This window comes from Phyllostomus hastatus, unplaced genomic scaffold (assembly GCF_019186645.2).
Source record: "Phyllostomus hastatus isolate PE091 unplaced genomic scaffold, TTU_PhHast_1.1 phas_contig_38, whole genome shotgun sequence".
Classification (NCBI taxonomy): domain Eukaryota; kingdom Metazoa; phylum Chordata; class Mammalia; order Chiroptera; family Phyllostomidae; genus Phyllostomus; species Phyllostomus hastatus.
Window position 1 is genome coordinate 27,077,046 of NW_025333869.1, and position 143,694 is coordinate 27,220,739.

Genomic DNA, 143,694 nt, shown 5'->3' on the forward strand with positions numbered 1-143,694 from the left:
CTGGGCTGCCTTTGTTGTTGTTCCTCGAGTTCTTGTAGGCGTAGGGTTAGGTTGTTTGTTTGGAATGTTTCTAACCTTTTTAGGTGGGCCTGTATCGCTATGAACTTCCCTCTCAGGACTGCCTTGGCTGTGTCCCATAAGTTTTGGGTTGTTGTGAGTTCGTTTTCATTTGTTTCCAGAAACCTTTTGATTTCTTCCCTAATATCATTCTTGACCCATTCATTGTTTAATAGCATGCTTTTTAATCTCCATGATTTTGAGTGTTTTTGTTTTTTTTTCCTTGGAGTTGGTTTCTAGCTTCAGTTCCTTGTGGTCTGAGAAAATGCTTGGTATGATTTCAATTTTCTTGCAATTCTTGAGGCTTGTTTTGTGTCCTATCATGTGGTCTATCTTTGAGAATGTTCCGTGTACATTTGAAAAGAACGTATATTTAGCTTCTTTTGGATGGAGGGCTCTGTATATATCAGTAAAGTCCATTTCATCAAGGGTATTGTTCAATGCCACAGTATCTTTGTTGATATTTTTGTTTAGAAGGTCTGTCCATTTTTGATAGTGGGGTGTTAAAATCTCCCACTATAATTGTGTTGCTTTCCATATCTTTCTTGAAGTCCTCTAAGATTTTCTTTATGTATTTCGGTGCTCCTATGTTAGATGCATATATATTTACAATATTTATGTCTTCTTGGTGGATTCTTCCCTTGAGTATTATGAAGTGACCTTCTGGTTCTCTCTTTATGGACCTTGTTTGGAAGTCTATTTTGTCTGATATGAGTATTGCTACCCCGGCTTTTTTTTCCTGTCCATTTGCTTGGAAGATTTGTTTCCAGCCCTTCACTTTCAGCCTGTGTAGGTCTTTTATCCTGAGGTGTGTCTCTTGTAGACAGCAGATATGTGGGTCATTTTTTCTTATCCAATCAGCTATTCTATGTCTTTTGATTGGAACATTTAATCCATTTACATTTAAGGTTATTATTGATAGGTACTTATTCATTGTCTTTTATGTACGTGTGTTCCTCTCTCTCTCTCTCTTTTCCTCCCTTCCTTAAAGCAGTCCTTTTAGAATCTCTTGCAGAGCTGGTTTGGTCGAGGTGTATTCTTTTAGACTTCTTTTGTCTGGGAAGCTCCTTATTTGGCCTTCTATCTTGATCGAGAGCCTTGCTGGATATAGTAGCCTTGGTTGCAGACCTCTGGTTCTCATTACCTGGAGTATTTCTTGCCATTCTCTTCTGGCTTGAAGTGTTTCCATTGAGAAGTCAGCTGTTAGCCTTATTGGGGCTCCCTTGTATGTTACTTCCTTTTTCTCCCTTGCTGCCTTTAAGATTCTCTCTTTGTCTTGAAATTTTGTCATTTTAATTATGATGTGCCTTGGGGTGGGTCTCTTTGGGTTCCTCTTGATTGGGACTCTCTGTGTTTCCTGGATTTGTGTGGCTTTTTCTCTCATCAAATTAGGGAAGTTCTCCTTCATTACTTGTTCAACTAGGTTTTCGATCCTTTGCTTTTCTTCTTCTCCTTCTGGTATCCCTATTATATGGATATTATTATGTTTCATATTGTCTTGCATTTCTCTTAATCCCTCTTCATTCTTTCTGAGCCTCTTTTCCTTTTCTTGCTCTTTCTGGATGCTCTTTTCTACTTTGTCCTCCAGCTCACTAATCCGATCTTCTGCTTCATCAATCCTGCTTTTCATTCCTTCTACTGTGTTCTTCAGTTCAGAAATTGTATTCTTCATTTCCTCTTGACCTTTGTTGAGAGTTTCTATTTCCGTTTTCATGTTTATGTAGTTTGCAGTGAGATTGATGTAGTTTCCCTCTAATTTCTGAAAGCTCATTGTGAGTTCATTGAACTTCCTGGTAATCATTGTTTTGAACTCATTTTCTGATAGTTGAGCTGCCTCTATTTCATTTAGCATTTTTCCTGAGGCTTCCTCGTTTCCCTTCAGTTGGGGGTTGTTTCTATGTTTTCTCATTGTTCGTGGGTTTCTTCTTTTTTCTTCTTGTTTGTTAATTTGATCTGTTCTAATTCCCTTTAATTATGCTGTGAACTTCTGTGGTAGAATATTTGTGAGATTCAGTGGTGAAATCTCCTTCGTGTATCTTGGTGTTCACAGCTTCCCCCTAGTCTTTTTTGTGATCAGTTGGAGGAGTAAGGCAAAATGGTTTAAAACAGCAAGACAGTATACTATGATATTTATTTTAGCAGCCAGTAGAGAAGAGATGCGTTATCCTTTGGCTCCTTATAGTGTTAACTGTGATCCTCCACCCCACTATCCACATTTTAGAAAGGATGGAAAGAAGGTAAGACTCTTATTGAGGACGAGAAGATTGTTAGTTGGATCTAGAAAGCTGTGAGACTGTGGGAGGTCAAATTCTAAGGTAGGGTTAGACTAAAGATTAGTATATAGGAGTAGTGAGTAAAAGAATAGAGACAACCCCCACAATAGTATAGTTCAGAAAATTGCAAAGTGGGCTGAGATCAGGTAGGGGGTATTGAGAAGCATTTACAATTGTATAGACTAGGTCTTACTAGCAGTAATAGTAAAGTGACAGTCTTGTGGCAGAATCGATGAGGTCTAGATAACAAGAATAAAGAGTATAGAACCTTGAGAGGTGTATTAATGGAACACAGATGAAGGATAGTAACTTATCAACACCTTGTGACTGAGATACCAGGGGGAACCATCTGGTTTTCCAGTGAGTGCAATAATTTTTGATGTCCTGCTTTCAAAAGTGATTCGGTAACCTAGCCCACTTGCTCTGTTTCTCCACCGATCCGCGAGTTTCCCCCCTCTTCACAGAAGCCGAGAAAAATGCTGCCTAGAGTAAAGCCGCCATCTTCCGTCCGAGTGTACCTTTCATGCGAGGTGGTCAAGCACCTGAAAGGACAGAGGGCAGGGCCTTCAGTGACTTTACAGAACAGATCATATGAACCAGTTTTGTGGCTACTTCCTAAGTAAATGTTTGTTGTATAAATATTTGTATGAGTGACAGAATTTGTTCAGAGATCTGTTTCCATGATAGCTAGGCAGGGAGCTTGTAGGTGGAAATGAGTGACCCTCACTTTTAATGGCCACTACTGTTTATGGAAAAGAAACTCAGGATTGTGCGTGACCAACTTGGTTTGCGTAAGTCTGCATTTGTGCCGCTGGACAAGTGGCAGTGTCTGTGCCTCTGTTTCCCCGTGTGTGGAACCATGAGGTTGGATTGTTTCTCTTCTAGCTCTGACAGTCTTAGCTATAGTCCTCACAGTCAAGGCGGTCAACAAGTGATACTGAGCTCCACTGTGTCAGGCCCTGCCCCAGGCTCTGGGCACCTAGCTGTAAACAGCAGAGACAAGAGCATCTATTCTCTTCTGTTCAGGAGTGCGGGGTTGTGGGGACATGTAACACATATAAAACAAATACATGAAAAGAGGAATCTCAGGTACTGACATGTGCTAAAGAACTTGGAAAAGAGCTTCCAGGTGAAAGAAGCAGAGGTAGTGGAAAGGCCATGAGAGAGGAAAAACTTGGAGAGGTCCCTGGGGCTCATATAGGGAGAGTAGAAGGGGCCAACGTCAGAGGCACAGGCAGAAGCCTCGTAGCTTCAAAAAACGGTGTAGGTTTACTTTGCAGTTTCAGTGAAAGAGTTCCTGGTAGGTTTTAAGCAGGGACCTGATACAGAATCTGATCTATGCTTCAGAAGACTGCTGAATGGAGAGTGGACAAGAGGGGGCTGGGGCTGGGACATGAGGAAAGCTGGTTAGGAATACATTGCAGCAGTCCCAGAGCAAGAAGGCTGTGGCTTGGACAGCATGGAAATGGTGACAAGAGGTTGCATTGGGGATATATCTTGGAGATGGAGCCAACAGGGCTTACTGATAGATTGGGTATAAAATGTGAGAGAAAGAGAAATCAAGGATGAACCCACATGTTTTTACCTTGAGCAACTAAGTAGATGCTGCTGTCATTTACAAACATGAGGAAGATCAGGAAGAGAAGGGGTTAGAGGAGGTTGGGTAAAAAATTACTTTGGCTATTTACTTTTTTGAGATATCTTTTCAAAATCCAAGTGGATTTGACCAGGAAACTCAGAGGTGAGGTATAGGTTGGATTATATAAATTTGAGAGTCATCAGATCAGTTTAAACCATGGTTCTACATGAAATCATCTAGGGAACAATGTAGCAAGAGAACAGAAGGCAAGGACAAGCCCTGGGGTCCTCCAGCATTGAGAGAATGAGAGACTGACAAAGACAACAGACAAGGTACAGCTGGTGAGGTAGAAGGATGATGAGGCCAGTGAAGTGACAGGAATGTCTGGAGAAGAAAGAGCTCCACAAAGTTTTTCACTTTTAGAGACCATGACTGGTGTGGCTCAGTGGGTTGGGTGTCTTCCCCAAAACTGAAAAGTCACCATTCAATTCCCAGTCAGAGCACATGCCTGGGTCGCAGGCCAGGTCCCAGGTTGGGGGCATTTGAGAGGCAACTAATTGATGCTTCTCCCCTCTTTTTCTCCCTCCCTTCTCCTCTCTCTAAACATAAATAAATAAAATATATTTTAAAAAGTTAAAAGAGGCCTGGCTGGTGTAGCTCATGATTGAGCATGGGCTGCGAACCAAAGTGTCACAGGTTCAATTCCCAGTTAGGGCACATGCCTGGGTTGCAGGCCACGGCCCCCAGCAACTGCACATTCATGTTTCTCTCTCTCTCTCTCTTTCTCCCTCCCTTCCCTCTCTAAAAATAAATAAATAAATCTTTTTAAAAAAAGTTAAAAGAGATGTGCAGTAGGACTTAGTGTCCTCAGAACTCCTCTTAACACACCGAGGTTTGAATTATGTCCTGTGAGGTCAAGTGGGAGTAGAACAGAAAACTGACCATCAGCTGTAAAGATGTGGGTCATTGATGACTTTGATAAGAGTCTTTTAATGATGCAATGGAGACAAACACCAATTGAAGTGGATGGAGGAGAGAAAGGAAGGAGAAGAAATGAAAGAGGAAAGTACAGATAACACAGGAAATGCACACTCCCAGGCAGGTATAGGAAACCATTCACATGGGAAGGAGTACATAGATGAAATTCTTCCCAACCCACTAAATATCCTGTAAGGCCAAATATGCAAGAGTTAACTTCAAGGTTGGAGAATTTAAATAGCCAAGAATTTTATGTAGCTTCTCCATTGTTAAAGAACAAAATTCAAACTTCTGGCCAAGATGGAGGCATAGGTAGATAATGCTTTGCTCCCTCACACAACCAAAAGAAGGACAACAACAAATTTAGAAACAAAAAACAACCACAACTGATGGAAGATCAAACTGTGTGGAAGTCCAGCAACCAAGGAATTAAAGAAGAAACATTCATGAGACTGGTAGGAGATGTGGAGACACACCGTCCGGACAGAGAGGACGTGTACCCCAAGGTGGTGGCTGGTGGCCCAGGCAGCTGAGGCAGCAGCTTGCAGACTGGGTGGCCCCACATTTGCATGCAGATAAACTGGGAGGAACAAATGGGGAGCAAGACAGACCTTGCAACCCAGGTTTCCAGCACGGGGAAATAAAGCCTCAGAACATCTAGCTATAAAAATCTGTGGGGGTTGTGATGGCAGGAGAAACTCCCAGTCTCACAAGAGAGTCCATTGGAGGGACCCATGGAGTCCTAGAATGTACACAAACCTACCCACCCAGGAATCAGCCAGAAGGACCCAATTCACTTGTGGGCAGTAGGGGAAGTAACTGAAAGTGGGGCAAGAGCCATCCCCCACATACAGTATCACAACACAGAAAAGGGTATGCCCAGCCCTGGTGAATATCTAAGGCTCCACTCCTTGCTATGTAGCAGGTGCTACAAAGAAATGTGGCCCAAATGAAATGAAAAAGAATAGATCAAAACTTCAGAAAAAGAACTAAGCAATGAAGAGATAGCTAACCTATCTGATGCAGAGTTCAAAACACTGGTAATCAGGATGCTCACAGAAATGATTGAGTATAGCCACAACATAAAGGAAGAGTGAAGTCTATACAAAGTGAAATAAAGGAAAATACACAGGGAGCCAATAGTGAAGGGCAGGAAACTGGAACTCAAACCAATGATTTGTAATATAAGGAAGAAATAAACATTCAATTGGAATGGAATGAAGAAACAAGAATTTAAAACAATGAGAAGAGGCTTAGGAACCTCTGGGACAACTTTAAACATTCCAACATCTAAATCATAGAAATGTCAGAAGGAGAAGAAGAAGAGCAAGAAGAAAACTTATTTGAAAGAATAATAAAAGAAAACTTCCACAATCTGGTGAATAGACATACAAACCCAGGAACTCAGGGAATCCCAAAAAAGTTGGACTCAAAGAGGAACACACCAAGACATATCATAATTAAATTGCCCAAGATTAAAGATAAGGAGAGACTCTTAATAGCAGCAAGAAAAAGGGAAACAGTTACCTACAAAGGAGTTCCCATAATAAGACTATCAGTTGATTTCTCAAAAGAAACCTTTCAGGCAAGAAGGGGCTGGAAAGAAGTATTCCAAATCATGAAAGGCAAGGACCTACATCCAAGATTGCTCTATCCAGCAAAGCTTTCATTTAGAATGGAAGGACAGATAAAGTGCTTCCCAGATAAGGTCAAGTTAAAGGAGTTCATCATCACCCAGCTTATTATAAGACATGTTAAAGGGACTTACCTCAGAAAAAGAAGATCAAAACTATGAACAATAAAATGACAATAAACTCACAACTATCAACAACTGAACCTAAGAAAACAAAAACAAACTAAGCAAATAACTAGAACAGGAACAGAACCACAGAAATGGAGATCACATGGAGGGTTATCAGTGGGGAAGGGGAGGAGGGAATGGGGAAAAAGGCACAGGGAATAAGAAGCATGATTGGCAGGTACAACATAGACAGGGAGAGGTTAAGACTAGTATAGGAAATGGGGAAGCCAAAGAACTTATAAGTACGACCCATGAACATGAACTAAGGTGCGGGGTGGGGATCCTGGGGTGGGGTGCAGGGCAGAGGGGGATAAAGGGGAGAAAAAGTGGTGCAACTGTAGTAGCATAATCAATAAAACATACATTAAAAAAAAACACAAAATTCAACCAAGTAAATTGGAAGATATACTTGGCTTTAATAAGTGATTCATGAACTAGAAGAGCGCTCGGAGGGGTTGCACAAACTCCAAAGAGTTGCAAATGGAATTTGTGCAAAAGAGGCTGGGACTAAGAAGTTAAAACAGTGTAGCATTTCAGGCAAGGACAACTCATAGGGAAGGCAGAGGTCTTATCAATCAGATCACCTCACTAGCCTGGATCAGGAGATTCTACAGTGACTGAATTAAAATCCCACTCCTGGAAGAGGCTAAAACTCCAATCAGGTTAGTTACTAAATTTTAGCTTGGTGGCATGGCTTAGCAAATGTGACTCCATTTTGGCCTGTTGTTTCTTTTTTTAATAGCAAGAGGTAGAATCTATTTCTCCACCTCTTGAATCTAGGCTGGCCCTTTAACTTGCTTTCACCAATAGAATGTGACCAAAGTGAGTGTGTTTGATTTCTAAGCCCAGGAATCAAGAGGGCTTAAAGCTCCTGCTTTGTGCCTTCTTGAAATGCTACTGCCTTACAACAAATCTGAGCTAGTCTGCTGGAGAGACCACAGTGGTGGTGTTACAGGGTGCACCCAAGAGGGGGGACCCCAAATGGGCATTTGAAATGGGGTCCAGAACTTAAGGTGTCCAGGAGATTTTAAGATGTCTCCAAACCCCCCCCACCCAGGGTGTGGGTTGGGGGAAGGGACAAATGGAGCAGGACCATTGAGAGCTGTTTTGCATAGCAACAGCCTTGCAGCTAAGCTCTGGCGTGGTCATTTAACATATCTATAGCCTTTGGCTGGTCGCTTAGATATGTTAAATAGCTGTGATCATCTCTGAGCCAGGGGAATGGAAGTAGCTTTCCCACCAACACGTGACTGGGGGCAGATCCCCCAAGCTACAGCGCCTGCGTGGGAGCTCGGAGAAGATTGGCTCCAGGACATGGGGCCACACCTGCCCAGACTCATGATGGCAGCCCAGTAAAGCTGGAAAATACAAATTCTGGCAAGTGAAGCCGAGTGTGGGAGGAGTCGGAAATGAGGCTGCAGAGGAAGATTGGCCGTGGGGATTTAAAACCCAGACTTGGCGGCCATGAGAGAGAGAACCACGCGGCTTTGACAGAGCGGAGACTCCTGCATCCCAGAGAGAACCATGCTGCTTTGAGAAGGAGAGCCATGCGCAGCCCTGAGTGGGAGAACCGTGCTGCTTTAGGAGAGAGAACCACGCGGCTTTGGCAGAGTGGGGACTCTCCCCTTCCCGCAGCCCTGAGAGGGAGAACCACGAGGCCTGGACAGAGTGGGGACCCCCACAGCTTTAGAAGGGGAACCACGACCTGGTTTTAGCAGAGATCCCGGCGACTCAGCCAAGGGTGCCGGGAACCCAGGGAGGTCTCCCAGTCGAGATGGAGGACTAACTAAGAACCAGAGGACTGCCTGAGCCATGGACTTCTATTTCCTTTCCTGAGATACGGTACTCTGGACTGGGCAAAAGGGGAAGGAAGGAAAGACTGTGACTGTGTTTGTGGGTGTTTTAAGGGACTTTGAGATTTTTGATAAAGGCATTAGGTCACTACTTTAAGTTAGTATAACATTAAATAAACATTTCCTTTCCTTTTCACGAATCTCTGGCATTGAGAGACGTCTTTCCTCGGGCGGCGGACATAACGGACCCGGGGCCTTCTTTCAATAATAGTATATTGTCCCAGGCCCCCCTTGTTGTGTTCTGTAACAGTTTTTGGCGACCCAGATGGGACGATAATTGTCCGTGGCAGACCGACCCCCTCAGGTGTGAGAGAGTGAGACTTCAGAGTTTCCCCGTCTCGAGAATTACTCTGCACTCCTCCTGAGGGCATCGGCCGCCTATCATGCCTGGAAAGGTGAAAAGGAAACGAAACGGGGAGGGAGCAGAGATGTGAAAATGGTTTGGTTGAAAACTGGTTTTTGTACACCGTTTTGGAATAATGGAGCTGTGGATAATGGTTTGGTTAGTATGCTGCTCCCAGGTTGTCCCTGTCTGCTCACTTACAGTTTCGGTGAGCCCAGGTGGCAGTAAGGGAACCTGTACTCAGGTTTGGGGAGGAAGCAAACCCCTATGCTCTGTAGGCCGAGCCTTCATGTATGATGGGGATCGGACAGCAAACCATGTGGGTGTGTCGCCATTTTGGGTAAAATGGAGGATGAGCCACGTGAGTGCCCCACCGTGGAGGGTGGGTTGTGCATGGGCACCGCCATCTTGGACAACCCTGCATGCATGGGCGCCGCCCTCTTGGAACTGGACCAGGTGGTGGGCCAAGGGCTCTCTTCAGATTATGGGCTGTATGCTCCTACTGTGTTGGCACTGCTTCAGTCAGGTTCTCTGTGTAACTGGTTCTGATAGGAATGGCTCTGGTTCTGAAGGTCATGAACTGAGGTCCAAAGGTGACCATCTGATATATAGGGTGTTTGCAAGGTCTAAGCTTCAGAAAGCTGCAGGATGTCCCTGCGAATCTAGGGACTTTTAGTGGAAGGTACCTGTAGTGTCAGGGACTTTTGGCTGCCACATGCTGAGTTTAAGTACTGAGTTTAAGTATAGTCCTTCCCAGTGTGGGAAAGGAACCAGGGTTAAAAGAGATTGATGGTTAAATCTGGATGTGAAAATTATGTGTAAAAGATGTGAAAGTTTTAAACCTGGAGTAAGGGAAACCTGAAATACCTGTTGCCGGTTTCATGGGAAAAGAGCAAAATTCTCACATTGGTTTTGTTTCTGGATCAGAAACTTTCTGTACTTTGAGACCTAGGAAAAGGTCGTCTGTAACCGGTTGGGGAGCATGCCTTTGCCACGCGGGACCCAGGAAGGGTCATTTGGGGCTGACAAGTGCTTCAGCCAGAGGCAAAGGGGGCATGTCTCTGCCAAGAGACCGGACCTGAAGGAGCATGTCTCTGCGAGGCACCAATGGACGCATTGGTGCAAGAGAATGCTTCTACCTGTGTATTATTCTGGAACTCTGTGTTTGGATTTTGCTCTGTATCTGCTCTGCAAAGGAAATTGAGGATTCCAGGGAAGGTTGAAACTTCACACTCTGTAGGAAAGTTTTGAGAAGCCTGGTGGATATCAGAAGGAAAAGGATTTTCCTTCATGCTTTGTATTTTTCTCCCTACCTGATCCCTCCAGAATTTGGCATTCTGAAGGAGTGATAATATAAGGTTTCTTTGCATAAAACCAATAAGACCAGTCGTTAATAGTGGTTTTGTTAACTGAGACTTTGACTGGAATGTCACGCCTGAAGGAGGCATGTATGGGTTCTGGTCATCACCGGAAAGCCCTGAGGAACTGGGATTGACTTGTGAAGCTAGCGTAAGCCCACAAAAAAGCCTGGTACTTTGGTTGGTTGTGTGGTTCATGGCAGTCTTTCCAGGGAAGGAACGAAGGTTGCTTTTCTGAAAGATGGCCAAAAAGGAACCTGTAAGCACAATGGAAGCCTCAAGGATTTGAGTGAAACAACTGGTACAGGCGAAGCCAGATGGCGGATGTGTGGCTCTGCTTCGATGCCCCAGGGGCAGACTGAGAAGTCAATCTAAAGGCTGCCTGTGCGAGTTCCAGCAAAGTAGACTCAAGGATCATAAGTGATCCAGGCTGCTCTTGGTGTGTTTATGCAAACGAACAGTCAAAATTAAAAGTGGGACTCAAAGTAGTCCCTGTAATAACAGTGAGGGTGATCCTAAGGAGAAAAATTGTGGTTCAAGGAAAATCACAATGCTTAGTATTGGATATCAGAATGGTGCAGCTGTCTTGAAAGTTTGTTTTCATTTGAAAGTTGAAACTGAGTTTGTAATGTCACCAAAGGTGTACAATTTACAGGTACGGAGGACCTGTGAAATTGCCATTGCTAAATGTTATTGCAGGAAGAACCTTGCAATTGAATGTCTTCCCAAAAGACAGTCTCACAGGCACAGAGACTGGTTTGGGGATTGTTGTGTGAATTAACCTGTGTGTTCTTCTGTTTTCATAGGGCATATGCCTAAGACTTCATTACCTGAGTAATTGGTTGAATGAGTGAGTGAATATAAACCTCGCCTTAAGGAGCCCATTTTCATCATCACCCCCTGAGACTCAACGGTTTGGCTGAACTGAGTGGTTGGGTTTGTGAATGGTTTGGGCGGTCTGTGGGCTTCACTTTAGAACTAATTTTGCCTTTTCTGTCTTGATGGCTTGGACAGAAAGGGCCCAGGTATCTGAAAGGAGGGAAATCCTAACACATTCCCCTCAGCCCGAGTGAAGTATAGCGGGCCACAAGTTTCAGATAGGTATAGCATGCCTTGTACACCTTCCTCCAGATAAGCCATTCCTTACCTAAGCCCTTGCCTTTGTCATTTAGTGGTTATGATTTAATTGTGCCTTCCAATTCTTTCCAAATCTGTCACCTCCAGAATATGACCAGGATGTCAATGGTCCAGTAATGCCAGCCTTTGGACACTGAACCTGTGACTTCCTGGTGACAGCCAACTGACCAGGATTCTGTAAGGTCCTTCCCCTTACAGGAAGGACTCCCTCCGTGCTGCACCCCCCGCTTTCAGGGCACCCCTGACCCATGGGTGGGTAAAACAACGTCCATTTCCAGCCCGAAGCAGTTACAAGAAGATGAGATCTTCATCCATTGTCCTTTAAAAGAATTTAAAGTGGGTGTATATCTGAAAGGAGGGATTGTTACAGGGTGCAGCCAAGAGGGGGGGACCCCAAATGGGCATTTGAAATGGGGTCCAGAACTTAAGGTGTCCAGGAGATTTTAAGATGTCTCCAAACCCCCCCACCCAGGGTGTGGGTTGGGGGAAGGGACAAATGGAGCAGGGCCACTGAGAGCTGTTTTGCATAGCAACAGCCTTGCAGCTAAGCTCTGGCGTGGTCATTTAACATATCTATAGCCTTTGGCTGGTCGCTTAGATATGTTAAATAGCTGTGATCATCTCTGAGCCAGGGGAATGGAAGTAGCTTTCCCACCAACACGTGACTGGGGGCAGATCCCCCAAGCTACAGCGCCTGCGTGGGAGCTCGGAGAAGATTGGCTCCAGGACATGGGGCCACACCTGCCCAGACTCATGATGGCAGCCCAGTAAAGCTGGAAGGATACGAGTTCCGGCATGTGAAGCCGAGTGTGGGAGGAGTCGGAAATGAGGCTGCAGAGGAAGATTGGCCGTGGGGATTTAATACCCAGACTTGGCGGCCATTAGGAGAGAGAACCACGCGGCTTTGACGGAGTGGAGACTCCTGCATCCGAGAGAGAACCGTGCAGCTTTAGGAGAGAGAAACACGCGGCTTTGGCAGAGTGGGGACTCTCCCCTTCCCGCACCGCAGCCCAGGGAGAGAGAACCACGAAGCCTGGACAGAGCGGGGACCCCTGCAGCTTTAGAAGGGGAACCACCACCTGGTTTTAGCAGAGATCCTGGCAACTCAGCCGAGGGTGCCGGGAACCCAGGGAGGTCTCCCAGTCGAGGAGGACTAACTAAGAACCAGAGGACTGTCTGAGCCATGGACTTCATTTTCCTTCCCTGAAATACGGTACTCTGGACTGGGCAAAGGGGGAAGGAAGGAAGGACTGTGTCTGTTTGTGGGTGTTTTGGGGGACTTTGGGATTTTTGATAAAGACATTAGGTCACTACTTTAAGTCTGTATAGCATTAAATAAACATTTCCTTTCCTTTTCACGAATCTCTGGCATTAAGAGACGTCTTTCCTCAGGCGGCGGACATGACGGACCTGGGGGCCTTTTAAATAATAGTATATTGTCCCAGGCCCCCCTTGTTCTGTTCTGTAACAGTTGCTGGGGGCCGTGGCCGGCAACCCAGGCATGTGCCCTGACTGGGAATCGAACCTGCGACATTTTGGTTCGCAGCCCATGCTCAATCCACTGAGCTACGCCAGCCAGGCACATAATTAATTCTTAATACCTCATAACCCGTGGAATTTGATGCATGAATCCCACTGCACACATGAGGGAACAGAAGTTCAGACAAGTAACTGACTTTTCTCCATCAGGAAGTCGAAATGCTTTGTGACCTGGCAAACAGTGTGCCTTCCATTCTCCTGCAGTCGGAGCTGCAGCTACACTCAAAAGAAACAACTGAATTACGGACTTTGGAAAGAAACACGGAATACACGCAGCTCAAGTACTGAGTTTAATACTGGTTAGAGTTGAAACTTTACATGGAGGAAATCACTACAAGATTGTAGTTCCATGAGATTTTAAGTGTTTTGTAGAAGAAGGAGGAGGAGGATCTATCAAGTCTGGAAATGCGGTGGGACTTCTTTATGGCCTTTAACATGAGAATGGAAATTGTGTATCTCTAGGAGGAAAGGAGGCTCAGCCTTGCTCAGCTATATTTAACCATACAGCTCTATTTTCCCCCATACCAGCTACCAACATCTCAAAGAACTAGTATCCTTTGGAATGTCCTTTGGGAAATGCTGCCTCCTGGGACCTGTTCCTAATTCCTTTGGATTTGAAAGTGACCTCCTCAGAGTTATATGCTGCGTACTTAAGAGGAAAATAAAAAGCAGCAGAGATTATTTCTCTGTTAGACTTTGCAAAATTACAGAACTTTCTCTGCTATGATTGTCAGATAACCAGACCTGTCTGTGCTCATACCTTGTAGGGCTCTGCAGGGGGTGAGGAACAACACTGGTACTCTGGGGCCCAAGGGGATTCTGGACAAGAGCCCAGGGAAAGCCAAATGCTCGTTTCTCAGAGTAGCCTGGGTTACTCCAGTGGGTTTTCATCCCTGAAGAGCTGTCTCTAAAAGGCTTGCTCCTTCTGGCCCCTCTCCCTACTCCCCTTCACCGCCCCAGGGAAGGCTAAATGCCCCAGGCCCCTCTTTTTGTACCCCATAGTCTTTCTCTCACCCCTGGCTGCTGGACACCACTCTCTATAGCCTCCAACCCCAGGACTGTTTCTGGGGCTTTCAAATCCTTGGGGGACTTCCTGCCTCCTTCCAGGCAAACAGGACTGAATCACCTTCCTGGAGGCCCACTCTGGTCCTAGGAGGCCCACTGTGCTCTGCCCTTCCCCACCTTCTTCTTCTTGAGACGTGATCCCACATCAGCTGTGTAAATGTGTCCTCCCACAGAGGTCAACCCAGGCCTCCCTTCCCACTGTCACGTGCTGCAAGGCTGTGCCTGACCAGCTGTCTAGAGCAGATGCCCTTAGCAGCTACAGGCATGCATGGTAGGGTCTGGGGAAGAGATATGTTAATAACCTAACAGAATGAATAATGGCACAGCCAGGCCATAGAGCCCTGCACAGCCACTGAAAGTGACATGGAAAGGCACTGAGTATCATGGGAACTGATCCTCACACACTGAGGCTGTGTCTATTTGGGGAGGGGCGGGGGCCTAAGTCAGGTTCCTCTAGTTCTGAGACTCCAGCAAGGCTTTCTGGGCCTCCCTTCCCAGTGATGGGTAGGGGGTCAGAGGAGCGGTGTCACATGAGAGTAAACCCCATGGAGAAACTGTTCTTGTCCTTCAGAAGGAGACATCTGCTGAGTCCTGGGGAAAGTCCTAAGGACAGGTCAAAGTCAGTCCAGGCTGGGGTCACAGGGCTGGGAGTGAGGTCAGGAGCTAACAGAGCCCAGTATGGTGCTATTTACTGTGCCCTGTGAGCCCTTTTGGGACGGGACAGTCTCTGAATGCACACTGCCTTCGGGCGATAGATGAATGCATGTGTTAGGGCAGCCCAGGGGGTCTCCGGTATTGGGGTTCTGGGAACCAGGTGAGGAGGAAACAGAAGGTCTATTTCATGATATGACTGGCCAGGGGAGGAAGAATGGAGCAGGATCCCAGTGGTAAGTTCAATATAAAAATCACAGATTTTTTCCAAAATGCACTGCCCCTCCACAGGTAGGGTGTGAGGTCTCACCTCTACAAAAGGAGAGCTGTTTCAAGAAGAAGGTGGGATGAAATGAGGAACCAGCAGATGTCCAGCCCTTTCCTGCACAACTTGGTTTCCCAGCCTTGGTGTCACCACAGTCTTTGGGACCTTTTCATTCCTCATCAAGTGACCAGGCCCAGCAGCTACATGTTCCTGAAGGTTGCATGAGGCGTGGCCCATTCAGCACAGCACCTGCGGCCTTCCCAGAAGCCCTGACTGGCTGCAAATGTGAGTCTCAGCTCCAGACACATGGACACCCGCCGTCCCCTCACCTCATGCTTGGCTCCTGGGTAACTGCAGTGGATCCTCCTCACTGAGGTCCTGCCCTGGGACACCGATGACAGCGCACGGGCCCCTTCCTTCCCGATCTCGCCCCTCGGCATCCCTCAGGAGGAGAAAGAGGTGCCCTGGCAAGATGCTTCCTTCCTCTTATCCCTTCTTTCTAGAGTGCTCAACCACCCTGGTTTGCCCACAGCTGAGGGTGGTTTGTAGCACACGGTATGTACGAGTTTTTTTAATCCTCACCTAAGGATATGTTTACTGATGTTTAGAAAGAGGAAGGGGAAGAGAGAGGGAGAAAGAAGCATTGATTGGTTGCCTTGCTTCCTGTATGCACCCGGCCAGGGATTGAGCCTGCAACCTAGGCATGTGCCCTGACCCCACAGCACATAGGAATCAACCACATGAACTTTTGGTTTACAGGATGATGCTCCAACCAACTGAACCACACCAGCCAGGGAGGTACATCCTGTTTTAAAACTGGAACAGTTCCTAGAAACCATAACAGTTTGCCTGGAACTGAGGGCTTTCCTGGGATGCAGAACATTTGGTGCTGAAACCAGAAAGCCCTGTATAAAGCCAGGACAGGCGGGTCACCCTGCTTCTTCCCAGCCACCCGACCCTCTCACAGATGTCCAGAGGGGAGCAGCCAGTGGTGAGAGAGCCTCAGGCCGGTGCCCTCCGAGGAAAAGTGAGAGGGGTGGGAGGGGAAACTCAAGGAGTAGGACCAGTGTCCTCAGCTCCCTGAAGGCTGCTATGGGGGAGAAGGGGAAACTCACTCCAAGGGGACCCCTTGGGACAGAAGTGGGGCCAACGGGACATGCTGAAGGGGAGCTCAGCTCCCTGATTTAATTCAGTCAGGATGGAGGGCAGGGGTCCCATGCCAGCTCCACCACATGGAAGCCAACTCTGAATGAGGACACTGGGGACACTAGTTACCCTCTCAGGACACCTGTGCCAAGGTAAGCAAATGAAGTTATCAAGCTCTGTACCAAGAACAAAGCAGGCACTAAATAACCGTGAGGCAGATCTACCAATGGCTGACACGCTCCTGTCCAGTCCAACAGGGGATGAACCAGAACCACCAGCCATGGAGTGGGTGACACCTTGGAGGCCCCAGAGCCGCCCCTCCCTCACAGCCCAGGCTCTGCCTCTGTGCCTGCCATCCACACCCCCAAGACACATGTCCTCCGGCTGGCTTTCTCCATGAAACTTTTTACAGCCACCTACCTGTCCATGCTGGTTTAGGAGATGTTTGCATGCCCCGTTAGGAATGAGAAAAGAGAGAGGTAGGAGGTTTTCCCCAGGCCGCTGCGGGCACTACCAGTAAACCGAGACCGGCAGAGGCGGTTCAAGGGGTGCTGGGCTGGAAGCATCGTTAGCCATCGTGGGTCCGAGCCGCGTGCATGGACGCATTGCTTATGGGGTATGTTTGCATTTCATGCCCTTTTCTGCATGTGTAGTACATAGCACAATAAAAAGTTTGATAAAAGAAAAGTGTTCTCTTATTTTAATTTGCATTTCTCTGATGATTAGTGAGGTCAAGTGTATTTTTTACATATGGACTAGCCACTTATAGTTCTACAGATTTCCTGTTTGCATCCTTTGCACATTTTCCAGTAAGTCAGAGATTAAGTGGGCAATGCCAAGGCTTACAGGCTGAGAAAATGCCATTCCCGCCTCTTCTCGCCACAGGGGCAGGGCCCTCCCAGCTGAGGAGATTGCAGGCTGGTGTCACAGAGTAGTGACAGAGGAAGGGTCATGGAGCCAGCCGCTAGCAGGGATTGGCTTTGTTGGGGCTCAGCCAGGCATTCTGGGAAAGCAGCTGGGAACACTAGCTGATGGGGCGTTGGGCCAGGCCTGTGGGGCTGATTCGCAGTGGCAGGGTACCCAGGCATCACCTGCAGCTGTAGCTTCACCTGTCACTCAGGAGGAAGGGCAGCTGCTTCCAGAAGGTGGGGTGCTGCTGGCAGAGGAGGCAAGCCTCAGGCTCCCGGCAATCTGAGATGACAAGAACGGGGCCGGGGAACACGGAAGTTGGGCCTGGACTCGATCCCATAGCTATTGAGGAAAGGATGGGAGGCTTTCAACACTCAGAAACTCCCACAGGCCTGCTGGTCTGTGCCAGGAAAAGCTTGCCAGCCACAGAGCCCTGCCACGTGCTGGTTGCTGTGGGACCCCAGCAGCCCTTAAGGGTGGACTTCACAGTTTATGGTTTACAAAGCACTTTCACCCACGTATTAAAGCACTCAGCACTCCTGGATGTACTCGGATGGACCCCCTTCTCCACTAGATCTTCAGCACCATGAGGCAAAGACCATGGTATCCAGCTGCCTGGTGGGGTGCTGGGCACGTGCAGCTGCTCCTTAAACATGGAAGCCCTTTGGCCATGAGGGCTGACTGTGCCCGCAGCCCATTTCAGACTGCAGACCCTGGTCCTTGTCTAGGCTTCTGCCAGAAGTCCAGTGACCCCGACAATTGAACAAAAACTTGTTGTCACCAGGAGGATCAGTTCTGTTCCCTCTAACTTTCTGACACCTTTCTATTTCCTGTATTTCCCCTCAGGCATTTCAACTTCCTCTCTCCTGTTGGCTGAACAAGCCCGCTCAGCTTCAGCACCTACTTTCTGGCTTGCAGACCCACACCCCTCTCTGCCCTGTTCAGAAAAAACAAAAGGCTTTCCATTTGCAAAATATCGGTTTCTATTATTAACGTGTTGGCCGAACTATTTTTTCTCTCCCATGGGTCATGCAAACAGCTCTGTGTGGGAATCAAGACAGAGAGACGTCTCGCTCACACGTGAGGTGACTTAGTCTCATAGTGTGCACCGACTCACACCGCCCTTCAGGGCCTGTGCAGGGACCAGGGTCTAGTTTCCACCTCCTACTCGGCCTCCTAGAGCTTCCCTCTTCACACACTAGAGCAATGTTTTCCCATCACCCCAGGAGGCAGCCCTGAGTATTGCATAATGGCTGCAGAGTAACCAGCCTAGCCTGGACTTCTGGGGGCCAAGGAGCAGGGCTGGGGAAAGGCCACTGTGAGTTGAGGCTACTTTTTGGTATCTGGTAATTAAAGTCAGCTGGAGGTGAAGAGAGTCATGGTGACTATACTTTTAGTAAAAATAAATAAATAAATAAATCGAATCCTCCTCTAATTTTACTCTCTTCTGAAGTGACATAAGCTGCCCCCAGAACATCCTCTAATTCAGCATTGCTCATACATTTTAGAATATTACCCAGAAATGTATTTCACATTATAACCCAATATATACACAAAGCACACCACTGAGCAAAGATTGCAGGAAATAAAGGCATTCTTACCATGGGATGCATGCTTATATTTTCCATACTAGCCCTTCGTTTTAACACGAGTCACAGCCCACGGTTTGACATCACTCACGTTGTTCAAATTACTGACAGAACACCTCCAGAGAAGCCTCGCTTCACCTGTCTTAGCGAACAAGGAAGTCACACCCCCATTTGCGACATTTGCTTGTACAACGCCCAAGATACTAAATAAAGCCCAACCTTTGTAAACTTGATTCATGTGAATCTGTAACAAGGAATAAAAGCTTTATACTACTCTGACTTACCATGCAATGGAATTAGAATAAAAGGTACTAACACTGTCATAGAAGATTTGTGTATTAAAAGCATCCTTAGAAGTATTGTGTAGACATCAGCAGTTGCAGCTCCTGCTTAACCAAGGAACAGCCCTGACCACAACAAATTGGGCATCAGTGACTCCTGTCAGAACCAGCAGAAACGCTGTCTGCATGTCCTGTCCCAGGTGTCGGCAGTGAAACTGCAGATGGAGTTGATGAAACCACTTGGTGACGCGTACAGGAGGTAACGCTGGAACACCCAACAGCAGAGCTGAGAAAGTGCTCATCACCAGAAATTCCTTAGTCCCCCTCTTCCCTCTGTTCCCCTATGTAAACTAGCCAGGACGCCCGAGATGCTAAGATGGGCTTTGAGATGAGAGTCCCCCATCTTCCAGGTTACCAGCACCTGAAAAAACCACTCTCCTTTACATCAAGTACTGGCTTTTGAAGTGGTGGACAGCCATACCCGCATTCAGCTGCAAATCCTAAAATTTCCTTTACTGAGCACTGCACATCTCCTACTTGCCACCTCCCCTCCCCCTCCCTCCCCTCCCCCGCCTGCTCACTCACTCGCTGTGTAACATAATTAGGAAGCCTAGAGAGAGCAACACAGGCCACAGAAAGCCCCTTTGTCTCCAGAGCAAGGGCAGGTTTGAGGTCCACTCAGGGGCTAGAGTGGAAGGACCAGTGATAGGAGAGAAGGCACATCTTTCTTTTGGGATCAGGTGGAAGGAAATTGCTTGTTCCCAGAAGTGACCCTACCAATGGAACCCTAACTCTTCTTAAGAATGGGTTGCCTGCAGACTCTGTGGTCCTTGAAGAGCCTACCTCACCTAGCAGACCACCACGGGCCTGCACTGGTGGACTGACGGATCCCAGCTGGCCAGCGAGCATCTGGGGACACCAAGGACAGAGAGAGGCTAAGGAGTGTCTGTTTACCAGACCTTTCCTTTGCCAAAGGATCAGGAGAGAAGAAACTGCTATGTCTTCCACCACTTACTGGTTTGGCCTTGCAGAAGCATCAACAGCTTGAGGACAAAGGGGAAAAGACACATGAGCAAGTAAAGAATAATCACACCTGTGTAAAAGCACTCTGCATCATAAGAGAGCCCCGGCTGAACACTCAAAGTAGAATTAGCAGGAAAGACAGACGGAGATTTAGAATAAAGAGAAAAATGTTATGGAAACTGTAAAGAAGACGTAATTGGAGAAATGCAAAGATTCTTGCAAACTAAAAAGTATGTCTTTTAAATTTAACAATTCAATACAAGACAGTGCTGAGAACTGAATCTGTGGTCTAGAAGATAAAGTGAGAGAAATCTCTTACAATACAGAGCAAAAACACAAAGAGGTGGAAAGCAGAAGAGAAAGATAAGAGATGTGGAGGCCAGATCCAAGATGAAGAAACATGGCGAATGCCATTGGCTGACTACGTCAGCCCCACTCCCAACCTCCTCCTTCCTTCCCAGACTCTGGGGGGGCGGGGCTCCGCCCACAGGGCACCCCTGGCCACCACGGATAAGAACAAGTCTACCAAGACATGATCTGCCAGGGGAAGAAAGATGGCCAATCTCTCGAAAAAGAAGGGCTAAGAGCCTTTTCCTCAATGGCTTTTATTGGGTTTGTTTACACAGGAATTCAGGTAAAGCTCATTACTCATTGCCAGGAAGTAAGGATCAAATAACAAGGAACTCTGAGGGCCTATTTTGAGTCAGGGTCAGATAGCTAAAGAGCTGTAAAAAACTTTAAGGAACAAACTTACTTCTTCCTTGGACTCTTATCATTCAATTGAGAGCATTCTAAACAAAGCAGGTTTCACAGGATTTTACATATTCTTTCTTAGGCCTGATCACCTGGGGAACCTGCCCTTTCCAGCACAGGGATGCACCACCCTCCATCATTGTTTCAGGCTTAGGTGGAGCAAGGGAAGTAAGGCAGCCAAGAGATTAGATTTTCTTGCAGACAATGAGGACTCAAGTTTTGTCAAACCCAAGGGGCAAGGGTCCATCACCCCCTTTTGCTGTAGCCCCCAAAGTCCTTCCTTGGGGACCTCCCATATGATCATGGCTGTCTTAAATTGTCCCCCCCTTGGGGAATCTTACCCGTCATTGGCTAACCGACCAAGCACTGGGGGCCAGGCAGGGTGAAGTAAAAGGAGCAGAAGCGGTGCTCCTGCCAGGGAGATAAGCTTTTGTCTCCTTGGTGGCTTATGGTCCAAGGTCACTCCCTCAGCCTTAGCCTTGGCAGGGGTTACAGCTTCTGATACCAGGCAGGGTGGTTCCCAACAAGACTCCACAGTGGAGGCTGGACATGTGAAATACACTTATTCCCAGTTTCCTTTGCTATACGATATGGTTCTGGCCCATGACAGCAGTGTCCAGGAAAATTATTTTTTTCTAAGGTGGGACACATGTGCAATAGTCCGATGCTTTTCCTGCACCCTCCCTACCTGGAAAGCAAACGTGGTTCCCGGGATGGCAACAACCGCCCTATGACCACAGACAGAGGCCCAAGAAAACCGAAACTGTCGATGCAGACCCAGCGCTGCTGTGTGGTTGGCCCGAAGCCAGCAGCTGCACCCACCCATGGCCTTCCTGTTAAATAAGAAAAATAAGCAGCTTCTTATTCAAGTCACTTTATCAACATTTTTACTACTTACACCTGAAAACATTCCTAAGTAACATGGGAAGAATCACTGATGAAATTATGAAACAAAAGTTTCCCATGAAGGAAAAACTTGTTTCCAAACTGAAAGGACTCACCAAGTACCATGCACGTACTGTATACATATGGTATAAATTAGTAAATTACTGAATTTCACCAAGAAAAGTGAAAAAGCTGCAATCATTGGTACAAAGAGCGGGTTCCTTAAAAGAGAATCAGACAAACATTAGATTTTTCATTTTTAGCTCCTGAATGTGGAAGACAGGGAAACAATGGATTATTGAGAGGAAATAACCATAATCTAAGAATCTATATCCTGCTAAGATTATCATTCACTTGAAAGACAAAAGAAAAATATTTTTGGACATGCAAATTCTTAGAGAAAATACACGTGCCTAGCCATGGACCCATCCTACATAAGTAGAATCCCCCATTTTGGGGGATTCCCAGTGGGCACTAACCAAATGGAAATTTAAATCAGAACGGAGGTCTCATGATGGAGGGAAGACAGAGCACAGTGATAAGCAACAGGCACAGCTAAATCTAAACGGATCATGACAGCATGGCTGGGTACACTTTTTAAAAATGAAACTTTAAGTGAGAACTTTTGAAATAGAAGATCACTTAAAAATAGCTCAAAACTAAAAAAGCTAAATGATCTCAACAAAACCCAGAGACTTGGGTGGAGAGAAGAATAGAATGGGAAGACAAAGCTTTCTAGCTTTATTTACCCTGTAAAAAAGATAGAGTAGGTAAAATGTCTTATTAGAGACATGTAGTTATTTAATCTTTATGTATTAATAGAGTACTAAAGATTTAATTGTGGCTAATCGAAATGCCATAGCAGGTATTCTAGAATTTGACCAATAAACAAAAAGAAAAAAATAGAGCGAAAAGAACCACACAGCACTAAATAAAGTGTAAGTGTAAAACACAACACAAGGGGTAAAGTAGTTCACTTACAACATCAAATGTGAATGGGTTCATGCTCCTATCAAAAAACAGATCATCTGGCACATTACAAAAACCTAGCTCTATGTTGTTAGCATGAAACATATCAACAGAAGTGAAAAGAAAAAGTTTTAAATAAAGGAATGAGCTGGGAGATAGCAGGCACAGGCAAACAAACAGAAATCCAGAGCCACGGCATCGGCGCCAGCACAACGTACAAGGCCATACGAGACCGGAGCAGACAGAGGGCGAAGCCGTGCAGGACGGGACTCCAGCACCTGCGGGGAAGCTGCAGACCTGCCTGCACCAAACAGCACAACAGCGACAGAACGGATGGTACAAATTCTTAGATCTACAGACAAACTTAATTAAAGAGATACAGTTGGACATTTCAGTATACTGTTTTCAAAACTGGATAGGTCAAGTACACAAATAATCTGATAAAAAAAGATTGAGTAATGTAATCAAATTTAATTTAATAGACATGTTTAGCATTTTAAATATCAGAAATAAAGAATATACATCCTTTTCCTATGTCCCAGGAAAGTTTACTGAAATTAGTCATGTACATGGCCACAGCGGAAACTTTAATAAAAAGCATTGATTTCACAAGCAACATGTGCCAATACAGGCAAATAAAACTAGAAATCAGCAAGAAAAAAACTTGACCCCCCAATTTTTTACACTTCTTGAAAATTATGAAACATGCTTCTAAGATAACTCTTAGATCAATGAGAAAATTGCAATTAAAATAAAATTTTCTAGAAAATAATGAAATAAAACATAAATCTAAACTTAGGAGTTATGGTAAAGCTGTACGCAATGAAAACATTACAGCTTTAAATTTTTCTAATTTAAAATGGGAGAAGGAAAATATTTGACTTCCTTCAGTTTAAGAAATTAGAAACAAAACCAGCCAAATATATCACCTCATTCAAAGAAAGCAAGAGGCAATAACAAATTTACGAATCAAGAAATAGCAATGTTATGATGTTAGTAAGACATATGGACATAAATCCCAGAAAAAACAGCTAAAAGAATTGAAATCAGTTGCATCTGGTGGACTAGAATTGGGTTCAGGAGTATTACAGCGGACCATTTTTTATAGTTATATGTCTCATGGTATTAGTTGGCATCTTATACTATATAAGTGTATTACTTTAATAAAATTAAATTCAAAAAATTGTAAAGAGTGAAAGGAAAGTGAGTCTGGACACTCTGACCCCTTCTGACAGTGAAAAGGGCTGAATTTGAATTCTGCCTCTCCTGCTTATTCATAAGACCTTTGGTGGTGAATTCAGCTTTTAGGTCTGAGTTTCTTTCTTCATAAAACGGGGTGCTGACCTGCACAGAAACCGTACGAGGAACAAGGATGGACTCCGGCTCCCTGCACAGACCAGGGAAGCACAGGCAGGACCCCAGCCGCAGACACTCGAACGTTAACTCAGCTCATCTGCTCCCTGGTTTCACTTCCTGCGTAAAATGGTTTGGGCTTCATTTTTACATAAACCATGAATATTTTGTGTATTTTTCCATGGTCTCAAGGTCCCTGGACAGATATTAGCCACAGTTTGGGAATTTCAAGCAGAAAACAGGTTTAAAAAAATGGTTTTGAAAGTGTTAAGACCAGACATCTCTACATGTACATCCACATTTAAAGAGGATTTCTTTATGCTTCTATCACGATAAACAGAAAAACTGTAAAAATAGAAACCTGCAACAAAATTTGAAATCACAAGAATGAGTAGCTCAGTTGGTTAGAGCATCATCCTCCTACGCCAAGGTTGTGGGTTCGATCCCCTGTCAGGGCACATACAAGACTCAGCCAATGAATGCACATTCATGTCGATGTATCTCTGTCTCACTCTCCCCCCTTTCCTCTTTCTCTCTAAAACCAATAACAATATAATAATAAAAATAATTTTTAAAAATGAACAATCAAATGTACCTCTTGTGTTGTAAAAATTAGTTGCATTCATGTTTCCACAGAACATGGAGTACAGTCTTTTCTCTCAGTGGGAAAGGGGTGTTGTAAGCAGGGAAGGCAGACATTTGAAAAAGCAAAAACAATTACAGTGTGGTGAGTGTGGAGACGGGGAGGAGCACTTGCATAGATCTGGGTATGTTCCAGGAAGGCTTCCAGGAGGCAGGCAGCGAAGTTAAAGAGAGATCTGTCAGATGAACTGGAAGTTGCGGGGGTGAGAGGGTGTGGAAGAGGGTCTCAGAACAAGGGAAGAGTAGCTCCCATACTTGGGAGCAAACTGGAACCACCTGAGGTCTTTAGAAAGCACTGAGGCCTGCCTCCCACCCCCATACATCCCAACGTAATTGGTCTGCAATTGGTCTGCAGTGTGATGTGGCATCGGGCATTCTGAAAGCTCCCCAGGTGATTCTGAAGGGCAGCAAAGTTCGGGAACTGCTGGCCTACACCAGGACTTCAGGCAAGAATAGGAGAGAGTGAAGAGAAATGGAGAGGTTAAGATTCAAGATATAGAATGGACAGGAGTAGGTGATAGTGGGGAGGGAGTGAGGAAGAAAGAAGCTGATGGTGATTTGATGCCCAGGTTCCAGGCTTGGGTAATTGAACGTAAGTGGTCCATTTTCTGAGATGCAGAACACAGCAGGAGAAAGGGGTGTGCGTGGGAAGACCTGCTGATTAGAGATAATGCATGCTTATTACAAGAGGTTTTGTTCAATAAATACTGTAGTTGACCTGGCTGTGGCCAAGGTTATCGTGGTCACCGTGGTTGACATCATTATCAAACTGGCCGCTTAAAGCCCTTTGCTGTCAGAAGGATTAAAGTAGTGAGGTCGCCCTCTGGTGTTGCCATCTGTATAGCGCAGGCACTCAGGCTGCAGAAAGCACACGTACTGTGCAGTCTGCACACATGCAGCAGGTGAACTGAGCCCAGGTAGGAGCAGGGAGCTGAAGTGGGAGATTAGAAATGAGTAAAAAGACATGGTCTCCCTCTTTTTTGAGGGGTGTGGAGATTCAAGAGGAGGAGGTGAAAGGGGGGTGAAAGGCCCTGTGAATAGGGATGGGTAGGTCGAGGGGCATGAGGGGCGTATGGTCTCCTTGTTAATGCTCAGGCCAGGATCTCCCAGGTGGGACCCCAGATGAGCCCAACTGTGAGGGTCTCTTCTGCATGAGCTGCTATCTCTACAAAGTGCTCACACCAGGGAGGAAACCTGAGCAGAGAAAAGGGTGCTGCATGGGGCGCTGCTGAAGGCCTGAGCTCCGGGAACGGCTCTGCTGGTACTGGCTGGGTGGCCTCTGGTGAGTGCCTTGTCTGGGCTTCAGCGTCCTTACCAGAACCGGGCATGTGTCACCCAGGGCTAAGACTGTGTTTGCGTTAATGACCACAACCGGGGGCAAGGCGGACATTCTCTGTCCTCCAGAGAAGAGACAAGGGGCAGCACTTGTGTTCTCTAGAAGGGCCTGCCAAGTGCCAGTGAAGAACAGACAGCGGTGCCCAGGGAGGCTTCCAGGAGGAGGTGGCATTCCACCTGGGCCCTACATGGACAAATAAATTGTGTCTGTGGCAAAACAGCTCACCCTTGGGACATTCTGGAAAAGCTTGTCATCGGAGCAGCCACGCCCTGTGGTAAGGTAGAAAAGGGTGTGCACTGTGGAGTCAGACCAGGCTTAGCCTATTGGCTCCTCCAACTGTATGACCTTGGACAAGTCACCTAACCTTTATGAGCTTATATCCCCATCTGAGAAATTGGGATATAATAAATTAACAACAGCAGCCCTGGCTGGTGTGGCTCAGTGGATTGAGCATGGGCCTGTGAACCAAAGGGTAGCTGGTTCAATTCCCATTCAGGGCACATGCCTGGGTTGTGGGCCAGGTCCCCAACTGGGGGTGTGCAAGAGGCAACCACACATTGATGTTTCTCTCCCTCTCTTTCTCCTTCCCTTCCCATCTCTCTAAAAATAAATAAGTAAAATCTTTAAAAATATATATACATATATTTTTTAAATTAACAGCAAACATGTATTTAGCCCTGTGTGTCAGGTACTATTCTAAGCAGTTTGCCTGTATAACTACTGTAATCCTCACAACAAGCCTGTGAGGTAGCACAACTAGCCCCGTATCAGACAAGGAAAATGATACACAAGGAGGTTGTGTAACTTGTTCGATCAGCAGGCACACGGTTGGCACTCAGTAGCCACTGCTGTGGCCACAGTGCTGGCAGGCACCCGACTGCACTGAAACAGCTGAGCCCTCTGGCAGTGTGCAGTCTCCTGGGTGGGCCACAGTTAAGGGGAAAATTTCAAGAGAGAGAAAGTGATGTTCTCCAGCAAGCATCGAGTACAACGTATGATGGTATGTGATTACATCACAGTACCCTGTGGTCTCTGGGACTTCCCATAAAGGGACTGTGTGTGGGCAAGGAGGGGCAAAGGCTGTTAGAACTGGCTTCTTGCCACCTGTACCACAGTGCCAGAACACAGCTGGGTTTTCAAGAAAAAAGACGTTCCCTCTCCCAGCTTCCCATGCAGCTAGGAATAGTCACGTGACCTCGTCTGGCCAAGCAGATGTAAGGGACATATGCTGTGAGGGTCCCGGGGGAGACTGTCCTTCTGGACAAAAGAGAGAGGCCTGGATGGAGACGTTCTTTTCCCCTGCCTGCTCCCTTCCTGGGATGGGATGCTGCCGGGTAAGAACATGACATTTGGAACTGTGACAGCCATGAGGTGAAAGGCCATGAGAAAATTCAAAATTCTCATAGAAATTTTGATATTGTTGAACTGTTCAGCATGGAATCACCTATCTCCAGACTTCCTGTTATATGAGAAAAATAAGCACCTATTTAAGTCACTCTTTCTTACAGCAAAGAAGCATCCCTAATATCACATCCAAATTGCTTCAGTGTATTCATTCACTTATCCAATCGTTCATTCATTTCATCAGCAAATATCAAGCATATACTGCGAGCCAGTCATGGTGGAGGGAAGGGAAGCTGTGGCCATCATCAAGACGTGCATGGTTCCCAGCCTCAGGATTCCTGAGCTTGGAGGGGAAACACACTGAACAGGTGTGACGGATCAGTGTGTTAACAAGAAGGAAAGTGCAGGAATGCTATTGGAGTACAGAACAAAGGTAGTTAGCCTGGGCGAGCATCAGAAAAGTTCTTGAAGGCTAGTGTATTATTATTTGGCACTAAGTGCTATAATAGAGAGACCTCAAAATACAGCACCTCAAATAAGAGAGGTTTGCTGTCTTGTTTTGTTTTTCCTGTTCCTGTAACAGTCTGAGCTCTGCCCTCTGTAACCTATGGCTTCCCTCTCTGGGAAGTGGGGAATGGGGAATGGGGAGTGAACGTGATGGGCAATCAGCTCCCTTATTAGGGATGAGAACTTGAAAATATACAAATTTCTGCCCACATTTCATTGGCCATAGCTTTTTGTGTGACCACATCTAACTTGGAAAGTGGGAGGAAGGGCTTGGAAATGCGGCCTTGAGCTAGGCAGCCAGGTGGCAGCTGTCACTCAGGGAGGCTCTGCTGCTAAAAGAAAGAAGGGGAAAGTGGTGCTGAGGGACAGGTGGCAGGCAGTCAGGCCTGGTAAAGGACTGGGCTACTTACCTCTCAACCCTGACACCAGTGGGGAGTCATTGAAGGGTTTTAAGCAGGAAGTACATGGTCACATTTGTGTTTTTAAAAGATCCCTGTGTAAGCCCTGGCCCAACTAAGTAGCTCAGTTGGTTAAAGCATTGTCCCAATACACCAAGGTTGCGGGTTCAATCTCCAGTCAGGGCACATACAAGAAGCAGCCAATGAATGCATAAACAAGTGGGACAACAAATTGATGTTCTCTATCTCTATCTCTCTCTCCCCACTCCCTCCCTGTCTTCCTCTCTCTCCCAAATCAATACGTAAAAAAATAAAATAAAAAAGACCACCGGGGCAGAGCTGGAGGACGGGTGGAGGACGCCCATACAATGCAGAAGCGGTGCAGAGACTGTTGCAGGGACTCTGACGACAATGGTGACCTACACTCAGTGGAAATGGACAAAAGGGATTACGGATCCAGGCACATCTTTTGGCTGAGTGAAAATTTTTTTGTATAGCAAGGTATAATAAGGACTAGATGGAATTCCAATGTGAGTTGAAAGCACATAACGCCTTTATTCAACCCCATTTTCCATTGATCAGGAGGTCTTCAGAATCCCCCAGCTCCTATGTCATCTTAGTGGAACTAAACTTAAGTGACCCAAGATGACATTGTGAGGGCCAGTGAGCTCTCCTGTCCAGCAGAGCCAGGCTTGTAATGGGGTCAGGCTGTGCTTCCCTACTACGAAGTGGGTAGGGAAGACATATTTTGCAAACGATTTCAGGTGCCCCCCCCTCCCCCGCCAGGGTCATGACCAATGGTCAAAAGGCCATGTGGCCCAAAGAGCATGTGCTGGTGTCTCCTCAAGGAGGTGACACTGAAGTATCCTTGGAGGACAAGAATGGTGACAAAGTCCCAGAAAGGACACTCAAGGTTCTCCCATCACCCAACACTCTCCCTTTTCAGCCTCATCTCTGGAGCAAAAGATGGATATTCTGATCATTTTAACACGGAAACTTAGCTTCCATTTTTTCTACCTTTCTTTGCCACCCTTGAAGGATAGAATGTCAATATTTTTTTTTTTCCTTCCTAGGAAGGTCTGACGATTAAAGGTGTCTGAGACCATGAGGAAAGCAGAATGGTTTTTTCTAGCTGGTGTTCTGGCCTTATCAAAGACACCGTGGAAAAGCATGAAGGACGGTGGGGTTTGGAGGAACGGGCTGCACTTTTCTAGAAGCAGGACTTCCTCGAGGAGTTGGGGCGGGGGGACTGACTGCAGTGGAGAAGTGAGCATTCAGCCCCTCTCCCTGGCAGGGTCTGGGAGGAATGACCATGATGGGGAGGGGCACCCAATAAAGATGGGCCTCTGGGACCCAGTCCCCAGCTAAGCCCCCAGTTCTCAGGTCCCACACATGTCTCAGAAACAACAGTCGCCAGACCTCAAAGACCCTGCAAAAGCAGGAAGGAGAGGCACCAGCACAGTGGCCTGCGTGGATTAACGACCAGTACAGGCCCCGCCCCAGACACCTTGCCGCTGGACAGCCCTGGTTGGGTTTCCCCGCGCTCAACAAGCTGGAGACCAGAAGTCGAGACTAAGTCGAGTTTTGGAGAATGAGGAAATGAGAACTTTCATGCAACCCTGGGTTTGTGAACTGAGATTTATACTTGCTACCCCTCCTGTCCTGTTCCTGCAGGGACCCTGGGCGCCCGCCAGCCTAGTCCAACCCTTATGTTGGGATCATTCCCATGTCCCCGTCTCTATTACTTCCAGGAGTCATTCAAGGGGCAGTGCCCCTCACTCCTCAAAACCCCAAAGGTCTCTCCCTCCCTCCTCTGAAACCTGAAGCTCCTGGTGAATTCCGGTGAATTCTCTCTGCTATGCTGGGACTGGGCCCCCAACTTGGGCAGGAGCTCCAGGAAGGTAGAGATGCGACCCTTACTCCTAACTCTGCACTGATCATTGGAGCACCTGCCCAGTCAGCAGACCTGCCACAGGGCGCAGAGCTTGACTGACCCTTTGTCAACCTCCCCTTCTCCCTCATCCACACCACAGAGCTTGTTGCCACATCTGCCAACGCCCTGGGCAGACACCAAGTTCCCTCTGTCTGCACCCAGGCCACCTCTGGGATGACCCCCAGTTATCCAATCAGCAAGGAGGTGTGGGGGTGCCTCCTCCTAGGACAAGCCTCACCTACTTCCTCCTCTGCCTGCCATAAATGGGCAGATTTTGCTGGAGCCTGATGTTGAGAAATGAGCTCATTTTGTGTTGAGAGCTCCTAAGCTCTGTGTACACCAGGACCGCAGCAGATGTAAACACTGGCAGCCTCTCCTTTCTAGCTAGATGAACTTCAGGCTTTCAGGGCGGGACACTGCCCCAGAGCACTCAGTGTCTAAAAAATGTGTCAGCTGCAGCCCCTGCTCTGGGTGGGGGCCAGTGCTCCCTCTCCGCTGAAGCCCCAGATTCTGGGCCACAGATGCTCAGGACCAGGGGGAATCAATCCTCTAGCTTATGGACAAAGGGGGTCTATCCATGAGAAATAAATCCTGGAATGCTACGGAGACCCCAATGTCTTCCCTACCCATCCTATGCAGACATGGGCCTTCAGTTTAAGCTTTAGGTCCTGTGAAAATAAGAATGCTACTCCCTTCACCCCTGGCAGGATGATATTTTAAACTTGACTCACCATTTGTTATTCATTTATACACCTGATATTTATTGAGTATCTACTATGTGTCAATATGCCCAGCGTTATACTGCTCTGCCCACTCAGAGTTGCATGAAATCCCATCATTAGGGCTAGTCCCATTAGTTTAAGGCTTTCATATCTATATGTGTTAGATGTAAGTAGATACATAGATATATGATACATTTATAAGATTTCTTATGCCTCATCTCTGAGTCATCATTTAAATTTTATTCATTGTCAATCAACCAACGTTTATAGGGCACTTGTGATGCACTGGCAACTCTCCTAGACACAGGACATAAACAGGACACAGTCCAGGCCCTGGGGAGCAGCCCCCAGCCGTGCTGCAGGGAGGTGGCTTCGATGCATCTCCGGAGAGAGGAGGCGAACAGACCAGTAAAGGCTGTGGAGGACAGAGGGGAGCGATCAGAAATGCCGCCCCACCTCACTGACGATGGGACCTGGGCAAGCCCTCTGCTCTCGGGGGCTCCCTCTGCTCTTCTCCAAATGAGGAACTAAACTGGGGCTCCTGGATCCTTGAATTTCATGGACCAATAAAATACCAAAAACCTAACAGAGGGACCCATATAGATCACCAACTTTTTATTCCATTGAGTTAGCAAATTTAGAGAAAAGAAAACCAATCTAACTACCTTCTGACATCACCATTATTTCATGAAAGAAAGGGCATTTTAATCCAAAAGGCAGAAAGGGCATAGTCTCAGAATGGAGACTGATCCTTCCAAATGGATTCATTTAGCTGAATAAAAAGCTCACTGCGCTGTCCTTGTCCTCACTTTGCCCAGTCCAAGTGAACTATGTCGACCCACAGAACTTTCCAGCACTAAGGCTCGTGATGCTGTGTGGGACTCACTGAGGCCACGACCAAGTGGCCCAAGCCCAGCAGCGTCCACTGTCAGACACTGTTGAAGAAGCACCCAGTTCTCAACGCTTCCTGGAGTCCTCTGTTCTCTCCATTTACCTCCCTCATCCCTGCAGCTACCTGCACCTTCTACTCCCTGAAAAAACAGTTCCTCTCTCCACTCCAGTCTTCAGGCCTCCAGCCTGGGAGCCAGGAAAGCACAAACCAATGAGGAGCACTGGTGAGCTCACACCCCGTGCCCACCGGCTGCTGTTCAGCCGTGGCCGACACGGACCTGGGCTCCCCAGACTCTACAGCATGCTGGGAGTGCTCTAAGCACACTGTGTTCAGCTCTTGCCTCCTTCAGCCACTGTCTCGGCTGCAAAGAGCTGCCTTGTACAAGACCACACACCTTCTTGGGGCCACTTACACCCAGTGATCATTGTGGAAGTGTAAGGACTGGCCACCTTTGCCTGACACAGGGCAACTCTAAAGGGCCATTCTAGTCCAAGCGACCCATGGGGCTGTCCAAGGCTGCTGCCTCCCACAGGGCAGCTCAACTTCCTCCTCCACCCACTGCTGCTTCCTCCTTCCTTTCCCAGCTGTGGACCCCTAATAACCACCCTGCACTCTATGCTCTGAATCAAAGTCACTTCCTAGAGTTTCCCAACCTGTGTGTCATCAGCTCAGCCCATCCCAGAGAGAACCAGTGGCCAGCCTTTCCCTCTCCACCTCCTGGTGGAGGGGACGTCCCATACACAAACCTCAATGTGCGAACCAGAGTCTTCATGTGCCCGTAGGAGCTAAAGGAATTCAAATATGTTTTTTCTCCTTTCCCAAAGACTAGCCTTCAAGGCCATTGTAAAGAGACAGACTCAGCAGGTCAACCCTGAGCAGCGAGGCTGATCAGTAACCCCTTAGTCCGGGGTGACCCCCACCCTCTCCTTCCATGAAGCTACAAGCACATATTTGAAAAGCTGCAAGAGCACATGGCTTAAGGAGGGAATCAAAACTCAGGTTTAATACCTCCAAAATAGAGTCCCCATTACATAGGCAATGGCAGTGGCAGGATGATGGGGGGCTGGGGAATTTGCCCTGCTGTGGATTTCTATGACTGGTGATACTCTCTCTACGGTCCCGGACCTGTGCTGTGCTTGCACCTGAAGTTCAGCAAACTCCAGCTGCCTGGGAGCAGGAAGCAGAACAGCAAAGAGGGAGAGTTGTCTTGTGCTTACATCCTATTCTACACATTCTGCTTCTGAACCGCGGCCAGCAGAGCAGGAGACTGAAACAAGCCCCAAAGTTGAGTGGATGCTGCTGCCGCCACCAAAAGAGATCAAAGGCAGAGGCCCTTCAGCGAAGTGCAGACATCCAAACACAGGCTGGTGGCTCACTCCATGGAGGCAGCAAGCCCCTACCCTGTGGCCTGGCCAGGCCCAGAGCCAGCCGTGTCTGGAGCAGGCTCTGGGCAGGCAGGAGTCCCAAGGGCCTCACAGTACACACACCCACAGGAGGAGTAACAGCCCAGGAAGCAGACCCTCCCCAAGGTGCAGGACTGGATTCCCAGGAGGCCGACCACAAGCTTAGTACAGCAAGGACACCAGTGCTGGTGAATGAGAGCCCTCCTCTGCCTTAATGAGGGACACACCCTGTCCGCCTTCAGGTTCCACACACACACAGGTGTGCTCAGCCACACACATACAGTCACCCAGGAACAGTACTGCAGCTTCACCCAGTGGCTGACACATGCACAGTCGGAGACCAAGAGCAGATTCCTGTGGGTTTGCCCCTGGGAAGCAGCTCCACCCTGGGAGCAGCAGCTCCATCCAGCCTCCCCGGGGCTCACAGTGAGCCCAGTCCTTGTCCGGTGAGAGTGGTTCTCAAAGTGAGGTCCCCAAACCAGCACCATCAGCATCATTTAAGCACTCGTTAAAAGTGCTTGGAGTTCCGTCTTCCCTGCAGAGCCCCCAGCTCTCTGGGGGCCTCCTGTGGGCCAGCCCCTGGGCTGAATGAACTTTACACATATCATCTCATTTAAAACTCACAAATATAGTAAGCCTTCATTTATCATTGTTGATAATTTCTGCAACTTCAAGCAGAACAACGCATAATAAAACCTACTTTACCCTAAGCTAATTGATATAAACAAAAGTTAAGCTCCTACAACATCTCATCAACGTTATAATAAAACAACATTGAATGAAACATTATTCAAGGACTTGCTATATACCAACGGATGTACACATTTTTTTCCTTTTTTTTTCCTTTTTTTTCAGCTAGAAAAGCCGAAGTTCAAAGTCTGGTGTCAGTGAAACTGACTCACACCCAGTCTGGCTCCCAAGTGCATGCTCCTAATCACTTTCTAGACGTAACTCCTGGCCCAGGATGAATATAAACACCCCACCAAGGACTGTGCCCTCCATGCCAGCCGCCACCCCTGCCGCCCTTATTTCCCCCAGGTCTCCCCCTGCCTGGCAGCTGGTCCTAAATCTTTCCTCAAGAAACAAGCTGGGCCATCCAAGCAGGGGTGGGACCAGGGGCGGGAGCCAAAGCCCCAACTCAAGAGCAGGCACCACCTCTGCCAAGGCCCTCACTGGCCGGCACAGGAGAGCAGCGGGAAAGGCAGCGCTCTGAGAGCTGGCGGCCCTGCCCGCACCCCAAAGCCCGGAGAGAAAGCCGGCTGCGCGGTGGGATCCGAAGGCTGCTGCCGTGTGCTCGTCTGGTCCCAAGCGGTTCCTGAGTAGTACTAGGAGGGACCTGGGTTTGAGTCCTTACTTGTCACCAACTTGCTGAGTGACCTGGACTGGTCATATCTCTCCTTAGAATCTGTTTTTTCATTTCTGCAGTAAAGGGGTTAACCCATAATTAACAAGGATAACTCCTGCTTTGAAACCGGGTCTTGGATTTTAGATTTCCATGTGACACTGGAGAAGTCTGGCCGGGACATGGGACTCTGAAATGCCAATGGCTCTGGAACCCACTCTCTGCTCAGCCTGACTCATGTCTGTTTGAGACTTGGGAGTGCCTGCTGGTTTCCCTGACGTGCCTGGCTTTGCACCTACTCCTCTCTCCCCTGTACACTCCCGCCGAGGAGGAGTTCTCTCCTGTAGCATATCCAGGCAGAGCACCGGGAGCCAGAAGGAGCTGAGGAGCCAGACCCTTGTCCCAGACCCAGAGGCAGCCATGGGAACCTGTGCAGATACCAACATCTCATCTGACCTTGAGAACAACACCACAGGCGTCACGACCTTCTCCATGCCCGGCTGGCAGCTGGCACTGTGGGCCACAGCCTACCTGATCCTCGTGCTGGTGGCCGTGATGGGCAACGCAACAGTCATCTGGATCATCCTGGCCCATCAGAGGATGCGCACCGTCACCAACTACTTCATTGTCAACCTGGCCGTGGCCGACCTCTGCATGGCCGCCTTCAATGCCGTCTTCAACTTCGTCTATGCCAGCCACAACATCTGGTACTTCGGCCGTGCCTTCTGCTATTTCCAGAACCTCTTCCCTGTCACGGCCATGTTCGTCAGCATCTACTCCATGACCGCCATTGCTGCAGACAGGTAGGAGGCAGTGGGGGTTGGGAGAAGCTGGTGGGAGCCAGCTCACTTTGCTGGAGCTCAGACAAAGCTGGTGACTTGCCCAAAGTTTCACTGCAAGTTAAGTGTGGGACCCAGGAAATTGCCTCCCAGCCCGATCATGATACAAAGTATGCATCTGGAAGGCAGAGGATGATGGGACTGAAGCAGGTGAGTTTAAGGTTAGACACAGAAAGAACTTTACACCAGATAGCTGTTCAAGGCAGTGGGGCAAGAGTGGCAGTATTTTAGGAACTTTTTGGAGTGTTCTTTCCTGTGGTTGGTCTTTACTAGGAGGTCCGTCGTTTTACACAAAGAAATTGCTTACATGGTCTTTCTATTCCTAGACAAATTACATGAGGGGAAAATTTAATCTTGCATGCAGCTGCCATGTAACTACATGGGCCAGTCATTTTCCTGAGGCTGTTCTCAGGGCTGCAGACGTGACTTCAGAGAGTTGGTCAGGGAGGGGTAGAGGAGTGACTGGTAAGCAAATAGGGAATCCTTTTTTAAAAGTATTTTTTAACCTCACATGAGGACATTTTTCCATTGCTTTTAGGGAGAGGGGAAGGGAGAGGGGAGAGAAGGGAAATCTTGAAATGACAGAGATGGTTGCCCCCTCACACACACCCCAACCAGGGTTTGCGCCCCGGCCGGGGATCAAACCGGAGACCTCTCGCTCTATGGGACAGGACAACGCTCCGACCAGCTGAGCCACAATGGCCAGGGCTTGGATCTTTTAAAAGCTGGTTGGGGCAGGCAGGTCCCAGTGTGAATGTAGAAAGGGACTGTGTGTCCCTGAGGGAGTGTGGTTGAGACAGACAGCAAACAAAAAGAAACAGAGGGAAGACACCAGGCAGGTGTGAGAGGCAGGGTGGGAGCTCAGGGCCCTGAGAGACACAGACTCCTCGTCAGGATGGTTTGATGAGGCTCATAGTCCCCCATCCCAACCCAGCTACCCAGCAACCCCTCACCTATAGCGGCTCACTTCTCTGCTCTTGGTTGTTTTATTAATAGAGTTTCTCTGAAGATTTCACTCAAGAAATTTATTTCTACTAATTAAAAACTAAAAAAAGCTATGCCGGGTGACTCCGTTGGTTGAGCATTGTCCCGTACACCAAAAGGTTGTGAGCTTGACCCCACTCAGGGCATGTACCTGGCTGCAGACTTGGTCCCCAGTTGGGGCGTGTGCAAGGGGCAACAGACTGATGCCTCTCTCTCTTCTTGATGTTTTTCTCTCTCTCCCCCTTACCCTCTCACAAATGAATAAACATATCCACAGGTGAGGATTAAAAAAATAATAATTTAAAAATAATAAGGCCTGGCTGGCATAGCTCAGTGGATTGAGCGCGGGCTGGGAACCAAAGTGTCCCAGGTTCGATTCCCAGCCAGGGTACATTCCTGGGTTGCAGGCCATAACCCCCAGCAACCGCACATTGATGTCTCTCTCTCTCTCTCTGTCTGTCTCTCTCTCTCTCTGTCTCTCTCTCCCCCTCCCTTCCCTCCCTAAAAATAAATAAATAAAATCTTTAAAAATAATAATAATAAAAACATAATAACAAAAAGAAAGTTTAAAAGCCATTCATCTGGGCCAACCTTCTAATTCTGCACCCAGGGAAACTGAGGCTAGACAGATGGTCAGGATCCCCTGAAGTCAGCCAGCACGAGACAAGGGTGGGGCCAGGTGCCCAGAACCCAGACACTCCACCCCCTCCATCACCACGAAGAACACAATAACACCCCCTGGATAATCTGAAAGTCCCTCTAAGATTTTTTCCTTTACTTAACAAGTACTTGAGTGTGTCCTCTGTTTCAAGCACTGCAGAATGCACACCAGTGGAAAAATTGTCCCAGAATCATAACCTCATGAACACTTCCTTTTTAAAGGGGGTGGGGTTGGGAACAGACTGTGGAGGGCACAGAGGGAGCCAGGGGACCAGGCGGGAGGCTCCTGAACAGGTGAGAGAGGACGGTGGCTCAGGTCAGGTGGTAACAGTGCAGACCTGTCCATTGATTTCTGCATTCATTCGTATGTTCACTGCATACTATGTACAGATACTGTTCTGGGAACTGAGTGGGAAAAACAGTTGAAGATGCCTGCCCTGGTGAGAATTTAAATAATAAACACGTGAATAAACATATATTGTATTTTGAGATCACAAGAGCTATGGGAAAGTACTAGGAAGGGGAAAAGGGATCTGAGGTGCTTGGGTGTGTGTGTTGGGGGTGGGGGAGCAGGTTGTAATGTTAGATGAGGTGTCTGAATTGGCCTTATTTTGAGCGTGGGATTTGAGCAGACAGGAAGGAGGCGAGAGAGCCTTCCCCAGGGCTCCGGGGAAGGAATATTCCAGGCAGAAGGCGCAGCAGCAGCAAAGGCCTATGGCAGGCGCATGCCTGGGGTGTGTGGGGAGCGCAGGAGGGAGTCCTCACCCGGGCAGGGTGCACATGCTCCCGGCGCAGAGCACAGACTCGGCTGCCCACTGCATGCCCCAGACCTCAAGACATGAGCTTCCCTGCTCAGGGCAAGGGCTGAATAAAATGTGAGGTCTTCTTGTCCTGGCCTTGTCCCAAGGTTCAGATTAATCCTGGGGAGGAAGACGCAGGAGTCATCCTGGACCAAAGCTATTTCCGGTAAATTTAAAGGAAATAAATACATAGGAATAATCACACTCTCAAGTCCTGAGCCCCAGCTGCCTGCAGACACTTCTCAAGCATCTTTCTTATTTGCTCTGCACAGTAACCCTAATGGCACAAATTACTATCGTCCCACTTCAGAGGAGGAAACAAAAACAGAACCCAAAGAGCTTAGGTCATTTGCTTAAGAGCCTATTTCTGGGAAGCAGCAGAGTCAGGATGCAAATCCAGACCAGCCCGAATCCAAAGTCTCAGGCCTGCTCCCCTGCCAATAGAACAAGAAAGCTCTCCTTTCCCATCCCGCCTCCCAGAACAGGAAGGACTCCTGAGCCCACAGGTTGTCACTCTGGTCTCCTGCATCGTCTAGGGGTGCTGAAGGACCCCGAGGGACAGGGCCTACTTATCCTGTCCTGCTAGGGTGCTCGGCCTGGGTCCAGGCTGTCGAGGGGCAGAGTTGGCCCAGGGCCAGGCCGCAGTCAAGGGAGATGGTCAGTGCCCAGTGTGCGGGTGGAGGGGTCAACAATCATGCAGTCCCGACATGCACCACCTGCAACCACGAGCTGTGGGCAGAAATGTGAGGGGTCATGAACTTGGAGGGGGGCCACAGTCACAAATGTAGGCAGCACAGCACGGTGTGCAGGGACTCCAGCCGTGCCTGGCACTGTCACCAACAGATATCGCAGAAACTTCTGTTGTGCAGAAATTGCAAAGTATCACCTCCATTCCCTGCCACTTCAAAATTTCCACAGTGTCCAGACCTGCTGCTAAATCTTGTTGTTCAGTGGGTTGATAAAAAAGCCGATATATTTCTGTGTTCCAAATTTGTTATATATTTTCATGATGGTATTTCAGTATAATTGGTTGTCTTTGTAATCCTGTGTACTATACCCGCAGCCAGGGAACAGCAGAGCTGTCCCATGGCCAGAGTGAGCCTGGTGTGGGAAGCAGTGACACATGAAGGCTGGCCAGTGCACTGGTCATGTGCAGAGGTCATTGAATCCCGCGTTTAAAGATTGGGCCCTGCGCTGTCTGCTAATGTAGCCATAGCCACATGAGGTCCATCTGGGAAAAGTTCGGCCATTTTTTTTTTTTTAAGATTTCATTTTATTTTTTTAGAGGGGAAGGGAGGGAGAAAGAGAGGGAGAGAAACACTAATGTGTGGTTGCTTCTTGCACACCTGCTACTGGGGACCTGGCCTACAACCCAGGTATGTGCTCTGACTGAGAATCAAACCAGTGATACCTTGCTTTGCAGGCCGGCATGTGGGGGGGCTCTGCCGTCAGGGCACCCCCAGCCACCATGGATGAGAATAAGTCTATCAAGACATGATCTGCTTGGGGAGGAAAGGTGGCCAATCTCTCAAAGGACAAGGGCCAAGAGCCTTTTCCTCGATGGGCTTTTATTAGGTTCATTTTGCACAGGAATACAGGTAAAGCTCATTAATTATTGTTAGGCAGTAAGGATCAAATAATAGATAACATACAAAGAACTCTGAGGGCCTATTTTGAGTCAGGGCCAGTAAGCTAAAGAGCATAAAACTTTGAGGAACAAACTTCTTGCTTGGACCCCTATCATTTAATTGAGAGCATTCTAAACAAAGCAGGTTTCACAGGATTTTACATATTCTTTCTTAGGCCTGATCACCTGGGGAACCCGCCCCTTCCAGCACAGGGTGACACCCACCACCAGCATTGTTTCAGGCTTAAGTAGGGCAGGGAAAGTAAGGCAGCCAAGAGATTAGGACACTTCTTGAAACAGAATGTGGACCCGGGCTATGTCAAAGCCGAGGGGAGAGGGTCCATCACCCCCTTTTGCTATAGCCCCCCAAGTCCTTCTCTGGGGGCTCCCCGTGATTGTGCCTGTCTTAGGTCAATCCCCCCTTGGGGAATCTTACCCCTCATTGGCTAACTGACCAAGCACTGGGGGCCAGGCAGGGTGAAGTAAAAGGAGCAGAAGCTGCACTCCTGCCAGGGAGATAAGCTTTGTCTCCTTAGTGGCTTATGGTTCAAAGGTCACTCCCTCAGCCTTAGCCATGGGGGGTTACAAATTCTGAAACCAGGCAGGGTGGTTCCCAGCACTAGCACTCAGTCCACTGAAGCACACCAGCCAGGGCAAGTCCAGCCATTCTTAATATATGTAGAATGATTTGTGTGACATCAGTGTAGCCTGCCAGCCAAGGAGGGTGGACTGGAATGCACGTGTGTGAACAATGACAACTTCACTGTACTAGTCAGTGGGGGTGGTAGACGCCACTGAGTGAGCCTATGTGTACTGTGTGGCCATCGCATTCAAAATGACTGAGCAACTAGAGCAATAAATCTGCATCAAATGTTGTATTAAGCTTGAACATTCCTCTGTGGAAACTATTCAGATGATTCAGAAGGCTGCAGCCATGGGCAACTGGGGATTAGCAGCTTCATCACAACAATGTGCCTGCTCATGCATCACATCTGATGCAGTTTTTTTGCGAAACATCAAATCACCCAGATAACTCAGCCCCCCTACAGCCCAGATTTGGTGCCCTGTGACTTCTGGCTTTTCCCAAGACTAAAATTACCTTTGAAAGGGAAGAGATTTCAGATCGTCGATGAGATTCAGGACAATACAATGTGGCAGCTGATAGAGACTGAGAGAACTGTGTGAGGTCCCAAGGTGCCTATTTGAAGGGGACTGAGATATCATCGTTTTAAATATAATGTTTCTTGTATCTTGTATCTTCATCAATAAATGTCCCAATTTTTCATAGTGCATGGCTGGGTATTTTCTGAACAGACCTCATATATGCCTAAGTTCTAATTAATTAAAATTAAAATTTCAGTTCCTCAGTCATATTGGTCATGTGTGGTTAGTGGCTGTTGAACAAGACAGTGCATATACAGAGTATTCTGACCACTGCAGAAAGCTGGTGAGCAGCACTGCTTTGGTCTTTGTCCAGGAGACTGCTGGGCTCTGCTGAAGTTTCTGAACAGAAGAGGGACTGGCCTAGGGCTGAAGGGCTTGTCAGGGCTGAGCTTCAGACAGATGTCCAGAGGTGGACTTCCAGTGTGGCCATAGTGCTCTCCTGTGGCCATCTGAAAGCAAGCCCATACTCAGAGGACGGTGCTGTAGTGGGGGCCCCGTGGGGTTCAGGCCACTTCACTAGGGTGCCATGTGGCTGTGGGATGTCACTGGCCCAGCTGGCTCTCTGCAGGTCACCAGCAGCAGTGTGGGGCATGGGGCTAGAGGGTGTGGGCCTATAGTGGGGGAGAGTGTGGGGGAGAGGGAGGTCAGACAGGAAGGTGCCCACTGCTCATACCGCCCTTTGCTCACAGGTACATGGCCATCGTCCACCCCTTCCAGCCACGGCTATCAGCCCCTGGCACCAGAGCAGTCATTGCTGGCATCTGGCTGGTGGCCCTGACCCTTGCCTTTCCACAGTGCTTCTACTCTACCATCATCATGGACCAGGGAGCCACTAAGTGTGTAGTGGCCTGGCCCGAAGACAACGGTGGCAAGATACTCCTTCTGTAAGGCTGGGAAGGAGGTGGGGGAAGCATGGTGTGTGTGTGTGTGTGTGTGTGTGTGCATGTGCATACACCCAACAATGCATGTGTGTGTGTGTGTACAGGGCACACACATGTGTCTGTGAGTGTACTTGGGATTATGTAAGTACACATACATGCTAAAAGTGACATCATTTACTAAGTATCAGGCTTGCTCTAAGCACATTACATGTATGAACTCATTTAATTCCCCTAACATTAAGAGGTATGTATTATTATTATTCCCATTTTTCAGATGAGAAAACTGAGGAACTGAAAAACTAAGTAATGTGCCCAAGACCACACACATATAGTAAGGGCTGAGACAAGGAGTTAAATATAGGCAGTGCTGCTTCACAGCCCAATCTGCTCCCCACTCTGCCACTGAAATCAGGATGTGTGCGTTCTTAAATGAGGACTCGGATGCTTGCACATGATGCCACCTGTATAGGCACACTGCACCCACTCATGTCTGTGCGTGTGTGTATAAGTATACAGGTATGCTTATGGATGTGTGTGCCCATAGGTTCGTGTTTAGAAATGTGTGTAGGTGTGTGTTTTGCACTGTGAAAGCTCGGGCCACAAGGTCAGGGTATTCAGGCAGAAAGACAGGCAGATGGCAGAGCCTGGGATGTTTTTGGGAGGATGCCTGGTGCCTGCCTTGTGCTGAGGTGGGCACCAAGGGATCTGGGGTGGGCATGGGGTAAAAGAACTCAGCATGGCCCAGCCACTGTGTGACCCTGGGTAAGGCCTTTCCCTTTCTGGGTTCCATTTGCCTAGCTCTCATGGCATGGCTTCCTGATCCCCAAGCACAGCATGGTTGGTTAGTAGAGGACAAAGGACGGGTTGAGGTGTTGTAGTCACAGCCGGGGAAGACAGCCCTGCTCAGTTCCTGCTGGCTAGAAGGCCCTTCATAGTCACTTAGCCTCTCTGACCCTTCAGCTCCTTCTCTCTCAAATGGGGCTTATTAATTATACAAGAACCTTGCTCAAGGGTGGTTGTGAGCACACATGAAAAATGTACCGAAAGCCCTTAGCACCATGCCCATCACAGACCCGGCGAGCCAGTGTGTGGCAGTTTAAATATGGGACATGAAAACAAACTTGAAGGAGGCAGATTTAGTCCAACAAGGACCCAGCTGCCCAAGCATGAAGATGTGCATGCTCTGAGATGGGGGGGGCTGCCAGGTCACCATAGCAACACAGTCCCCCGCTTCCACCTCCATTAACACCCTCCCCCAACTCCACCCCTGCCTGGTCTCCATCTGTCCTGAGCACCGGGCGAGGAGCTGCTCTGTGCCTTCAGTATAGGGGAAGGTGCCATTCCTTTGAGAAGCCTCTTCCTGGCAATTGTTGCTTTTGCAGGGCAGGCCCTGCCTGGTCTCGCCCTTACCCTGTACCCCACCTTCTCAGAGGGACTCCCTGCTCCAGAGCGCTGTTGTGTAGGGAAGCGGTCCGGTTTCTGGCTCAGGGAGGGATGGAGAGCCGAATGTTTCGTGACTGACCACTAGGAGGCAGCGTTTCTCCACCCTAATACAGGGCTCTTCTTCCTGAGACGCGGACCAGTAAGAACTTAGGGTACAGAGCACCAGCTCTCTGGGGGTGGGTGGGCAACACATATACACGCACACGATCTGAGAGAAAATACTATTCCGAATTGTTAACAGTGCTGGGGGTGGATAAGGAATTTTACTTCCTTCTTTGTGCTTCATGGCATTTTAAATTTTAAACAAATGTATTACTTGGTTAACTTTCGTTCCTTTTTATTTATTTATTTTATTTTATTTTTTTTTTCGGCACTTATCTATCACTTGGACGGACGCAGGGATAACACTAGTGTCCCTTTCGAAGCAGGGAAAGCCCTATTTGGGCACGTGCGCTAGCTAATGTTGCCTTTGTTTATTTTCTTTAAATCAAACTAAGGTCTCAGGAGGCCGCCCGGGGTGGCTCTCTGGGGACAACTCCAGGGCAGCTCGGAGGCACCCGCGAGGTCCAGGGGACTGAGGAAGTCGCCCCACGGACCGCCGGTGCCAAGGCCCTTGGCTCTCCCTCCAGGTACCATCTCGCAGTGATAGCCCTCATCTACTTCCTGCCTCTCATGGTGATGTTCGTCGCCTACAGCGTCATAGGCCTCACGCTCTGGAGACACACTGTCCCCGGGTACCATGCGCACGGCGCCAACAGGCATTACCTGCAGGCCAAGAAGAAGGTAGGCGCCGGTCGGTGGGGGTGGGGGGCTTACCTGGGAAGGGTGGGGCTGGAGGCCTGGTCCGCCTCCGATGCCGTTTTTTCTGGGCTCAAGGCCTGCCCTCAAGGGGGCGCTGCAGGGCACAGAATCCGCTCGTAACTGGCCCAGGTCCCAAGTCCCTGGCCAGAGCCTGAAGCTGTTCTTGGGCAGGTCTACTTGCCCTTGGTCTTTGGTCAAATAGAAAGTTAATGGAACCTCCCAGAATGTTATGAAAATCATGGAATCCTAAAGCCCCACAGAATTTCAGATACCTCCAAAAACCTCAGAATGACGATTTTAAAGTCTTAGACTTTTTGAGTAATACAGCGTTTGAGTGAATTTAAGAACTCCTGCAGAACCACAGGGGCTCCTTGATAGGATCACAGGAGAACTCTCAAACACTGGGACTGCAGAATTCGGAGATTATGGAGACTGTCATCTGTCCTGAATTTCCAAAAGAAGTGCCAGTGTCTCCCGGCTCCTGCCACTCAGGGTCCCCAAGGATCCTGATGGTGTTCAAAGCTTATCTTTGACTGCCCACTTCCTGTCAGGCGAGCAGGAGAGGTAATGGGTTAATCATATGTATCAGATCCAAGTCTCGGCTTCTCATCTACTATTTGGAACTTTTCAGGGCAATTCAGGGAGGTAGTTGAACATAGGACACCATTTTGTTGTCCTTCATGGAGAGCTGGTCTCCATTCGCCAGCCCTGGTTTGTCTCCCATCCCTCATGGGGTACTGTGCCGTGCTCAAGTGCACCTGTGGAAATCAGTCAGGACGAGGGAAGTGTCAGCTGGGCTCTGGACAGAGGCTGGGGTCCCAGGGTGGAGCCTCGCTACCTATGGATGGAAGGGCTGTGGCAGACACAGATCCTGGGGTGGGGCTGGGGCTGGAAACCCACAGCTGGCATAGGGACTCCCCAAAAGAGGGGTTAGGAGAGAATGCTCATCCACAAGGGATCCAGGATTCGTTTTAGAGGAAGTGGCCACTGAGTTAGGCTTTGAGGACTGAGGACTTCAAAGGAAGGACAGCAGTGTGGGTAGAGGGACCAGGCTGAGCAAGAACTACAGCATGGAGGGCTCAGGAGTGTCCAGGAGACTGAGGCCATAATGGTAGACAGGACCTGCTAGTTGAGGGCTTCCTAGACTGCCCCTGCCCCTGCCCCTGCCCTGGGAGGATTGGGGCTTGGGGCTTCCAGGCTGCAAAGTGACCTGAGCTTCTTCCGGACCAGTTTGTGAAGACCATGGTGCTGGTGGTGGTGACGTTCGCCATCTGCTGGCTGCCCTACCACCTCTACTTCATCCTGGGCAACTTCCAGGAGGACATCTACTGCCACAAGTTCATTCAGCAGGTCTACCTGGCACTCTTCTGGCTGGCCATGAGCTCCACCATGTATAATCCCATCATCTATTGCTGCCTCAACCGCAGGTGAGCCCTCATCCCATTCCCTCAGCCCTCAGGGCCCCAATCTGGACCCTGGCCCCATCTGGACCTCCCTGTGCATCTTGAGTCCATACTCCCATGCCTTCCACCCTCACAGGGGCCATCCTTACAGTAAGCCCACAGCACAATCCTCCCGCTGGTGTGAGCCCCCACCCCCCATTGCTCTCACCATTTGTCTGCTCCTGCCCTGTCTTCTGGGGGCTACATCTGGAACAAAAAGAAGAGAGAAGGTAGGGATGGAGAGATGGAGGAAGGGGGAGAGTCAGAGAGAGCCAAAAGGACAGACAGAGAGGGAGGGAGGAAGGACCCAGGTAAAGGATATGTCCTGGCATTTTTTAAAAGGTTTTATTCATTTATTTTTAGAGAAAGGGGGAGAGAGAAAGAGAAACATTGATGCATGAGAGAAACATCAATCAATTGCCTTTTGCATGCACCCCACTGGGGACTGAACTCATAACCCAGACAGGTACCCTGATCAGGAACAGAACTGGCGACCTTCTGCTTTGTAGGACAATGCCCAACCAACTGTGCCACACTGGTCAGGGCTGTCCTGACATTTTTAAGAGCTTCCTGCAATGAGGAAGAACCAAGGGCTTTCCCTGGGCAAGAACAGTCCCAACCCCAGCAGTACGAAGCAGTCAGAGGAGACCCAGAGCCAACCGATCTGTTCCCTGGGAAGATCAAAGTGCCTCTCCTGCCCTCAAGAGGCTCTCGGGGCAGCTGGGAAGTGAGTTTGTCAGAGACAGCCAGGGAGGGTGCAGCCAGGATCTCACACTCCCTCAGATGCCATATGGTCCTCCCTGCTTCTGTACTTCTGGGGAAGCAGGGTCCCAGGGAGGGGCTGGCCTTTTTCTGGGACACTTGGAGAGGTGGGAGGTGCTGGGCCGGGCAGAAACTCCAGGGCCCAGGAGCCCTGCTTACAGAGCAGGCCATGCAGCCTCAGAAAACCCTGAAGAAGGTGGGGCCAGATCAAAGGAGATGAGAGGGGAACGGTGAGTCCTGGCCTGACTGAGAGTGATATGGGCAAGACTGGCCTTGGGCCGCTTTGTTCGTGCCTCCTATTGCCTCCCTGCCCACACGTCCGGGCCACTCCTGCCACTGGGGTCTTTGCGTTCAAACTTTCTACCCACCTGGGCAAGGCCAGAAGGAAGTGAGAAAACTGTAAAAAAAATTTTGAGTGTTTAATAGGTGCCAGAACCCTCCATTGTCTCCTGCAATGTAAGTAAATAATAGAAGGAGGGGGCATTGTTCCCATTTTACAGATGAGGAAAATGAGCCTTGGAAAGGAACTTTCCTAAACTCACAGCATGCAACGGAGCCAGCGTTCCCTGTCTCTCCAAGGCCTGTAACCTTACTCTCCCATCGCACATCTCTCCTGCATGTAGCTTATAGGAGTGAGAACGTGGAGACATGGACTGTCACATGAGGGAGGGGCCCCCAGCCCTCAGTGTCTGTGTGCGGGTCACTCTCCTGCTACCCACGGACACAGTCCCTGGGATATGAACAGCACCCCAGGGCTCTGTTTCTCCAAGGGACTCTCCAAGTTCCTGAAATAAGTTCTGCATCATTCGGTATTTGATGGCACTAGCTCTGAAGGGGGGCAAGGGGCCATGTGTGCCCCGCACTATCCCAGGCACTTGGGAGACAGTAGTGAACAGAAACAGTCCTCCTTTCCCCGGCGAGCTGGCGTTCCAGTGAGGCAGACAGACAATAAGCAAACACAGTGAGTACATGAACCACGTAGTATCTTAGGTGATAAGTCCTACAGAAAAACAGAAAAAAACGAGAGCTGGGTGAGGGAGCACAGAAAGGGCAGGGGGAAGTAGCAGGCATGGGGCACAGCTTTACAGGATGGTCAGGGCAGGTCGTATTGAGGGGTCTTTTGAGCAAAGACTTGAGGACCGAGTGGGCTCTGTCTGGGGAAGAGCTCCAGGCAGAGGGAACAGCGGAGGCAAAACCTCTGGGGTTAAGGGAAAGACGGGCTGGTGCTCTGACCTGGGGAGCCTTGTGGGTCTCTGAGCCTGAGAGACACAAGCTCCAACTTCCCTGAAAAGAATCAACCCTGGCTGGTGTAGCATAGTGGATTGAATGTGGGCCTATGAACCAAAGGGTTGCTAGTTCGATTCCCAGTCAGGGCACATGCCTGGGTTGCAGGCCAGGTCCCCAGCAGGGGGTGTTCAAGAGGCAACCACACATTGATGTTTCTCTCCCTTTCTCCTTCCCTTCCCTTCTCTCTAAAAATAAATAAGATCTTTTAAAAATGAAAAGAATCAGTGCAGCAGCTATGTCGGAACTGGACTACAGCAAGGCAAGGAAAGAGATGGTTAGGTTACTGCAGTAATCCAGGCGAGAGATGGTAGGTTTAGATTAGGGTGAGAAGTGGTCAGAATTTGCATATTGCTGAGGTAAAACCAACAGAATTTGATGGAGGGGAAGTGGCACATGAGAGGAAATCAAGGGTGACTCCCAAGTTCTTGGCCTGAAAACTGGAAGGACAAGGCCGTCAGTTGTCAGGAACGGAGGTGAGGAAGACGGTGGAGGAGGGCCCCAGGGAGGATGATGGTTAGCTCGGGCTGGGACACACTGACTGTGGGTGCGAGGGCCAGAGGCCACTCAGCTCCCGCAATACAGCCATTGGTTGGGCCACACTGTGGAAGCTCGTAGAGCTATGAGGCAAGGAACCAGAGGTGGGCCTGTCTTCTGGGATGTGGAACCGCAGCCTCTGGGAACAGACAAGACAGTTCTCGCCCTCTCGGCTGTCACACAGGGTCTCACTTGTTTCCCTTCCTCTCTGACGGCCAGTATTTCTCACTTATTTCTGTTCCACTGATTTCTCCTGCTTCCTGTCTGCTTCCTCTCATCTCAGTGATGCCATGGGGAGAGTTATTTTTTAAGCAAATATACCAAAACTTCACAGTTCCAAGTGTATATCTTCTTTCAAAGCAATCCCTTCAGGAGAGCATCCCTATTCCACCCAACTGCCAATGCCCTATTTTTTTTAAGACTTCTATGAATATTCCTGTAGAAGCCAGTTAACAAGCCAAAGAAAATCTATTGTTTCTATATAATTTGTCCCTGGTTTCTTTTTGTGTGTCACTAATAACAAATGGTGTAATTCAGCTCAATCACCCACTTCAATCACTAGGCTTAGCTTCAGATTACTTCTGGCTGTTTCCAAATATTAAATTCACTAAAGACTGTGTCTCGACAGGGACCCTGAACAACGGTAGGTGCTTGGGAGTGAGGCAGTGACCCTCCTGGAGGGGAGAGGGGCTTCTGGAGGCAGGGCAGCCCCACGACAGCCCATCACTGTCTACCCGACCGGCTGCTCCAGCTGACCTCCCGCCCCCAGGTTTCGCTCTGGATTCCGGATTGCTTTCCGTTGCTGCCCCTGGGTCACGCCAACCGAAGAGGACAAGATCGAGCTGACTCACACGCCATCCCTGTCCAGGAGGGTCAACCAGTGTCACACTAAAGAGACTTTATTCATAAATGGGGGGGATGTGGCCTCGTCTGAGGCCACCAGTGGGCAGGCTGGGGGTCCCCAACATGGGGTGCCTGCTGAATCCTGAAGCCTTGTGTCTGGCTGCAGGGTGAGGCTTAGCACCCTCTGAGAAGTCGCAGACCAGATCTGAAGAGACCAGATCTGAAAACCTGGCCCACGCCTCACCCCTCAATACCTCGACGGAAGAACAAGGGGCCGGGCAGTCTGCGGGGGATGCTGACTTGAAGAGGACCCAGCCTGCCCTCAGACAGTGCCTCAGGGGATCCAGCGAGAGACAGGGAGACAGAGTGAGCTAACACCTGTCAGCCAGGAGCTATGGGCCCAGACACCTTCCTGGGGCACAGAACGTAACGAATAAGTTGGATCCAGTATAAAAGAAAAACTGCAACCATGATGGTAAAAGGCAACTGGCTTCCAGTGTTGGGGTGATAGGGAGTGGTGGGGACTGTGGCAAACCAGAGGACATAGGCATCCAAAGGGGACAGTAGCTGATCAGCTCTAGACAAATGCTGCCGTGTGGTGAGGGGAATTCACTGTTGCCTCGTCTTCTAAGTCTTCCAAGAGAAGCCAGACATCCCAATCTGTGAGACTTCCAGGCTTGTTACAGTTGGCTCATTTTTATCAACATTGGGGGAACAGAACAAAACACACCTGCGGGCAGCAGCCAACAAGACAGATTCATTGTCAGGTTCAAGACATGAGGCTTCTCTGCCCTGGCATCTAAATACTCAGATCCAGCCCAGTATTGATGGTGAAAAGTCAAAGGGGTTGGGGGGAAAGGCAAAGGAAGCCTCCGCTGTGCCACCTCACACAAGCCCCCCTGGCCCTCCGCTCTCCCTCTCCCGATGGCAGGGCATGCTGCGGGGATGACGGAGCGACACCTGCGCACCACCAGGCCAGACACAGGTGAAGTGTTCAACGAACAGCAGCTGCCATGGTGTTCGTTACTCCCGTGCCGGCTGCATTACATGAACAGCTCCTGCGAGGCAGCAACACAACTCTCACCCTCACTTTCACAGCAAGGAGGTGGCAGGCAGACACCAACTGTCCTGACCCAGAGGAAGTTCCGGGTCTGGCCCAAGGACGCCCCTCTCCCAGCTTGCCGCCTCCCCCCCGTCTAGGCCCCAGAAGAACTGTGTAACACTAAGTGTACATCAAGAGGGTCCAATGTTATCAGGTGTTCTCCACAAAAATCACTGTGCCACAGGCACCAGCTGTGCCAAATAAAAAGGCTCTGCTCTCGCCAAACCTTGCAGCCAGTCCTGAGGGAGGCCGCCTAGAGCTGGGGCAGTGGCTCAGGAGATTCATGTGGCACCTGGGTCACCACAGGGCACCAGAGTGCAGACTGCGGTGGGATCCGCTGATGGTCTGTGGGGAGAATCCAAAACAGTGGGACAGGGATGCAAGGGTCAGGTGAGGGCCACTCTCCTTCAGAGCGGGAAGGGGAGAGTGCAGCACTCCTGGCACCCCAGGCTGCTGCAAGACTTCATCTGTGTTAGGGCGGCGGTTGGGGGGTCTACGTCATTCGTTGCCTTGGAGTTGGCAGAGAAGGCGGTGAAGGGCAGGCTCTGCTTGCAGGTGGCAGGGGAGGCCAAAGCTGCACTCCTCATCAAACTCGAACAGCCCCTGGAAGCCAGGTTTGTCTTTGCTCCAACTGCAAGTGAGGAAGCCAGGATATTGGAGAACAGAGGATATCTCTTCACCTTAAAGGTGCTGGGGTGGGAGCTACAGGAGCCTCTCCCCAGGACAGAACCCTGGGGCTGGAGAAGGGCAAGTGCTGGGAGACAAGGAGAGAGGCTGGTTCTGTGACACTCGGGGACAGTGCATAAGTCCTCAGGATGTCCAAAGGGAGGCTGGGGCTGGAGAACACAATCTTCACCTCAGTTCTCCCCTTGACCCAGGCGGCCACAAAAATGCCCAGGGTTTGGTTTTGCCATATCCCCAGATGCCCTCCCCCTTCCCTAGCCATTAAGCATCACTCAGGTCTTTGAATTGGTACAAAGTTTACTAGGTCATACGACATGGCTCACAGAAGCGATGGGACATTCCAATGAGGGCACTATTTTTTTTGATTGGTTCCTTTTAGGCAAATAGAGACAAGACACTTTGCCACAGGACTGCCCACTTCCCCCCACCCCACAAGATAGAATGCAAGACAGTCACAATGTGGCTATGACCAGGTCCACAGACACGCGATCCAGTGGCACTGACACACCCAGACGGGATCCTTCGGACGCCAGACAGCAGTGGGTGCTGGGAGGGGAGGGAGCGGCAAGCGCCCCTGGGAGGAGCCCCGGCAGTGTCTGCTGGTGATAATAGATTTTACACAGGGGATTCGCTCCCCAGGATGGGCTACGGATGCCCATGAGGCCTGTCAGACAGTGTGACTTTTCATCTCAGGCCAATAAATAACTGTTGGACAAATGCATAAATTAAAAATGGGTGCCACGAAACTTCACACGTGGGGGCCGCATGGCCGGGCTGGAATCAAATCATGCAGAGTGGCGGGACAGGTGAGGAGGGACCCCAAGGTGAGAGAGATTATCAGCAGCACACACTCTATCTTGTGGCCTACGCTATGAGCCATTAGCTGGCTTCCGGTTCCCTCCCTGCTGTGGCAGTGGCGGGCTCTGGTGCTGGCGTCTCCCAGCACGGCTTGCTGGAAGAATGGGGGGTCACCGCTTGGAGAGATAAGTAAGTGCTGGAAGGGCAGCAGGATGGGGGTCCAGGCCTCTTAGCTGCTCATTTCCTCCCGGAGCCGCACGCCCACTGCTGTGATGAGGGCAGCCCCCTTGCCACTACCGTCTTCAGACAGGAGGAAGGACACATTACACTTTGGTGACAGTTCCTTCACAGTTTGGTGCATGATTCTGGAGAAGCTGAAAAAGACAAGAGCAAAACAGGTAGGTAAGGGAAGAGGAGAAGAGACACCAGGCCCACCTGAAGATACTCAAGGGCCCTAGTAAAAAGGAGGGCAAACGAGATGGGTGGGGCCACTTAGGAGCAGCTGTGGCTTATGGAGAGGGGCAGGGAGGAAAGTAGACTTACAGTCACACCTATTATCACAGTTTTCGGCTGAGCATCCAAAAATAAACTGCCCTGTACAGTTTAAAAGGGGTAGGGCATGAATAATACACTAAGACACACCTATCCTCGAAGACACACCTGGAAGCTTCGAGGGAGTCAAACCCGGGAAGGTGCAAAGGCCTGGGCCACTGGGGTGGGCCGGCGCTGGTCCGGTGCTGGGCCAGTTCAGCAGACTGCACGGGCACCAACACCATCCCCACAGCTGCAGCCCGCTGAGGCCCCAGCCCATCACCATCTCTACCACCCTGCACCTGAAGCCAACAGCGGGCGGCCCCCCAATGAAAGGTCATCTCTGAATGAGAGGTCACTCAAGGTTCTCGCATTTTGTGCTGAAAAGGAGACAGGACCAGGCTGAGAATGCTCAGGACAATAGAACTCTTAGATGTAACACGGACGGCCCTTTGTCAAAAACCTAGCAGGTACCCTACCTACACTTTATAGGCATAACTTCCAGTCCTGCCAGTGGCTGCTCTCCCAGAAGGAAGATGAGACTTGGCAGAGGTCAAGCAATGGGACCGAGCTTCCAAGGGGGGGGGGGGGGGTGCCAGGATTAAGTCCAAGTGTGTGCGGCTCCAAAGCCTAGCTCCAACCCACACCTGTGCGCTGCCCCAGGTGAGGAAGGGCACCGCTATGGAGTGGAGAGATGAAAGTGAGAATGGACCAAGATGCACGGTCCAGCCCACGGCCATGAGGTAAGGTAACACCTGTGATGAGTCGGGTGACGTGGCTTTAAAGTAGGGTGACACCATGGCCCTGTTTACCTGGGATGGTCCCAGCGTAATTGTAAGTAGCATAGTCTCCACTGGCAAAAGTGCCCCTGTCAGTTTAGACAGTAAGTAATATGGTCCCTCTATTCACAAGAGCCAAGATTTGGGACAATGCAGTGGATCCAGGAGCAGATGGGGCCACACACCCTCCCCCTGCACAGAGGAGGGTTGGGCACTTGAACAAAATAAGTTACCCCCACCCCCTCCCTGCTACAAGCCCAGGGCCAAGACTGCTCCTGCCTCCCCAGCACGGAGAACAGGTGCACCAGACCCCGAGCCGTCTCTCTGCCTTTCCTTCACTCCCTCTCCCCACTTACCGGACACAGGCTCCCGGCCAGGTTGCAGCTACCGGGATGACCGGTGAGCCCACGCCCCTCCCCACCCGGGCTCTGCCTGGCCCTAGTGGGGCCCCGGGGGAACGAGGCGAGGGACAGGTCATGATGCGGCTATGAGCTGGCCAAGTAAAACCACTGCTCTGCCTCTCTCGGGGAAACTTCAGAGCAGTTCACTGCCTCATCCCAGAGCAACCCCAGTCCCTTGAGGGACTGTCCTGGTGGGAATCGCATCCTCACGTCCCGTCACCATGGAAGGAACTCTCCAGCCCAGGCAGCTCTGCCCGCCCCAACCGGAAGCCCCACTCACTGTGGGTGAAGCTTGTAGAGCGTTCCATCCACCCCCACGGTCACGTTGAGATGGTCCAGCCCTCTGTTTTCCCGGATCTTGTCCACCACGGCGGCCATGCCCGCGCCACACAGCTGCGCAGCCCTCTTGGACACCACGCCACACACGGTCTTGACGAGGATACTGTCGTCGCAGGTGCTGTTCAGGCCCAGCTGCTGGAGGATGGCCCGCACCTGGAGCAGCGCTAACCGGTCACTGTGGCGGACAAAAGCGGGGGGCAGAATGAAGCGTGACCCATGAGAGCAGCCCGGAGCCAACTCACTGCACTTGCCCACGAACGGGCTCACAGGGGTTTTTCCTTCAAAGTAACACTGATTTGTTATTTTTTTAAATGGTCCCAAAAGCACTACATGTTAAACTGTAGGAAATCTGGCAAGTCTAAAAAAATAAATATTGGAAAATTAAAACTATCCCACAATCCCAACACTGGGGGAAATGCTATTAACATTTTAATATACTTCCTTCCAATCCGTTTTTTCTGAATATCATTAAACTGTCTTTGTTCTTATGATATGCAAAATGGTCTTGCCCTTGACATGTGGTTTTCTTTGTTGCCTTTTCCTACTTCACCCATGGGGCAGTTTCCCTCCTGCTTACCTAACAGCAGGATTGAAAACAGAGTCCACGGCATTCCATTCTGGGGATGCACCATAACTTACTTAGCCAGTTTAGAGAAATTTAAGTTGTTTGTAACTTTCTGCTGTTACAAAGCAACATTCTCATAAAGTTTCCTACTTATAAATCTTTGTGTGCAACTTTAGTTTTTCCCTTAGGACACACTTCTGGGTCAAAATGATACGGATACAGGTTGCCGAGTGCCTTTCAGAAAGTTGTATCATCTGCCCCTCTTCAGCAGAGTGTCTGACTGTCCTGGTCCCCAGCGGAAAGGATCCCTTTTTAAAACATTTGATGATTTGGTAAGAACAGCATCACACTGTAGTTTAATCTGCATTCTTCTCTATTAGTGAGGAGAACCTTTTTTTTTTTCATTTGTTTATTGGCCATATTAACTATTATATCAGGACTTTTGTTCTCCTAGGATATTTTGTCTCATTCTTATACAATTAAAAGAGTTGTAGGTGATTGATGATGAAGAGGATGGTAATGGTGATAAGAACAGCCAGCCTTGCTTGAGGACGTACTATGTGACAGGCACTTGACATACATTACCATATTTCCTCTTCATACCAACCAACTGTGTATAATTATTCCCATTTTAAAGATGAAGAAACTGAGCCCGAGAGAAACTGAGTAACTCACTCAAAGCATAGAACCAGCAAGGCAGAGCAGGCTTTAGGACTGGACCTAACCAAGCTCTTGCCAGCTTGCCAGCTCTTGCCTGCACCACAGTCTGCATCTTGTCACATACAGTGTAAATGTTTTCCTTAGTTTGTCATTTGCCATATAAGTTTGATTAATGATTCTTTTATTTTTTAAAGATTTTATTTATTTATTTTTAGAGAGGGGAAGGGAGGGAGAAAGAGGAACATCAATGTGTGGTTGCCTCTCGTGTGGCCCCCACTGGGGACCTGGCCTGCAACCCAGGCATGTGCCCTGACTGGGAATCGAACCTGCAACCCTTTGGTTCGCAGACTGCACTCAATCCACTGAGCTACGCCAGCCAGGGCTGATTAATGATTCTTTTAAACTTACAGATGCTATTAGCAAAGTTCATCAATTTTTTCTTTCTTTTTTTTTAAAGATTTTATTTATTTTAGAGAGAGGGAAGGTAGGAAGAAAGAGAGGGAGAGAAACATCAATGTGTGAGAGAAACATTGATTGATTGCCTCTCCCACGTACCCCTGTCAGGGACCAGGTCCACAACCCAGGCATGTGACCTGACTGGGAATTGAACTGGCAACCTTTTGGATTACCGGACACCCAGCCAACTGAGCTACGCCAGCCAGGACTCAATTTTTTTCTTTATGATTTCTTATATGCCTCATTTTAACTTTCTGTCTCTGACCCTCTCATGTATGCGGGGTCCCTGTTCATACCATACATATGTAATTAAATCTGATTATGTCTTATTTATCTGTCTTCCGTAGATTTAATTATTAGACAAACTGAAAGAACCTAGGAGGGCAGAGGAAAGTTTCTCCACTATCTTCATTATCCTGAAATGGAGTCAATGACCTATTTACACACACAATTTCAAAGAAATCAATATAATGACAAATATAAAGGACAAATAAAAGGAATTTATAATAAAATTATAGGAGAGAAAAGTCTCACAAATGGCCAAAATGTCCCCTAGGGTGCCGGGTGACCCCCCTGGCCCTGCCAACCTCTAATAGGCCCCTACAGGAGAGTCCCTCTCCACTCACCTCTCAATCTGAGAGAGATACTTGGTCTGAAAGATGCCCCGAGTCTTCAGCGGCTCAGAGATCTGCCCCCGGAAGAGGAATCCCTTCTTGGTGAAGTCGATCAAGATGTTGCGAACAATTTCACCCAGGTACATGCCGCTGATCATCTTCTCATACCTAAAACAGGAGGAAGGGCCTGGGCATTTATGTGAAGCCTTCAGTCTCATGGTTACCAGGGGTGTCTTCCTGCCCCTCAAGGGCATCCCCAATCCGCACCCCAGCCCTGTGCTCCCAGAGGAGGCAGAGAGTGAGGCCAGGAAGGACTGAGGCATCCTCAGCCCTAGCAGGGATCAGAAATGAAGCCACCGACACGTGTGTTTAAGTGCTGGACCATTTCCCTCCTCAGCTAACTTCTGGCCTTTGCCTGAAAAAACCCACTCCAGCTCTCGGCTCCAACATCACTTCTCCGGAGGCCTGCCTGCCCCTCCAAGACCGGGTTAGATCTACACATCTCGGACCCCACACAACGCGCTTTCTCCCTCACGACGCACACAGGTCCCCGCCTCTCATCACCCCTGGAGCAAGAGCCTCAAGAAGACAGAGGGTGTCGGTCTGGTTCAGCCCGGAGTCCCAGAGCCTAGCACCACAAAGCGCTGGACTCTCCGTCAAGTGCTTGATAAGTATCTACAGAATAAGCAAATGGCCGGCTGAGTCTGAGAGCGACTAGAAGACAGTAAGAGATTTCCTACTAGATTTCTGGAAGGTTTTGCAAAATCCCAGAGTACTTGGTCAGGCACGTGGCAGGCTTGATAAAGCAACGCAGACTGGAGGATTCACGTGGCCACAGCACTCCCGAGGGCCCAGTCTTAGGGGTTTTTATTTCTTGGCTTCTCCATACTCAAGGACCCCAAGAAATGACCAAGGGTTTAAATGCTTCCATGACCCCTGCCCAGTCCCAGCGACCCCAGGCAGGGAAGAGTCTGCTCTAGATTGCAGCTGGTTCACAGAAAGAACAAGAAAGGGCACTGCCACCGCTGCTCCCACCCAGCCCTCCTCAGCTCACCCAGGCGGCCTGCTCGGTGTGGCGCTGACGTGGCTCTCGGCCCTCCCAGGGCTTGCCAGCCGCCCTTCCCAGCGCCTGCCGGCCGCCCTTCCCAACAAGGCCTTCATTTACAGCCTCTGGTAGGCGACAGCAGCTAGACTTGAATAACGTTTTTTGCTATATTGATTTTATGACTGCCATCTATTTATGGTAATATTGGGTTTCCTATTTTTTTCTCCCTCATTAAATTTAAGAATATAAGCTGACTTAAAGGAAAAACTTCAATAACAGCACCGGTGGTATTTGAAAAAAGCAAACATCTTGAGGGTGGCTGAGGAACAACTTATATTTGAGAGGTACCACCCAGCCCTTCTTTGTGCTCCTGGGGACACCACTTAGACCTGCTCATCCTGGTACGGGCAGAGGATGGCCTGAATCCTGGGAGCTAGAGACGGTAGGGTCCCTGAGACCCAAACAGCCACTAGGTGGCCCAGGTGGTCCACAATGGGAAGGATGAATGGAGCTGAGCCTCCTGCCTCAACCTCGAGCAGAGACCCCCGACACCCCTCCCCAAACCCACTGGCCAGATATGAATTTTCCTTGCCCTTTGACATCTGAAGGTCAAATGTGTTCTACTTCCACTAAACAAGACAAAAACTACTGACCAAGAGGCTTCTATTACTTTGATGGAGAAGAAACGAGGGGAGGCTAGAACGCTCCAGGTTGAACACGTCACTGATGGAAGTGGTGTGGGCGCCCCCACTCCCTCCCCAGAGGGGGCCCCTGAAGAGACATCAACGTGCACCCTGGACCCTCCTGTACCATGTCAGTGGCCCATCCCTCATTCCTGCTCCCCTGGGGCCAAACGTCAAGGTCAGAAGGAAACCCGAGGGAGGCACCAGTGTCAGAGTCTCTGTGTAGACCCCACTCCTCCTACTAGATACTTCTTTGACTGTTAGCAGGCAGAACACCCTCCCCCCATCCTGACCCCCTGATGTGTCTCCTCCAATAGGCAGAATTACCTCTGTTTCCCAGCGTTTAGAGAATATTCATCCACCAGCTTGTCATAATGTGTTCTGATATCATCCAAACACCCGTTGTCCCCAAAAGCACCCCACTCCATGTTGATGCACATTTGCCCCTCATTCCCTTCCAGCATCTCCACGTTCCTCATTTCCTCCATGTAGCAGGCGTTGGTGCCGGTCCCTGGAACACAGGAGGGGGAATGACTGGGCATGCAGCAGGGCCCGCGGCCTGCACTTCCAGACAGGGGGCGTTGCTGAGAGGAGCAAAGTAAAAGCTGCGCTTTCCTAACGTTTTCCAGAAAAACCTCAGAATATAAAAGGAGAGTCAGAGTCAAACCATCCAGAGAGAATTTTTACCTTATACTAAGACATCAGTACCAAGTACCTCATCTGTTTACCAGCCCAGGTCGGGCCACATTTATTTTAATAGAAGATGTTCTCACAATAAAGAAATGTATCTTCAATAGTGGACAGTTAGGCAATATTCACATTGGAAAGATATTTCTCTCTCCCACCCTTGCTCCATCTTCCCCTCTTTCTTCACGCATGCGTGCACACACACACATTTCACTATGGGACTGTCCACTATCAGACCATGGGTGTCCCTGGTCTTATCGAAGATGGCCATGGACTATGCCTGCTCAGCAAACTCTCCCCTGAGTGTCCCAGAACGAAGCCTACAGTGGGGACCCTGGAGGACGTTGTCCTGCCTTTCTAAAGTAATAACTGCACATTCTGGTATAACAGACCTCTTTGAAAATCTGACGATTCTCCAAGGACCACCTCCCTGCGTGCACCACACACTGTGACCACTGGGTTCCGGGGCTCAGGGGCCTCTGATTTCCAACCCTGAAGTCCCCCCCCCCCCCCCCCCCAGCAGGGCTGCTCCGCCTGCAGCCCCCCTAAGGACTGACCACAAACTGCCTGCTGTTCTCATCCATGGGGAGTTCAGTACAGAAATCGAGAGGAAGAGGCCTAAAGCTTTCACAGCAGTTTTAATTGCCACAATATCCAAGCTTGTGGTCACTGGCCTTGTCTCAGTGAATGGACTAGAATTTAAAAACCTGCCAATTAACCAAGGAGTTCTTTAAAAAAAGAGTGTAAAACTGAGAAATGGAAGTCAAAACATGAAAACCACACTTTTTGCACATGGAAGTGCTGAGCAGCAGAGACCAATTGACAGGAAGGAAAATGTGGCTTTGAATGCAGGGGGAGCTGCGGAGAGCCCCGCCCCTTCCTCTTCCTCTGTGATCATGCCACCCCGCCCCCCACTTCTCTGGTGCCAGAAACAGCTAATTGGGCTTCCCTGACCCTCCAGGCCGGAAGGTGAGGCCTGGCCTGGCAGCGGGGAATGTGCTGTGTCACTCTGGCTTTGCATTTCACACCCAAGCCCATTCATGAGGGAAGACAGGGCGGGGTTGGGTGGAGAAGCAAAGCTTTGCAAAAGGAAGAAGAAACAACAAATGAGCCCCAAAGCCAGGCCCCCCAAAACCTTTCACCCAGAGCTGCTCCCTAGTTTTTTGTGTTTCCCTAGGAGCCAAAAATGGTTTAACAAACGAAAAGGTCTTCCTGGCACTGGCAGGGCAGCCTGCTGGGGGCTGTATCCCAGGCACTCGGAGAAGGGACCAGGCAGCAGCAGGGCACACGCACCCTTCCCTGTCCAAGCTGGGTCTGCAGATGTCGGCTAAGAAACGGGGCCTTTTCCCAGCATCCCTGACACCAGGAGCAGGTTCAATTGGACAAAAAGTTTCCTCAACAGTCCAAATCAATATGCTTCAGGGATTATGTGCTCACAAGGCCCATGCCTCTAAAGTGCTTGGGCTATAAGGGAACAGCGGCAAAGCCAACAGATAACACTTCCCAACCCACTTCAGCACCTGGGACTGCTCACAGACAGTGGCTGCTAAAAGCAAAGGAGCACCAAAACCTTTCTCCAGATTTCCCATGGTCAGGACAGGAGAGCTCCTTCCTAGCAGCAGGCCTGGCAACACCTGCTGGAGCTCCTCTGCACAGGCTCAAGGCTTGCCATGTGGGCCAGGCCAGCTCCAGGTGCTCCTGCCCCACCCACTGCGCCTGTGAGCCATCTGAGACCCCACTCCTGGAGAGCTGCCTTCCTGACAGTCTGGTCACATTCCGCACTGGGGGGCTGGGGTGGGGGGAACCTCCTGGAGGGCTCTGTAGCCTTGGTCCAGGATACAGCTCTGGAGGTGGTAAGGGGACCACACAGATACGCTGTCTCACACAGTTACACTGTCTCACATAGAGGGCTAAGCTGCAGATTCAAGGCCCCCTAAAACAGAAAAACCCAGCCTTCCTTGCCCCAAGGAGAGAGACCTCCCAGGACACCCACCTACAATGAGTCCGACCTCACAGGTGGGCTCCTCATAAGCACAGGTCATCATGGTGCCCACCGTGTCGTTGACTATGGCCACCACATCCAGATCAAATTCCTTTGGGAAAAAAGAGACAAGCTTTAGCTTCCGCGGAGGGAAGAGCACTGCCTGGCTTGAGTCCCACAGGTTCATGGGGCTGCACTACAGTCAGAGAGAGCTGCCGGTGCATCATCTGAAAGGGTTTTCTCACCAGCCTATAAAAGGCAATTAAATGCTTCTTCGCTGACGAAACACCTACAATTAATGATGTGTCTTGAGTCTGAGATCTAAAGAACGGAAGTATTCTACCCATTTCACAGATGGTTTTGAGTTCTAAAGAGGCAGCCTGGAGGGAAGTGTTGAATGGACAAATGACTTAGCCAGAAAGCTCTTTCCTTTCTCTTGGGAATTTAAAGCGTTATAGCCTTTCAGAGGGCAAAATGATAATACCAAATCTATTTCTCCAAATCTGCCTTTCAGAAATAGCCATGCAGGAACACGAAGGTACCTGTACAAGGATATGTACTACATGACTTGCAGGAGTCAGAGAGAGAAACAACCCCAAAATAGATCCAAAGGAGTTATATAAACTACGGTTCAGACGAACATGGGGATCCTGTATAGCCAAGAAAAAGAATGAGGTTGGTCTGCATGTTGTGACATGAGATGATGCCTGTTTCATATTAAATGAGGAAAACGCCCTGGCTGTTGTGGCTCAGTGGACTGAGCGTCGGCCTGCGAACCACAAGGTTTCAGGTTCGATTGCCAGTCAGGGCACGTGCCTGGATTGTGGGCCAGGCCCCCAGTTGGGGGCATATGAGAGGCGACCAATCAACATGTCTCTCATAGATTAATGATTCTCTCCTTCTCTTTCTCCCTCCCTTCCCCGCTCTCTAAAAGTAAATTAAAATCTTTAAAAATGAAAATTAAAAAATAAATGAAAAAAAGCAAGTTTTAGAACAGTACTGTTTAGAAAATGGGTAGGATTCCCATTTTTTTAAAATGTGTGTTGTTACATGCATGTGAAAGAACACTAACATTAAGAGTTGTGAGATGGGCCCTGACCGATGTGGCTCAGTTGGTTGGGTGTCATCGAGTAAAGTGGAAGGTCACTGGTTTGATTCCTGGTCGGGGCACACGTCTGGGTTGTAGGTTCAGTCCCCCATCAGGGCGTGTATGAGAGGCAACAAACCAATCAATGTTTCCCTCCCTCTCTTTCTCCCTCCCTTCCCTTCTCTCTAAAAATAAATAAATAAAATCTTGTTTTAAAAAAAAAAAAAAAGGAGTTATGAGGGGGGCAAAAGCAGGTCATCAGGTTTCTTCTCAATGACACACTACCTGTTGTCTGGCACACCCTTCCGGGTGCAACCAACCCCTCTCTCAACCCCATTCCTTTCAGTCTTCCTGCCTCCATATTTGTCTGCTCTTTTAAATTGGAACTAATGCATTTAAGTTCTTACTGATTTCTCTAATTAATGAGTTAAGCAGAATCTCAGGAATCTTTTGTTTTCTACTTTGACAGTGTTGTCCAGCCGAAGGCCAGCAGAAACAGCTTCGGGGGAGCAACGCCAAACCCCTGACGGACTGTGGCCCCAGGGCACACACTGCTGCCGGTAGCTCAGATGGTGTCAGAGAGCACTGTTCGGGGGGAGGGCTCAGAGGAGCGGGGCTTTGGCCTGGGGCAGACGCTGTCCGCTGTCCACAAGCAGGGCAACTGAGTGCGTGCCGAGCTCTGCTGTGATGCAGGAGCACCCTCATCCTCCTCCGGTTCCTGCGTGGTCAGGCAGTGGCCGTGAGGAGGTCTGTGTCCCACGGGAGGACACCATGGTCTGACTGGGGTGCCAGGCTGTGCCCAGCTGTCACGGGCTACTCTTCCCTTTTCCAATCTGTAGGAGAGTTATGATTTTACCTTTTTAAACAAACTATCCTTTAACAACTCAAAACTGTTCACCTCTGTTTTATTGCTGGCCATTGGGAAAACTTTCTACCCAGGTCACATGCTTCTGGATTGTACAAAGTCTTCACGATCAGCAAGTATGATTTTTATAACCCGAGAGCACAGTAAAGATTGTTAAAAACCTCTTTGCAATAGTTACCTCTCTCCTCTTGACTGCGTCCCTTAGTAAGGTGACTACGTCGTTCCCCACGCAGTCGGTTGCCTTAAACCCCTTCGTCCAGGTGATCAAGATTCCCTGCAACAGGAAAGGCACCAGAAGAGCCCTGGGTAATTAGCCCTCGACACGAAATTCTACTCCCTGCAGAGAATGTACAGCAAGATGATGCTGGAACAACTGAGGCACAAACTAATAAAGTACTAACAGTCCTCCGTAGGCCCAACCCTCTGCACTATCCTCACAGCAGTCTGGTTTACAACTCCCATTTACAGATGGAGAAACCGAGGCATAGAAGGTTAAAGGTGCTGCCCCGAACATAACCAACTAAGTCCCCTGAAGAACAGTCTGCCAACAACCGAAGTGGAGAAATACAATTTTTAGTTAACACGGTAGCTCCGACTGCTGACGCCTATGACACGAGGCCTTCAGAGGAAAGCAGCCTCAAGTCAGCACTGAGTCCGCAGTAACTAGCTTCCAGAGGCAGGCGGCTCTACCAGCTTCCCTAGTTCTGCCAGTCATATAACTCAAACCCTGACCTAAGGCCAAGTGTGATGTAACCTCCAGGGCCTCCTCCCTGGCCACACATCCACCCGTGACACACCGAGGCACTGTGGCTATTCCAGCAGCACAGGCTTGGTCTTGCCTCTGCGACTGCAAAGTCGGTTCCCTCTGCACAAGACATGCCCCCACGCACCTACAGCCCTTAGCGCAGTGCGGGACTGCTGGCGTAGGGCTGGGACCCTCCAGACCGGGGGCCCCTGAGGACAGACACCATAACCTTCAGCTCTACCCAACTCTTACTACTCAGCAGGTGCTCAAGCTCTGATCTTGGACCCTGTTGTATCCTATTTATTAAACACACAATTATTTATTAAGTATTTCTTCTGACAGAATTCTGTGCTAGGGCATGTGGTGGTCAAACGTCCTCACTTAAGAAATATGCAGCAGAGCAGAAAAGATGCAGTCACTAACAACTGTAAAAAGTACTGTGATGAGCAACATTAGAAGGAACAGGAAACCCAGAGGAGGCTGAGATTCTTTCTGTCTGGAGGACAAAGGCTTCCCAGAAAAGATAAAAGCTTTAAATGATCAAAGAAGGGTCTTAAGATGTACTGGGGGGTGTGGCATAAAGCTTGGGTCAACCCGCTGTGAAATCTGAGCCACACCCGCTGAGGGGAGACAATGAGGCTGGAGGAGGCCTCCAGGGCCAGCCCACACTGGCCGGGACAGTCGGGCTGCCCAGCGTCTGACTCACCTTGTCCAGGCTCGTCTGCTTGCAGGGAAATGAGAACGTGAAGCCCAGAGGCATCCGGGGGCCCTTGATCCCCATGTAGTCCAGGAAGTCGGAGATGCAGGAGACGATGTGGTCAAACAGCTTTAAGAGAGAAGGGATTCTGTGTGAGCTCTCTGGTTTCATACTTTCGGCACACTAGTTCAAATGCACACGTGTGCGCACACACGCACTCAGAGACACAGACCCTGACACATGCAGAGCGAGTCCCCTTGCCAGGACCTTTGCAGCCCCTGGGCATCATAAACCAGCTCGGCTGAAAGGACCCAATGCCTTCTGGCCACAAGGACACGACTGCACAGCTGCTGGCACCACATGGCAGGTTTGGGGGACCACCGCTGCCACTGGCTGTGTGTGTGACACACGCACACCACAGTGGTGTAAAAGCAAAACCACCTCACCTCTTCCCCAGTGCCCTGCATGATCTCAACGGGGATGGCGTAGATCTTGTTGTGCATTTCCACTGTTCTCTTCTTCCCACTTCGGATTTTCACCAGCAGGACACGGAAATTTGTGCCCCCAAGATCCAGGGCCAAGAAGTCACCGTGCTCTGTCATAGTCAAGAACATAAAGAACGTCAAAAACGGCCTGACCGGTGTGGTTCAGTTGGTTGGACATCGTCCTGCAGAGCAGAAGGTCACTGGTTGGATTCCTCACGTACACCCTGCATTGGGGCACAGGCCCTGGGTTGCGGGTTCAGTCTCGGCTGAGGTGTATGCAGAGGCCACTGATCGATGCTTCTGTCTCACATAGATGTTTCTCTCCCTCTCTCTCTCCCTACCTTCCCTGCTCTCTAAAATAAATAAAATCTTTAAAAAAAAAAAAAAGAATGTCAAAAACAGCTAACTGCCTCACAGCAGCCAGTGACCCTAAGACTCCAGACTTTCAAGGGGGAAACCTTCATATTAAATAAAGGGGAGAAGCCCTAAGTTTCTCCTCCAGCACACAGGTCAGGCTTAGAGAGGCGTGGCCACTAACTCATTGACCACCACAACCTCTGAGCCACACTGGGACAAAAGGCCCCAGGGATGAACCACTTGTCACAACACACAAACTAACTTCACCAGGGTTACTAAAAGGCCTGGCAACAACGACCAGATTATAGGGAATAACACAGAGAAACTAATACTGTATGTCCGTGTGCAGAGCACTTGCAAGCATGGCTGCAATCATTCCTTTCCCCATCCACATGCTTCTTGGCAAAGTGAGTCTGCAGTTCTTCCCATTGAACGGTGGAGTCTATTTCTCCGCCCCTTGGATCTGGCCCGGCCTATGACTTGCTTTGGCCAACAGAGTGGCAGAGGCAAAACTGAGCCAATCCCAGCCTAGGCCTCCCAGAGGCTTGAAACTCTTCCCTCTCCCTGTGGACCCTGCCGCTACCACGTGAGCAAGCTCAGTGGCCTGCTGGAGGATGAGACACATGGTTGGGTACTCCTGCACCCCAGCTGACACCACCCAACTGCCGGACATGTGAGGGAAGGCCCTCAGCTGACCCACCAGTGACTGCAGACACGTGAATGAGTCCAGCCTTGGCCTGGCAGATGAGTAATAATAAATTGCTGCCCACACACACTTATGAGCAATAATAAATGGTTGCTGTTTTAAGGCACTAAGTTTCAGGGTGGTTTATAATGCAATAACATTAAGTAACCTATACAAGGGGCATATTCCTACCACAAACATTCATTACTCCAAGGACCCACCAGAAAAGCCCTTTCGAGTCCCCGTGGTGATCAGCACCAATGACGCCCAGCAAGGTCAGCATTAAGGGCTGAACTATTCTCCAATCTGCCTGGGTGTGAAAATCCCTAGGCCACCATCTGCATCATGCACACCCTGTCAGCACTTAGGAGGGGCGCATGGGTGTTAATCCTTCTGCCGGTTTACCACGTTTATAGGTGAACATCTCAGTGCTGCGGGGTTTCCAGCTTTCGTTCTTTTAAGAACACCTGGTAACTGCTTGTGGGGCTGTCGTTTCAGAGACGGCGCTGCCCAGGAGCCCGACCAGGAAGTCAACAGCCCTAAGGCACACACGGGCAAGTCAGTGGTAATGAGGGAAAAGCGAATTAGAGTGAGTGTCTAGCTCTTCCCCAAAGCACGCAACCCTGGTGCAACCACATCACTGGAGTAGCCAGCCTCCCCGTGGCCCCGCTGTGACTGGGTCATCGGTATGAGAGGCAGGAGGGCATGCTGCCCCCAGCAGGGGCCCTCACCAGTCCCGTCTGGAGTGCTCCGGACGAAGGAGGGCAGCATCTTGACCACAGCCTTAGCATTTGTCTGCTTCTTCAGCCCCATGTCCATCTCGGTCCGCATCCTCTTCTTCACCTCCAGGAGCATTTCCTTGGTGAGGTGGAAGTGGGCCAGGGTCTCCTCTATCTGCCGGTGCTGCTCAGCCAGGCGGTAGGCCACCGCGGTCACCATGGCCGCCCCTTTGCCACTGCCACTCTCCGACAGGAGGAAACGCACGTCGCAGTCGGGCACCAAGCGCCTCACAATCTTGTGGAAACGCCGGGAATACCTGGGGGTGCAGCCACAACAGCTGGACTGAGCCACCTGCCAGGAACTTCGGCACCCCTTTCTCTCCTTTCCACACTTTCATCCCATTTCTACACTCGCTTTTCTCATTGTATAAGCCATACACATCCACTCTAAAAAAGTTAACAAATGCAGACAAGTAAAAAAGAAAAATAAAATCATCCATAGTTACACGTAAAAAGAGAGGATTCTCATTATTACATGGGTATTGAATATAGAAATTCAAGGTCCAAAAAGGATCCTGTCCTCCACCATGACAAGGAGATAATAATACAGCACAGTGCTCCAGAGCCCAGTGCCTGAAAGTCAGATCCAGAGACACGGGGAGTGAGCTCCACCAGCTCCACCCCAGGACCCCGGGCCCTCAACCAAGCTTGGAGTCAACAAGGATGATGGTGTCTGGCCGACAGTGACGTGGTGGGAACTAAATGGGTCCATTAAATGCTTAGACTGGTAACTGACACTGAAAAAAAAGGGCTTGATAAATAATCACTCTTCCGTTTTATTTTCACTTGGCCCTTTTCCCCGCCCCCGAGTCCGGACATTGTTTAGTGGCCAGAAAAGGACGTGAGGACGGACCCGCTGAGACAGAGACTGTCCCAGAGGCTGTGGGCTGTGGTTAGTGTGGATGGCTGCCTGCCAAAGGAAATGGGGAGCCAGAACCCCAAACACCTCAGGGGCGGGGGGTTAAACATGACTTCTCCTCTCAACATAATTTTTTGAATTATCTCAAGTGTCTATACCAAACATGTGTTGCTTCTGACATAAGAAACGTTTAACCTAAGCTATTTCCCTTAAATGTGATGTTGAGACAGTGTTCTGGAGACGGCTGGTGTCAGCAGGTGCTCAGCAGCACGGATGTACTTAAAACTGCTGAACTGCACACTCAAGAATGGTTAGGATAGTACATTTCATATTACGTGTTTTTAATCACAATTTACAAAACATTTTAAATGTAATCTCATACAACTCTAAGCATTCTCTCTAAAACTTTGCCAAGAAATACCCCATCCAATATAGCTAGTTTCATTGTCAAGAATTTACAAATACTTAAAAAATGCAAAGAAATAAAATTATTTCCCTGACATGTAATAATATCTAACTTGCTCAAAGTCTTCCCCTCAGTGACAGAGCTATTTCAGCAGTCATGTAACTATCCCCAGACCTGGTGTGAAGGTACAGTCCCATCTGCAAGGCCACTTCGCATGCACATTATAGATCTAGTGGGAAAGACATCTGAGATCCTGTACAAAATCAGGTCATAGGCAGTTGCCGTTAAAACTTAGTACACGAAGACTTAGGATTCACCTTCGGCCTTTTAAAAGGGTCTAGCCATGTCCTGAAGTGGCTGAACTAGGCTTGTGAAGTGAAGGCGTGCAAGAGGGCAGTGAGTGTGGTGATGAGGCCCTTATCATCAGTGGGGACTGCTTACAGCTTACACACTCTCTGGCTCTCAGATGAAAAGTGTCACCAAGTTGCCCATGTAAAAAAGAATGCCCGAGGGGACTTTCACAGGAGCTCCTAAATGTGGGTGCTGCATCTATGACCAAAGCTACAATAAGGACAATAGTCCCTGATGAAATGAGGACAAGAAAGAGAATTGAAGATGCAGACCCAGCACTCCTAGCAACTGCAGACATCTCTAACAAGACTTAGGAGACGAGGAGAGATGGAAGTGCAGCACAGAGACACCAGGGAGGGACGGCTGAGGGCAGGCTGCTTCCCGAGTGGGCAACTCTGACCCTTATGCCTAGAACTGGATACTGTCTTGTCTGTCAACAAAAAACCTTCACTAGGTACAAAAGCCTGACCCCTGGAGAAGGTCCTTAACCCAGATGGGTACTGAGTGCCAATTATAGTGAAGGGCAGACTCACTGTGGGTGCGTCTTGTAAAGAGACCCGTCGACACCAACCGTGGTCCGCAGCCTGGGGACGCCCTTGTTATCCCGAAGGCGATTCAAGATGGCGCCCAGCGTTGCAGCCACCAGGTTGGCAGAGCGGAATGAGACAATGGTGCACACGTGCTGGACCGAAATACAGTCGTCATGAGATGGTTCCACTCCCAGGCGGGTCAGAATTTCTTTGGCATTGTGGAGGCCTTCCTTATTCCTGTGAAGTTAGAGGCCAATACCCATGAGTTAGGGACCTCATCAGGCGGTGCAAAGCACTGAGGCTCGAAGGTCCTGGAAAGGCGAACACCATTCACCATATGTGGATGGCATGGTATGAAGGCGGTCAAACACCTGAAAAGAGTGTGAGAAGGGTTTTCCCCCATAAATAAATAACTGGTAGGAGAAGGAAAAGCGGTATGACGCTGGGTTATGCTGTGCACATGGAAAGAAGTGGAGAGGCAAGACCCCATGGCCTCTGAAAGGTGGACAAACAGCTGCTCGCACCCCAGGGCTCAGGGCCCAGGCAGCCGGGGGGACTTGCCTGCTCTTCCAGCCTACGAGTTCCCCCGGATGCTTCCATACTCTTCCTTGGTGTATTACAGTCAATTTTCAATTTTCTGCACATGTGCTTTTTATATCTATTGTTGAATTCATTCCAAGGTACTTTATAGTTTTGTTACTATTATAGACGGTGTGTTTTAAAAATACATATAGTCTTTTTTCTCTAACGTACTATAGTAAAATAGGATGTTCACAATGGGGAAAACTGCGTGAGGGATTGTGAGACCACTCTGTATTATCCTCACAACTTTTCTCTAAATCTGAAAGTATTTTAAAATAAAAGGTTTATTTTCAACATATGTACATATTTCCATTATTGCCAATATATAGGAATTAAACTGACTTTTGCATCTTCTCCCCAGACATCTTCCTAGCCTCCCCTGTTATCCTATTCACTTGCCTAGACTGTCTGGTGTTTCATACAGACCATTACCATCTGCAAGTGATGGCAGTTTTACCTCCTCCTTTTTCGATTCTTATGCCTATAATTTCTTTTCCTTCATTTACTACTTTTTTAAACACTAGCTAAGACTCCAGGGCAATGTCGAACAAAAACAGCGATACTCTCGTGTTGCTGATTTTAAAGAGAAAGCTTCTAACATCTGCCCCGGCAGAATGTTTTTGGTGGGCATTTTGGAGATAGTCTTTGTTGCCACACACATGCTTTCTTGAGCTAGAGTTCAAGCGGGTTTTTGTTTCTTGGTCACCAAAGAGCCAACACCCGACACAGGCCAAGAGGAAGGCAAGCATTTCCTGGCTTTGTCAATGACTTTGAAGACAAGCCATGCGCCTCCCACTCCCCTCCCCTCTCCTCCCCGCAGCTGACCAGGGGACTTGAGAAGATGGCCGGAAACTCGGTTGCCTGCTCCCTGTTCCCCGTCTCAGCACCAATCACTCCTGAAGGAGAGCGATCCTAAGACAAACACCAGCACATCATGTGACAGAAAGCAGGTCCAGATAAACTCCTTTCCACTTCCATCTGCCTCCTAACCACAAAGGGAGCTGATGAGCATCTTCTCCCAGGAGCTTGGGCTCTGAAGCCACTGGCTTCTCTGAACTTCCAGGACCACATCAAGGGTCATGGGAATGACCCCTTAGTGCAGAGATGAACGGGCACTTCTAGCATGAAGTTGGGCCTAACTTTGAAGCAGGTGGCCCCCCATGGCTACATGGAGTCTCCGGAACCAGGAAGCAAATCTGGTAGCACTTGGACGCCAGCCATGAGGCACGAGTCCTTTAGACTCGGAGGTGCCTAACTACGTCAAGCTGCCACAGGATCAAGTTCACCTTCTTCCCTCTCAGGGTAAAAGCCAGTCTCAGCAGAGAAGTCTGGGTTTCTTATGTTGAGGCCAAAGGGCAGCAGTCAGGTTGCTGGCTGGACTCTGTCATTTGTGTTTATCTGTCCTGTCTCCTCTGTCAACCAATACTTCTCAAACTTGTGCCAGGGAACGCTTCTTCTGGCTATTCACCAAAGTGAACGGGTTTTTTTTAATATGTTAATGATACTGCAAATTATTCTCTCTAAGGAAGGATAAATATGCAGTATTTCCCCATGCTATTGGCCACAGAACCCTGTGTTCAGAGAATATCTAATTATCTTAAGTCACTAGGGTTCCCTGGAGCCTAGTCTGGTGAAGGTCCCGAAGTCCCAAGGAGGAATTCCAAATCCAGACCCCAAGCTCGGTCAGCTCCTTGTTCACTACTAGAATACTCTTTAATCTCACCCTGCTGTGGGGAAAAGAGAAGAGGAGGGGCAGAGTGAAGGACAAGAGGCTGCTGCTGTAACTAAGTCATCTGTGAAGTACACACGGCTAACAAGAACATTCTTTAATGAATTGATTGAGGCACTTGCAGGGAGACCAGCCCAGGAGGGGACAGCAAAGAGAGGAGAGACGGACCCAGAAAGCCCTGGCGCTCTTGAGGGAGAACCCCACCACACCAGGACTCAAGTGGCAACAAGGGACCCATTGCTCTTCTGCCCTCAGGGCCCCCCAGAGAGCCTCAAGACGTGGCACCTACTTTTCAATGGCTGACACATCACTGGTGTTGAACTTCCCTCTGGTGAGCAGCTCTGGGGTGATCCGCCCTTCAAATAAAAGGCCCTCCTTGGCCATCTTGACCAGGATCAGTCGAACCAGCTCCCCCAGGTACATGCCACTGACCATCTTCTCAAACCTGCAGGAGAAAAGCACCGGGCTTGTCAGGTCCTTCTCACGTACCCACTGCTGGGCCAGCTCCTGGGGAGTAGGACAGACACAGAAGGAGACGAGGCCTCATCCCTCGCCAGCTCACAGCCCCGCTAGCAGGCAAGACCAGGCACTTGTGTGATTAAACAAGAGGGTGGTGGGGGGTCACCCAGAGCCCACACCTGTCCCCAGGTGGGCAACAGGAGAGCACCCCAGGGGCAGGCAGGGAAGGATGCTTGCAGTTGGGGGAAATGTTAGGATTTGGAAATGAGCAGAATACGACAATCTCTTATAAAACTTTATGTTTTACTTTTTAAATGATTTTCATCCCTATCACTCTCTCAGGGAGATCACCAAGGGCTGTGGGAAGGAGGTGGCCAGGAAGCATTCTTTCAGTCTCCCAGGTCAGAAAGGTAAATGTCTTCTCAGAGGGAATGCCGAGTAGATGATGGGGCTGAAACGCAGCCATTCCCATGGAACCCGTCACAGGTCACCTCCCTGGCATTCACGTTCTCCCTCTCAAGCCAAAAAGACCAAGATTTGCTTTGAGGAACCCAATTCTTTCCCACTGACCTCACCCCCAATTCCAGGAGAGGGCTCTGAATAGCTTAAAGCCAATCAGTGCATCTTACTCCCCTGGTCACATTCAGCCACAGGCCAGTCACAGAATGAATCTGCCCTCTCACCGCCCTGGGAGGTGTAGTGTGAGGGGTGGACTCTGTAACAGCAGCAGTCACATTGAGCCCAGTGCTGCAGGGGACAGGCTGCCACAAACTGGGCCTCAATGCCATACTGGAGCCAGACTCAGGCCTGAGTCCTGGCTGACCAGGGGCCAAGAGAAAGACCTGAGCAAGACAGATCAAAGAGGCAGGTCCACATCCGGGCAGCTGGCCTAGCCTCCGAGGGAGCCCAATTGGCACACCCAGAGCTGGCTGTGACACAGCAAAACAATCTGTTCCATTCAGAGCCAGACCCGGGAGCCAGGGATGCTACTGGGACCTGAGCACCCAGCCCTCCCTCATCCGTCAGCATGAGCACAGAGAAACACAGCTCTCATTGTTCCTGCTACTGACAGGACCAGACAGGTCTGTCCCAGGCACAGCTGTGCTGAGGAGCCCTGGCAGGAGAGAGCCCTTCTGAGTCTGACCTGCCCAGACGCCACCCTAAGTGCCTGTTGGAACGGCCTGTGTGCAACCTTGTGCCCGAATCTCAGAGCTTGCAGGGGCCAGACTGCAGGCTCCACAGCTGTGTCTCTCTCCAAAGGAGTGACAGATAATGTGAATCTGATAGGCTTTTCTCTTTGTGGTCACCTGGCTTTCTGCCCCTTTGACCTCCCACTCCAAATCTTATGTTACATGTCCCCCAAGCCATACATATGACTAGTAAGGAAAGGTGGATGGGACTCACAGCTGTTTTCCAGGGTTCAGAGACCCCCGGTCTATCTCTCGGTCAAACTCAGTGCGGATGTCTTCCAGGGACCCGTCGTCCCCGAAGGCCCCCCACTCAGTGTTGATGCACATCCTGCCCTCGTCGCCCTCCACCAGGTCAATGTGCCTCAGCTCCTCCATGTAGCAAGCGTTGGTGCCAGTGCCTTGGAGAGAGAGATGAGATCAAAGGTGTGACCATACGAAGTCACAGAGAGGAGGCAGTGCCTTCTGGAGACACCACCTGCAGGAAGGGACAAGGAAAAGGGTGGAAATTACCAATGATGATGCCAACTTCACACTGCTGATCGTCATAGCCACAGGTCATCATGGTCCCCACCGTGTCATTCACCACAGCCACAATGTTGGCATCGTAATCCTGGGGACAGATAATAGGACGTCACCTCCACTCACACATGGGAACAGAGATCACAACTTTACAGAGATAGTGGTTTACACAGCCACCGTTGCTCTTGCAGGTGGTGCTGCTTTCATCATGACTGGCACTCAAATTAACTGGATCCAGTGGATTGAATGATGGAAACTGCAGAGTTCCCTTTATTATCTGGCATAAGATTCTTCTCAGAGAGGCCCTGACCAGTGTGGCTCAGTTGGTTGCAGCATTGTCCCACAGACCGAAAGGTCACAGGTTCGATTCCTGGTCAGGGCAAGTACCCAGGTTGCAGGTTTGATCCATGGTCAGGGTGCGTACAAGAGTGCAATCAATCGATGTTTCTCTCACATTGAAGTTCCTCTCTCTACCTTCCTCTCTCTCTAAAAATGCAATGAAAAAATGCCCTCAGGTGATGATTAAAAAGCAAATAGAGTAGATTTTATACACAGAGCCACAGCCCTCTGCAACATGTGCGGAACGCCCCAGTTGCCGGTTCCAGCTGTGGCAGGCGGCACCTGACCACCTGGTTCCCTGGTTCCCTGGTTCCCTGCAAGTACGTCCAGCCTACCTCCGTCAGAAAGGGTCACCCCCACCCAAGGGCTTGGCCCCTTTGGGCAGCACCTCCAAGAGCTGTTTCAACCACTTCCAACCTCCCGGACTGACTACTCTTACTGCTCGCTCAACTGCCTGGGCCGTGAAGACCTTCCTCGTGACGCCTCAGGTCATGCACTACTGCCTGCTCCCTACCTCCAAAAGGGCCTCGGTGTATTTTCAAACACAGCTCTCCCCGCACACACCCCTACCCCCACACAGCCAAAGCCTAGAGAGAAGTTACCCCACGCTTTTTGATGGCTTTCTCAAGCAGCTTCACCACATCCGCTCCCTCCACTCCACTTGCTTTAAATCGCTTTGTCCAGGTGATCAGAATGCCCTGCAAAGGAGAGCAGATGGGTGGGTTAGAAGAAAAAGTATGGGAGGCCTCCAGAAGCCCCAGGCCCTTGCGGAAGACAGTGACAAAGTAGAGGCCCAGAGGGACCAAGTGGCTGGCTCCAGATCACACTGGGTGACAGGACCAGGCTGTCCCGTTTCCTGTTCATCCACCTACACAATGGATTTCTCCGGCGACTGCCATGGGAAGAACCCTGCAGCGCATGCCAGAGCACAGCAAGTGCCCGGCCTCTGCAGGAGAGTCACCCGGCATGCAAATCCAACTGGATGTCACCTGCTCAGCCAGACTTCGTGGAAAAAGGGAACAGGGGAAATCCAGTTATTACCTGACCACTCCTCCCCACTTTAAAAACAAACCTCACTTCCGTAGCCCCAAGAAAAGAGCCAAATTGAAACAAGAAAATGCTAAGATAACTCTTAGCTAAGGACCTTCGAAGAGGCAAGTTCCAGAGATTTAAGGAAAATACAGCCCATGTCCGTATAATTTGTTCTCTTTCCCAACTGTGGAACTTAACCCCCATGTGAAAGCAGCAACTCCACTATTTCTACAATACGACCCATTTCTGTTTGTATGTCAATAGAGAAACCTCACAGCCAATGGTTATTCACCTGGGAATGTAAAAGGATAGAACTTTTACTTTTTGCTTATCTCTTTATATTATTTCAATAGTTCTACAAATTGCTTTTGTATTTAAAAAAAAAAATTAAAGATACTAGAGAAGAAAAGTAATTGCTCTACTTGAATGTTTTTTCCTGAGTGGAGAAAGTCGCTGTGAGTAACGTGGCAGGTTGGGAAGAGCTGCTGTTGGGCCATCAGCTGGGGGCAGCGTGTGACCTGGGCACGGGGTGCTCGTTGTGGAAGCCATGCAGCCTACAGGGTGTGTGGGAAGGGCAAGTACTTGGGAGAATTCATGGCTCTTTGCTCAGCAGCAGCCTGCAGCCATGTCGGGCATTACCAAAGCCCCTGGACACTGTTTTCTTACCCTCAACTCCCACTCCCCCCAAACAACAGGCTCTGAGAACACAGTGTTATAGGAAGAACGTGGGGTTGGAAATCAGGAGGCTGGGTCCTATTCCCACCATCCTGCTCGTTTCCCTGTGGGCAGTTCCCCTAACTCTTCTGAGGGTCTCTCTGCTCTTCTGTGGAGTAACTCGGACAATCTTGAAGGTCCCGGGCAGCCTGGAGGAGTGGACACAGGCCCCTGGGTTGGTAATTAGAGTCTGTGGCCCACTGACTTTCTGGCAGGTAGTGCAGCCCAATCTAGGAAAACTCCCCAAGTGGTGGTGGGGGGCAGTCAAGGTGTGGTGGTGGGGGGCAGTCAAGGCTTGCCGGTGGGGCCCCCACCTCTGTCTCCTTCTCTGACCACAGTGCCCCTCTGCCAGGCACATCTGCTGCACCCTATGAGGACATTGTGGCCCCAAGGACATTCCCTCCCCACTCCCACAATGCCTTGTTCCCTACAAGACTGACTGTGCCTTCTGAGGGAAAGCCAGACTGTCTGCGCAGGGTCTCTCCTAGGGCCTAGCCCGGCCCACACGGGGATGGCACTCAGTCAATAGCTGCTAATGAATGAGCGACATCAAGCACAGCGGCTCCATTTCCACTTCTCCCAGTGGAAGGGGGTGTCTCACACTATCTCTGCCCAGGGAGTATGACTGTCACATCTCAGTTCTCAAAAGCCAAGTGACACGTAGTACCAACAACAGACTTTGTGAAAGGGTTGGGAAGACACCAAAGTGATCTGAATACCTTGGAGGCATCACAACATCGAACAAAGAGAGAAAAGAGGAGACAGCAACATCTCAGAGGCCTTTAGACATGGGGGTGTGGGGTCTACTGGGCGGGAGGTGGGGCCTGGGATTTTCTGCTCCTAGATCTGCCTTTAATAAGTGAGCCCTGTGACCTTGTTGATGAGGGGCTGGGCCAGTTAACTCCCAAGCCCCTTCTTGCTCTGACACTGTGATTGCACAAATTATGCAGATGTAAGGGCCCCAGTGGCATGAGGCAGAGCTCAGGAGATGGTGCTTACCCCACTGAAAAAAGAGGTACAGGGCTACTGCCCGGAAGCGTGGAGGGCGCCTATACCCAAATGTGACAATTCTGCAGAACCGTGAACTGGTTACCTGCACAGGCTCTGCTGCTTCTGGCTTGGATGGCCTTGGGCAGGCTCCTAACTCCTCTGAGCCTCAACTTCCTCACCTGTAAAGTGGGGATCATAAGCACTTCGCTCAGGGGGGTGTTTGAAGGTTATGTGTGTAGACTGTGAAGGGCACACTAGAACACCTGGTGGACCCTCAACAGTGCTCACTCTCAGAGCTCCTATTATGAAAAGTCTATTCACAGGCTACTCTATGTGTGTGTGTGGCAAGTACGGTTTTTCTGTCTCTCTCTCTGTGGAAAAGGAACGAGGTGGCAACTACTCGTTTTGTGTTCCCACAGCGCTCTAACGCTGGCACATAGGATGCCTGAGTCCTGCCTTGCTGAGCCGGTGAAGGAAAAAACAACAAACGAGGTGGGCAGGTACAGCAGCCATCTGCAGGCCCAGAACCAAGGCCCTCTCTGGGGCTGCCCCCACCAGCAGAGGTTATGGAGATGTGGCCGTGGCCCTGGCCCCTGAGGCGGAGCCCTAACCGGGGCACTCTAACGAGGAGGGCTTCCCGGCACACAGACGCCACAACTCACAGCTCCGACCAAGGGCTTCCAGACCTCTCCCCACCACTACGCCTACTTTTTTCCCTCCACCTGCTTGCGTTTAATACACGGCTCTTTCCACCTGATGGCCACAAATAACACCATTCATTTCCAAGAACACATAAATAACTAAAGTAACTGAAAAAATAAATACAATATCATCACCTCACATTAATTTCAACAAAGTTTCTTAAAAAATAAATAAATAAATAAGACACGCAAGCCATCCCATAAACAAAAGGGAAAAGCAGTCAAGAAAAGGGGTTCATTAGCTTTCCCACTCTGGGGCGTCTACGGAGCCCGGAAATCCCAGAGCGTCCTCACCTCATCTATTCTGGATTGCCGACAAGGGAAAGAAAATGTGAGTCCCACAGGTAATTTCTTGTCCTTGATTTTCCTTTTCTCCATGAAGTCTCCCAGGCACTCAGCGACGTGATCAAAGAGCTGGAGGAAGCATGAGAAAACCATCAGGAGGGAAAAAGCACTTCAGGAAAAGTGTGAACGACACGGCACCCCCGGCCCTGCTGGGAAAGCCGCACCGAGTGTGAGCGGTAGGGTACTGTCCCTGACAGCAGCCCGCCCCGCGGGCGGCCACAGCGCAGGGAGCATTTCAGACCCTTCCAATGGAGCTGGCCTCTCAGCGGTCACTAGTATGTACTATCAGGGTATTGAGGACATTTAAAAATATTAAATGCAGTTAATAATTTAAAATATTTTAAAAAGTTAAAATAATAGAAATCAACTCATCCCTCCCTATCACACAGTCCCCATCAGCCACCCAGGAGGAGTGCCGTCTGGCCCCTTCTCAGAAGTCACGATCCCATCTCCCTTCTCCCCCAGATGTCTCTCTCTGTCTCCCTCTATCTGCAAATTCCAGAAGCTCTGAGAGCAGAACCACAGGTGCTAGCCCCCTTGAGTGAGCTAGCGATCTTCAGGCTATTTGTATTTTTATTTTTTCCTGAAGTGTAATAGGCATACCAAAAAAAAGTGCCCACATCCTAAGTGCAGAGTTTACTGGATCCTTCTCACAAGCCTCGCCCACCTGCGTCACCAGCCCCCAGATCAAGAAACACAATGCTGTCGGCCCAGACGCCCCGCTCGAGTCCACTCCAGTCCCGACCACGGCACCCGACCCCACACAGGCAGGCTGGCGACTGCCTGACTTCTAATGCTTTCAACTGCTTCCGCCTGTCTACTGTATGTACATGGAATAACCTCGTGCACTCTTTGATGAATGTCTTCTTTCCCTCTACATCATGTGCATGGGAGTCATCTACCCTGTCCTGTGTCTCTGCAGGCTGTTCATTCTCACCGCTGCATAGTATTCTATGGGGTGGATACACCGTAATTTATTTGGTGGACAGCTTGCCTGCCCCATGACACATTGCCTGGGATATGCATATACCTCTTAGGTCCTACAAGGAGCCCCGAACACCGTTTCCCTAGCCTCTGAATGAATACTGTCTGTGATGGGAGGCTCACATCCTCTAAGGCAATCTTTTCGGATCTGATACCTCTCCTCATCTCTAAAGCGCACCCAGAACTGAATATACTATTTCACATGTGTTCCGACCACAGGAGAGCTAAGCTGGACTAGGAACTTCCCTTTTCCTTAGCTCTGTGCCTCTGCAGTCTAGGGACTACCCCCAGCCCCAGCGTTTTCACGTGGCTGTCTTAGCACCAGACCTCCCGTGTGTGGAATTAACATGACTATGGAGCTTCTTAAAACCTAGAAGAAGGTGGTATTGACAAGCAACGTCAAGCCACACAGTCACAGGAAGCAGACCCAGCCCTGTCCCCAGACAAGGCCATCTGCCTCAAGTCTTCCTTGCAGGGCCATCCTTGATGGGGGGGCCAGACATGTATCCCCATCTCCATCTCTGACCCAGCTCTGAAGTCTGACTTCTCTGCCAGGGTAAAGGAAAACCTGCCCATTTTGATGTAGGAGCCTCTGCTGCTGAGTCACTATTAGTCAGGCCACGCCTACAGTACTGACCGAGGAGAGACACATGACCACCTTCCCAGGAGGAGCCGGCTAAGCTCCCTGCGACCTATATTTCCGAGAGATATAAACCCACCACTAAGTCCATCAGCACGCCCCACGTCACACACACACTCAGAAGCTCCAGGCTCCCCACTGGCCCTCAGGAGAGAGGCCAGGAGGAAGGAAGGCTGCTGGCAGGAAGCAAGAGGGAGAACACAGCCTGAAGAAACAGGTTTACATGAATGGGGTGCACTAACCAGCCCTGAGCCCAGCTAAACACAGCCATCCAGAAGTGCTTTGTTAAGAAGGAAACACACTGTTGTGGAATGTCCACAATCCAGGGGCTCAAGCAGACAGGAAGCTCCCCTCAGGCCAACGACATCTGTGACCAGCTGGGGAAGCAGGTGACCCAGGCTCTCTGGACTCAAAACTGTAGAGTCCAAAAAACATTAATTTTTTCTTTTCTAACAACACACCAGTTATTTTAAAAGTTCCCACACACAGACTCAGTTCCTCTGACGAGGATGGCAAACAATGACTAAAATAAAAGCCTAAGCACTTCTTATTCAAAATTCCCAGAATTAAAAAAGAGGTGATGTTTTAAGATGGCATTTATGCCTCCAAAATTATTAAAGCTTAAAACTGCACTGAAATGTGAGACACCAGGGGGGTGCGCACAGAGAGGGAAGCAAACAGTGAAGTCTGGACCGAGGGCTATGTGGGAGTTCTTTGTGCTTATCTTAAAACTTTTGTCAGTTCAACATTATTTCAAACAAAATGTTTAAAAAATCGATTAAGAATTCCCACACATTTCAGAAGATGAGATCACAACCCAAAGAATTCAGCACTGTTCATAGTCTGAGCTACTTCATGGGCAAATGGAGCCCTTGGTTGTCCAGAAGCTGTGTAGATCGATGAGAGGTCTCACAAAAATGACCAGCCGGTACTTATTTCTAACTTCACGTCAGACTTCTGGAACAGAAGTTCCTGTTTCATCCGTTTTTCAACTGCCAACCCTCCTTCAGCCCTTGGACCTTCCTCCTTGCCCACAGCCCTCACATTTCCTCACCACACACACAAAAAATTAATAAATAAAAACAATCAAGACAAAAACAAAACCCAGACTAAAATAGTTCCATGTTGGTAAAACTGTAACATCTGGACCCAGACTGCCTGGGTTCAAATCCCAGCTCTATCACTTATGAGCTATGAGACCCAAGGGGCTGGTCACTTAACATCTGAGCCTAAATTTTCTCATCTGTGAAATGGGAATAACAATAATATCTACTGAAAAGGGTTGTTGGGATGATTAAATGAGTTCATCCATAGGAAGTACTTCCATCAGTGCCTCACATATGACAAATGCCATGTGTTTACTATAACAATACATCAGTATAATCATCGTCATCCTCATTTTTTCTTTGCAGACTGGTTCACGGGGGCAAAGAAACAACGGAGCAGGAGACAAAGTGCTCCTGGGGCTGAGAAAATGGGGACAGAGGCTGGGACAGCTGAGGCCCCAGAGGCAGCCAGAAGATGAAAGGCACCGTGGAAGTGAACGCAGGAAGTATATACCTGTGGGGGAGACATCCCTTAACGTATGAACCCTGCCAAAGCACAGGAGTGTCTGCAGCATGAAGGTGAAGGCAGCAGGCGGAGGTGGCTCAACCCAAGGACCATGGGAAGAGAGTGTGACAGGTCAGTGCTTGTTGCCAAACGGAGGGAGCAGGATGCCACCCCACAGCTGCCGGCCACCCTCAAGGAGGAGCAATGCAGCGACCCCTGGGCAGGATCAGGAGCCCTAGCCACTGGCAGCCTTCGCGCACACAGTAGATGACTGGGCCAGTCCCTACAGCCCAGGATTAGAGGGACAGGCAGGGAAACAAACCTCCAGGCAGAGCCGTTGATGAGTTGATACACCCATTCCAGTGGCTGACTGAACAGTGATTCATCGTCCTAGTGACAGTGTCACAGTTTGAAAAGTTCTTAACCCACCCCCCAGAAGCAGGTTAAAGGCTGGAATTAGCCCTTTCCTTGAAAAGGCAGAGCATTTGCTTCAGGTCCCACTCCACAAAGTAGAGCCAACAGGGATAACTGCTGGGCCCCATCTCAAAGTCTAGCCCAGGGCAAATGGGTTTTCCGGATAACTTAGTCATGGACCTTGCTGTGAACACACCCTCCTAACACAAATATTTGGCGATCTCTGAATACCCATCCTGGACAGCAGCCACAACCCAGGAGGCAAGCCACAAACTGGAGCTAGAACATCTATCTACAGGAGTATAGGCTTCCAAGACGCAGACAGGACCGAAAACCTGAGCAGGGGCTATCACAGTGCCCTCAGCGAGCTAGGGGCACAGCACTCACCGCAACCAGATAGGCAGGATGGGGTGGACGGCTCCCACCCCTCAGCTAGCAAAGGCAGTGGGTGGGGCTTAGGTACTATGTGAGAGAGGAGGGGATGGTGATTTCCCAGTTGAAGCCCTGCCTTATTTGCTTTCATTGCTGACAACCAACTACTCACAGGAGGCTATTAAATTGGATGGCCAGGATCCCTCGATTAGCCCTGGGGCTGCAAAACTAAAATTCCCACTGCCCCACAGGTGACAGCCACTCCCTAGAAGGCCTGGGCTTTGGGCGAGGTGGGTGAGGAGGCCAATGACTTAGGAGTTTTGACCCAAGAACTCTGCTGAATCTGCACTGAGGAGCAAACTCCAGGGGCCTTATGGAATGAAGGCCTTTATCCAACAGCTGCTGGGCCTCCCCCTTGCCCCTTTCCCCCTTCCCCAGTGAGCGTCCCTGAAGTCCTCCCATCCACCAGTTTCTCAGGCAGTAGGGTGTCTTCAGAAGTCCCCACCTTTCCACCCAGGAGTCCCTCTCCACATACATCTAAGATGACACCTCCCTGGGCTCAGGACACCAGTGCTTTGGGGCTTGGTTCCTGGAGGGAGCAGGACGCACCTGGGTTCCGCTGCCGTGCATGATGTTCTCCGGGGTGCCGTACACCTCAGACTCCATGTGAACATTCTGTTTTTTGTCGTGATTCACTTGCACCCGCAGAATTCGAAAGGAAGACCCACCAAGATCCAGGGCAATGAAATCTCCCTTTTCTGTTTAAGGAGACAATGGGTATCGCATCAGATTCAAGTTTTACCAGAAGGCCCCACACTCTGCAGTTTCTCCCAGCATCTGGCCATCCATCTCCCCCTGAGGACAGCACTGCCAGCCAGGAAGCAGGAGTCACGCACACCTCGCTGGTGTTCCCAGCCCACACCCAAGGACACCTCCGAGCAGTCGTTCTCACTCCTGACAACAGGGAACTGAAAGTACCGACTCAAGTACCAAGTCCCACCCCATCTTTCTCTAATTCCTTACCCTTGTCAAAAACAGCACTGCTCTTACACATTAAAAACAAAAATAGCACCTCATCCCAGAGAAACCCTACCTCTGAGGCCATCCTGCAACTTGGGTTCCCTCCATGTCAGCTCAGACACCAATTACAATGAGGCCAGAACTCCTTTTATTCCCCAGGGGCCTTTTTTTTCATTGTGTTGAAATATACATAAAATTTACCACTACAGCCGTTTTTAAGCGTCCAGTTCAGTGGCATTAAGTACACTCCCAATGTTCTGCAATCATCAATACTATCTATCTCCAAAACTTTTTTTTTTAAAGATTTTATTTATTTATTTTTAGAGAGGGAAGGGAGGGAGGGGGAGAGAGACAGAGAGAGAGAGAGAGAGAGAGAGAGAGAGAAACATCAATGTGCGGTTGCTGGAGGTCATGGCCTGCAACCCATGAATGTACCCTGGCTGGGAATCGAACCTGGGACACTTTGGTTCCCAGCCCGCGCTCAATCCACTGAGCTACGCCAGCCAGGTCTATCTCCAAAACTTTTTATCACCCCAAACAGAAACTCTATAACCATTCAGTGATAATTTCCCACTCCCCCTCCCTCTAGGCCCTGCCTGGTCACCTCTATTCTACTTTCTGTCTCTACAAATTTGCCTATTCTCGATATTTCACATAAGTGAAATCATACAGTATTTGTCCTCTGGTGTCTAGCTTATTTAATTTTGTATAAAATCTCAAAGGTTCGGGTGAAAAAGGAGAAGGGATTAGGCAAAAATAAAAATAAAATAAAATAAAATAAAATCTGCAAGTTTCATGCACGCTGGAGCACGTGCCAGTATTTCGCTCCCTTGGGGCTGAGCGGTACTTGACTGTGTGTGTGTATCACATTTGGTGTATCCATTCCTCTGTCGGTGGGCACTTGGGTGTTTCCACCAAGGGATGCTGTAAACAGAGTCCCTCTTGATCACATGAGAGCAAACTGGCCCGATATTGTCACGTGCCTCAGGATCGAGTGTGCAGTAGCTGGGGTGGGTCCCTGCAGGACAGAGGAAGACGACGGGACTGCATGCTGAGACCACCACACAGCACCCAGGGGGGTGGCCATCAGCGGGGCTCCAAACCATTAAGCTGCCATCAAACATTACCCTGTTTCTCATTAGTTATCCCCACACGTGCTCCCCCCAACATCAGTTAAAATCTGTTCATTTTACTTCTGATGCCAAGGTGACACTCCCACTGCCCCAATGCCCGTCAAGCCAGAGGTGACAGGCGTTCCTCGCATGCTGAGCCCCAGTGGTCCTCTGAGCCCTCAATCCTAAAGCAGTAAACACAGGCCTGCTTGGGACAGCTTGTTTTCCCAGGGAAACGTCTTTTTTTGTGAGCAGCATTATCAAGATATAATTCACACACCATACAATGCACCCACCTAAAGTGTACAGTTCAATGGTGTTTAGTATATTCACTTATGCAACCATTACCACAAACCAGTTTTAGAACATTTTCACCACCTCGAACAGCAATCCTGTGCCCTCTAACTCTCACCTCTCAGGTTCCTTATCCCCCATGATCCTAAGTAACCCCGAAACTGTCACCACTGATTTGCCTATTCTGGACTTTTCATATAAATGGGATCACATAATATGTGGCCCTTTGTGACAAAGTTCTTATACTTAGCAAAATATAAAATATATCTTTTTCTAGGAAATATGTTTAAGGTTCATCATATCATAGCATGTGTCATACTTCACTCTTTTTATGGCCAAATAATATTCCACTGTATGAATATACTTCATTTCATTTACCCGTTCGTCTGTTGATGGGCATCTAGGATGTTGACACCTTTTGACTATTATGATTAGTGCTGCTCTGAATATTTGTGCACAAGTTTTAGTGTGGACATTTATTTTTATTTCCCATGGGTACACAACCAGAAGTAGAATTGCTGTGTAAAATGTTTTCCAAAGCAGTTGCACCATTTTACATCCCACCAGTAACATACGAAGGTTCCCCTTTCTTCACATCCTCAACACTTGATATGATCCATATTATTTTGATTCCTATTTCTCTGATGACCAACGACAATGTGCGCCTTTTCATGTGCTTCCTGTCCATCGTGTACATTCTTTAAAGACATGTCTATTCATATCGCTGGTTTATTTTAAAAATTGGGTTGTCTTTTCGGTGATACGTTGTATGAGTTCTGCATGTTCCAGATACATGCCCCTATCAGATGTATGACTCACAAATCTTTTCTCCCATTCTGAGTTGTCTTTTCACTTTCTTGATGGTGACTTTTAAGGCATAAAAGTTTTTAATTTTGATGAAGTACAGTTTATTTTTTCTTTTGTTGTGTGTACTTTTGGTGTCGTTATCTAAGAATCTTTGCCAATCCAAGGTCACAGAGATTCGTACCTATGCTTCCTTGTGGAATTTTATAGCTTTAGGTCTCACATTTAGGTGTATGATTCATTCTAGGTTGATCTTTGTATAGGATAAGGTAGAGGTCCAACCTCATTCTTTTGCATGTCAACAGTTATCCCACCATCATTTGCTGAAAAGACTATCCTTTCCCTCACTGTAGTCTGTCACCCTTGTCAAAAATCAAGGGACCATAACCCTGACTGGTGTGGTTCAATTGCTTGGGCATCATCCCGCAAACTGAAAAGTCGCCAGTTCGATTCCCGGTCAGGGCACGTGCCTGGGTTGTGAATTCAGTCCCCAGTTGGGGTGCTTGCAAGAGGGAACCGATCAATGTTTCTCTCCCTTTCTTTCTCCCTCCCTTACCCTCTCTTTAAAATAAATAAATAAAATCTTTAAAAAAAAAACAGGTGACCGTAAATGTGTGGATTTCCTTCTGAACTCTCAACTCCCCCCCACCCCAGTTTCACTAAGATAAATCGCCAGCCTGCACCACCAGTTCTGACGGCTGTTCTCTGTCTCTCCTCGTGCCAGCACCACTGTCTGACTTCTGTGGCTCTACAGCAAATTCTGAAACCAGGAAGTAAAGGTCCTCCAACTGTTTTCTTCTCTTTGAAGATTATTTTGGCTCTTCTGGATCCCCTAAGCTCTTTCATTATTATTATTTTTAAGTAACAACTGGTTGTTAAAAAAACAAAGCGCTCTCTCTTAGAAAGCCAGCACGTCTTTGTATTTGACCCCACCGAGCTGTAAGCTCTGACGCACTGCTCCGTGTCTGGAACTTAAAATGGTGTTTGGCACACAGTAAGAGCTCCACAAATACTTGAACTAACAACGGTGTAAAGGAATAAAACAAGCCAAAGAACTCTTAACACCGATTATCACTGTTCTGATCCTCTCTCTCAAGTTCCTTGAGGGAAAGACAACTTAGGATTCTTTACACCTGCCTCTGACACCCAGGACAGTTCAATAATTGCTTGGCAGCTGCTTGATCACAGGGGTTGGGGGTTCATTCATTCATTCATTCAACTCTGGCACCCCGGGTTGTTGTTCACTAAGCAGGAAGCAGTTATGCCCCAGATAGGTTGGGTTTTTTTAAATAAGCACTTTATTGAGAAATAATTCACATATCACAAAATTCACCCATTTGAAAGTGTACAGTTTAATGGGTTTCAGTATGTATTTAGAGTTGTGCAACTATCACCGCTAATTTCAGAAAACTTTCACCAACCCAACCAAGAAACCTCATACCCGTTCGCAGTCACTCACATTTCCTCCCAACCCCGTTATCCAGCCACAGCCGCGAATGCACTGTCTGTCTCCACAGACTTCCCTGTCCTGGGCACTCGGGTCAACAGACGTACACAGCATGTGGTCCACCGGTGGCTGGCTCCTTCTGCCTACATTATTTTCAAGGTTCGTCTATGTCACAGCATGGATCAGTGCCTTGTTCTTTGTTATGGCTGAGCTATATACCACTGTATGACGCTGCTGGCTTTCAACTGCTTCTATGGTCCAGATGCAAGGAGCCAGGGGAGACTGCTGGGAAGCAGGTGCCACAGATTTGTGGGAAATACTACTACCAGGTTAAAAAACTGAATTTGGTATGAGGAGGCCCCTCCTAGGAGGACGTGTTACTGCAGTGTCAGAAACACTTTACATTACCATCTGCTGGCATTCAGTGAGCCTTTCTGTATTCCAGTCATTAAGTGCCTTTCCTTTGGACTTTCTCAACCCTATGAAGTAGGTACTGTTATGATCCCCATACTACAGATGTGCAAACACAGGCTGGGAGAAGTTGGGTAACTTAGACAGGCACACAACCAGTAAGCAGCTGAGCCAGAATTCAAATCCAAAGCCCATATTCAGAACCAATGGATAAATCTGCCTCCTGGACAGGCCATGGGACAGGGCACCCAGGATGGCACACCAGGAATGGCTACATTCCTTTTTGGGGGTCTTCAACACCCATGACTCCTTGCAGCTTTTGGTCTTGTTTTGCTTTGTCCTTTCAGTGAAGATAACCAAAACTCAGTCTGGTAAACAGCTGTAAACCACCTGTGCACAGGGACATACCGGAACACCTGCTCGAAGGTGTCAGTGTTGACACAGCAGGTAAGAGCTTCCAGCCCCGTGTGCAGGAAGAGGTCAGGTTTCAGGCAGCACCTTTACAGGACCCAGGCCAAAAGTTTTTCAAGCAGAGTAAGTGAAAACGACCTCAGCTTCCTATGATCCGGGAGGAACTTGGCCTTGGGTGCCTGGGGCCGGCCCACACTTCTGCAAGCTCTGCAAAGGCCCCTGCCTCGTCCCCACCTCCTGCCAGGGACTGTCCACCTCAGCTCTCTGCGGCTCCTTTTCTAAACAAGCACAGGTCAGTGGGGCCCTAAGGAGCTAGAGTCAGAAAAGGCAATCAGAAAAGGTGGCCTTGAGATGTCAGGGAACGCAAAACACTGGGCACTCCGCACACTGGAAGTGGGAAGCGATGACGTGGGGGCCCCTCCCCGAAGGCGGTTTACAGAGGGTCAGTGTCCAACCCAGCGCAGCTCCTGGTCCTTCCCTGAGAGGTGACCCACATTCCAAGGTGTGTCTGTGCTAAAAGAAATGGCAGTTGGCACCTCTTCTACATGTGATTACATTTGCAGTTCGGGAAACAGGGGACAAACATTAACTCGTTTTCTCAGTTTATGGATTGGGAAGCTCCAAACAAACCCGCTGAATGACCTGCTCCTGATCACACCTGAGGCAAGGCCAGGGCCCCTCCCTTTTCTTAGTTACTCGTACTCTCACAAACCCTGTAATGCTCGTTATTGTCTATGGGCGTATGTCCTGCTTTCCTCCATTGGGTGACATGCAACTTGAAAGGAGGGGCAACTTGACACACTTACCTCCCTCCCGCAGCACCGAGTCCTGCATGCAGCGGCCATCAGTTCGGGTTTGCTGCCAGTGCAGTGAGAATAGCCTGGGTTGGGGCGGGGTCTGCTCGGCCCTCTTCTCCGCCACGTAAACAAGGAATGATGTTGTGTGAGGGCAACAAGCTCCCCAGAGAATTTTGTTGGTTATCTAGAGCTCTAGAAAACTACCCTCCCGTTTCACATTTGAGGTTGGGGGTGGGGCTGACCCCCTGCTCTAGCTCCAGGGGACCAATGTGCGACCCAGGAGCACCCAGAGTCACCCATCTTGGCAGCAGGATGGATGGGTTCAGAGTGGGCACACGACCCATGTCAGACAATCACCACCGTCTCCAAGACAGCGGGATCGCCAGCTCTGAGGGGAGGCACCAGCAATGGCTGCCAGGCTGCCGCCACCAGGAGGGAGAGGTGGTCCCCGAAAGAAGCCAACAAAGAGGCTGAAAGACAAGACACAGGTAATTCCTGGATACAGAAGCCAACTTACAACTAGCTTTCCCAGTTACATGAACCTGGAATTTGGACCTCTTTTGCTTATACAAACTGGAGTTAGATTTCTTTCAGCTATAACCAGAAAGCTCCCAATTTCAATATTCTTCATTAGAGAATGAGTCCCCCAAATACCTGCCCTCCTAACAAGAGAGGGTCTATCATCCCATTTTACCTCGGATTGGTTCCCCAACTCAGAGCTGTTGTGTGCTGTCTACCCACAGCAGAGGCAGCAGAGCTGCCAGCCATGGGATCACCCACAGTCTATGGGATATCGGGGTGGGGTGAGACAGCCTGTCTTTGCTTCCCCCTTTACCTGCCACACCCTGCCCACAATATCACAGGGATGATGGTGAATTCTGAAAAATTCTGAATCTTTCCTCCAGGGTTAGATGTACACACTTAGGCCTGATGGGTGGGAGTCCTCTCACTGGCCCCATTGGTTGGGAAGGGCCAACCCAAAGAATTCTTAAAGTTATTCAATTACAAAGATGAAGAGGAGGGCCACAGCCCACCGTAACTCCACGGCGGTGTGCAGTTTCCAAAGCACTGTCGCCTGATCCTCTGGACAGCCTGAGGCAGGCAGGGCAAGGGTCATCATACCCATTTTACAGAGGAGGAAATGGAGGCTTAGAAAAGTGAGATGACTTCTACAAGGTCACACAGACAACGAGCAGCAGAGCCAGAGACTGATCCGGAGTTCTGGGCTTTTATTTATTTATTTTTTCGTTTCATTTCAGCCTCTTTTTGCAGCCGCAGGCATCCCTCCAACTTCCTCTTCAAATCTTTGGCCTCAACCTTCCCTTCCGCTGCCGGTGCCTCCTACTTGCGACTTCTTCCCACATGTCCCATTTCACTGCAGCCAGGAGAACTGGTTCTTCCAGAGAAGGCTCATTAAACAAAGCATCTGAAGGGCCCCGGCAACTCTCCACTTTCTAATGACAGCCATTATTATCAATAAATGACAGAAAACAAACACGGGGACAGATGTCTCTCTTGAGTTCAGGCCTGTGCTGGAATACGGGGCAAACAAAAACTCCACTCGCATGATTGCCTACCTTTGCCCTGCTCAATGGATTAATTCTGCACATGAGCTATGAAGGCTCTCCCTGCTGTCTGCAATCCAGATACTTGATGAGTAAAAAACAAAACAAAACTAGAACACTAGCCATTCAGAAGATTTCACAGATGGAAAGAACTTAAAGGTAATCCCACCATCTCTCCAGACAAGGAAACAGACAGAGAAAGATAAGTGACCAGCCCAAATGTTGTAGGAAAATAAAGGAAATACTTTCCTCCCTTTTGCTGAAAAGTAGCCCTATACACTTTAGGGGCTCAAAAAATTAACCGTGACCACAGCACAAATCAAATATTTTTAAACTTACCCTTTTGGATAGAGCGTGCTAGGAACCATGAAGCAGAAACAAAGAAATAACTCAAATCAATTTGCCCTCAAAAGCTTACAATATAATTGGTATTTGTCACAATCACCAACCGGCAGTGACAGAGGAATGCTGCGGATGGCTCGTCGAAACACAAGAAAAACATACACAGAGACAACCAGGTCCTGTGGGGAAGTAGGGACAGAACGGCCACTCTCTCTTGTGGGGAGCGCCATGGCCACCCTCCCTGGGGAAGAGCGCCCCTAAGGGAGAGCGCCTCAGTTCTCCCACCCAAGCAGGCTTTTATTGGGTTCGTTTGCATAAGAATTCAGGTAAAGCTCATTACTCATTGCCAGGAAGTAAGGATCAAACAATAGGTAACAAGGAAGTCTGAGGGCCTATTTTGAGTCAGGGTCAAAGAGCTGTAAAAAACTTTAAGGAACAAACTTACTTCTTCCTTGGACCCTTATCATTCAATTGAGAGCACTCTAAACAAAGCAGGTTACACAGGATTTTACAACTTCTTTCTTAGGCCTGATCACCTGGGGAACCTGCCCTTTCCAGCATAGGGCTGCACCACCCTCCATCATTGTTTCAGGCTTAGGTGGAGCAAAGGAAGTAAGGCAGCCAAGAGATTAGGAGATTTTCTCGCAGACAGTGAGGACTCAGGCTATGTCAAAGCCGAGGGGCGAGGGTCCATCACCCCCTTTTGCTGTAGCCCCCCCAAGTCCTTCCTTGGGAGCCTCCCACGTGATCATGCCTGTCTTAGGTCGTTCCCCCCTTGGGGAATCTTAGCTGTCAATGGCTAACTGACCAAGCATTGGGGGCCAGGCAGGGTGAAGTAAAAGGAGCAGAAGCGGTGCTCCTGCCAGGGAGATAAGCTTTTGTCTCCTTGGTGGCTATGGTCCAAGGTCACTCCCTCAGCCTTAGCATTGGCGGGGGTTACAGCTTCTGATACGGGGCAGGGCAGTTCCCAACAGGTATTTACAATATTCATTTTCAAAAAAGATTTTATTTATTTATTTAGAGAGACTGAAAGGAAAGGAAGAAGAGAAGGAAAGAAGGATCAATGTGCCGTTGACTCTTCTACACCCCCAGCTGGGGACCTGGCCCACAACCCAGGCACATGCCCTGGCCGGGAATAGAACCGATGACCTTTTGGTTCACAGGCTGGTACTCAATACACTGAGTCACACCAGCCAGGTAATAATATCCTTAAGGATAAATGAGAAGAGAGGGGAAAAAAGGAGAGGTTTTACAAATAAAACACAGAACACCAGGGTCTTCAGAAGAACACTGGGAAGCTTTGAAAAGAGACGTCTATTCAGCCCAGTCACCAGAGTAAAAGGTTTAAATATCTTCCTCTTTTACTTATTGTCCATTCCTTTCCTATTCCAAAAAGGGTATGCAGCAGCTAAAAGCCACTTTAAGGTTTAAAATATTTAACATATGGATTATTGAAGAGCAATTAAAAAATAACACTACCCATAAAAAATGTCCAAAGGCAAAAAAATTAATAAAAATGGGCTGATACATTTACAAAAAATCAGCAGATGTTCAGTCCATTAGGGTAAAGGTCAGCAGGAAAAGAAAGGTTTGTTTCTCCCTTTGACTTGGCGTCACGTCACCACTTAGGGACAGGAACATCTCCCCATGAGGCAAGCCCAATTTTTCCTTCAGTGGTTTGGGATCACCACCAATTCTGCTGCTGACTAATTACAGAGTTGAAGCAGTAATTAACATTTCAAAAAGGGAACAGCACCGGGGTTTACTATCAAAGAGACCGGCATTCTGACTACTCCAAGGGACCTCCTGGTTCCTGGCTGACAGTAACGCAGGGGAGGTGAAGGTGGAGGCCCTTCGGTCACACAGGGGCAGGGGCTGGACTTGGGTCGGGTATCAAAGGCCGTGGCTTCAATGTCAGTGTCAGTGGGGGGCTGCAGGGGCCACTCCAAGAGGAGTGCGGGCTCCAGGGCACCTAAATGGAACGCACCCATGAATGAACCCGCCCGTAGAAATCAGGAACAGCCACAGGGAAAAGGGCTATAGGGTGTGTTATAGTTGCATCGTGTCCCCCCAAAAAAGGTATGTGGCAGTCCTAACCCTCGGCACCTATAAATGTGACCTTATGTGGATCAAGTTAAGATGAGGTCATTAGTGCGCCTCTTAATCCAACTGGTATCCTAAGAGAAAAATGTCATGTGAAGACAGAGGCATGCAGGGAGAACACCACGTCCTGACGGGGGCAACCTGTGGAGATGCGGGGCACATCAAGAAACACTGAGACCACCACCAGAAGCCAGAAGAGGCAAGGAAGAGTATCTCAGAAAGAGCATGGCCCTGCTGACACCCTGGACTTGTATCTTCCAAAACTGTGAAACGGTGCATTCATGTTATTTAAAGCCACCAGTTTGTGATGCTTTCTACAGCAGCCCTGGAAACTAATACAGGGTGGAAAACACACTCAGTGGGGTGAGGGGAGGGCTGAGCAGGTGGGGGTGATGGGGAAGAGCACTGAGTGCAGGGGAGCAGACGCAGGCCCTGGCATGGGAGGGCGGGGCCGCGCACTTCAGAACTCGGGTTTCACTTCCTCCTCCCTCGCTCTCAATCCTGCTCTGCTCCCAAGAGGCCCAAGACATCCAGCCCCATCCACACTGGAGAAGAGGGAGACTCAAAAGAAGTCATGGGGCCCAGGCTCCCAGCTCCCGCTCCATAACCCTAGGACAACGATCCCCAGCCTGGCATAGTGCCACATCTGTCATCATGCCTCAGATACAGCTGATTGTGAGACACACCATTATGTTACATAAGAAAGACAAGATGCTGCCAATAATAATTATAACATGATTACGGTACAATACATTGCTGATTCCAAAGATATTCAAATAAAAAATTATCTCAAATTAGGTAAGATATGGGGGAAAAGATCAAACAAGTTCGGGGCAAGGCCGGTAAGCTAGGTTAAGCATGCTTCTTCCTTGTGGGACTGTCACAGCCTCTGTTGGTTGGTGTCTGTTACGAGTCCCTTCGACAGGGCTGCAGAAATGCTGATTTTCCCAGTGAGTCTGAGTTCTGAGCCTTGTTTGGAAGAGCAGCTGATGGGGGTAAACAGCTAGTTGACTAGTGTACTTGGGCCACACTCTGAGCCCCTCAACCTGGAAAGTTTGGGAAAGAGTAAGGAAGAGCACCCACTGGGGACATCCAGTCCTAGAACGGGGAGCAGCTGACGCAGGGGCAGGAGGAAAGGGATGTGTTAGCCCTAGGCAGTCACAGAGAATCAGGCGCCCCCAAAATATCAGGTACCCTTCTGAGCTCTTCCAAGTAAAGGGGGGGCACACCCACCTGCCTCCCCCACCCCCTTCCTCCTCTCTCAGCTGGCAGCAGGCACAGCCACACCTGTCCTACAGAACTGCAAGACTCCACTAGCTAATGCTGGGCATGCATGCCATCCAGGGCTGGGAAAAAGCCAGAGTGAGCTACAAAGCCAGCAACCTCAGAACAAAACCCAGGGCACACTACAGTCCAGTCACTCTGATATCCAGAATCTCCTCAGTAGTTATTACAACATGAAACTGCCAGTAACCAAGACCTGAAGGAAAACCAAAGGATGGAAGTGAGGCAGATTTTAAATAGTCAAGAACCATCAGAGATACAAATGCCAATGTGCGTGCACGAAGCACAGCCCACTGGTGGCCACAGAGCAAATAGAGCACATGCCTGTCCTTAGCATTGGAATCTTACCTGACTCATCAAGGCCGGCTGCGGGCACAGCAGGACTTTCTCACAAGCCCTGCCCTCGCCCGTCTTCCACGCACAGCAGCTGCAACAGCCGCAGACTTCCTGACATCCATTTCACAGGCCACACACCAGATGCCCCAAATCTCAGCTTTACTCAAGCCTCCAGAGCATGGAGTGAGGGCCATCCGCTCAGGGTGCGTACTCACAACCCCAGGAGAAACTTTTCTCCCTCTCTCGCATGCACCAGAACCCCAGCCGAGAGCACAGAACACAGCTCAGAACAAATCCCTGTCCAAGCTGGGGCAGACACAGCACCCACCCCTGCAAATTACTAACTGTGGGGTGGCTGGACGAACAGCCTCCTCCGAGCAGGCTAGTGAGCCTCCACTCTGCCAAGTGCAGGGACGGAGCCCCCAGCTCCCCACTGCGGGGCGGGGCATGGGCCACACAGACACACACCAACAGGGTAATTTCTTTTCTTCCGTTCTACCTCCCCTTGCCATTTCTCTGCTTTGGGGGCTACCTAGATTTAGCATCTATTAAATTTGTTCAGATGTGGACTTGAATCTCCCCTCTGAGGCTGAAACCTACCTGGTCACTACCAGGATTGCTACTTTTTTTGGTAGGGAGGCCTTGATACCCTGAAGGAGAGATTCTCCTAAAATGAACTCTTCACTGTTCTGGAGCCTTTCACGTTCTGGAGACATAAGCATCTCTAAGATCTTGCACAGCATCTGCAAGATCCATAAATACTACCTTTCCTTTTTTAAAAAAAGATTTTATTTATTCATTTTTAGAGAAAGGGGAGTGGGGGGAAAAGAGAAGGAGACAAACATTGATGTGTGAGAGAAACATCAATTGGTTGCTCCTCACACGTCCCCAGCCAGAGACCTGGTCCACAGCCCAGGCACATGCCCTGACTAGGAATCAAACCAGCGATCTTTCCGTTTGTGGGACAATGCCCAACCCACTGAGCCACAGCAGTCAGGGCAACATTATCCCTTCTTATCACAAGCAACTAGAGAGGACAATAAGGGCAGGTCAGCCTTGTCCAACCATGGTATCCCTAGTGCCTGACACATGTTAGATGCTCAGCAGACTTATGTTGGATGAATGGATCGATGATGGATGGATTGAGGATGGATGGATGGATGGATGGATGGATGGGAGAATGGACAGGAGAACAGATGGATGAAACAGTAAGTGAATGAACGAGTGAGTGGATGAGTGAGTGAAGAAGTGAATGAAAGTTGGAAGGATGTCTCCACAGAACATTCAGCCTATGGAGCCATCTCTGGATGAGAGACTCACCTGAACCATCAGGAATGGACCTCACAAACGTTGGCAACATCTTGACTGTGGCTGTTGGGTTAAAATCCCGGGAAAGACCGTTCTTCATCTCCTTCTGGAAACGAGCCATTATATCTATCAGAGTTTCGTCGGAGAGCCGCATGGCATAGAGATACTTGTCGATCTGGGGGAAGGATGAGAAGGAAGGAGTGTGAGGAAGATCATTTCAGTTCAAGTTCAGCTGGGGAAGGACAGAGCAGATGAGGTTCCCACTTGCCAAAGACCATCCGGCTCCAGCGGGCACTTTCCCACCTATGCTGGCACGTCACAAGATGGGAAGTCATGCAAATGCCATCAACCATGTCACTCTGAGCATGCTTGCAAATGCTCTGAGCCCTAATTCCTCCCCTATAAAATGAGCCAAATATCTCCAAGGACCCTTTCAAGCCTCAAATGTTACATGGAAGCTGCCCTTTGATCCCCAAGGACATGCCAGAGGCACCTTAAGCTTCCACACAACTCCTTCCCTCTATGACAAGTGGCTGGCTCACCGTCACATGAATGACAGCGCTACAGAGGTTAAGAATGAGAGCTCCAGGGTCAGCAACCTGGGGTTCAAATCCCAGCCCCATTACTTAACAGGTATGTAAACTTCAGCTTCCTCAACTGAAAAACCAAGATGATTAGTAAGACCTAACTCACAGAATGCTATATGATTAAATGCGATGGAGAAGTACTAAGGACACAGAAAGTACTTGATAGACATCAGCCTACTAACATGAGACAGTGGGCTGATGGGTTTCCTTGGGTGTGATTTCTAGGTAGGTAGAAATAGAAGCCAAATGGCTAGAGCCCTTCAGAACACGGGGCAACAGGACTAGAGCAGAGACCTTAACTTCACCATCCCCAGAAGGTTTGGAGATAGCCCCCAAGCGCCCACACCCTTGTACCAGGGCCAATGTGACCAAGCTTCCAAGTCACACAATGTATTGACTTAACCTGCTCCTCCTCCTGGGCCCCCCTTCTCCTCAAGTGCCCAGGCTCCTAATCTCAGGCCCCCTGGGTTGTCATGGGTTGTTCTTCCTTCATAGTATCTTTCCATTCATCCTCTCAGAAAGTATTTATTTGGCTCATACTATGGGACTGGCTCTGGGCTACATACCCGTCCTCACGGAGCCTGTCCACACGGAGTTCACCAGAAGTCATTTTGAGTCACTATTCCTTCTCTGTGCCACTCCTCAACTTAGGAAGCCCTGATAACCACATGCACGGATTGCTGATTTCTGACTACTTATTCATGCAATAGTTTTTCCACCTTCAATCCCTCCACCTTCCAACCAAACCTCTTCTACCACTTCCACACTCGCCTTCTTAAACTGCAACACCTGTTCAAAGCTTTGTAGTGCCTTCCCGTGTTCGAGACCCCTGTGCTCTGTAGATGTGGCTCCGTGCCAAACCTCCTCTACCTTTCCTGGTAGGTACTGGGCTTTCCTACTAAAATGCCCTTCCTTCTCTTCCCAGATACTCAAGTCTCACCTGCCCTTCCATGTTCAGATCAAATGCCACCTCCTCCTGCAGATGTCTGAGTCCAGCTAGAGACAACCCCTCCCTCAGCACTGATGTCTCCCCAGGGTCTAGCTTGGATCACAGCTTTCGGCACCTGTCACCTTGACAGTGTCTGTTTCATTCGCCTCGACCTCCCAGTGCCTCGCATGCAGCCTTGCATACAGAAGGCTCCTGGTGGAGAGAGACGGATTTATGACCCAGGGAGCCTAAAAAGACCTTGAGGCAGATTTGTTTCTGGGAATGGAATCTCACGCTCACTTTTCAGGGTGGCTGGTGATGTCCTGGCTCAAGGACACAGAGTCCCCAGTCCTAGGTAATTTCTGCACATTTTGCTCCTTGGCAGCCTTCTTGCTTTGGTCTCCAAGCCTCGTGCTCCCCAGGCCCTGCCTCCTCCTGCCTCACTGACAATCAAGGCATTGGCCGAAGTCCCCCAGCGTCCTCTGTGGCCAGAGACAATCCTGTCCCCACCTTTTCCTTTCCCCTTAGTGGCAAAGCAAAGAAGAGCAATCAGAAACCACTGAGAGCTCAGGTAGAAAATGCCAGAATCACAACCCTACGAGGAGACATGCTCTGTTTTATCCCCAAGGTTGGCAGCACCGGATCAGCAGTCCTGGCCCCCACTGCACCCACAGTCTGAGGAGGGCGAAGTGGTCAAGATACAAGTGTGCGTGAGTGGCCACAGGAGCAGCCGGGGGGTCTGCTGCACGCGAACCGGAGAAGAGCGCATCCAGGCATGAGCAAGAGCATGTGTGAAGGCCAAAGGCAAGGGAAGGTGGTCTGTGCAATGAACAGAAATAAATTCCAAATGGATCAAGCACACAGTGTGGGACAACGGGAGAGACTTTCAAGAGCCAAACCATGCAGGACTCTATGAGCCACACAAACAAATCTAGATAGACTCCAAAGCACTGCAAGCCTTGGGATGACTCTAGTGAGTATTCCCAAACAAGATCTGTGTTTTGAAAAGATCAAGCTGTAAACTGGGTAGAGAGTGGGCAAGCAAGAGCAAGTCCATGCAATAACAGTCACATTGCTACTCCAGCATTTTGGACGTGCTTCGATTGCCACACTCCTCACCCTACATTATGGTTATCTGTTTGTTCACATTTCCATCTCCTCTGATAACATGTGAGTTCCCCAGGGAGAGGAAACATGCCGAACAGACCTTTGGAACTCACCTAGTTGACTGGTACAAAATAGAAAGTCAACTGGTGCTGGAATAATACTTTATCACTATATCGTGGTTTATAAATGATTTCACATCCAGTATGTCATTAACCTTCATTAAGAATGTCGAGGAGACATTCTTAATCTCCATTTTACAGATGCAGGAGCTCAGTGGTTAGCTCAAAGCACCCAGCCGGGCACTCACACCTGCAAGTCTAACGCTGTCCTTACAATCATCCCCATCCCTGAGGGAGGCCCAACTCACCACTCTGTGGAGGACAGGCCCAATGGAAAGCTGCTGAGGTCTTCCAGTTGGACAGGAAGAAGCTTCTAGAAAAGGCAGGGCTCTCTGTTACCCCACATCCATCCTGCCTCCTAACTCAAGGCACAGCTCAACACAGGGACACTGATCTGAGACTCCCAGTGTTTTCAGACAGCCAAGCCAAACCCAAACAGGGCCTTGCAGGCTGAAGACAGAGCAAAACCTGCCCCCGAGTGTCTGGGGGAGGGTGTACCTCCTCTGCCTCAGGTTCATGAATTATCTTCATGTGATACAACCCCTCTCCAAAGATATGTAAAAAGAGATGCGGCCAAAAAGATGATGCAACTGGGGGAGAGCTGGTGCTGAACTTGAGGCATCCTGAATCTCACGTGAATATGGATAAGCTGAAAGGAGCCCTTTCCGCTGCTCCATGGGAGGTCAGGAGGAGCCTCTGAATCAGCAGAGAGCCTGGGGCCGGGGCTACCCAGGTACCCGCCACTCTGTATGCCTATCTGACGAACAAGGGGCCTCTTTCCCCTCATTCAAATCAGCCTCAGCCTGGCTGCCGCTGTCTGCCTAGGAAGGGGGCTGAGGATGGGTGGTGGTGGCAGAAGGTAGGAAAGGAGAGTGTTAGGGAAACCACTCCTGCCCACTTGTCCAGATCTCAGTGTGGCTGTGCCCTGTAAGAAACCCAGTAACAGAGCTGCTATTTCTCCTTACAGAAGGTGAGGCCAGAAGCCCAGGAGGGGTGAGATGGCAGAGGGTGCAGACCTAGAAAAGGACAACTTCTGGTCTTTGGAGGTTTGTCAAAGTCTGTGGTCCTTTCAGCTTTTCTATTTCTGTTCGCTCTCCACCGCATGTCCAGATCTCCTCCCCTCCCCTCCCCTCCCCTCACACTTCCACTTCCCCACTCCATCCTCTTCTCTGAGGATGCACCCTCCAACCGCTCTGGCTCTGGCCAAACACCAGTGCCCAATCAATCCCTCCTGTGCCTCCAACCCCCAGCCAACATTTTGGTGACCAGAGGGCACAGCACAGAACCTCTTCTAGTGGCTTCAAGCTGCAAGGCCCAGCCTTTGGAACATCTGTCACGGGTCAGGTGTCATTGCACACAAGCATGCAGGACTCTGGTTGGGCTGGGAAGCATGTGGGGAGATGCCGGGACCCCGGACACCACAAGCCAAGCAGAGTCCTGCAGACTATTGGCTGAGACTGACAAGGACCCCGGTCCGGCCTCTAGGGCGCCTTTCACCCGGGCAGAGCCCTTCTCAAGAAGGCGAGAGAGACAGGGCAGCGGCACTGGATGGGCAGTTTTGCCCAAATATTGGGTTGGCCAAAAAGTTCATTTGTGTTTTTCCATAAGAGGTTTCTAATAGCACTTAGTTGTCTTTAACTTCATTTGAAACAATTTTGTTAGATTGTATTGTGACAGCTGTCATATCAGCATGCATGTTAAAAAGCTTATGAAAAGTGGTTTTTGTGTAGCCATTTTAATATTGAAGAGAGAAGAAAATATGCAACATTTTTGGCATATTATGCCTTATTATTTCAAGAAAGGTAAAAATGCAACTGAAAATCTGTGCAGTGTATGGAGAAGGTGCTGTGGCTGAATGAATGTGTCAAAAGTGATCTGTGAAGTTTTGTGCTGGAAATTTCTCGCTGGATGATGCTCCAAGGTCGAGTAGACCGGCTGAAGTTGATAGCGATCAAATAGAGACATTAATTGAGAACAATCAATGTTATACCACATGGGAGATAGCCAACATACTCAGAATATCCAAATCAATAAAGTTATTGGTGAAAATGAAAAATGTGTCTTTTATTTTATGAAAAAACCTAATGGACTTTTTGGCCAAACCAATACTATGAAGTACTTGTCCTGCATGGTCCTTCGTGCGGACCAAGAGAGCCTGGAAGCTCCAGAGGCTGGGTAACAGCAGAGGCAACTCAGGAGATGTCAGAAGGGAGAACACAGCCTCGCCAAGTACCCTGGCCCAGAGCCGTCAGCTAATGAACAAACCCAGTGGCCATGCACTGTGCTAAACTCAAACATTTCTGTGTCAGCCTCGGAGCCCCTCCTGCTCCCAAGAGAACAGAAAATCAATTCAAGACCAGACATGCCCAAGTGAACAGGCCCATCGCAGCAGGAGGTGTAACCGCTGGTGACCTGGGCACTCTGACCCGCTGTGGAAGGAGGCACGGCCATGGGAAATTCTCACTCCCTCTCTCGTCCTCTCTGTGAGGATCAAGAATGAAGCAGAGCCACAGGTGTGGCTGAAGCTGCCTGGTGCAGGCCTTCACAGTGAAGTTCCTGAAAAGGAAATTGGGGAGCTGGCAGTGAAGGGTTAAGAAGGCCTCTTGCTCAAGGGCAGGGCAGAGGTTTCAACATCAGAATTCACTTCTCTTTCTTAGACTGACCCGGTGAGAACAGGTTCTGGGTGATGGATATTATTTTAATAATGGTCACATCTGCAGAGGCCCTTTTCATTTATACGCAGGACTTTCACCCATATTTGCCCATTTGGATGTCACAGAAAGAGATGCGATGAGCTCACAGGTGCCAGGTGCTGGGCATGAAACAGGTGCTTCACACGTTAGCTCCCTCTCTCCCAGCACAACGCCCAAGTCAAGTAGGCAGGAAGGATACTATCAACGTTTTACAGCAGAGGAAATGGAGACCCAGGACTCAGAAAAAGTCACATGGTCTGTACGGGGCAGCCCTCTAATTTGGGGCTCCCCCTCACACACTCTGTTCTCTCTCACATGGTGGGAAGAAATTGAAGCCCCGGACAAAGAGAGCTTGGTTCAAATCCAAGATCTGCCATTTATTAAATAGCTGTGTGACTTTGGACAAGTCACATAACATCTTTAAAGGAGTTTTGCTTTCTTCACTCGTAAGATGAGGATAATACTACTTTCACCTCTAACAGCTTCTGGGAGAATTTTAATGATGTTCCAAGAACAAAGTCGGCACCAAGTTACCTCCCCACCCTGCCACCCAAACAGTCACATGGGAGGCCGTCTCGCCCCCTCACCTAACTGACAGAAACACATGTCCCTAACTCCTCCTACCTAAACACGGACAGAAATGCACTGGTTTCCAAGTGTTATTGACCCATTTTGTAGATGAGAAAACTAAAGGTAGGCAGAGCTATGCCTAAAACTATAGCAAATGAAAGATTCTGGCAAAAGTTGCGATGTTTTATTAATTTTTAAAAACAATGAATATTAAGTTATAGTAAGAACAGGAATACACATTTATTTTTAAAGGATATCCAAATAACACATAAATGCATAAAAGTGAAAAGTATGAGTTCTCCCCCCAGTCTTCCCAGGGACAGACAACCCTGCTAATTGCTACATGTCCTATGTCGGTTTTCCTACATACACATACACAAACACTTACACATACAGAACCTGGTTTATTTCATTTTTCAAGAATGGAATCAGATCATAAACACTTTCTCTTTTGAAACCTTAACTCTACCTTCCTACTTCCTCTGGGAACTGCTTCTGACAGCCATACTTAGACGCCCCGGGGCCCGCCTGCCGCCGTGACGGGGCACAGGCGATGCACATGCCCGCGTCTGACTCTGGCTGTCACTCTGCAGGAGCCATGGTCGTTCCGTCCACAACGTGGGTGTGTTCATGACTCTGACCAATAAAGGGCTCTCTGCTTCACACAGCATTTTCACGTGGTGGCCCTTCAACCACCCTGTCCAGAGAAGTAGGACAGGTGTCATCACTGGGAACACCCCAAGGAGAAGCCAGGGGCCAGAGAGGTTCTCCAGCTGGCCAAGATGACTCACTGGTCAGCAAGAGAAGCGGAGTGGACATGGGTTCTCCAATACCTGGTCCTGTGCTCCTTCCTCTGGGCCTTTCTTGCTCAGGCAAGGGAGAACCCAGGCCAGGGGTTCCTGGAGCAGAGATATGGAAATACTGGTGGCATTAATGCCACAGCCCTGTCCATTGCCAGCTTTCCTGCCTTGCAAAAGAATGCCACCGCAATTTGAGTTTTAGGAAGCCTTGTTCGCCTCACACCAGCTACAAGCTGCCCGATCCGTTCATTTTCCCTCTCACACAACCCGGGGAAGGAAGTACAGAAGCCACAGCAAGTCCAAACATCCTGGCCCAATGAGACTCTCTGCTGTGGTGTGTGCCACTTAACCCCCCACCCCCGACCTGTCCCTCTGCAGGTGTCCAGCCCCTTTTCCTGCCTGCCTGTGGCTACTTGGACTGTGGGTGGTGGCCGAAGGAACCTAAGTTTCTGTCTAGCTCTGAGCCAGCTGGTCACAGGGAGGGAGCTGGCCACAACGGGAGGCGTTCGGCCCTGCGGTTTCGTACAGGAGCCAGCTACTCCCAGCTCACCACTGCCCTCCCTCAGGCAGCCCAGGCCTGACAGTGGTTCTTTACCCTCGAAGGTCGTCCTTCCTCACAGATCCAGTGTCCGCTCAGCTTGCTTGGCCTGTCCACGGCCTCTCCATGCCTGCTCCTTCTGTCTCCCAAAGGCTGAGTCCACACTCACCTCCTCCAAAGCGCATGCCATGATGCGCCCCACCCAGCAGCGGCTGCTCCCCTCCTCGGCATCCCCTCGGTCACTGGTGTCACTACGTGGGAATTAATTTGTCCTGGTGGACACGTCGCTGAGTAAGAGTCTTTTCCGGGCACGGAAGCAACACATACATGGTCTGTGCTTGCAGCTAGACCCTGAATGCCATGTGGGCAGGGGCCATGACTTCTAGGCCCTCTGTGTCCCCCCAGACCCTTCAGCGTTGCTTCTTGGCTGAACTGGGTGGCTGTTCTGCTGGGCGGGAAGGCCCCTGGTGACGCCTAGCCCAGGAGTTCAGAAGGGTTTGCTGGCTCAGATAAGGCTGGAGGCTCCTCTTCCCTGAATAGCCCAGCCCTTCTCCAGTACCAGCCCCTCACTTTGGGGCCAACAGCCTCTCTCTGAGGAACAGGGTGTTCCAGGCGGTCTCTAGCCCCCCTCCCTCCCACAACATCTGTATCTCAAGGCGGGGGCCCTGAGAGACACAGAGCCCTTAGAGGACTCTCAGTCTGCTAGGGCCTCCCAGAGACTGCTGCACATCTGAATGTCACCGAGGAAATGTGCAATGACAAACTCCACCTTAGAGGCTCCCCAGTGAAAGATGTGTGTGCGAACAGCACCAAAGCAAAAGGGCCCCTCCACAAGTTCAAACAATGTGACGGGCGGCTCCCGACCCCGTTTCTTCTTCAAGGTCCAACGGCTTCTCCCTTCTTTAATTTATGCTCCTGAACTGTTAGCTCTGTTTCACTATTAAGCACCAGCAATTTCTTGTACAACATTTTTTACTCTGAAAAAAACAGGAGGAATAATGGGATTCCTATCCTTGATGCAGAAACTGAGGTTCCAGGAACCAAGATATAACGGTTAGTTTACCAGGCCGGGCTGGGCACGCCAACCGCCCTGATCCAATCTGCACACTGGCAGGCTGGGCACCATTGGCCCCATATCACAAGTGGAACCTGTGGCCACAAAGTCAAGTGAAAGTCCCCATGCACCCAGCAACCAGGGCAGCTCTAGCTAAGACTCCAAACTCATCGCTCCTCATCCAGACTGCTCTTGCCAGGAGGACCATGGAAGGCCTTGAGGTCATGCCTAAGGTCCCCCTAGTGACCTTAGCATCCAGTAATAATAGGTGTTTCCTGGCTGGTGAGAGAGACCACGCTGCTGCCCAGGACAACACCAAAGCCGTCACACTGAACTAGCTGAAAGTAAAGGAGGCACCCGGTTCCAAGGGGAACGAACAGCCCTGGAATGCGGCAGGGCAGGAACAGCAGGCCTCACTCCAGCCTCATGGCTGGGGCAGAGGGCCGCCTCCAGACTCGCAGTCCCCATCGTCCTAGGTACCAAGAGGGAAGGGAGGATCCGAAGAGTAGACAGTTTTGCTTTCACTTGAGACAGCCAGACCCTAATGTCACGAGCTGCAAACCGCACTGCAGGGTGGGAGCAGGCCTGGCTAGAAATCAAAAGACCTCAGGCCTCCTCCAGCTCAGTCTCCCTCTCCAGCCCTGGGCCAGCCACCTCCAACTCCGTTTTCCCACTAGTAAACAGCAGGAATAAACACCACCCTCTCGCCCTCACCTATGACTCAGGAGTTCCATGGTACTGATTCCTCAGAGCACAGGCTTTCCAGAAGCTCATGGGGGTCAAGGCAGAACTGGACCCAGGATTGCTGCCCCCGCTCAGGGCCCTGGCCACCTAAGCCGTTGTCTGGAAAGCTTCCCACCATGCCTCTTGCGGCGCCTACAGGCGTATTCTGGGGGAACCACTGAGGTGCTGCCCGGCATTCGTACACTTCTGTCTGCTCTCTAAGTGTTTCTCTATCCATTCTCTAATTTGATAAGTGGGCAGATAGTAAGGCAGGACTCATTTGCCCCATCTGACACGTCAGTAAACTGAGGAACAGAGAGCTTGAAGCGAACAACACTGCTCAAGCTTAGAGGGATCCTTTGGAGGTAATGGATTCCAGCATCCTGGTCTGACAGAAGAGGACACGGAGGCCCGAGGACCCCAGAAACCCAGTGCTGTAAAAGCAGAGTGCTGCTGTCCACACTTCTGAGCCATGAAGTTCACTGTCTGGCAGAGCACTGTCCAACAGGATAAATGCAAGCCACGTGTGCAATTTTAAATTTTCTAGTAGCCACATTGTTTTAAAAAACAGGTGAAATTAATTTTAATAACATTTAACCCAACATATCCAAAACATTATTCCTATGTATAATCAGTATTTTAAAATTTATTAGTGAACTATTTTATATACCTTTTTGTCATGCAAAGTCTTCAAAAAATCCTGTGTGTATTTTATATTTAACAGCACACCTCAAACCAGACTGCCAACATTTCAAGTGCTCCACAGCCACCCATGGATGCTGGCTACAGTTCTGGACAGTACAGCTCGCTATCACTCCGGCCACCTTATCATCACGGGAGCCTTGGGGATGGTTTCTACTGGGAGACCACTATGATACACTGCTTTGCAGGTCTGAAGCCCTGCAGCCAGCAGTCCTGGTTCTGCAGGCTAGTGAGAGCTACCCACTAGTGTCACAGTGACCTGTGTCCCCATCCCAGTCCTGCTGCTCTCTGGCCCTCAAGATCATGTCAGTTCCACTTTCTGAAGCTCACCTGCCCCACATGTCAGATGCAGGAGGAAATATCTACATCCAAGCTTGCTGTAAGGACTCGACTAAATAAAGCATGTGAAAATATTTTGTGAATGGAACGGAATTCTGCAAAGGTGAGGTGGTGTCTTCATTACAGCAATGGCCTGGTTCTCCTACTCTACTCACCCCACCCACCAGGGGGGTCCCGGAAGGCACCAGGGAACATCAGAGAAATGAATCAGATTGAATAAAGGCTGAAAGCAAACCCCATGAGCCAACCAAACAAGGAAATCAGCTGCTTACAGCGTATCTAGGCAGAGGCTGGAAAAGAATGCTAGGAGTGGGCATTATGGAAAGTAGTAGGCAGTCCTCCTGCCAGTTAAGCAGTGCCCTCCCTGGGGATCCTCTTTTAAACGCAAACGAGGATGGGGGAGGTAAACAAATGGAAAGGGTAAAGGGAGAAATGTGAAAACCAGGAAAAATCCTACCATTTAACTGTAAATGACTCTACTGGGCCAGCTTCCCTTCCAAGCAGAGGGAGCTGGTCAACGCCCAGCAGCTGAGTGGCAGAGGGGTGGGAGGTAAAGAGCTGGGGTTGCAGACGTTGGGGAGGAAGGAGAGATGGGAGTCAGGGCCCCAGAGGGTCCTGCACCAGCTCTGCCCCTCCCTCAGCTCTGACTCTTCTTAGATGTTTTCCTGAAGACAAAATGAGACAATGGATTTCTGAGTCAGGGGACCTGGGAGCCTTCCTGTCACTACCACTTATGAGCTGTTAGTCACGTTGACAAGTCATTTCACCAAGTGGGAGCCTCAGTTTCCTCATTTCTAAATGGAGACAATGCCTTCCACAAGGTGGATAAAAGCAGGGCTCTCCCAGCAATTCCGCTTCTACACATACACCCAAGAAAACGAGAGCGTGTGTCCACACAGAAAAACGGTGTTCACAAAGGTTCACAGCAGCCTTATTCACAACAGACCCAAAGCGGAAACAACACAAATGCCCATCAGCTGACAAATGCATAAGCTAAATGTGGTATACTGATACAACTGAGTATTATTCAGCAATAAAAAAGAATGATGCAGTCATACATGCTACAGCACGGAAAAACCCTGAAAACATACATAGTGAAAGGAACTAGATACAAAGGCCACGTGTTGTATGATTCCATTTACATGAAATGTCCAGAAGGCGCAAGTCCGTTTTTAAAAGGTGGGGGAGTTGAGTAGACTAGGAGATGCCAGGGGCTGGATGGAGGGAGGAATGGGGAGCAAATGCTTGACGGGTATGGGTTTCTTTTGGGGTGATGAAAAAGTTCTGGAACTAGATGGTGGTGATGGTTGCACCATCTTGTAAATGTACTAAAAACCACTAAATTGTACACTTTACAATGGCCACTTTTATGGTGTATGAATTATATCTCAACTGGAAAATAAAAGCAGGGATTCTGTCATCAGACTTGGGTCTGAACGCTGGCTGGTTTTTCTGTGTTCCCGTGAGTCCTCATCCACAAGTAGAGGTCACAACAGCGCCCACCTCACAGGGGCACTGTGGGGATGTGATGCCTTCAGCATAAACCTCACAGTAAATGTGGCAAGTATTTCATGTTGGCTTCAATTAGTGTTATTACTACTAATGATTAAATAAGGCCCACGACAGGGAAAAAAACAGGCCCCTAGCAGGCATTCAGCGTGCCCTTTCATCTGAGGTGCCCTCCACGTCCCAGCGTCTGCAAGCTTGTACTCAAGCTTGGAACCAGACGAACACGATCTGGCATTTTCTGCCTCATGCAGAAACAGACTTCTCCCTGGGCTTCTGTTTGCAAAGGGCTGAGCTGCAGACTTCACATTTCGGTTTCCTCTGCTGCAGGGGTATGGCCACCCTCTCCTTTTATGGAGGACAGTCTGGGAGGCTGCCGGCTTGAGTGTTCTCTAACAGAGCTGGGCACACAGAAGGGACTGATAAACCAGCCAGCCCTGCCCGGGTTGGATCCACCCAGGAAGAAAGAGGGCGTGTGGGCAAAAGCACACGTTTGTTTTAATTCCCAGAAAAATTTAACAGATTCATGCCAGATCACAAGGGTCACAGAGTCCTCACAAGCCTTTCCCCGGATCTAGTCTGCCTCCTGGGTGCCCTGTGAACATTGCAGCAGCAGCAGCTGTCAGCGGGGCTGCCCACAGTGAGACCTGTCAACTTCATTCAGCAATACTTTGCAGCAAGGGCTCTGCTTAATAAGGTAAGCTAAGAAATGGCTAATTTTAAATTAAGCTTGAATGCTATAATGTGAATGGAAATAACTGAGAAGAAGCAGAGTCTTCAAAAATTATCAAACATCTTTAAAGGTGTGACTGTCCCAAGGGTTGGTGTGGAATAACAGGGACCTGTACAAAGTTTTGACGGGGATGTGACCACAGAGGATGGCCACCTGGAAAAATCTTCCAAGTGGGAAGATGCACACACTCCTCTACCTAGCAGTTTCAACCCTATACAAACAGCCTAGGGCCTGAAGCAACATGCGGGTGTACTGAAGATGTGCAAGAAACCGTAGTTTGAAAAATTAAAATCCCACCCTGGCCAGGTAGCTCAGTTGGTTGGAGCTTCATCCCAATTTGCCAAGGTTGCAGGTGTGATCCCCAGTCAGGGCACACACGAGAATCAACCAGTGAGTGCAAAAATAGGTGGAACTACAAATCAATGTCTCTCTCTCTCCCTGTCCTTCCCCCCTTCCTCTCTCTCCAAAAATCAATCAATAAATTAATTAATTAAAAAATTAAACGGAAACGGCCATCAGAAGAAACCCAAAAGGCCATCAGAAGAACAGATAGAGTAATCATGGTATATTCACGCAATACAAGAGCATACAGCACTGAAATCGATGAACTAGAGCTATCTGGATCAACATGGGAAAATCCCCAATATACACAGTTGAGTCAACAAAAGCGAGCTGCAGAAGGATACATCAGTATAGCACAGTTTACAAAAGGTTAAAATCCTATAAAGTAACACTACATACCACTTGTAGATTCATGATATGTAATAAAGTATAAAATCATTCATGGAAATGACAAATACCAAATTCAGGACAGAGGTCACCTCTAGACAGAGGCAGAAATGGGATTGAAGATGGGCACAGAGGGGCTTCAGCCGTACCTGTCATGTAACCATGGTGTCCTCAGTTCTCGAATAAGGAGCAGGTACACAGGTGTTTGTTATGTTAACCCCGATATTTTTATGCACCTCAACTCTTCCAAAATAAAAAAATTAACTCATGTGTATACATATTAATATATATTCCAAAGTAAATGATTAAAAGCAACAAAGGTGAGTCTTGCTGGAGGAAAGAAACAGAGGGAGCAAGAACCGCCCTCTGGATGCCATTCCAGATTTTCTTAAGACCTTGAGAGAGTCACTTATCTGCTTTGGAACTCCAGTCCGTTTCTAAACGGGGAAGAGAATTTCTGCCTTCTGTCTGCAGTGAGTGGGAGGGTGGCCCTGGGACGCACGGCTGCTGCTTCAGGTCCTGACACACGGATGTTCACACACACACACACACACACACACACACACACACGCGTGCGCGCCCATATGCACGCTCTGATAAGACACCCATGAAGTGTTTCCAGATGCTCAAACCATTAAAAAGAGAGAAAGAAAAACCACATTTTGGTAACTATCCACTTGACTCTCCCTTACAAAGTTTCTAAGCATCTTCTTTTATACATCTAGAGCCTGGCTTTAAGCAATTTCTAAGCTAGTGATTTCCCACCCAAGATCTAACCACTGGCCCCTATCTACCCTCCCGGCATTCTATGCTTTGCACTTATCATCACAAGACAGCAAATAATTGATATTCCATGAGAATAGTGACCATTTCTACCAGGTTCATAGTTGTCCCCTGACTTCCACCTAGCACAGTACTCTGCACTTAATAAAGGACTTAAACATCTTCTGAAGAAACCACTGAATTCCCATGATCAAATTTGATTGCAAAGGTCCTCAAATCAACAAGCAGGTGCCAGCGGGGCATTGCCGATGGCTTCCTGGACATGGAGTTGTATGGCTGCCTCTTCGTCCAGTCCCTCCCCTGGGGCCTCCACGGCACCCTCAGAGCTGACTCCAGCAGCTAATTCTATCAGGCAGAAGTCCCTGACTGCAGACCCACATGCAGATGGTACTACTTGTGCCAAATCAGTCTTTTCAGGAGAAAGCGGCCCATGCCTTCTCAGCAAACAGCAGGAGCGTGGGTGGACAGCGCAGCATGGCCAGATGTGACAGTCCCTCAGACCTTCCTACTTTCTCAGTTTATTCCCTCACGACAGTCCCAAATTATCAAACCGAATGAAATGTTAGGGCTTTTCTTGGGGGAGAACTCCTAGGAACATCTAAGTTACAGAGGACAGGGATTATTATAAAATGAATGTTCATGAAGACGTGAGGGCTTCTTTCTGAATATTTGTATAATATCATACAAAAAAGTGCACAAAGCCCTGACTGGTGTGGCTCAGTGGGTTGAGCACTGGCCTGTAGACCATGTAGGTCATGGGTTCAATTTCCCATCAGGGTACATGCATCTGGTGGGTCAGCCCCATTGGGGGCATGAGAGCCAACCCATCAAAAGGTGCATGAGACCTTTTTCATAATTTTCTAACACTCAACTCTCTCACCCCTGAGCAATAAAGGGCTTTTTCAATGCTTGTTTTTGCAGCTGGGACACAGGCCTTTGAGAAAATAGACCTTAGGTAGCCCTTTAACTGCTAAGCATCCTTGGCCAAGCACTCTGAAGACTCCTGGGTTCTGGCTTTTGGGACTAATCACACTAGCAAAGGGGACTGCTTATGGCCAGGGGAATCCCACCCAGAGAAAATCCACTGGCGTTTGCTCACAATTCTGACAACCCTGGAGAAAAGAAAATCTAGTCTTTCTTTAGAGGCCAAGTTGCTGACCTTGATGGATTCACCTTCGTTTCCTAAACAAACAGAGGACTATGCAATACTTCACCCTCCTGCAGGCTCCTAATGGCTAAACCAAGTGGAAGAAGCTGGTGAGAAGAGAGGCACATTAAAAGTTACTTGCAGGTCAAAGGACCCAGTCTCTGGCTGAGGAATTAGCAGATGTCTGGGATTCTGATGAATGGAATCTTTTACAAGCACACATTGTGTCTCCTATTCCTCCTTAAAGCACTAGAAGAGTGAAAGGAAAATATGTTTTGTGCTTAGTTCAGTCTACTGTCAGAACACCCTTTCCACAGGACTCCATTAATCAATATTATGCAGACAGTCTATAAAACGGGGCTCCATGCCAGGAAGCCAGACATTTGGCTTGTTTCAAGCCAGGATAGATTTATGAAGGTGAATTACTGACATGTCTCATAGGCAATGAGTAGAGAAATAATACCCTTTTCATGATCACTTTTGTGTCCTGAGCAATCTCCTGGCATCATCCCCATCTTCCCTCCTCCTACCCCTAGGCCAGAGGGTGAGAATATGGGTAAGGGTTAGTAGGGGATGCCAGAGCTGTCTCTGGAGCCCTGGAGGCTACCTAGGGCTGAAGGGCTGAATCATCATGGCTGCCCACACTGGCAGATTTGTCGGGGGGACTGTCTTACTAGGTCCCTGTCAGGTGGTAGGTAGGACCCAGCTCCCACAGGAAGAGCAGGGCTTGGAGTCGTGCACCCCCCGCCCCAGCTTTCCCCCACAGTCTGTGGTGGGTAGGAGGGGCTGGTCTCTAATAAGTTCTGAGCCCCAAGAAAGCAGATGCAGTTCCCCCAGCATCTGCACAGGTGGGAGTGGGGAAAACTGACTAGGCCCTTGGAACAAGTGCCTGCCATGTGCTCAGGAGGCCCGGGCAGCTTCTCAGGGACCACACCCAGGTATGGCAGTGCCACAAAGCCCATAATGCAAGCCAAGGTTATCAACTCCCTGGCAAGAATCCATACTCCCTCCAGAGAAAGCAGCCTAAGAAGTCGTGTGCAAGAAGGCCATGTTGCTTTTAAGAATCTCCTTGACCAGATGTTATCTGGTAGAACTTTGACCTCAGGCCCTCCTCCAGAAAGGTGCTGAGGCCAGAGGAGGGCATGGAGGGAATGTCAGAATCCCAATCTCAGAGGGGGAGGGTTTGAAGATCAATTGATTCAGAAGTCACATACTCAGGTGTGTACAGGATCCTGGGGGACAGAATGTTGAGTCAGGCCATCGTGGGGAGTGGAGGGTTCTGGGGCTACACTAGATAGACAATGTGTCCTTGATAAAACAGGTCTCACTAAGTGCATTCCAAACCTCAATCCAGCTCAGCCCTGGAGGCCACACAGGTCCACACAGGTGGTGGTGGGTGTGGATGCTGCTGGTTTACAAGATCATCTGAGTTCCCACCCCAGGGATCTCCTGTGCTGAGCTACAGAGGGCAGCACGTGCAGGCAGAGGTCAGTGAGATCCTCCAGGCATTAATTCTCATTGTGAAACAGGAAGAATGTCACTAACAACTCATGAAAGGCACATGTTGGCACGCACAGCTCCTTACTACCCGACTCCGATCCCCACTCAGCACTAGATCCCAGATCCAAGCAGCATCTCCAGGGCCTTTGTCTCAGCACCTCCCCTTCAGCTCATTTCCAGGAGAGGCTGGTCAAGTTCCCAGTGAAGAGGCGGAGACCTGGGTCGCACCCTGGCTCTGCCTCTAATTCACTGTGTGACCTTGATGAGGTCACCCCCATCAGGCCTGTTTCCTATTGTGCCAGAGGAAGAGGTTCTCTTAGGTGGATAGGAAGAGACTGAACGTTCTACAGCTTGAGGAGCAGAAAATCCAGGCCTGTTGCTCCTGCCTCTCACCTGTAGGTAGCACTCCCTGGTTTGAACTTTAAAGTGAGGCTAATTTTGCTTGTCTACCCCAGCTTTCCCCAGCAACAATGTCACTTGTTCAGGTGTGAGTGGGTCAGTAGGGTGTGTGCTAGGCCTGATGCTGATAAAATGGACCTTCCCCTACAGCCCAAGGCTGTTTCTTTAAAGCGCCTGTTTCTTGCTGGCAAAGCTGGCATAGAGGAGGGATATACATCTTTAAGACCTGCCAGCAGGCAGTATTTTATGTTAGATGTCAAAGGTAGCAACACCTGGAAGATGCAACCACGTGCAAGTACACAAATGTCATGGCATACACGTTAAAGCCTCCATCCAACTCAAAAAGACCAGTCTCTGAACTGGAAATTACAGCTTTAAGAGGGCGGTCACGTAGAGGAGTAAAAAATTCCATTCAGACATGCCGCTCCAGTCCTGAGGCCTATGAGCAAAGTTTCCGGTTGCTTCAGAGCCCCTCCGCATTCCGGGAAGCCAGGCTGGCCACTCCGTCCTCAGACTAAGGATCAGCAGCAACAGCTGGGAGAGCAGGCGTGATAGCTTCTCCTGAGCACCCCATGCCCTCCGCCGGAACCCAAAATACGGGATGTCTGGCCTCGAGCCAGCACCAGGCCTGCTGCGCGCTCACCTCCCCAGCATCTCTGTGATCACTCCTCCGCCCACGAGGCTCAGACCCTTCCAAACAGGCTACCTCCCCTCATAGCCCGTGGCCCCATCTGACATCCACAATCCGTTTCAAGGACACTGCAGCAAGCAGCCCAGTCTCAGGGGTTTCCCCCTGCCACCGAACACACACACACACACAAACGGAGACAATCCCTGGGAGAATCAAAGGGCGAAGCCTTTCCCCACCGACTACAGTCCAACCAGTGCGGGCCTGGAGAAGGCCGGCGCGGGAGGATGGAGGGTACGGCGGAAAGCGGATGCCGGAATGTAACGCCGCGGCCAGAGCTCTGGGCCGACGCGCGGGCGGGGCTCACCTTTTTGACTTGGTCATCCTTCAGCTCTGTGAAGTAATAGGCCAGGAGCTGAGCGGCAATCATGCTGGCGATCGGGGGCGCGGGGAGGCAGGCTTGGGGCCAGCGTCTGTCCTCCGCAGCCTAGGCGAGCAGTGGTACCTCCGGTGGCTTTTCGGCGACTCCTCCTCCAACTCCCGGGCTCCTCCCCCAAGGCTCAGGGCGCGGCGGCAGCAGCTCGCGCGCTCCTACTCCGCGCTCCCGTCTCCGGGGAGGTTGACAGCCGCCAGCAGTCCCACCTCCTTGGTGCCTATTGGCTGCCACTCGCCTCTGCAGCGCCAGGCTATGGCTTCTGGGCCTAGGCGGAGGTGGGCTGGCGGGGGAAGCCTCAGCAGCCACTCCCTCCGGCTCCGGAAAGGGGATGGGCGACGCTGTGAAATCCCCCCCTCCCCGGCACGGCATCACCTCTCACGTCTCCCACGTAGAAAGCCCGCGCAGGAGCGGAAGACACTCTGGGGCTCATACAGTCACGCGTGGTGGCAGTGTGGCCGGCAGGATCCCGTGGAGAAGGGCAGGGCGTGGGAAAGGCGCCGTCTGGCTCTGCACTGGCGAGCTGCTGGAGGGGGCTTGCTTCGAGATGAGGCAACCCAGTGGGGCCGTCCCGTTTCTCGAAAATAGGGCTCGCCCCAGGAGCTCTGTGTCTGGGGAGACGCCGGGAAAGGGCTGGTAGAAGTAGGCGTGGAAAGCGAACAGGGCCTGTGCCTGCGGAAGCAGGATCAGGAGGCTTTGCCGTCCTGGCGCTCAGTCTCGCACCAGCCGGCCTTCGTGGGCCCACTGGGCCAAGCGCTAGCCCCACCACGGTTCCCACGCACAGAGCATAATGCGGTCCCACCCTGCCCGCGGGTCCTAAGACACCTCTGACCAGCGCCGCCTAAGCTCCTGCTAGTGGGTTTGTACTGCTAAAAGGAGAACTACTTGCCACACTCCCCCTCCACAGAGTCACCGGTTGCATCCCTGAGGGTACAGGCCTGCTGGGCGGCACTTGGGTCGCAGGTCTCGGCCTATTCCCATCCTCCAGGCCTCCACTTCCTCTTGGGCACCCAGGCTCACTGGGCTCAGGGGGCCAGTGACCCTTCCTAGGTGCCATCTTTTTTGCTTTCTCAGAGGAAGTTAGCTAGTCTCAGATGGGGGAGGGGAGATGCTGAATCAGGTGTTTATGCTGTTACTAGGACTGATAGCAATCTTCAGATTCTTAGATTGTTTCTGTGTTCAGGACAACACCAGGATCGTTGCTACCTTAGGAGTGGACATGTAATAAGCTCGGAATACAACGTGGTTACCACCCTGATTCAACAGATTAGAAATTTGAGGCTCAGGAGACCATGCATCTTGTGGGATGTCACACAAGCAGGAAGTTGTAGATCTGGGATTAGACCTTGGGTCTGTTTTCACAGTGGTGCTCACCCTTGGGGTTTGCAGTCCTCCCAGTAGTATGTGGCTCTCTGCCTGTATCAGCCAACAATCCTGGGGCCAAGGCTGCACCATGTGGTGCCCTGAGATGGCTAGAGGTGGCTAGATGGCACCCCCCTACTTCTACGCCAGCCTTGGATCCTGAGGGCCCCTGGTCAAGCCTGGGAAAGATAAAGTGGGAACCAGGGTAGACGGCCCAGGTCCCAGATAGCCCTCCTCAGGAACCTCAGGGGCTCAACCTCTGCCATTAGGGACTAAAGAGGACATAAGATGAGACCCTTGAGGCCAGATCCCTCAGCCCAGAGCACAGCCCCACCCCCCTGCTTTATGACTGTGACACCCTGAGTCATCTCTCCGAGCCTGCATCCTCATCCATAAGATGGGGATACTAATGCTCACTGCCCCACCAGTTGTTGTGGAATACCACAAATGAAATACCCACTTATATATTTAATAAGTGTTAGGTATTACATGATAGACTAGGGAGCTGATGAAGTTTAAACTTCAGGGCTTCTCACTTGCATCTCCCCCCATTCTAGGCCCCCTGAGAGGGCCTAGCAATTTTATACTTATAGTTTCAAGTTATCTTCCAAAGCAGCTCCCTGAAATTGTTCAAGCTTTAAGTTCCACAAAACCTGGATTTGCCCCTTGATAGTATCGTTATACACCAGGGACAGAGAGGTTTTCTGACATCCATCAGATACTTATACTGCCTACGTGACCTGAAAGCAAAGTTGGGTGAATGAGAACAACTTGGTTGTTCTCGAGGGCCATTTGAGTCCTGCAAATGTGACTCTGCCAGACTCACAAGGCTGGAATCTCCCTGAGTGTCAAGAACTGTGCTTTGCTGTGGATGAAAAAGATGAGGGGAGGGATCTACTGAAAGTAACCTCACAGGGTGACTTGATCATAAATTTCTAATAGGGCTGCTCATGGTACATTATCATGCCCCAGACCTGTAGCTTCTTTAGTGAAAGGTTTAAGCTGGTCCTGTCCATTGTTCTTGTGCATCTAGGTTAACACGCCTTTGAAATACCAGAAGTAATAACCCTGCAAGGCAGTATTAATCCTCAAGAGAGCACATAATCTTACTATTCTCTGAACCACCACCCCCCGCCTTGAACCACCACCCCCCTCCAATCCGCTCCTTATTTTTAAATGGATAAAAGAAGCTCAAAACTGCTTTCTCTGAGAGCATTTTAGATCTTGCTCCCAGCATATGTCATCGGTTTGGCTCAAATAAAATAAAAATTGTCTACAGGTTTGGATGTTCTTATGTAGACACTCTGCTCCCAAACCTAACCATAGGGCCTGGCACTTAAGATGGAGTGTGCCCAGCCCTGGCCAGGTAGCTCAATTGGCGAGACCATTGTCCCCATACACCAAGGTTGCAGATTCGATCAGGGCACAGACAAGAAGTAACCAACAAACGCATAAATAAGTGGAAAAACAAACCAATATTCTCTCTCTCTCTCTCTCTCTCTCCCCGCCCTCCCCATCCTACCACTTCTCTCTCCCAAGTCAATAAATTAAAAAACATTTTTTTTTCTTTTAAAGATGGAATAAGCCCAGTCCCATCAGTAATCCAGAGCATACATACCCCTTAACTCAGCCCCCTGCTAGCATCGCCACGGCGCCCCCATTACAACTGAGGTCCCTGAGCTGAGCCAGAATGAAGCACACCCTCTGAATGGCCAAACTGCCTGACATGTTCTGTTTGCAGGCAGGGAGGCTGCCAAAGGTTGCTCTTCCCTGGCCTTTGAGAGAAAAACTACTCAAGGTGACTCACTCCTCCCCACCCTTGAATGCAGCATGGCCCCAAGGGCTATCAGTATTTCCTGAGAAATATCTCCAGGCCTGACCCACTACCTCCTTCCAACCCCTAGTCCTCATCACTCGATGCCAGAAATATTACAAGAGTCTTCTAGCCGCCCTTCCTGGTTCCTGGCTTCCCGCCATCCAAGTCACTCTGGGGGCCAGGCCACATTATTCCTGCTAAAAGGCAGCCTAATCACATCACAACCCAGCCCCAGGTCCCTCAATGGCCACCCCCCCCTCTTCCTGATGGAGCCAATTTAAACATCTCTGCCTGGTGTCTAAGGCCTTCTGTAATCTGACTCCGCTCTTCCCCGCCTATCCCTTCCTTCACTGGTTACAGCAAGGCCACTTCACGCTGTCCTCAGCCTCTCCCATGTCCATTCCATTTGAGCCCCTGCTCATATCTTCTTGCTTGCCCTCCCTTCATTCATCTCCACCTGACCAAGTGTCTGTCTTGCATCCCAGCTCACCCAACCTCCTCATAAAGCCTTTCCTGACCATGACTACTCACCCCAGACTCCCCAGCCTCAGCACCTCCGTAGGGCAAACTCGGACAGTAATCAGAGTCCATATAGATCCAGACCAAGACTGTTCTTTACAGACGAGGAGCTTGAGACACAGCCGGCGGGCCATCTTGCCCAGGGTCAGGTTGTGGTAGAATTTGGAGCTGGGACTCAAACCCAGTTCTGATGCCCAGCCGGTGCTCTGTCCATCCTTCCCACCACCTCACTGCAGCCTGAGCCTCAGATAAGGAACACTGAGTAATGACAAACTGCCCAATATCGTTGACTGTCTCCTTGGGAGCCAGCCTTATCTGCCAAAGCCCATGCTGCACTGCCGTGCTCCGCACCGGGCTCAGAGCTGGGCCTGTGGGCCCTCTATCACCTCATGCCTTTCTTATCTGGCCTCTTATTGCTGTCACACAGCTCTTAGACCCCAGCTAAGCCCCCTTGCTGATTACTCTCTGGGCTCTTAGGAAAAGCGGCAAATACCTTAGCTGTGTCTTTTTCCACATGTCTCCTTCCCTCACCTTCCAGATGGTCTTCTCCTCTCCCTGAAGTCTCCAAAGTTTCTCTGTTCATTTACTGTGCTTCCTCTTATACAAGTTAGGGTGGGGGGTGGGGTCAGACAATGCCAGGCTGCCACCCCGCAAAATGTGCCTGCTAGTAAGAGGATGCAGGTTGCAGCTAAGTCAATGTGCCCACTCCCCTCTGACCGGTAGCACTAGGAATGTTACTCAGAAATTCTGCCCAGGGGATCAAGGCTGTACCCCAGCATCTGGGAGCACACTGGTAACAACAACGTTTATGTAATGTTGACAGTTTACAAAGCAGTTTCTTATTTATTCCCTCATTTCTCCTGCTAACAGTCTGGTAAGGTTAGAAGGACAAATAACACTATCCCCATTTAATCAGTCATTGAGGGTTGTGGAGGTCAGAGCTTGTTTAGTCTCTGAGAGAAAGTGAAAAAAGAAAAATTAAGGCCAGTGCCCAACCATGGAAGTATCTTAGAATCTGACACAGTTTCGGGGGGTGGGACAGGGGGGTGCACTGTGCATAGCACACACTGAAAGGGTGCACCTGGGAGGGAGAGCCATGGTTTACAAGCTGGTGCACGAGAAATGAGTCTGGAGAGCTTTTACAGATGCTGATGACCAGGCCCCAGCCCCAGAGATGATGGCTGGATCATTCTGGGGTGCAATCCACACATCACCTTTTAAAAGTTCCCCAGGTGAATCTCAGGTACTGCCAGAAATGAGAAGGACTGATCCTAACTTTCCAGGGGAACACCTGGGAGGAGATTCCTGAAGTGAGTTGACCGGCGCTATTTTTAGCAGTCTCTCTCAGACAACAGGCGCCTTCTCCAGGGGCTGAGTGGCTCTGCGGCTCCGGAGCACCTGGGATGAAAGTTCATTTTGACTTCCTCATTAGCTCTGCAGACAGTTCTGTTTCCTGGCTGAGAAGGCTGGTGAGAAGGCACGGCGCCCAGCCCCTGGAGATGCTGGGTTTGTAAAATGACATTCTTAGCTTGTCTCCTTCCTGTTTCATGTGCCCAAAGTTCTGTCCTCTGACAACATCATACCAGAGGTTGTAAACTGGCAACCACCAAGCTAAAATATGGTCTACAGCATACTTTATTTGGCCCACCTAATGTTTTATAAATATGAGCTAACACTTGAAAGTTAGATTTCACTTTAGAATAAAGGTTTCTGGCATCTGAGGTCTAGCCACACAGGGCCCAGTTATTGAGGCAACAATGAGCTAGAACTGAGGGCCTATTGCCCCCTTCAGACAGGGCAGGGCTGCTGCAGCTTGCCCCAGGCCCCACCCAGCCCACCCACTTCACTGATAACAGCACTGCTGACTGGCCCCTGTAAGCATTTAAATTTTCAGCTGATAACTAGAATTTATAGGAAGAAAGCCTCAGGCATTGGAGCCAGGATTAAAATGAATCAAGAGAGGTGCCTAGGTGTGAAAAATTTAAACCTTGCACCCAAATCTTGCACCCTAGGCATCTCTCTTGCTATACCCAAGTCTCAACTTTCTTGGGCCCCTGCCTGCCTGCCTGCCTCTTCTCAACCGTGACCTGTTTACCTGGCCAAGAAACAGCCTGACCCCAGAGACACGTTTCACAGCTTCTGTCCCAAGAAGGCTTCTACTCCCCTTTGAGGATGACAGTCTCTCAGGGAAGTCAAAGAAAGCCAGTCTGGCTCTGTCACTTCCTGGACAACTCATCCTCTTTCCATTGCTTCTATACCTGACAGGCCTCCTACACATGAAAAATAATGACCTGGGCCCTGGCTGGTGTGGCTCAGTGAATTGAGTACCTGCAAACCAAAGGGTCACTGATTCAATTCCCAGTCAGGGCACATGCCTGGGTTGCAGTCTAGGTCCTGAATATGAGGCATGTGAGAGGCAATCACATACTGATGTTTCTCTCCCTTTCTCCTTCCCTTTCCCTTTCTCTAAAAATAAATAAATAAATATATATATATATATATATTTTTTTTTTTTTTTAAGTGGCCTAGCCAGATAGCTCAGTTGGTTAGGGCATCATCCCGATTTACCAATGTTGCCGGTTTGATCCCCAGTCAGAGCACATAACAGGAGCAACCAATGAATGTACAAATAAGTGGAACAACAAACTGATGTTTCTCTCTGTCCCTTTCTCTAAAATAAAAAAAAATAAAATAAAGGGTTAACCAGACAGCTGAGACCTGCCTGGCTTCAGCCCTGCTTCTTATCTTAGGCCCACTTCTTCCCCAAAGGAAGCCCATATCTTGTGGAACAGAGCAATCTCAATCACCCTGCTGGTCACCCTGAGTTTCTGGGGATAGTTCTCCCCAGTGCCCACATAGGACTGCCATCATGGGGCCAACAAGAGGTCCCTAGTCCTGCCCCTTAGAATTACCACCCAAATACAGAGGGAACTGCTCATGCCAACACCTAGGCAGGTTCCCAGCTATGCGGTTTCACAGTCCAGCAAATTAAAGACACAAACAAGCAAAAATGAGGTACTGATCTTTTATTTTGCTATGAAAGGGTATTTTTTAAAGTTATATTTCCATCTCCTACCATCATAATTTTCTAAAGGAAAGACGTTTTAACCCAGAAAAGTAAAAATAAGGGCTGTTTTTTAAACTAAATACATTTAGCCCTGGCTGGTGTGGCTCGGTGGATTGAGTGCTGGCCTGCGAACCAAAGGGTCACTAGTTCAATTCCCAGTTAGGGCACATGCCTGGGTTGTAAGCCAGGTCCCCAGCAGGGGGTGTGCAAGAGGCAACCACACACTGATGTTTCTCTCCCTCTCATTCTCCCTCCCTTCCCCTCTCTAAAATAAATAAATAAAATCTAAAAAAATAAAAAGAGGATCTTAAAAAAAAATACTTTTTTGGCTTTTTAATAATAATAGCTAAAAGCTTAGGTAGAACTTACTACCTACCAGGTATTATTCTAAATTCTCACTTATATTAATAACTTATTTGACTCTCAGAGCAATCCACTACGGTAGACACTAGTTATATCTCCATTTACAGATGAAAATACTGAGTCACAAGGAGGTTAAGTGACTTTTCCAAGGTCAAATGGCTTCTGTGTGGAAGATCCAGGCTCCAACAAGCTGCTCTAACAAGGTGAAATACTCACTTGACCATATTGTCCTTATTTCTCTGATGCCACCCAGGCCCAATGCCGCCTCAGTCGTGGATGGGTTCAAGGACCCAAGTCACGGAGCCTTTTCCCTAGGGCACCAAATTGTACTTGGGTTAGGTTTGTAACCATGGCACATGGAGCCTGGCCCTGCAGAGCCCTCTTACAACGGGCATTCTCAAACCAAGCGATGAGTGAGACAGGTCTACATGACCAGAGGGGGCTGTAGGAAGGTAGGGAAGCAATTGCCCCTCCCAGGGAGGTGGGGCGGGGGCATCTGGTTGGCTGAGTGTGCCTATCTCTCTCACTGTCCTCTGTGGGTCCACCCCAATGTGCTCTACCAAAAGAATCACTCTTGTCAAGAGCTGCAGGCCACTCTCTCTCTCCCAAGCTCCAGACCTACATTTCCAGCTGCCTGTGATCAACGAACGACTCACAGATATCCCATAGGCCCCCAAGACTCGATATGGCTCCTATCACAGTCATTTTCTTTATCTCAAACTTACTCTTTCCTCTCAATTCCCTGCCATATCACTTAGTCACTCAACAAATATTTGTGAAGCACCTAATCTGTTCTGTACTTCCTAGTCACTCAAAACCTGCTGGTGAGCAAGATAGAGTCCCTGCTCACATTCTGGAGGGCAGAGACAGACAGGAACAAATCATAGATTAAATACATAGTAGGTCAGGTGCTGGGTGGAAAAATAAAGCACGGTGTAGACCATTCAGCTATATCCTACAATTTCCATTTCCCCTTCATTCTAACTAGTGAATGCTCCAAATTTTAGCTGAATTCAGACACCCCCACACCCCTCCCCCCCAGATAAAGGCTACATATTTAAACTCCTCTGCAACTGGGTGTGGCCATATGACCAAGTTCTGGCTAAACAGAGGAGAGTGTTTTATGGTAAATTCCTGGAAGATTCCAGGAATCTTCCTTAGGACACAATGATGGGGCAGCTTTCCCTCTTTGTCAGCCTTCCTTCCACCTTCCTACTGGCTTAAATACACCCAAACCGGCTGGAGATCCAGAAACCATCTGGAATTATGAGCTAACCTTGGGAACGGCAGCCATACAAAACAAAGCAACAAAATAAAATAGAGCTTACAACCCTGTCACCAAGGTGCCCTCACTGACTACCTCCAGATTTCTAGAACTTGAGAGAAAAACAAAATTCCAATGAGTTATCCCAAGTGCTATTTGGGGGTTTTCTGTTACCAGCAGCCAAATCTAATTCCCAGGCTGAACATGTAGAGGGTAGAAGCATCGTTTTAGGAAACTTTAGGGAAGGCCGCTGAGGATGTGACATTTGAACAGAAACCAAATAAAATGAGGGTGCACTCCCTGTCAGCGCCTGGGAAGAGTATTCCAGGCAGAACCGTCTCCCTGTCACCCTAGTGGGGAAGCTGGACATCATCCTTGAGCTTTTTTCCCTCTCAAGTGTCCACATCTAACCTGTCACCAAACCCTATCAAGTCTACATATAAATGCATCTCAGGAGTAAACTAAGCAAACCTAAGAACTCTTTTGAATCTATCCTCTGCTCCCCATTTGCTCTGCTCAAACGGGCCTGTAGTGGTTTGAATGGTGTCCACCCCCACACCCCGACTGCTGACATATGTTCTAACCCCCACAACCTTACTTTTGAAAGGTCCTCGTGTATATAATTAAGTGAAGAATCTCAAGATAAAATGACCCTGAATTACTGGGGAGCCCTAAATCCATTGACTGTCCTGATAAAAGGCAAAAGAGAAGACACAGGGAGAGAAAGAAGAATCCCATGTGAAAAGGGAGGCGGAGATTAGAGAGAGCTCTGTCGTCACAAGCCAAGGGTCATCTGGGGCCACCAGGAGTGGACAAGGCAAGGAAGGATCCTTCTCTAGAGCCTGTGGAGGGAGCAGGCCCTGCTGACACCCTGACTTTGGACGTGTGGCCTCCAGAGCTGTGAGACAGTAAATTTCTGATATTTCAAACCACCAGGTGTGTGGGAAGTTGTTACTGCAGCCCTGGAAAACTAATACAAAGCCCTTAACAGCAGCAACTCTCTCCAAGCCCCAGGCTATGGAATTTGTTCAAAAACCCCTTTAATAAAAATCATGTATCTCAATAATATGTACAGTAGTACCATGGTACTCGTCAGCTCCAGAACCTGTCAAACCTTGTACTCATGGCATTGTGATGAGAAAAAAAATGTTTCCGCACACTGTGTTTGCTCAGGACTCTTCACACTTGCTAGAACTTGTGAGTCATGATGCTACCCCACAAGAGAAAATGCCTCATCACTCACTCGGTTGAAACGGAGGTTGACGCATCAGTCTCACAGTAGCTCACGAACAGTACAGAACCCCCACATATTCACCATTGCTGTCTTGTGTGTTGTGCATTTTAAGTGATAACCATGGGTCGCAAAAAGTGAAGAGTGACACCACCACCCTGACTGGTGTGGCTCAATGGATTCAGTGCTGGCCTGCAAACCAAAGAGTGATGCCACTACACTAAAAGTCAGCTAATAAGAATGATGTTCAAAAAGAAAAAAGAGATCATAGCTAAGCATGAGAGTGGTGTAGATGTGACTGATAATGCTCTTACATTCAAGATAGTGAGAATGACAATCTCGACAATAGTGAGAAATAAGGAAGCAATTAAGACAGCAAGTATTGCTCAAGGTGTAAAGTCTGTGAGTAAGAAGCATTCGTAGACATTGGAAAATTGCTTTACATCTGGATTAATGAAAAACGGTTAGCAGGTGGCAGCACCTCTGAGGCAATGATCTGCAAGAAAGCTAGGCAATTGCATGCTGGTCTGTTAAAAGCCAAGCTTGAAACAATGGGGAGAGCACCGAAGTGCCTAAAGCCAGTCATGGACAGATCAATAACTTTAAATAGAGTCCTGGCCTTCACAGCGTGGTGAGGCGTGGAGAGGCAGCCAGCGCCGACAAAGAAGCTGCTGAAAGCTGTGGCAGTGAGTTCAGGGATTATGTAGACAGTGAGGGTTTCGTCCCCCAACAAGTGTCAACAAGTGTTTGACTGAGATGAGACTGGTTTGTTCTGGAAGAAAATGCTTAACAGAAGCTCCCTCACTCAAGGGGAGAAGGCATCGCCAGGGCCCAAGCCGATGAGGGACAAGCTAACTGTCATCGTATGGGAACACTAGTGGAGATTTAAAGCTGAAGCCTCTACTAGTGCATCACAGTGAAAACCTGTGAGTTTTCAAGAGAGAGAATGTGATAAAAAGCAAGTTAAGTGTGATGTGGGGGGCCAGAACTAAAGCTTGGGTGACAAGGCAGTTCTTTATAGAGTGGATGAATGAAGTTTTTGGTCCCAGTGTGAAAAAAATATTTGCAGGAAAACGAACTGCCTCTGGGGGCTTCGTCAACTCCATACAGGGCTCCTGCTCGCCCTCCAGGCTGAGAGGACGACTTACTGGAGGAGTCCAGCTTCATAACCGTGCAGTCCTTGCCCCCTAACACAGCTCCTCTGCTCCAGCCCCTGGACCTGCCATTTCCAACTTCAGAACACTCTGTGTGAAGGTCCTTTTCCAGAGGTGGTTTTGAGGTAACCTTGGATACACATTTGACACTCAGCGAGTTCTGGAAGGACCATTTTAATGTCCACTGTGTTGCTCTCATTGATGAGGCCTGGTGTGAAATCTCTTACAAGACCCTGAACTCTGCCTGGAAGAAACTGGGACCAGAGCTGTAATTCCAAGGGACTTGGAAGGCTTTGAGGACGATCCCAGTAGCCCAGTAGCGGAGCGCATTATGCCTCCGTGGGCCTGGAGGCCAGCGGCAAGGATGCCGAGGATGCCGGAAGAGTTAGTGGCGGGGCGCAGAGCTCAGCACTGAGGAGCGGCGGGAACTTCCACAGGAGCAGCCACAGAGAGCGGCTCAGGGAACTTGTTCTGGGGAGCAGGAGGGGAGGGAGGGACCGTCTACTGCACTGACGAAAGAAAGGTGTGGTAAATGGTTCAAAACCATGGAAAAGTGCCACAACAGACAAAGCTCTAGCAAGCTGGCCTGTTCGATGAACTGTGCCACACTTTAGAAACATTTTGAAACATAGACAGAAACAAGTTTTCCTTGATAGATTTTTAGTGAAACTCCCTCCATCTGAGTGTCCAACAGTGTTCAGTGAAGCCAAGAGACAAAAAACAGAAGAAACCCCTGAGAAATCGCCTAAGGTTGCCCTGGAAGAGGACTCCTCTTCCAGCAGCTCCTCCGCCCCGCCACCATCCCGTCATGCTAGGAAATCGCTCAGTGCAGGTGAAGCAGAGTTAAATTTTATTTTATTTTATGTGGTTAATTGCTTTTTTATCCATGTCTGTTTAGTTTGAAGGTTCTGTATTATAAAACAACCTCATTACTTAATATTAGCCCAGTAAAATGTGAAAGTTCTGGGGAACTTTCATGAATTACTTCTAATCACATTACTTCTTATGGGAAAAACTTGTTCGGTCCTCGTCAGTTTTAGCACTCATCACGAGTTCCAGGACGAATTAACAATGACTACGGAGGTACCAGTATATACTTATTTACAACAGTAAGCGCATACTATAGCACTAATATGCTGTGTGTGGTATAAAACAACCTAAAACATAGACATGAACATGGACGAGATAGATGGGAGTGTGAATGACACCACTACTTTGGAACTGTTGGGCTGTTTCTAACAAAGTTCAAGGTACGCCTACCTCATGACCTAGCAAGTCCATTTCTGGGTATCTGCATAGGAGAAATGAAATCATATGTCCATACAAAGGTTTGTATACAAATGTTTAAAACTAGAATCAATCCAAATGTCCACAAACAGGTGAGTGGATAAACAAACTATGGTACATCCATACATACTTGATACTTCTAAGCTGTAAAAAAAGGAATGCTTTCTTGGGGTAGGGGGTAACAGTTTCATTAACATTTAGTTCACATGCTATATAATTCACTCATTGAAATAAAATACATGATTCAACAATTTTCAATATAATCCCAGAGTTGTAAGACCATCACCACAATCAATTTTAGAGCATTTTCATCACCCCCAAAAAGAAACCCTGTACCCATTAGCTGTCACTCCCCAAACCCTCATGCTCACAAGCCCTGGGCAACCACGCTTCTACTTTTTGTCTCTGCAGATTTGTCTGCTCTGGACATGCCATATAAATGGAATCATAATGTATGTGATCTTTGCTGATTGGCTTTTTCATTTAGCATAATGTTTTTAAGGTTCCTCCATGTTGTAGTAGACATCTAAACATCATTATTTTTTATTTCTGAGTAATATTTCATTATTTGTTTATCCATATGAGTTGATGGACATTTGGTTGTTTCCACTCTGGGTGTTACAAGGGCTGCCATATAAAATACCACAGACTGGGTGGCTTAAACAACAGGAATTTGTTTTCTCACAGTTCCGGAGGCTGAAAGTCCAAGATCCAGGTGTCAGCAGGTTTGGTTTCTTCTGAGGCCCCTCTCCTGGGCTTGCAGAGGGCTGCCCTCTTCACATGGTCTTCGCTCTGAGCTCACATGTCCGTGAAGTCTCTTTGTCCAAATTTCCTCTTCTTAGAAAGACACCCATGAGACTGGGTTAGGGCCCACCCTAAGATCTCACTTTAACTGAATTACATCGTTAAAGGCCTAATCTCCAAATATGATTACATTCCAATATACTAGGAGTTAAGATTTCAACATATGAATTTGGGGGGGACACAATTCAGGAGATAACGGGATGTCATATTAAGAAATCATTGTTAAATCCAAGGTCACAAAGACTCATACCTATGTTTTCCTCTAAGAGTTTTATAATTTTAGGTACTGTATTCAAATTTTTAATCCATTTTGAATTAATTTTTGTATAAGGTATGAGGAAGGGGTTTGATTTCTTCTTTTGCATGTGGATTGCATGTGGATTCTTTCGCATATCCAATTGTCCCAGTACTGTCTGTTGAAGAGGCTAATCTTTGAATTGAATTGTTTTTGGACTCTCAATTCTATTCCACTGATACATGTCTGTCCTTAGACCAGTAGCACACTGTCTTGATTACTATAGCTTTATAAGTTATGAAAACAGGAAATGTGAGTTCTTCAACTTTCTTCTCCTTATTCAGTATATTTGGCTATTCTGAATCTTTTCCATTTCTGTATGAATTTTAGGAATAGCTTGTCAATTTCTGCAAGACAGCCAGTTAGGATTTTGATAGGGGTTGTGTTGAATCTGTAGATCAATTTGGGAAGTATTGCCATCTTAATAATATAAATCTTTCAATCTATAACATGGGATGTCTCTCCATTTGTATAAATCTTTAATTTCTCTCACCAATGTTTTATAGTTTTCAGAGTATAAATCTTGCACCTTTAAGTTTAGTCCTATTTTGTTCTTTCTGATATTATTATAAATACAATTTTCTTAACTTTATTTTTGGATTGTTCATTGCAAATGTAGAGACATACAATTGGTTTTTACATATTGATTTTGTATCCCGCAACCTTGCTGAATGGGTTTATTAGTTCTAATAATTTGAGAGGGGTGTGTATGAATACCTTAGGATTTTCTATATACAAGATCATGTGAGAATGAATGCTTGATTCATGCAGCAATTAAAAACATTAAAGCCAGGTACAAAAGAGCACATGCATATGATTATATTTACATGAGATTCAAGAACAGGAAAACTAAATTATGATGATAGAAGTCACAACAGCCCTGGCTGGTGTGGCTCAATGGATTGAGTGCTGGACTGAGCAACTAAAAGGGTTGCTGGTTCGATTCCCAGTCAGGGCACATGCCTGGGTTGCGGGCCAGGTTCCCTGGTGTGGGGTACTCGAGAGGCAATCACACATTGATATTTTTCCCCCTCTCATTCTCCCTCCCTTCCTCTCTCTAAAAATAAATAAAATCTTAAAAGAAAAGAAGAAGTCACAACAGTTACAGCCTCAGGACATCATATGAGGAAGCAGTAACTTGAAAGAAGCATAAGGAGATTTTCAGGGAGTGATGAAAAGGTTCTGTGTCTTGAACTGGGTAATGGTTACATGGGTATACACAATCAACAATGGACCACATACACAACAGTAATCCCATAAGATTATAATGGAGCTAAAAATTCCTGTCACCTAGTGACATTGCAGTCCTCATAACATCCTACCACAACCCATCACTCATGCGTTTGTTGTGATGCTGGTGTAAACATGCCCACAGCACTGCTGATTGGATAAAATCACATACAATTGCAGTAGTAGGCTATCCCATTGAGGTTTATCTAAGCACACACTCGGATGTTCGCACAACAAAGTCACGTACCGATGCATTTTTCAGACTGTCCATCATCAAAGGGTGTGTGACTATAGATGTGTTCAAACTTATTAATCTGACACTTAGCATGTATTTTACTGCTAGTAAATTACACTTTAATAAAAATAAAGAGATAACAATGAAATAAACTATTTTGAAATCTAGTGGTCTAATAGCATCATTAGCTAATTATCTCAAGGCCCTCTGTATGTATACATAGGGATTATCTCATCATTAGCAGTACACAAAGTAGAGCCAGAATTCAAATAGCCTTATTCGTTTTTGTTTTTGTTTTTTTGGCTTATTACATACTATACCTGATCAGACCTTTATTTTTGTCTTAACCGCAAGATGTGGCTGATAAGTAGCTTGTACCATGGATAGAAAAGACTTTGGTGCTCTTATTTCCTTGTTGTCTATTAGCTTCAATCCACAGTTGCTATGCAGATGTCTTTCTAAGCCACTTGCCTGTTTTGTGAAGGTCAGTTGAGTTATAGCCAGGTCACATGGCACATAAAACTACTTTAACCAGACAGTTATAAAGTGGGTAATACCTTTATTTTTAAAAAATGCTAAAATTGACCCAGAAAAAAAAGGAGGGGGCTGCTGTTAGATTCTTCTCATTGTGTGAGACGCTACGTACAGGGTGACACAAGTAACTATCAGAAAGGCTGACTAAGCAAGGCAACCCGTGTTGATGGGTCTTCAAAACTGGTAACCGTGGAACTTGCAATACCTTCCTCCCACTCCAAGGTGGGTCATCTTGCTCTCACACTGTTCTGGAGATCTCTCTACACTTATCCCCACTGGTCCCTGTCTGGTTTCCTGGATGCGCAAGGCTCATGCTCCTTGTTGCTGCCAGACAGAAAACAATTTACTCACATGACTCCTCAGCCTAGAAGATCCTGTGGATCCCAATAGATTCCTCTCCTGGATATCCGATGCCAGCCCCTCCTGCCTTCCCCACCAGCATCACACCAGTCAGCCTCTCCAGGCTTATTTCCCAGCTTCTCAGGCTCTATTTTTGCACTTGCTGCTCTCTCTGATTGGAATGTCCTTCCTGGCCTTGCAGATTCCTTCTTCTGCTTTAAGATCCTCTGCAAATCTCACTACCTCTATCCCACCTTCCTTATCTCCACAGGACAGGGCTGATCCCTCACTCATCTGGCTCTTGTCACCCTAAGCCACATGTCACCCTATGTTGTAACTTTTTTTCATGTTGAGTTTCACGTCTCAGCCATAAGTCCTCAGAGGCTAGAGACTGTGCCCTATTCATTTTTGAAAGAACGAGAACATAGCTGCTCAATCAGTGTAATAAGGAGTAGGGTAGAAGTGACTATAGATCTAGACCAAACCTTGGGCCTCACCTGGGACAAGGTAATGGACCCAGATGCAAGAGGAATTGGGAGTTTCTTTACTTTTTCCAGCAAGTAGGATCTTAAACACTATCTCACCATATTTATTTGCATGAAGCTACCCACCTCAGATCCACTCTGTTGTAATTTTAAATGTGCCAGCTTGAGGAATAGGAGGGAGCTTGGGGGACCATCACCAGTAGCACAGAAACTTATTGGGGACCCTATGGAATATGTCAATAGGAAACATCTGAAACTTGTCCATGTTCAAGTGCAGATGGATGGATGCCAAGTTTCTTACATGCCCGATTCTGCACATTGGAAATGAGAAGGGAGAGACCCTTCCATTATTTCCCCCAGAGTCTCTCCCAGTCAGTATGCCATGCAGTTCCAAGGCATTTTGTTAGGCAGGGAAGAACTAAGAAGGAAGCCTAGTAACCAAGACCCCCTCAAAAAGCACTTGCCCTGTAGGGTGGGCTGGGCCCAGTAAGGAGCAGGTTACAGGTAAGTGCTCTTCCTCACCGTGGGAGCGCAGGGCAGCTTGGCTCACTAAAGCCATGATCAGAATTCCCACACAGAACCACCACACCGTATCTCTCTTTCACAGAAAATGTAACGGGGGAAATGGAAAGGCCATTTAGGTTTCTTACCTCATTTTCAGTCATGTGGGGCTGGATTGATTTTTGACATCCCATCTCCTTTAAGAAAGACAGGACAAGATCAAGTATTACAAAGGCATCTTAGAAACTTGATTCACAGCATACCAATGCTTATAACTAATGAATCATACTCAGGAAGCAAAAGTAATTACAAGTAACCTTGAAATAGCTAAGCAAATTCTAATATAATTAATGGTTCTCTGAATGAAATGCAGCAGAGCTCAAAAAAGTCCAGTTCATGATTTTATTCACATAAACATTTATTTGGTGCTTACATATGTGGCAGGCACTGTTCTAGGAGAAGGAGGTTCAAAGATGAAAAACAACAGTGGCTCTGCTCTCAGGGCCCACAGTCCACCAGAGAAGACAAATGTGTCAACAACCAAAGCACAGTGATGGCTGAGGTGCTAGAGAGGAGGGCAGGGAAGCTTTGGCAATATAGGGCCTGTCCCTGCTGAATTATTGGCACCTACATGTCCCCAAGATGGCAGCACACAATGCATCCCAGATGAGCACCGAGGCAACAAGCCTATCAAGTATAGACCAGCCCTCGGTCTGGGAAGGGGTGAGTCAGCATTCTGCCCTTTCATCGCTTCCTCACAGATTCAGAAGCCACTGTCCATCAAGAGAGAGGCCCATGTGTACTTCTTTGTGATGGCAGCTGGACGGATAAGCAGGGTGTAGTACATTGTCTGTAAAAAAACAGCCACTGCAATTCTCCTCCCTGAACCTGTGCTCTTGTACAGTCTTGAACCACAGTGATCCTGGGAGTGGCTGTGGGGGCCGCTTTGGCAGAGGCTCGAACAACACTGTGCTTGCGCTGGCTCACCGCTGCTCTCGGGATTCTTGCAACCACCATCCCTGGTGAGTGAGAGAGGACGGCACCCGGAATGACAGAGCACAAGAGGCAACCCTGCTTTGCAAGGACAGAGACTGAGGTTTTCTAAAAGGCTGCCTAGCAATCCACAGATGCACCAAGTGTCCCTGTGAAAATCAGAGGTAACCCATGTGTCCTCCCTGGAAGGCAGGGGCCATCTTTTCAGCACCTCTTGTTGCCCTGCCTCGCATAGGGCAGGTGCTCGATAAATGTTTTTTGTTCACAAACTGAAAAGCCATGCCCTCTTATGAGTGGGCCCCAAATCAAAGAAGCTTTGTAGAAACCATGGTCCCAGGGAAGCTAGGAAAGGCATCCCAGACAGCCTGAGTGACCAGGACAATCTAGGCCAGTTTTCCACATGCCCAAGGCCCACACAGTCTGGGCCTTACACCGATATCCCCATGAGAACAAAGTTTAAGAAAGGGTTCTAACGAAGCTTTGCAGACACTGATAGGCCTGCATGAGAAGTAAATGTAAGGCAGCAGCGAAAATCACTACCTGGGGCTTGGAGTAGCCAGGGAACCAGGGAAAACGAAACTGAATGGACCATACAATTTGGGGCCCTTCCTTGGATTAAGAGCAAGGATCAATATCCAGAGTACAAAATTTCTAAGCTTGGGACAACTCCAAATATAGCTCATCTTTAGGAGGTTATGACTGCAGCAGCACACCTCCCCTTCAGCCTCAGCTTTGCTGTGGAGGAAGAGCTCAGGTTTAGAATCAGGGAGACCTGAGTTTATGCCCTGGATCTGCCACTGATTGACCATGCAAACGTGGGCAAGTAATTTAACTTCTCTAAGCCTCAGCTCCCCACCTGTAAAATGGGAATGATACCTCTTTGTTGGGCTATTTTGAAAGTTAAAGGAACCTGTGTATAGTGGAGTGGCTGGCACAGAGAAGCTACTTATTAAATGGCAGTAGCTGTGGTAAAGATCATGGATTTCTAGAGGCACAGGGCCACTTAAGGGGTCAAAGCAATTTCCAACTCCTGGGTTTTCATCTTGTGTCTGAGACCCAAGACCCTGTGTTCCTCTCTCTCTGGAACCCCAAGTACCAGCCCTAGACCCACAGGTTGACACTAACCTCCGAGTGCCAGTGCCCACGCCTGCTGACTGCCGTGCGGCGCCTGTGACACTGGCTGCTTTGTGCCACCTCTCCAAGGCTGGCCTGACCTGCTTTAAACTCTCAGTGGCATTCTGCCCGGGGCTGGCAAAGCTAGGCAGGAGCAGGCAGGGGCCCAGGAAGGGGGCAGTGGAGACCATGAGAGGTGGCAATGACATCTCAAATAAACCTCCTGGTTTGGAGGTGCTCTTCATTTCCAGGGCAGGCAAAACTTTTCACCCTGGTAAGTAAAGGAGAAGAGAAGGAAGAGGTGTAGGAGGTCCCAGGGCCATGGAGAGTCTTCTAGTTAATGTATTGAGTGGCCTTTACTCTCCACTGTAACCCAAACAGGAGCCTTGGATTCTGCAAATGAAACCAAGACTGAGCTGCCATGTGGGCATTAGAAATGGGATGGAATGCAATCCTGTCAAAGCTGCATGCAGTAGGAAGGATGTGGAGCTGGCTTTGCAAAGCCTTTCTAAGAGAGGATGAAGGGGCTGTTTTCCAACCATCCTACAGGACTGAGGGAAAGTCACCTGCTGCTCTGGGCTTGCCCAGACTCCTCACCTGCAGGTGACAGCAGCTGCTTGAGCTTGCACTCCTCCTGCCTGCTTTCAGATGCTAACTGGGAAAAAGCAGTCACCCAGAGGCTGAGAGGGGAGACTCACAAGGCTAACAGGCCAGGCCATGGCAGGACTGAGACGTCGCCCTGAGTTCTGTCCCCAGAGCGCTCTATAAATCCTGGCCCTGTGTTTTGTCATTGGCTTAAACCACACTGTGCTTCATTTTCCCGAACTGTAAAAAGGGAGCACCTGTAGTTCTTACTCCAGATGGATGGGCCATCAGCCGAATAGGTTAATTTAAAATGGGCGAGCTATTCAGAACATAACTTGTCCTTATAAACATTTCCCAGGGTTTGTTCAACATCCAGGGCAGAAGCAAAGCTCTGCTTTTCCCTGGCAACAGAAAATCTGGAAAGGGAAGGCTTCTCTTAGAAAAGGCCACACTCCTGGGTTCGGCATACATTCCTGACTTCATGGCATAACCAGCTAAGAAGTGATTTACCGAAGGGGTTATGTGAGTGATTTCTTCCTTAGTCAGGGCCTACATGGCCCAGGTGAGCATCTGCACAGGGAGATAGGGGCTTGATCTGAGTGGTTCCCACCTTGTCCCTGCTGTGCTCTTGGCCTGAGTTTCCCTAAGACCCCAACATAACACCCGGCCAGAAGGGGTACACTGGGAGGGCCATGGTGCCTGTGACCATATGAAGTCAGAGAAAAGCTGGGGGAGATCTTACGCATGCTCGCTGGCAGGTCTGCCCCATAGTTGGAGGACACCTGCTATCCCTGGGTCCTTCTCTTTTGCCGTCAGCAGCAGGGGCTGGGACACCTGGAAAAAAGCAAAGACCAAAGGAGGCAGTGTCAGAGGTTCGTCAGTCTCAACCAAATCCTCACCAGGCGGGAGCCTGACCACTGGATACGGGAGACTGTGGACAGAGTGAAGACTCCTGTGTCCAAAAAAATCTGTAACCCCAAGTAAAATGTTATAAGGTTTCTGGCAGGATATAATTCTGGAAGAAATTCCTTGGAGCCTGTCTACAGGTGGTGTCTCCTGTGCTTAAGGTGAGGTCTAATAAGGGGTTGTACTTTGGGGAGGAAATCAAATAGAAATGGAAATTAGGTGATCTGATTATAAATTCCTAACTGGGCAGATCATGGTGGGTAGTCATGTCCCAGGCCTGCAACTTCTTGGGTGAAAGGTTTTAAGCTGCCCTGTCCATTGTTCTTATGCATCTAGGTTAACACACCCCTGAAATACCAGAAGTAATACCCCTGGGGAGAAGGGCATTGCTGTATTTTTTGGACGATAAGACACACCTAGGTTTTAGAGGAGGAAAATAGGGGAAAAAATTGAAGCAAAAAATGTGGTAAAATATTTAATAACATAAGTAACATAATATTTCACCAATGTAAATGTAAACAGAACTCAGAAGCAGCATTAACAACCATTATTCCTCCCAAATGCGGGGGAGGGGGGGCGCCTTATAGTCTGAAAAATATGGTAGCCCTCCAGAGAGCACCTAATCTTGTTAACTGTCCTGTAACTCAGTCCTCACTTTGTCTTCTCCAATCTTCCCAACATCTTCTCCCCCTTAACTTCAAATGCATAAAAGAAGCTCCAAAACGATTAATCTCTGGAGCATATAAGATCTTGCTCCCTGGCACATGTCATCAGTTTGGTTCAGATAAACTCTCATAACAAATTTTTTTTCTTTAAAGGAACTTAGCCAAAACAGCTTCAAGAGGCCAAAATTTCAGAAGAGTGGTCTTCATCACAGTGTTGTGTTCTTACCCTATCTGACTGAAAGAGGGTAGGAAGGATCTCTGGGTGAAAATTACTTTTCTAATTATAACAGCAATGCAAACTCATCACCATAATAGTTGGAAAATACAGGCAGGTAGTTTAAAAATGAAAATTACCTCTACTCCCATAGAAATAAATTCTATTCACATTTGGTATATATCCTTCCCGATATTTTTCTCTGAAAAACTACATAGCAATAACTATACAAAAATAGAAATGTGCCCCCTTTTAAATCTTCTTTTTAAAAATCTCTTTTTGATCTACTTTCCCCCCCATAGAATATATTATCAAAATCTTTTCATGTAGCCCTGGCTGGCGTAGCTCAGTGGATTGAGCGCGGGCTGGGACCCAAAGTGTCCCAGGTTCGATTCCCAGCCAGGGTACATTCCTGGGTTGCAGGCCATAACCCCCAGCAACCGCACATTGATGTTTCTCTCTCTCTCTCTATCTCCCTCCATTCCCTCTCTAAAAAATAAATAAATAAAATATTAAAAAAAATCTTTTCATGTCAATAAATATAGATCCCATTAATTTCATTGGTTACACTGGGTAGAGATTTTATAATTCCTATGCAGAAAGGCTAACTCAGGAGTCTCTATTCAATAAGCGTCAGATATCCCAAGTCAAAATTCCTTGCACTTTTTTTTAAGTCTCTGCCACATTCTGAGCAGCTTATCGATGTTAATGTGATTTGCCTAATAATTAGCATGTTGCCGCAAATCCAAAAGCCTCCCTGCTATTTAAGGCCTTTTCAGCTCTAAGAGAGTAAGCCAAGAGTCCAGCATTCTTACACTGGCGTAACCCTGGGCACCCAGCCCTTGCAACCCAGCAGCTCAGGGTTGGTGAATCCAGTCAGAGATGGTCTTGGCAGGATGCCTGTCACCCGTAACATCCCAAACCCTCCTTAGCCCAATTCAAAGGCATAAAACACAATTTGATTTAAAGCTCATACTTAATCCCTTCATCCCAAAGCGTTCTGGAAGAGGGAAGACCCAGAAGTTGGTTGATATACATTCTTCATAGAACTACAAATACTGGTACTAGCCTTTTATTGACTTGATAGTCACACACCCTCCTCAGTTAGAGGAAAAGCTCCCAGGGTACCGGAACAGTAGGTGGTGAATGCAGCCTAGAAGTCAACATAGCCATTGAATGCAGCCTTTGGCTTGATTTGAAAGCCAATGCAGCCATGTAATAGCTTTGACCCTGAAAAAGTTACATAACATACCTGAACTTCAGTTTTCTCAATTGTAAAATGGAGATAATGACAGTAATGTTAGAGCCACATAGGATTGTAAGGTGTGTGTATGTAAACAGAAGATTTAGAACAGTGCTTGGCACCTAGTGAGCACTCAATATATGTTACTTCACGAGAACTGTTTGGCAATTTTACTGAAACTCAAAACAGTTATGAAAGTACAAAGGGCTCTAAGTGCCATAATGGCTTCTAACTGGAGGCATAGCCTATTCAGAGGTACTTTAAAACAGTGGGTTCACAGGAGAGTTCTGGTCCAAATGATGGAGTAGGTAAATGTGATACTTTCATTCTCCCACAACCACATCAAAGTTACAACTAAACAACAGAAGAACCATCATTCGCAACCCCCTGAACTCTAGCTGAACAGAACTTCTATAACTAAGGATATACAGAAGAAGTTACGTTGAGAATGATAGGAGGGGTGGAAGCAAAGAACAGGTTGGCCCCACACCCATGTGTGGTGATTAAAACTCAAGAGGGATATCTCAGCTTTGGAGGTACCCCTGGAGGAGTGAGAGTTCCCAGCTTCACACCAGGCTTCCTAGTCCAGGGTTCCAGTGCCAGAAAGAGATTTCCCCATAACTTCTGGCTGTAAAAACAAGCCAAGCAGAAACTGTGGCTAAGTGAGACAGAGGCTTCTGAAGTTCCAGGCTGTTCCTCTTAAAGGGCCCATGCATGGACTTACTTGGGCTCATGCCCTCTGAGCTCCAGTGCTGGAATAGCAGCTTGAAAGGCACCAGGGACATACAGAGTGGAACTGAATTGTCTGGGATCAGAATGAGAAATGTGGGACAGCTTTCTCCCAGACAGAAGTGCCATAAGAGGCCATTATTCCTTTTCTATGCCCTCCTCCCACAGAGGCAGCAGGCAGGTACCACATCTGAGTCTCCACTAACCTAACAGTGTTTACCCCATCCTCATGATTCCCTGAGACATTGCCCTACCCAACTTGTGAGTCCACCTAACCTGTTTCCAGTGGCTTTTCCATAAAAACAGCCTGTCTTGGCCTGTGCTGCAGACTTTCCTAAAATCTCTCAAACAAGTAGCACCTGGCCTTGGTGCACCCCATACCTCTTGCTAAGTGGCCCAGGCCTGGCACTAATGGTAGCCAGCCTTGGTCCTCAGGTGGACCTCTTCTTGGCACTTCCAATCCCAGCATAAGTAGCAGCCATCTACAGATTCCTTTGTAGCTCATGCCAGTGGCCCTAGGCAGGACACAAGCAGAAGCTGACCTTGGCTTGCAATTCCCAGGAGGTTCCAGAGCCAGAGCACCCAATGGACAGCTTCACACCATACCAGAGCACTACCCCACCTCCAGGAATGATACACTCAAGGGATGAACTCAGCAGGCACCAGAGCCCTGCTATAGTGAGTCCTGCTCAGTGGGGTTGACACAGAGGATCCTCCATGGTGATTGGGGGAAGTCTTCAGAGGTGACTGGCCTGAGGGTAAATCCTTTCCACTGACACACCAACAGCAGTCAAGGCTCAATTAAAACATAAGAGTGCACACAGGGGTAGGAGAGCATGCACTTGGAGTGCCCAGATAGGATGACAAGGAGGCTATGCCACTGGGCCTACAGAACACCTACTACACAAGACCACTCTGCCAGGCCTGGAAGACATAGCAGCTTTACTTAATATATAGAAACAAACACAGGGAGGGGGCCAAAATGAGGAGAAAAAGAAACATGTCCCAAATGAAAGAACAGAACAAAACTCCAGGAAATGAACTAAACAAAATGGAGACAAGCAATCTACTAGACACGGAATTCAAAACACTAGTTATAAGGATGCTCAATGAACTTAGAGAAAGAGTAGATGAACTTAGTGAAACTTCAATAAAGAGATAGGAAACATAAAAATGGGGATAGAAAACATTAAAAACAAACAGAAATGAAAAATGCAATAACTGAAATGAAGAATACATTACAGGGAATCAACAGTAGAGTAGATGAAGCAGAGGATCAACTAGCAATCTGAAAAATAAGGAAGAAGAAAACACCCAAACAAAACAGGAAAAAAAGAATCCCCCCAAAACTGATCATAGTATAAGGAGCCACTGGGACAACTTCAACCATAGTGACATTCACATCATGGAGGTGTAGAAAGGAGAAGAGAGAAAGCAAGGAAATAACCTAGTGAAGGAAATAGACATATACGCCCAGGAAGTTCAGAGAGCCCAAACAAGATGAACCCAAAAAGGCCCAAGACACATTGTGATTAATGCTAAAGGTAAAAAACAAAGAGGGAATTTTAAAAGCAGCAAGAGAAAAGTAGTTAATTATCTACAATAGCGCTCCCATAAGAGTGTCAGCTGATTTCTCAACAGAAACTTTGCAGGGCAAGAAGACCGGAATGAAATAATGTTATATTCAAAGTGATGAAAAACAAGAACCTATGATTAAGATGACTTTACCCACCGACTTCCAGCCAAGATGGAGGCATAGATAGATACACTGTGCCTCCTTGCACAACCAAAACAAGGACAACAACCAATTTAAAAACAAAAAACAACCAGAACTGACAGAAAATTGAACTGTATGGAAGTCCGACAACCAAGGAGTTAAAGAAGAAACATTCATCGAGACCAGTAGGAGGGGCAGAGATAGGCAGCCAGGTAGAGAGGACTTGAGGCAAGGTGGCAGCTGGAGGACTGGGCGAGGCAGTGGATTGCAGACCAAGCAGTCCCACATTTGCATGTGGATAAACTGGGAGGAACAACTGGGGAGTGAGACAGACCACACAACCCAGGGTACCAGTGTGGGGAAATAAAGCTTCAAACCTCCAACTGAAAACACCTGTGGGGGTCGAGGTGGCAGCAGGAAAAACTCACAGCCTCACAGGAGAGTTCATTGGAGAGACCCACAGGGTCCTAGAATGCACAAAAGCCCACCCATCCGGGAATCAGCACCAGAAGGACCCAATTTGATTGTGGGTAGTGGGGAAAATGACTGAAAGCTGGCAGAGAGTGGAATAAACAACACTGTTCCCTCTCAGACCCCTCCCCCACATACAGCATCACAAGGCAGTGACGTGGTTGCCCTGCCCTTGTGAACACCTAAGTCTCCACCCCTTACTACATAACAGGAACACTGAGACAAAAAAAAAAAAAGAAAATGGCTAAAATGAAAGACCAGAGTTCCAGAAAAAATACAACTAAGTGATGAAGAGATAACCAACCTATTAGACACAGTTCAAAACACTGGTTATCAGGATGCTCCAGGAACTCTTCAACAGCATAAAAAAGACCCAGGCAGCAATGAAGCTTGCATTATGTGAAATGAAGAAAAATCTACAGGGAACCAACAGTGATGGGAAAGAAACCAGTTCTTGAATCAACAGTTTAGAGCAGAAGGAAGAAAGATTAAAATGAAGGAGACAATTCTAGAAGCAGCAAAAGATAAGGGGACAGTCACCTACAAAAGAGTTCCCATCAGACTGTCAGCTGATTTCTCCAAAGAGACCTTGCAGGCAAGAACGGGCTGGAAAGAAGTATTCCAAGTCATGAAAGGCAAGGACCTACATGAAAGATTGCTCTAACCAGCAAAGCTTTAATTCAGAATGGAAGGGCAGATAAAGTGCTTCTCAGATAAGGTCAAGTTAAAGGAGTTCATCATCACCAAGCCCTTATTATATGAAATGTTAAAGGGACTTATCTAAGATAAAGAAGATTAAAAATATGAATAGTAAAAAGACAGCAAACTCACAGTTATTAACGACCACACCTAAAACAAGAGCAAACTAAGCAAACAACTAGAACAGGAACAGAACCACAGAAATGGAGGGTTAGCAACAGGGGAGTGGGAGGAAGAGAGAGGGGGGAAAGGTACAGAGAATAAGTAGCATAGATGGTAGATAGAAATAGGGGGAGGGCAAGAGTAGTATGGGAAATGTAGAAGCTAAAGAACTTATGATTTATGGACATGAACTAAATTCCATGGAAGTCTGGAATTTAGACCCCCACAGACCCCCCGGACTTCCATACAGGGGGAATGTGGGTGGGAGGGGGTGTGCAGATTGGAGGGGAAGAAAGGGGGGAAAATGGGACAACTGTAGTAGCATAATCAATAAAATACATATAAATATATACATTGCTTATATATTTTATAAGTACATCATAATGTAATTATGATGTGCCTTGGTGTGTTCCTCTTTGGGTCCAACTTCTTTGGGACTCTGTGAGCTTCCTGGACTTCCTGGAAGTCTATTTCCTTAGCTAGAATGGGTAAGTTCTCCTTCATTATTTGTTCAAATAAGTTTCCACTTGTTGCTCTTCCTCTTCTCCTTCTGGTACCCCTATAATTTGGATGTTGGAATGTTTAAAGATGTCCTGGAGGTTCCTAAGCCTCTCCTCATTTTTTTGAATTCATATTTCTTCATTCTTTTCTGTTTGGTTGTTTCTTTCTTCCTTCTGGTGCACTCCATTGATTTGTGTACCAGTTTTCTTCCCATTACTATTGGTTCCCTGAGCATTATCCTGCATTTCACTTAGAGTAGCCTTTATTGTTTCATCTAATTTGCAACCAAAATCAACCAATTCTGTCAGCATCCTGATCACCAGTGCTTTGAACTGTGTATCTGATAGGTTGGCTATCTCCTCATCACTTAGATTTGTTGGATCTGGGGCTTCAATCTGTTCTTCTGTTTGCACCTTTTTTTTTTTTTTTGGGTCTGGTCACACCTGTTACGCAGTGAAAGGCGGAGTCTTAAGTGTTCACCATGGCAGGGCAACCCAGTCACTGGGTTGTGATGTTTATGTGGGGGCGAGGTCAGAGAGGGAACAATGGCACTTGCCCAGCTCTCATATTTCAGTCCCTTCCACCGCTTCCCACAAGTAAATTGGGCCCCTCTGTGGCTAGTTCCTGGGTGGGTGGGCTTGTGTACATTTTAGGCCCCTGTGGGTCTCTCCAGCGAACTCTCCTGTGAGGCTAGGAGTCTCTTCTGGCACCTCAACCCCCACAAGTGTTTTCAATCAGTGCTCTTAGGCTTTATTTCCTGGCACTGGGGCCCTGGGTTTCACAGTCTGTCTCGCTCCCCATTTTCACCTGGTTTATCTGTGCGCGAATGTGTGCCCACGGTCAGCCAGTGGCCTTGAGAGCCTCACTGGGTCTGCCCATTGCCACCCAGTTCCCCGGGGTCTGCCAGCCCTCACCTGCATGCCTGGGACCACCAACCACCACTTTTTCCTGCCTTGACGCCTCTCTGCTGGCTGCCGACTCCGCCCCTTTTACCAGCCTGGGTGATTGGTTGTCTGACTTCAGTACAGTTCAATTTTCTGTCAGATCTGGTTGGCTTTTTGTTTCTAAATTTTTGTTGTCCTTAATTTTGGTTGTGCAAAGAGGCACAGTGTGTCTACCTATGCCTCCATCTTGGCCAGAAGTCCAATAAAACATATTTTTAAAAAACATTAAAAAATTACTTTACCAGCAAAGCTATCATTTATCTTTTTGAAATTATTTTTTAAAGATTTTACTTACTTATTTTTAGAGGGAAAGGGAGGCAGAGAAATATCTATGTGTGGTTGCCTCTCAAGCACCCCCTACTGGGGACCTGGCCCTCAACCCAGGCATGTGCCCTGATTGGGAATTGAACCAGCAACTCCTTGCTTCGAAGATGGGCACTTAATCACTGAACCACACCAACCAGGCCTATTTTTTTTTAAAGTTATTTGTGTTTTTTATTTTCATCATGCATTATATGAAATCTTTTTATAACCTTGGGTTTTGGGAGAACTTTCTAAGCATGACAAACAAATCAGAACAAGAAGACTATGTATAGATGTTACTATATAATAACTTTAAGCCAGAAACAAAAGGCAAAAAAAAAAAAAAAGGTTTGCCACACATATAACAAAGAGTTATTTTTAGTATTCTGTAAAAATCTAATTAATAAGAAAAAGATATACATGTCAACAGGAATTGTTTTAAAAGAAGAAATAGAGGTAATTTGATAAGCATAAAATGATATTCAAACCACTAATAATCAAATCAAAACCTTTTATAGCTTGCCAAAATAGGAAAGGCTGGGTTGGTGGGTGTGTTGGGGTTAGCAAAGTTATCATTTAGAATTGAAGAACGGATAAAGAGCATCCCAGACAAGAAAAAGCTAAAGGAGTTCATCACCACCAAACCAGTATTACAAGAAATGTTAAGAGTCTTTTTTAAGAAGAAGAAAAAGAAGAAGATAAAATTATGAATAATAAAATGGCATTAAATACATATCTATCAAATTACTTTAAATGCAAATGGATTAAAGACTCCAATCAAAGGACATATGGTGACTGAATTGTTAGCAAAACAAGTCTCTTACATATGCTGTGACAAGAAACTCAAAGTCTAAAGACACACGTAAACTGAAACTAAGGGGATAAAAATAGATATTTCATGAAAATTGAAACAAACAACAACAAAAAGCTGGGGTAGCAATGCTTATATCAGGCAAAATACACTTTAAAGCAAAGGCAATAATGAGAAATAAAGAAGTCCCCAGCAAATCTACTTCTGGGTATTTATCCAAAGAAGCCCAAAACACTAAATCTTAAAGACATACACAACCTTATGTTCATTGCAGCATTATTTACAACAGCCAAAATATGAAAGCAACTTAAGCATCCATCAATAGATGAATGAATCAAGACGATGTGGTGTATATGTACAACAGGATATGTCTCAGCCATAAAAAAGAATGAAATCTTGCCCTCTACAACAGCATGGGTGGGTCCGAAGGGGACTGTGCTGAGTGAAGTAAGTCAGACGGAGAAAGACAAATGCCATGTGATTTCACTTATATGTGGAATCTTAAAAAACAAAAGAAATGAACAAGTAGGACAGAAACAGATTCATAGATAAAGAACATTTCCATAGTTGGAGGGGAGAAGGTTTGGGGGATGGGTGAAAAAGATAAAGGGATATAGAAGTACGAATTGGTAGCAAATCAGTAGCAGAATCGTCATGGGGGTGTAAAGTCCAGCATAGGGAATGTAGTCAATCATATTGTAATGACTATTTATGGTGTCAGTTGGCTACTAGCTTTAGCAAAGTAATCACTTGAAGTTATATAAATGTCTAATCACGGGGTTATACACCTGAAACTAATATGTCAACTATAATTGAAAAATTAAAAATTATTTTTAAATAAGCAAATAAATAAAACAATGGGTCTATAGAAAGTATGCAAAACAATTTGTTGGAGTGAAGGAAGACAACAGAAGTTTTATTGATGACTGTAAGTTTTTAGGCTATTCTTTATAATGAACACATTATTTCATTACATTACTAATGTATATATATTTTTGAGATACAATTCCCATCCCAAAAGCATCACCTTCTAAAGTGTGTATGTAATTCAGTGTTTTTTAATACATTTATAAGGCTGGGTAACCATCGCCATGGTCTAATTCCAAACATTTTCACTACCCGCCAAAGAAACCTTGCATCCATCAGCAGTCCCTCCCTACTCACCCCTCCCTTCTACCCACCGATCTACTTTCTCTCTGGATTTGCTCAGTCTGGAGATTTCATGCATCTGGAATCATAAATGTTTATGGATAATCTCAAAATAATAATGGGGAGTATATCTGCAAAAATATCTTACTGACAGAGTGATGAGTGAAAAGGTTTGCAGAGCCCTGGCTGAGAGTGTAAAGCCTCCCCTTTTGGTCTCCATCTCCACTGTGAGCTTGCCCTGCAGGACCGACGAAGGTGGCAGGCTCTGTCAACCCGTGTGTATGCAATTCCAGTAGCTGGCGCAGTCCAAAGCAGAATGTGATCTAAATATAACTTATGTTTTGCTTTGTATTTATGATCTAACTTTATTTTTATAAAAAAAGATGTTCTCCTAATTATGCTGGATAGGCTAACAGTTAAAATAACCAATCCAGCCTGGGACCTGGGTTCTAATCTTTACTCTGCCATTTAATGAACTTCTCTGAGTCCATGTTTTTGTTTTGTTTTGTTTCGTTTTTGTCTGCAAAACCGGCATCACAGTAGGTAAGAATTAGTCATCTTTTCCCCTTTTGCATTAGAATGTGTCCTTAGGTTAACTCTGTCATTCTGTTTTCCTGGTCAAATGTATTACTGAGCAACAATTCTTATGATAAAAATGATCCTTGGTTGGTAGACAGCATCTATGTTGGAAGAACTACAAATACTGGACAGGATGCCTTAGCTCTGGGTTTCCCTGAGTGAGGTGACTCTTGTCTCCTGCAGGGCCCCTGGAAGGTGTCCCTGTGGAGTTGCTACAAGAGAATTTGGCTCCTGTGGGGCAGGAGGCTTTAAAGCCAAAAGGAACCCTGCACTTGCCCAGTGAGATCTTGTCTCTCCCACCTGAGCTGCTGGGTGTGTGGGCTGTTGCACAAACTTCCTCAGAAAAGAACCAGACGCGGCCCAATGCAGAACTGTGGTTCCCGTCTCAGAGCCTTGCAGACTGCGGCCCAGTGTGGCCTGTGGCAGTCTTTGAATCTGGAAGGTTAGTAGAGTCTGGGAACACTTCTGATGGGCGCTGCAGATAAGTAATACAGATTAAGAGCCTGGCATACAGTAAGTACTTAAAAAATGACAACTGTAAGTACTAAATAAATAGCTATTAATAATAATAATAATAATAATAATAATATTAATATTATAGCTGTTTTGTTTTCTCTACATTGATCATTTGATGGTGGGCAAGATGATGATCCTAACCATGAGAAGCCCAGGTGAAGATATCAGGCTGCCAAATGTAATCCCCTTATAAATCATTAAAAAAAACCCCTCTAATTCTCAAAAGAGAAATTAAATAAATGTCCATTTATTTGCCACAAGCTGCATGCCAGTCTCAGTACTAGATGCTAGGAGCATAATAGGGGATAAGATGGACATGATCCCTGCCATTGAAGAGCTTGTAACAGTTAAAGAGCAATATTTTTTAAATTTTTATGTATTGACTTTTTAGGGAGAAAGGGGAAGGCAGAAAGAGACAGAGACAGAGAAACATTGATTTGTTGTTCCACTTATTTACACATTCACTGGTTGCTCCTTGTATGTGCCCTGACCAAGGATTGAACCCACAATGGTGGGTCCCTTGGTGTATTGGGAGGACACTCCAATCAACTAAGCTACCTGGCCAGGGCAAGAGCCATTATAGGGCATTGTGATGATGGAAGAGTGGGGCACTACATTTTGAATTATATATATTTGGGAATCCAAGAAGGCTTTTCAAAGTAAGAACACCAGCATTGGCTCATGGCCCAGAAGCCCAGGTGGGACAAAGATTGGGGCCCTGGCACTCACCTTCTCCCCTGTTCGCTGTTGGCGTGGTGGATGATTGCGATCAGGGACATGCCTCTGGACCTATGCCCTTAGGTAGTTTCCACACACAATGACCTGGGCTTCACCAATGACTTGCTTTGGCCAACTGGACAACAGCAAATGTGTCACAAGAAAAAAACTTTAAAAAGTGCTTATGCCTGGGGGAGCTTACTCTCTCTCATTGCTCTTAGGGCCCCTGCCACTGCTGCTGTGGGAAGAAGCCCCAGCTAGCCTGCAGGAGGTACAATGGGACGGAAACAAGCCATCCCAGCTGTGCATCCTAAGCCAGCCAGCCCCCAGCTAACCAGGGAGCTGAATGAGTTGCAGGAGTGAGCCCAACCAAGACCAGCCACACCTGGCTCAGATCTGCAGAACCACTATATGCTGTAATTTATAAAAAGAAATATATATTTGTTCTTTGTCCCCGTTTCTGGTACATAGCTCCTAAAACCCTTGTGACTTCCTAAGTGATGAGAGCAATGGGAGAATCTTTTGTTATAATAAATATTATTATATTACCATTGTCATATATTTATATGTATTATATTATTATTTTGTCCTCAAATGTCTCCAGTTCCTAAAATAGCTCTTGAGTAATAAAGGTGAAAGGAGTGTCTTATTATTCATTGCAAGACTCTTTTCTTTTTCTTTTCTTTTTTCTTTTCTCTTTTTTTCCTTTTCTTTTTCCTTCCTCCCTCCCTCCCTTCCTTACTTCCTTCCTTTTAAGTAAAATTGATACAAAACATTATAGAGGTTTCAGTTATACAACATTATAATTTGACAT

The 143,694-nt window shown here is 48.3% G+C and overlaps 2 protein-coding genes across 2 annotated transcripts; one reads left to right on the forward strand and one right to left on the reverse strand.

The window, feature by feature from the left end:
* Positions 1-34,165: 34,165 nt before the first annotated feature.
* TACR2 (tachykinin receptor 2) lies at positions 34,166-49,720 on the forward strand. Its single transcript, XM_045842150.1, has 5 exons — positions 34,166-35,129; positions 41,090-41,284; positions 43,354-43,507; positions 44,756-44,952; positions 48,320-49,720. The coding sequence occupies exons 1-5, from the start codon at positions 34,747-34,749 to the stop codon at positions 48,537-48,539; spliced, it is 1,149 nt and encodes a 382-aa protein (XP_045698106.1). The 5' UTR covers positions 34,166-34,746; the 3' UTR covers positions 48,540-49,720.
* Positions 49,721-50,458: 738 nt separating this feature from the next.
* HK1 (hexokinase 1) lies at positions 50,459-111,972 on the reverse strand. Its single transcript, XM_045842025.1, has 18 exons — positions 111,312-111,972; positions 93,372-93,534; positions 80,735-80,883; positions 76,114-76,233; positions 72,985-73,080; positions 72,035-72,134; positions 71,739-71,922; positions 70,165-70,320; positions 67,568-67,801; positions 65,371-65,675; positions 63,559-63,707; positions 63,122-63,241; positions 61,849-61,944; positions 59,731-59,830; positions 57,378-57,561; positions 55,335-55,490; positions 52,969-53,202; positions 50,459-51,351 (listed from the first exon to the last, which is right to left on the reverse strand). Exons 1-18 carry the CDS (start codon positions 111,372-111,374, stop codon positions 51,207-51,209), a joined length of 2,754 nt encoding a protein of 917 aa, XP_045697981.1. The 5' UTR covers positions 111,375-111,972; the 3' UTR covers positions 50,459-51,206.
* Between the last annotated feature and the right edge of the window lie 31,722 nt (positions 111,973-143,694).

Excerpts from the sequence above, each read along its gene's own strand:
- HK1 (XM_045842025.1), bottom strand. The coding sequence starts at position 111,374 with ATGATTGCCGCTCAGCTCCTGGCCTATTACTTCACAGAGCTGAAGGAT. Across the intron at positions 65,676-67,567 it reads CTTTACAAGACGCACCCACA|GTATTCCCGGCGTTTCCACA; the intron begins GTGAGTCTGCCC and ends CTGCACCCCCAG. Across the intron at positions 53,203-55,334 it reads TATCTCTCTCAGATTGAGAG|TGACCGGTTAGCGCTGCTCC; the intron begins GTGAGTGGAGAG and ends TGTCCGCCACAG.
- TACR2 (XM_045842150.1), top strand. The coding sequence starts at position 34,747 with ATGGGAACCTGTGCAGATACCAACATCTCATCTGACCTTGAGAACAAC. Across the intron at positions 41,285-43,353 it reads GGTGGCAAGATACTCCTTCT|GTACCATCTCGCAGTGATAG; the intron begins GTAAGGCTGGGA and ends CTCTCCCTCCAG. Across the intron at positions 43,508-44,755 it reads ACCTGCAGGCCAAGAAGAAG|TTTGTGAAGACCATGGTGCT; the intron begins GTAGGCGCCGGT and ends CTTCCGGACCAG.